This window comes from Hordeum vulgare, chromosome 3H (assembly GCF_904849725.1).
Source record: "Hordeum vulgare subsp. vulgare chromosome 3H, MorexV3_pseudomolecules_assembly, whole genome shotgun sequence".
Taxonomy (NCBI): Eukaryota; Viridiplantae; Streptophyta; class Magnoliopsida; order Poales; family Poaceae; genus Hordeum; species Hordeum vulgare.
The window spans coordinates 262185617-262329795 of NC_058520.1; positions in this window are offsets into that span (position 1 = coordinate 262185617).

Here is a 144179-nt window from a genome sequence, read left to right on the forward strand (position 1 = left end):
TAACATTATCACATTAGTAGTTTTAACATGATAGCAACTTTAGAGCAACATATTGACAAGATAGAGAAGAGTTACATGGCTAGCAGAGGCAGGACATTAAATTAGACATCACATAGAACAAATCTCAAGAAGGTACCACACGCGAAAGACTAACGGATTATACGCAATCGTCCACCAAAGTTTGCATGTTTTAATATTTTTTTGTTGATTATGATGGAATGCACTTTTTCCACATATATTACACCATCTAGATGAACCCTAAGATGCATGAAAATGCCACAAACATCTAGAGCACAACTAATAGATCATTTTTAATATAAAGTTTATTTAATTTAGAGCTATCATTATTTAGATATGAATTAAACTGTTTTAACATGGCATTATGCAAATTGAATGAGAACAACAAATTAAACATTTTTATCATGGATGGAAATGGGATATTATTAATCTACACAAAATTTTGAACATTTTTCATTAAAAATTCATTTTAATACGATGCACGGTTGCGAAGTTATTAAATGCATGATTTAGAGGGACTTTTCCATAAAATAGGAGTTCCCTAGATAATTAGAGAAATTCATAGAACTAGGAAAAAACATTTAAGGGCCAAATCTTTAGTTACATGGGCCAGCATGGTTGAGTGTTGGGTAGCATAGGAGCGCACGGGCGCAATATAGCACAGGTCGCTCACCAGAGGCCATTGGCTCGGGTGGTGTGGTGCTAGGTTGAACCCCCGAGGAGGCGCGACTAGGTCGATTGGGCAGGAGGCCCATGCACTAGCGAGCACTGGATTTGGGCTGCAGTTAATGCATGAATTTGAGCTGGTACTGTTGTCAGTTCATGGCTGGAAGGAGGTCGCACGGGAGGTGGCTTGGAGCAACAACGATGCGTGGATTGGCCGGGGAGGCAAGCTCGAGTTGGATACGGGGGGTCTTGGCGTCGCGAATCCATTCCTGATGGCGGTTGGCACCACGAGGCCGGCTAGCGGCAAGCTTCTGATTCGAATCCTGCGGCAGGGAGAGAGAAAGAGTTGTAGATGGGTTGATAGAGAGACCAAGAGAGAGGAAGAGGAGCGGGGCACTGCAGGGCCGGCGTGCAGGGCACCGGCGATGCGGGGATTCGAGGGGTCCTTGGCATGGTTCGGCAGTGTGGACATGGGGCCGTGTAGATATAAGTTGTGAGGATGAGCTGCTCTACTCGTCATCCCCTCTGGATCGAGCAGAGGAGAAGGGCTTCGGTCATTGGACAGGGATGGCTCCTGCGCCATCTGATTTGGACAAGGGCGACCAAGATGGACTAGTGGGTGTCTTGACTGGATCTGGTGGGGAATAGATCGAGAGAACAAGGGATTTTGGATCGAGGATGATCTCGATGGAAGAGGAGGCTGGTTGACTACGCACGGAAAGTGAGGATCGGCAGCGGCTACAGGGTTAGGGTAGGCTATAATCTAGGGTTTGCACTGATTTAGCAAGGCTTTATCTGCTATAAATAGCAAGTAGCTAATAGGAGGGGCTCTGAGACTGGTTCGAGCCCTATGATCGCAGTCGAACAATTCTGGTTAAGGCTGGATTGTGGGTCAACTTAGTGGGCTCTGTAGAGTTGCATTGGGCTAAGTAGTTAGTGAAGATCGCATCCCGGCAACGAATTTTTAAAACCGCGAAAACTTTCCATCATTAAACTAAGGATGGTTCTGCTCAATGTTTAACGGTTTGGTTATCAAACGGGTTCCGAATTTGATGAAATTTTATAGGCGGTCTACCTACACTACATTAAGACCGCTTGCAAAGTTCCAACCCATTCTGAGAAATTTCTATACGCACTTTCTAAAATCAATATTTTAACGATGTCGTAGGCGCGTGCGAGTGTGGTTGGTCATGAAACGATCGACGACCAGAACAAAGAGAACCAATAGCTACAAATGGATGCAAGTTTGAAAAATGAAAACAACAGAGTGTCGATACTATGCCAATGATGCGAGTGATGCCATGATGAATGTGAAAACCAAATAAATTACACGACAATTGTGAAATAAAAAAGGAATTTCTAGAGCGTCGGTCTCGGGCTGTTACTGCCCGGAACCTGCCTTACAAGGTAGGCTGCCCGACATCCACCCACGAGCTACGACAAGTCTGCATGCCCTCCAATCATCCCTTGAAGCCTGAATTGCGAGACAAATATGATGGCGGAATCAGCCCGTCGGAGTTCCTTGGTATCTACATGATTTCCTAGCAGGCCGCCGACGGACTCGATGAGAAGGTCTTCACCAACTACTTCCCGTTGGTGCTCAAGCTCAACGTGCGTAGTTGGCTGATGAACTTGCCAGAGGGATCCATCTCCACTTGGGCGGACTTATGCACCAGTTCATTGGCGATTAACAGGGAGGACTGAAACTCCGAGGGCAGCCCAACAATCTGCACGTACTTCCCCAGAGGGATGGCGAAACCCTACGCAAGCATATCGAGAGATTCAGCCGTATGTAGCAAACATTCCTAATTTCCATCATGGCGTAGTGAATGACGCGTTTCACACAAATGTGCGTAACTTGCGGATGCGCAAGGAAATGAGCGTCAAAAAGGTGGGAGATGACATCGATCTCTATGCCCTGGCTGAGAAATTTGCACGCGTTGAAGAAGAAAGACTACCCCCAGGGAAGATACTGGCGCGGAAGCCAACTCTGACGATGAAGATGCACCCGCCTCCAAGGGGAAGGGCTAGAAGCACAACTGTAAGCGCAAAGGCAAGGCATTCATGGTTGTAGAAGTATTTGGCAAGTACAATGAATGCAATAAGGCTAAGTCCAAGGGGTCCGACATATAATCCGCGCATGCTCCGGAGATGACGAAGCTACGACAAGGGAAAAGACCGATAGTCCATACTGCAAAATCCACCTCACTAAGGGACACGATATCATCGAGTGCTCCCTGAAAAGCAGAACCAAGAGTATGAACGGTGTGATAAGGAGAAGGGCCGGAGCGATGCGAGAGGTTCTGATAAGAAGAACTGCGACAGACATCCCGTTTGTCGTGGCAAGGCCAAGGGTCGCGATAAGAAGTCTGGTAACAAGGATGGTGATAAAGAAGAGAATGAAGAAGGGTCTGAGATCGAGGAGCTCCAAAGGGAAGTGGACGTCATGTGTGTTGACGGAGGCATATCTTTGCACTCCTCCAACTGGTAACTTAAACAGTGGGTCCACCGGAATCAACAACAAAGGCAAGAAAACCCCTCAATTGGTCCAACACTCCGATCATTTTCTATGCTAAGGATCATCTTGACCGCATCACTACTGTTGGGTTGTGTGCCATTCTTGGTATCCGTAATAATTTGCTACCATAGAGTCAGAAGATGTTTGTAGATAGTGGGGATGGCTCGAACATGGTCTTGCCTGACTTGATCAAGTGGCTGTAGATCCCCGACTCGATCTCAAGACGACATGGACCTTCGAGGGTGTCAACCTAGGAAGATCACAACCCAAGGGTAAGATCACTCTCCCAATGATGTTCGAAAGCAAACTCAACTTCAGGACAAAGAGAGTTGTCTTCAACGTTGCAAAGATATCACTGACTTACAATGGAATACTGGAAAGTCCACTGCTGGCAAATTTCATGGTGTGCTCCCACCACGCCTACAACATGCTGAAGATGTGAAAGCACATATGCTCAATTGGAGTTTTTGGTAATTCATGACAACGTACATTGTCACTTAGACTAATACTCTTACCCAATGTATTTTAGATATAGTCCAGAGAGAGGATTTGCTAAGGAATGTGAGGAAAAGCCCCAAGGAAGGAGGGGATTAGGATTGCTCATGATTCAAGCACCAAGACTCTACATTTTATACTTTGTGAAAAATTACATTTGACTCCATAGGAAAGCCAATACTATTAAAAGGGGATGAGGTGACTATGATGAACTGGTTGCCGAGGTGCTTAGAGATTAACACACAAAATACTCATGAAATTCTCCCACAAATATTCTGTACAAAACACTAGAAGTACAAAAGTTGGTGCCACAAACAATTTCCAATCATCCCTACCAAGTTTTACGTCACAGAGATCCTATGTCAAACAATAGCTCTCAGTGACACCAACTTTTCTTTCGGTCTGACCGAGAACTAGTGACCAACTCTCTATCTATGTGTTTCTAATAACCAAAATTTATGAGCTTGAGGAATTTGTGCCACCGAGTCTGGTAACTGATCGTGCAATCTCTGGCGATAGCTATACGAATGCTTATAACAACAAACCTTCTCCTGCAACGGCACCAGAAGAATGCTGATAGCACACCCAAGTAAGGAAACTAGAAGAATGTTGTTGAGGGCCCACCAGCGCGGGTGATCGCAGTAGTTTTCGAGGGTAGAGTATTCGACCCAAATTTGTAGATCGCCAGGCAGGAGGTGAGAGAATACTCTCGAGTATTAGTAGCTGAATTTGACAGATTCAACCACACCTGAAAGATTAGTATCTGCAAGCACAGTAGTAACAGCAAAGTAATATGATAACAAGGGTGTCAGAAACGATGTGTTGACGGCAGACTATTCCTAACGATTGTATCAATGGCGCCTTCGTTGCCGCGTCGACGGAAGTTGTCAATTCCCGTCAACGGTAGGTGAACCAATAGTGTAGCAGGTAGCAGCAGTGTAACGAGCAATAGCAGTGGCAAGGAACAACAGTAGTGACAGCAGTAGCAAGTAGCAACAGTAGCAAGCGACAGTAATAGCAACAGTAGTAGCAGCAGCAGCAGCAGAGCAAGACAAGTAACAACAGTAGCAATAGTAGTAGCAGCAGCAGCACAGAAAGACAAGTAACAGTAGTAGTAGGACAAACTCGTAGGCAATGGGTCGGTGATTTGTTTGGATGACATTCATCATGCAATAGCTATAACACGAAGAGATATGTGGCTAGCTCCCGTTCGTCAATGTGATGTAGGCATGCATTCCGTGTGTCCTGATACGTGCTTAGGGAAAAGAACTTGCATGACATCTATTGTCCATCCCTCCCGTGGCAGCGGGGTCCAAAAGGAAACTACGAGATATTATGGTTCTCCTTTTAATAAAGAACCGGACCAACGCATTAGCAATTGGTGAACACATGAACTCCTCAAACTGTGGTCATCACCAGGAGTGGTTCCGTTTATTGTCACTCCGGGGTTGCCTGCTCATAACACATAGTAGGTAACTACAACTTGCAAGATCGGATCTAAAACACACATATATTGGTAACAACATAATAATTTCAGATCTGAAATCATGGCTATCGGGCCCTAGTGACAAGCATTAAGCATGGCATAGTAGTAGCAACATCAGAACATAGTGGATACTAGGAATCAATCCCCATCAAAACTAACTCGATTACATGATAGATCTCATCCTACTCATCACCGCCTAGTGAGCCTATGAATAGATTACTCACGAACGACGAAGATCTTTATGGAATTGGAGAGGGAAGAAGGTTGATGATGACGATGGCGACGATTTCCCCTCTCCAGAGCCCAAGACGGACTCCAGATCTGCCCTCCAGATGAAGAACATGTGGTGGCGGCGCCTTCGTATCGAAAACGCGACGAAAACTTCTCTTTTTATTTTTTCTGGGAGGAAAGACAACTTATAGAGCTGGAGTTGGGGGCGGTAGGTGCCTGTGGGCCCCACAAGCCTGCCCACCGCCACTAGGGGGGGGGGTTGGCGGGGCAGGGGCTTGTGGCCCACTGGCCCACCCCCTGAGGTGGAACTTGGCGCAGATATTTTTGTTATTTTCCAAAACTGCTCCCCGTAAATTTTCAGGACGTTTGGAGAACTTTGATTTCTGCACAAAAATAACACCAAGGCAATTCTCCTGAAAACAGCGTCAGTCCAGGTTAGTTCCATTCAAATCATGCAAATTATAGTCCAAAACAAGGGCAAAAGAGTTTGGAAAAGTAGATACGTTGGAGACGTATCAACTCCCCCAAGCTTAAAACCTTGCTTGTCCTCAAGCAACTTAGTTGACAAACTGAGAGAGGAAGAAAAACTTTCACAAACTCTGTTTGAACTTGGTGTTGAAACTAAGTCTAACTCATAACCACAATTTCCGCAAGACCACAAGTTAACCACATAAGAAAATGACACAAAGGACTCACGGTAAACTAATATCAATGGCATAATCAGCTAAGGAGCAAATAATAATGAGTTTCAAATACCAACACTTCAATCAAAACTAGCATGAAGCAATATGAATAGATGGTATCTCGCTAGCTCTTTCTGAGAGCGCAAAACATAAATGCAGAGCACTTTCAAAGATCAAGGGCTGACTAAACATTATAATTCATAGCAACGAAGATCCAGTCATAGTCATACTCAATATCAATCAAAAGCAAAGCATAAAAATGACAAAGGTGCTCTCTAATTGGTGCTTATATAAGAGGAGGATGACTCGACAGGAAAATAAATAGACATGCCCTTCGCAGAGAGAAGCATTGATTTGCAGAGGTGCCAGAGCTCATGCTTTGAAAACAGAGATAATAATTTTGGGTGGCATGCTTTCATTGTCAACGCAATGACCAAGAGTTCTCAATATCTTCCATGCTACTCATTCTATAGGCGGTTCCCAAATAGAAAAGTAAAGTTTTAACTCCCCCACCACCAATCAATCAAACTCCATGGCTAGCCGAATCCTCGGGTACCGTCCATACTAACATCAATCCGGGGGGAGTCTTGTTTTGCAGTTATGTTTTCGATTTAAGCGTGGAACTGGGCATCCCAAATACCGGCCCCTTTCTCATGAATGACTATGAATAAACACATGTCGAGGATAACACTCCTAGCATGGAAGATACCAATAGCTCTGTGTCACCACATGAGCGGTTCGGGCATTCAAAACATATTATTTCTTGAAGGTTTAGAGAATGGCACATGCAAATTTACTTGGAACGGCAGGTAGATACTGCAAATAGGTAGGTATGGTGGACTCTCATGGAAAAAAATTTGGGTTTATGGAAGTGGATGCACAAGTAGTAATCCCGCTTAGTACAAGTGAAGGCTAGAAGAAGACTGGGAAGCGACCAACTAGAGAGCGACAACAGTCATCAAGATGCAATGAGTTTGACTAACATTGAATGCAAGCATGAACATGATATAAATCACCATGAACACGAACATCATAGAGGCTATGTTGATTTTGTTTCAACTGCATGCATGAACATGCGCCAAGTCAAGCCACTTGAAACATTCAAAGGAGAATACCATCCTATCATACTACATCATAGTCATCTCAAAATCTATGTTGGCATTCAAGACAAACCATTATAAGCTCTCAGCTAAATAAGCATGGCATCAGAAACTTTGATCTCTAAGTTGTGATTGCAAACATGGTTCTCTCACAACAAAGCTAAATCTGGGTCGACAAGCTAGTCATATTTACGAAAACGAAATAGATAGAGTTCATACCAGCTTTTCAGTCTCAGTCACTTCATCATATACCATCATTGTTGCCTTTCATTTACACGATCGAACGATGAAAACGATAATAAGCGCATTGGACTAAGCTGAATCTGCACGCAAACACAGAAGAGAAGACAAAATAATATGGCTCTTTGAAAGCTAAACAGGTAAGCATGCAAGAACCAATAAACATTGTAAGCAATATCTTCTACCTAGACACAAAGAAAAAGAAAACTATTTACACAGGAAATTCCCAACAAGCAAAAGAAGAAAGGAAAATCTTTTTGGGTTTTCTCAAGAGGACACAAAACAAGAAAACAAGAAAACAAAAAGAAATTAGTATGGATAATACCGTGGCAAAGTGCAAACACCGGCTAACAAAGTGAAAGCATAAGCATGAATGTAAAGTTAGTATGAACACGTACTCCCCTAAGCTTAGGCTTTTGGCCTAGCTTGGACTACTCCCAAGGTGGGAAATAACCAGCTCCAGGATACTCTGGAGCAGACGGTGGATGCCGCTGATGTGTGAGGTCCTCTGGCTCCCACAGATAAACTGGTGTCTGGTACTCGACTGGCGGCTCGGGCACGGGCGCCTGTGGTTGGGCCAAGCCCCAATATGCGTAGATGTCCGCGGGCATAATAGTGTACCAGCCTGCATGAAGATCGAACAAAGAAGGAGCATGCAAAGTAATAGTCTCTCGAGTACCCTGACTAAACACCAGGTTATAAATCATCCGTCTACTAGCATATTGAAAGTGCGTTATATCGACTAGAGGGGGGGTGAATAGGAGATTTTTAGAATTTCATCACTGAGGAAATTCCTTTTGAGGAAATTCCTCACTGATGACTAACTTACAGCGGAAACAGTAAAGGATCAGAAGTGCAAAGTTTCACAACAGCTGTTTTTCAGAGTGAAGAATGTGAAAACAGATTGCACTGTGAGCAGGCGCGCAGAATACAGATGAGGATTAAATGACGTGAAGAATTTGGGGTTGAGGAAATTCAGAGAAAGTCTTCAACAAATTCTTCAAACAGTCGCAGTGAAAGTCATCAACACATAATACGAGGAAAGTAAGGAGTTGAGGAATTAGAACCTGTTTCTCAGTGAAGACAGTCGTTGATGACCCAGTTCCAACTGTTGTGACAGTCGTACATCTGGTTTGGAGCGGCTTGGTATTGAAACCAAAGGACATATAGTCCCTACCGTATTCTCCTTGAGCTAAGGACACACAGTCCTCGCCCAACTCTCGTGGTAAGTCTTCAGGGCAGACTTCCAAACCCTCACAAACTTGGTCACCCGGCGATCCACAATTGACTACTGGAAAGCTCTAGACCATGACGCCTAACCGTCTGGAGGATGCACAGTCCTCAAAGATAAAAGGCTTCAGTCCCACACAGGAACAACTTCTTCAGTGATGCTCACTCGGTTTGGTTTGTGGTTTCAGTGCATGGTGTATTTCCTCACTGATGAATTACTCTCAAAGGCTCTAAGGAATTGGGTTGGTCTTATGACAAGTGTCAGTTTCTAACGGAGCAGCCAACCAGCTAGTGGTTGTGGGGGTGGCTATTTATAGCCTGGGAGCATCCCGACATGATTTGACACTAATGCCCTTAAATAATATGACCGTTGGAGTGGATAAGACCAGTGACTTGGCGTGGCTATCGACACGGTTGGAACCCTCAACTGTGATATTCCTCATGTCACTCATATTCCTCACTTGAGGCTTTTGGTAGGATTAGGCTTGGGTTGAGCATCATGAGGAAATTCATTCCAAAGTGTAACTTCGACCCCCTTTAACAGTACGGTGTTCCTATTACTCAAATGCGAAGAAAATAAAACAGAAAGTGTAAATCTTCATGCTTCAAATTCTTCAGAGTGATTTTCTTCAGGACACACCGGACTTCTCAATATCAGTATCTTCATGAGGAATATCAATTTCATCGCAGATTCCTCGCTATTCATTTCTTCAGCTTCAACTGAAGACATACATTTTTAGGGGTCGATATTCTTCAAATATCTCAAACTCCTCAATGACTTATAGATCCTGTGTACACTCACAAACACATTAGATACTTAACCTATATGTCTTCAAACCACCAAAATCACTAAGGGGCACTAGATGCACTTACAATCTCCCCCTTTTTGGTAGTTGATGACAATTAGGTTAAGTCTTCAACAGGGATCAAAAATATGAAGTGCAAATACTCATTTGAGGAATTTGAAATCAAGATTCAGAGAGACTCCCCCTGAAGGTGTGCATATCTTGAGGATTTTGCTTTTCACAGCAAATGCACATTGATGATTTATATCATGGAGATCTCCCCCTGAGTCTTGTAAATCATGCATATATATAACGTATCATATGAAGAAAATGAATATGCATGATGACAAATGGTATCTGACGAATTCCAGCATGCGTGCATTAAAACTTAAGGAATAAGCATGCAAAGAAAAACGTTCAAAAGTGTTAGAGTACCATCGGGCTTAAGTTACAACTCATTACATAAAAACTTCAGAAGAGCCAAGAGATTGTAACTTAAATATAGTTCATCAGCCCCAAAAATATCCCGCTTGAAGACTAACTCTCAAGTTTCTCCCCCTTTGTCATCAAGTGACAAAAAGGGACAAACTGAGGACTAACGTCCGTGAAGACTTCACTTTGTGGCAGTTGAGGAAGAGCCGTGATGCTTCTTGGGAGTAGTCTTCTTCCTTGGACCGATAGCAGTGTTGAGCTGTTCTTCATCAGTTTCAGCAGTGCGGAATGAAGAAAAGGAGTTGTCTTCAAGGTCTGGCACTGGAATAGGCCTGAACTTCTTCTTGGGAGGCCACGACCATTCAAAGTCTCGCTCAAAGTCCATTTCTTCAAGCTTAGTCTGAGTCTTCAGATGTGCAAGTGTAGCCCAGGTGCGATCAAAAACCTCATGCAGATAGTGATGGTTGAGCTTCATAGAGTTCTGTGTTTCAGTGAGGGTTTTCACAATGGCACCAAACTGGCGTTTGACCCACTTGTGATTGCGATCCACCTTCTGGTGAAGACTGATGAGGAGCTCTGTGGTATTCATCACGCGAGGAGGAACGGGGCTTGCCAGACGAGTCTGAGTATCATCCCATGAGGAATAAGCTTCTGGCTCTCTGAACTGGCCATCAAGGGGCCTACTGCCTTCTTCAATCATAGATTTGCCTTTTCCTTCAATGGACTCGAAAGTCCTCTTGTTGACCCGGATAGGAGGCATATAACCAACATGGTTTTGGAAATCAGCGTGGAAGTTGATGCCTGTCCTTGTCCTGATGAATTTCATGATCCATGGGGCATATATCTTGTGATCAAAAGGGCACATAGCATGGTCGGCCAAAGTCCTCAAGAAGAAATCATGGATGTTGATAGGAATACCATGAATGATGTTGAATAGGATATTCTTCATGAGGCCTACAACATCTTCTTCATCATCATGGCCTTTGATTGGCGCGAGCACACTGCAGAGGATTCTGTAAACAGATCTGGGTGTGTCATTGAGCTCGTGGACGAGGAAGGTTGTTCTCGGAGATTTTCCTTCAGCCAAAGGCTTCATGAGGACTTACATCATCCCATTTGGCAGCTCACGCTTACCATAAAGCTTCACAGCCTCATCTGAGGGAATTGGTACAGGCATTTCTCTGAGTAGTTAAGTAGTAGGAGCCTTGTAGTGAGTGTTTTGTGACATCCAGTCAAACACCCAAGTGTTAATGTCTTCAGGTTTGCCAGATATGTGAAGAGTGGCATACAACTGAAGAATTAGCTCGCTGTTCCAGTCAGAGATGTCGGAGCACATTGGGAGTAAACCAGCATCATGGAGTACACTGAGGACTGGCTCCAGGCACGGTATTGCTTCAAGTTCAACATGAGTAATATACCTGTGCTGGAATATCTTGTTTCTTCCGCATAGCACAGAGGCATAGTAGTTCATCTGAGTCCTAGTCCCAAACTTCAGATGCCTCATTTGAGGCTTGTCATAGGGGTTCTCTCGAATGAAGTACATGTGTTCTTCAAAGAAATTTTCCTCTTGAAACTTAGGATGCTTGGAGAATGGCTGACGTTGAACTGGCTTTAGATTTTGCTGAGGAATTGGAGGGGAGACAACAATGGCAGTCTCTGGGTTGAGCACGATGAATGCATTGTCTTGGGCAGGTGCATTCTCCTCAGCATTTTCCTCAGGGTGAGGAATTTCAGCGGTTGGTACTTCAGGCTGAGGGGATGGAGCTGGCTGGGCTTCAGGCTGAGGGGATTGCTCTGGCTGTGCATCAGGCTGAGGAATAGCTTCTTCTTGCTCAGTTGGAGGAGTTTGGTCAGCCTGTTCCTCATCTTGAGGATTCTGCTCAGAGTGTTGAATTTCATCAGCTTGAGGATTTTCAGTTTGTCTTCCTTAGCTGGCTTGGTGGCAGATGCAGTTTCATCAGTTGGTGTAGCTGATGCTTGAACATTGTCTTTCTGAGGAATGAAAGGCTGAGGAATGTCGTCTATATGAATTTCCTCGTTAGTGTGTTCCTCAGAGGCGGCATCCTTCATTTCCTCATCTGCCTTTTTCGCTGGATCATCAATGATGACCATTTCATAGGAAGGAGCGACATTCAGGGGCACAGGGTCCAGAGGAGCAGTTTCTTCAAGTGCTTTGAGGCGCTTGGCCTCTGTTTCTTCTTCTGCTGAGGAGGCCTTTCTCTTTTTGGCTTCCTTCTCGGCAGCCCTGGTTTTCTTCACGTTTGATGCAGACGGAGTCATCTTCTTCACCGTTGAAGCTTTTGGTCAAGGGGTTCCCTTGACAGATTCTTCAGCTGGTATTGAGGAACCAGCTAGAACAGAGTCATCATCTTGCTTTGGCGAAGCAGCTGGGTCAGGGGCAGTCTCATCAGCTGCAGCAAATTCATCAGCAGGAGTTTCCATGATGATTTCTTCAATAGCCGGTTCATCCACACGGCGTTCTTGGTGTACTTCCTCAACTTGAGGAGTTTCCTCATCATGAGGAGATTCATCTGCTGGCTCCTCAATCAGTGGCTGAGAAGTTGGTGCTGGGGGTGCAGCCTTCTTATTGTAATCATCAACAACACTAGTGGCCAGCTTGATGAAATTTCTCTTGAGACTTTTACGATCTGACAGCTTGGAGTACTTGTCAGTCAATTTCTTCAGCTCTGCTTGTGTTGACACCAGTGCATCAGGAGTCAATTTCAGGAGATTCTGCTTGAGGAATTTCTCCTTTTTAATCTTTGCAACTTTGGCCTGCCTGGCCTGCTGTTCTTTCCACTTGGCTTCATTGATGAAAGTGGTCACCATATGGCTGATGCCAGGGGGAAGCTTCAAATCATCAACTAGAGTGTTCGGGTCCACATACCAGATGTTGATGTAGTCAAGGAGGACCTTGGGGTCCATTGCCAGAGGAATGGAACTGCCTGATGCTTGAGCTACTCTTTCCTGCTTGTTTCTGATGATGGCTTGCAGGGTTTCATCATCAAATTCATCATTTCCCTCTAATGCAGACGGGACGGTGATGATTTCGCTGGGGCTTGGGAGAGTTGCACGTTCAGCAGTTACCAGAGTCTTCGCAGGAGGTGTTGAAGACTTTGTCTCCGAGCTGGTTGCAGCTGGGAGTGAGGAGCTAGAGCTGGCGGTCATAGGCTTCATGACTTGCTTTTGTATTGGTTTCTCTTGAGGCTTTGGAGGTGGAGCTGAGGAGATTGGTACTGAGGGCTTTGGCACTGATGGTTTTGGTGTTGAAGGTTTTGGTGCTGAGGGTTTTGGTGTTGAGGGTTTTGGTGCTGAGGGTTTTGTGACTGAAGCCTGAGCAGACTTCTCTTGAGGCTTTGGAGCCCTTGGCTTTGATGGCACAAACTGCATTTGAGGAATTTCTGAGCCAGAGGTTTCTACGGCAGATGAAGTAGCAGCAGCTGAGGCAGCAGCTGTGGATTCATTGAATTTCCTCACTACAGCTTCTGCCTGCTTCTTGAGCTTAGCTAGATGCTTTTCCTTCTCATGTGGATAGTCATCAATAGTCATGAGGCTTGAGGGATGTGCTACTTGATGATCCTCAAGTGGGGCCCTTGTGCGAGGGGGCTTCAGAGCGAATTTCTTCGCATATTTGGTAATCACAAACCTGTATTACTTCCATTCCTTCGCCCATCAAAATCATCAGCTAACAAGGACGCAGTGAGGATTTTGAACAAAGTTTCAAGTAGAACGCATATGAAGAATTGAATAGACTAGATGAGTATAGCATAGAGGGAAAGTAGGGTCCGATCACATTCACTTAGCAGAAATATCAAATTGAAGAAATAGCTATAAGTGAATGCTGTTGAGGACTTGAAATCACAGTCTATCTAGTCAAATGAAAGTCATCAAGTGTTTTTGAAGATTTTGTGATAAATCATCACAATGAAGAACAACTGTTTTGAAGAAAAACACATTTTGAGGAAATAGACCATTTGAAGAAAATCAACTTGAGGAATTTCACATTGGGCGGTGGCGTGACCCACCATATAAGAATGTTGATTAGAGACGCCGCGTACAATTGTCGTAGGGCCGTGAGAATCAATTTCTTTGTTGATTTCTTCACATTCAGAGTGACATTCTTCATTAGTTGAAGAAAATCGATTCATCATGTGTTGCACATCTAAGTCATCAACTTTGCATAAGTGTTAGGATGTGTGCATGTTTTTACAAAACATTTGAAGATTCTAAGATATTTAGCTCACACCGCAACTTGCAAAACCTTTTCTCATCCAAGGGCTTAGTGAAGATATCTCTTAGTTGATCATTAGTCTTCACATGGTCGATGAGGATATTGCCCTTGAGGACATGGTCCCGAAGAAAATGATGACGAATCTGGATGTGCTTGGTCTTCGAGTGCTGTACTGGGTTGTATGCAATCTTGATAGCACTCTCATTGTCACAATAGAGAGGCACATTCTTCATGTTGATGCCGTAGTCCTCGAAGGTTTGCTTCATCCATAGTAATTGAGCACACCAAGAACCAACAACAATGTATTCAGCTTCGGAAGTGGAGAGTGATACGCAGTTCTGCTTCTTTGAGGACCAGCAAACTAGTGATCTTCCGAGGAAATGGCATGTGCCAGAAGTTGACTTGCGATCCACACGGTCACCAGCATAGTCAGCATCAGAATACCCTACCAGATGAAGATTTGAGCCCTTGGGATACCATAATCCTAGTGTTGGTGTGTGAGCTAAGTATCGAAGAATATGTTTCACAGCCTTATGGTGTGATTCCTTCGGTTTTGCTTGAAAACGTGCACACATGCAAACACTGAGCATTATATCTGGCCTAGATGCACACAGATACAATAAAGAGCCAATCATAGAACGATATACGTGCTGATCGAAATCTTTACCATTTTCATCAGTGCTGAGGTGGCCGTTGGTAGGCATTGGAGTCTTGGCACCTTTGCATTCATGCATGTCGAATTTCCTCAGAACATCCTTGAGGTATTTCTCCTGTGATATGAAGATTCCATTGCTTTGTTGACGAATTTGAAGACCTAAGAAGAATTTGAGCTCCCCCATCATGGACATCTGATATTCTTCACTCATCATGTAGGCAAATTCATCACTGTATCGTTTGTCAGTACAACCAAATATGATATCATCGACATATATTTGACATACAAATAGCTCATTATCATAGGATTTTGTGAAAAGAGTTGGATCGAGTGAACCAGGTTTGAAGCCTTTCTTCATGAGGAATTCCTTCAATGTATCATACCATGCCCGAGGGGCTTGCTTGAGACCTTAAAGAGCCTTTTTGAGTCTGAAGACTTTGTCTGGATTCTTTGGATCCTCAAAACCTGGGGGTGAGCAACATATACTTCTTCCTCAAGCTTACCATTGAGGAATGCACTTTTCACATCCATTTGATATAAGATGATGTTATGATGATTAGCACAAGCAAGTAGTATTCGAATAGCTTCAAGTCTAGCAACAGGTGCAAAAGTTTCATCGAAATCTATTCCTTCAACCTGGGTATAGCCTTGGGCAAAAAGTCGTGCCTTGTTCCTCACCACTTGACCGTCCTCATCTTGCTTGTTTCAGAAAATCCACTTTGTGCCGATGATGTTGTGCTTGCGAGGATCTGGTTGTTTGACGAGCTCCCATACTTCATTCAGCTTGAATTGAAGAAGTTCGTCTTGCATAGCTTGGATCCACTCCGGTTCTAGAAAAGCCTTAGCAACTTTTGAGGGTTCTGTGATGGATACAAAGGAAAAATGCCCACAAAAGTTAACTAAGTGTGAAGCTTTTGAGCGAGTGAGAGGACCTAGAGCGTTGATGTCGTTGAGGATTTTGTCAAGTTCTACTTCATTTGCAATCCTTGGATGAGTTGGTTGAGGATTTTGTCTAGGCTGAGGAAGTGGTACTGGTGCAATTTCCTCAGGAGCATCTTCTTGATTTTCATCAGTGATGGGAATCGTTTCTTCACCAATTTCCTCAGTGGGGACAATGTCTTCAGTAGGTTTGAGATTTATTGCTTCCTCAGGAGACAACTTATCTGGATCAGAAGGCAATTGCTCTCTTTGGGAGCCATTAGTTTCATCGAACCGCACATCTACAGTCTCAACAACTTTGTTGTGATAGTTGTTGAAGACTCTGTAAGTGTGCGCGTCCTTTCCATAACCGAGCCTAAAACCTTCATGTGCCTTAGGTGCAAATTTTGAGCTATGGTGAGGATCTCTAATCCAGCATTTTGTACCGAAGACTTTGAAAGAACTTACATTAGGTTTCTTGTCAGTGAGGAGTTCATATGAGGTTTTCTTGAGGAATTTGTGAAGATATACCCTGTTGATGATATGGCATGCAGTGTTGATTGCTTCAGGCCAAAAGCGACGAGGAGTCTGATATTCTTCAAGCATAGTTCTTGCCATTTCAACCAGAGTCCTGTTCTTCCTTTCGACGACACCATTCTGCTGAGGAGTATAAGGAGCAGATAATTCATGAGTAATACCAAGTTCATCAAGATAATCATCAAGACCAGTGTTTTTGAACTCGGTTCCATTATCACTCCTGATATGTTTGATCTTGGTGCCGAAGTTCATCGAGGCCCTTGAAGAAAATCGGATGAAGATTTCCTGCACTTCAGTTTTATACACTATGATATGCACCCAAGTATATCTGGAATAATCATCAACTATGACGAAGCCATATAAAGATGCTGCATTGGTTAGTGTGGCATAGTGAGTAGGTCCAAATAAATCCATATGAAGCAATTCGAATGGACATGTAATGGTCATGATAGTCTTAGAGGGATGCTTGGATGTGGTCATTTTCCCAGATTCACAAGCACCGCAGAGATGATCCTTGAGGAATTTGACTGATTCGATGCCAATGACATGCTTCTTCTTTGCGAGCGTGTGCAAATTCCTCATGCCTGCATGACCTAGTCTTCGGTGCCACAACCATCCTTCTGAGGTTTTTGCTAGTAAGCAAGTGGCTGGTTGAGGACCTGTAGAGAAATCAACAATGTACAAATCCCTTCTTCTTACACCTTCGAAGCCTTTGGATCTGTCAGATTCCATGATGACCACACATCTATATCTACCAAAGATAACAGTCATATCAAGATCACAAAGCATCGAGAGTGACATGAGGTTAAAACCAAGGGATTCCACAAGCATCACTTTGTCCATATGCCTGTCCTTGGAAATAGCCACTTTGCCAAGTCCCAATACCTTGCTTTTACCTTTGTCAGCATATGTGATTTTCTTCACAGGTGATGGAGTTAGTGGCATATTCATCAATAAGCTTTTATCACCAGTCATGTGATGTGTGCAGCCACTATCAAGAACCCACTCAGTATTCTTGGGTTTGTCATCCTGCAGATGAATTAGTACAGCTTACCATCTCATATGCTTCACACTTGAAGAATATGATACTAATTTCGTAAGATCAGTAATTTCATCATAACAGAAATGTAAGGACATGTGAAATATTTCTATTTCATCAATCATTGGCTTGCGTCCTATCGAGCATTTCCTCAGGTCTCCAGCAAATTCTTCAGATGATGATTTTCATCTAGAGACCTGACCTGCAGTAGTGATTAGTTCGATTTCTTCACCACCCACATCTGAAGGGGTGGCAAAGCATTCATCATCCTGCGAGCACCATATGAGAAAGGTGGCATTGAGGCCAGTGCACTTCTCTTAACAGTAGGGGGATTAAAGTACGCATATGAATATGCAGAGAACTGGTTTGAGGATTTATGAACATAATGATTTGAGGAGAAACGCTCATATTCATATTCCTTGTAGTGTCCCTGCATGTTAGATGCATTAGCACGGGTATGAGCATAGTTTTGACCAGTTGAGGATTTTGATCCTCTTGAAGACTTTGGTCCTCCTGAGGAAGTTGATCTGGGGTTCCGATTCTTCAGTGGTGGTGTCATGAGGACATTCACCTGAAGATTTTCAAGACAGCTTTTGGGAACCCAGATTTTCCTCAAGGGAGGGCCATTCCTCCAGTTAGTTCCAACATATCGAGCAAATACTTCACTAGATTGATTTTTGAACAGTTTATAGTTGGAGTCAAATGACTCATCTGAGGAATAGGATAATTCACATGAAAAGCCAGTTAGATTAGATGGATCAAAAGGAGGCCTAGTCGCAGCAACCCGTGAGGTTTTGGGATACTGCTCAGGTTTCCAATAAGATCCATCAACATTTAATTTCCTCTCAAAGGCAATTCCTTCTTTCCTTGGGTTCCTGTTCAAGATCTGCTTTTTGAGCACATCACAAAGGGTTTGATGTCCTTTGAGACTTTTGTATATGCCTGTCATGTACAATTCCTTCAACCCTGCATTTTCATTAGTAACATTTGTGTTTTCCTCAAGTGATGAAATAGACACAACAGGTGCTGTTGAAGAATTTGTAGCAATGGTAGCATTTGATGATTCTGGTGAGGAATTAGCATTTTCACGTTCAATGCATTTAAGACATGGAGGAATGAATTCAGCTTGACCAGCGTTGATCTGTTGAGCTAGTAATGAATCATTTTCCATACGAAGATCATCATGAGACATCCTCAGCTTCTCAAGATCAAGCTTCCTCTGAAGAAATTCATAGGAAAGCTTCTCATGATCAGTGAGGAGTGTATCATAACGATCCTGATGATTATCAAATCTAGACTAAAGACTTTTCACATCTTCAGTGAGGATTTGGGTAAGGTTCATTTCATCATTCAACAGATCATCACTTTTATCTAGTAGTTTCTAAACCTTTTCCTCGGCAGTTTGTTGTTTAGTGGCAATGATAGCAAGTTTACTGTAACTGGGTTTCTTATAATCATTAGGTTCACAATCACTTGAATCAGAGGAGGAGGCATTATTTGGTACCTTTGAACCTTTTGCCATGAAGCAATAGGTTGGACCGAAGTCATCAGCATAGTCATCAGTGTTGACGGTGATATCATTTTCTTCAAGATTGAAGATTGACTTCCTGACGAAGGTGGTTGCCAGTGCAAGACTAGCCTGTCCCGATTCTGAGTGTTCATGAGAACCCTCTTCTTCATCACCTTCCTCTGATTCTGCTTCTGAGTCCATTTCCTTGCTAATAAGTGCCCGAGCCTTTCTGAAACTAGTCTTCTTGTGCGATGAGGGCTTTGAAGATGAGCATTTTGAAGATTTTTCTTTTTCTTCGAGTCATCAGAACTATCATCCTTGTATTTCTTCTTCTTTGATTCCTTTCCCCAATGGGGACAATCAACAATGTAATGACCTGATTTCTTGCACTTGTGGCAGGTTCGTTTGTTGTAGTCCTTAGATGAAGATTCTGATTTCTTCATGTCTCTTCTTGAAGATTTACCGAACTGACCACGTCGTGTAAATCTCTGGAATTTCCTCACGAGCATTGCAATCTCTTGTCCAAATTCTTCAGGGTCACCAAAGCTGTCATCTATGTCTTCTTCTTCAGATGAGGAAATTGCTCTAGCCTTCAGTGCACGTGGTCTGGAATAGCTTGGTCCATATAGATCTTTCTTTTCTTTTAGCTGGAATTCATGAGTATTTCGCCTTTCAAGTATATCAGCTGGATCAAGCATCTTGTAGTCTGGTCTTTCTTGAATCATCAGAACTAAAGTATCAAATGAAGAATCCAAAGATATCAGCAGTTCTTCACAACTTCATGATCAGTGATGTCTCGAGCTCCGAGTGCTTGCAGTTCATTTGGTATGTCAGTGAGGCGATCAAAGGTGTCTTGGCAGCTTTCGTTGTCATGTCTCTTGAAGCAATTGAAGAGATTGCGAAGAACATCAACATGAGAGTCACGCTGGGATGATACTCCTTCATTTACCTTGCACAGTCTCTCCCAGATCAGTGTTGCAGAGCCCAAAGCACTTACTCTTCCAAACTGGCCTGGGCTCAGATGGCCACAGATGATATTCTTCGCTTGAGAATCGAGTTGCTTGAATTTCTTCACATCAGCAGCAGAGACACTGGCAGTGATGATGGGGACGCCATGTTCCACAATATACCAGAGATCATTATCAATAGATTGTAGATGCATTTGCATTTTGTTCTACCAGAAGGGAAAATTCTTTCCTCCATAGGTAGGACATGCTGCAGTCACCCTAAACATGCGTGCAGTCCACATAACTAAAACTCTAGGTGGTTAAACCAAAATCACACAGAACAAGGGAGTACCTTGCTCTAATACCAATTGAAAGTGCGTTATCTCGACTAGAGGGGGGTGAATAGGAGATTCTTAGAATTTCATCACTGAGGAAATTCCTTTTGAGGAAATTCCTCACTGATGACTAACTTACAGCGGAAACAGTAAAGGATCAGAAGTGCAAAGTTTCACAACACCAGTTTTTCAGAGTGAAGAATGTGAAAATAGATTGCACTGTGAGCAGGCACGCAGAATACAGATGAGGATTAACTGACGTGAAGAATTTGGGGTTGAGGAAATTCAGAGAAAGTCTTCAACAAATTCTTAAAACAGTTGCAGTGAAAGTCATCAACACATAATACGAGGAAAGTAAGGAGGTTAGGAATTAGAACCCGTTTCTCAGTGAAGACAATCGTTGATGACCCAGTTCCAACTGCTGTGACAGTTGTATATCTGGTTTGGAGCGGCTTGGTATTGAAACCAAAGGACACACAGTCCCGGGACACACAGTCCCTACCGTATTCTCCTTGAGCTAAGGACACACAGTCCTCGCCCAACACTTGTGGTAAGTCTTTAGGGCAGACTTCCATACCCTCACAAACTTGGTCACCCGACGATCCACAATTGACTGTTGGAAAGCTCTAGACCATGACGCCTAACCGTCTGGAGGATGCACAATCCTCAAAGGTAAAAGGCTCCAGTCCCACACAGGAACAACTTCTTCAGTGATGCTCAATCACTAGGTTTGGTTTGTGGTTTCGGTGTATGGTGTATTTCCTCACTAATGAATTACTCTCGAAGGCTCTGAGCAATTGGGTTGCTCTTATGACAAGTGTCAATTTCTAACGGAGCAGCCAACCAGCTAGTGGTTGTGGGGGGTGGCTATTTATAGCCTGGGAGCATCCCGACATGATTTGACATTAATGCCCTTAAATAATATGACCGTTGGAGTGGATAAGACCAGTGACTTGGCGTGGCTATCGACACGGTTGGAACCCTCAACTATGAGAGTCCTCATGTCATTCATATTCCTCACTTGAGGCTTTTGGTAGAATTAGGCTTGGGTTGAGCATCATGAGGAAATTCATTCCAAAGTGTAACTTCGACCCCCTTTAACAGTACGGTGTTCCTATTACTCAAATGCGAAGAAAATAAAACAGAAAGTGTAAATCTTCATGCTTCAAATTCTTCAGAGTGATTTTCTTCAGGACACACCGGACTTCTCAATATCAGTATCTTCATGAGGAATATCAATTTCATCACAGATTCCTCGCGATTCATTTCTTCAGCTTCAGACCAATTTCTTCAACTGAAGACATACATTTTTAGGGGTCGATATTCTTCAAATATCTCAAACTCCTCAATGACTTATAGATCCTGTGTATACTCACAAACACATTAGATACTTCACCTATAAGTCTTCAAACCACCAAAATCACTAAGGGGCACTAGATGCACTTACACATCTCTATCCAGAAAATCATGGCGAACAATGCTGTCATAATCCAGATATCTCTCAGGGAGAAGCATCTCTCCTTCCTCTCCCTGTCAAATGGGTATCTCAAAATGTCTGGCAAGACGGGTAGCATAGATACCTCCATAGACAACACCTCTAGAACGGTTCAGGTTCAACCGTTGAGCTACTATAGCGCCCAGGCTATAAGTCTTATCGTTATAAAGGCCTTCGCGCAAAACCGCCAGGTCTGGAGAACTAAGTGATCCAGCCTCCCCACGGCCAATCAAACATTTTCCCACAAATAGTGAGAAGTACCGAAGCACAGGAAAATGTATGCTAGCAATTCTAGCGCGAGACACTCCTCTCTCCTCTCCAACAGCAATAGAACCAATGAAATCCGCCAAGTCCCGTGGACGAGGGTCACGAATATCCCCAACATAAGGTAATTTGCATACATTGCAAAAGTCCTCCAGCATCATGCACTGGGGAACATCATATATCATGAACTCAACCATGGGAGGATTCTTCCTCGGATAAAAGTTGAAGCTTTGGACAAAAATATTGGTGAGGAGGAGATATTGTGGGCACTTATCTTCAACGAACGTAGTAAGACCTGCGTTCTCCACCAAGTAATAAAAGTCTTCATAAAGTCCGGCGGCGCGCAAAAATTCATCACTTGGCCACTTGCACGCTCAAACTTCTGTGACTCAAGGGACTGCGTACTTGGGGTGGTTCTTCTCATCCTCCTTGGTGTTACGGGTTGAAGATCCTCTCAAGAAGCTCCTCATCTTTTCCTTTTTATAGCTCTGAGAAATTCTGAAATTTTTAGAGACCTCGAAAGAAAAGTGAATAAGGATTAACCCAACTTGTAGCAACTACTCCTGCTAGTGCCTAGAGACCGTATCACGCGCTAAAACTACTTGGGACCAGCTAAAATCAACTTTTCTAGCTCAAGAACAGGTTCACCAAGGTAGCAAGAATTCGCGAAGGATAAAGCACTAGAGCAAAAACTAATTGGACCAATGGAGGAGTCAATTACCAAGGAGTAATCTCCCCAAAACGGTTCGGAGAATGGTGCTTTGAGCAAGGAGATCGAAAATCACAGCCAAATGAGCAAGAACATGGGTTTGAGCTGCGAAACAATTTTTTCTGGAGGTGGAAGAAGAGGCTGGGAGCTAGAATGAGTGGAGGGGATGCCTGTGGGCTCCACAAGCTTGCACCCCGCCACCAGGGGGGTAGGTGGCGGTGGGGGGCTTGTGGCCCACTGGTCAGGCCCTCAGGCCAGCTCTGAGGCCCAGAAATTTCCAAAAAAATCCAGAAAAAATCATACTAAATTTTCAGGACCATCGGAGAACTTCTATTTTCGAGGTATTTTTCTTCGGGATGCTAAAACAAAAAACAGGAAAAGCTAAACTAATTCCATCATTTTTGTTCTAAGCAAAAGAAAATAAAACTCAAAACAGAGGTATGTGACTCCTTGATTCATCCGTTTCATGGTCATCGAAAGAAATCCGTCAATGGGATTGATCAAGTCCTTATGACAAAACCTTCTCGAATCGCAAGAGAGAACAGAGAATTTTCGAATAGCTACTAAGTCACCTCAATGGGGATACGTATCTCCCCAACAAGCAAATCATACTTCATCTTGACACGAGGAATAGGGCATTCAAAGATCCCAATGAGAATCGATGAAGTCTTTTCGATAGCATTGATGCAATGTACTGGATATTGTTTCTTCGGAAAGTGCACTGTGTGCTCATTACCGTTGACATGGAAAGTGACATTGCCTTTGTTGCAATCTAGAACAGCCCCTGCAGTGTTTAAAAAGAGTCTCCCAAGGATGATAGCCCTGGCATCGTCCTCGGGAATATCCAAGATAACAAAGTCTGTTAAGATAGTGGTATTAGCGACCACAACAGGCACATCCTCGCAAACGCCGATAGGGAAAGCAGTTGATTTGTCGGCCATTTGCAGAGAAATTTCAGTGGGTGTCAACTTATCCAACTCTGGTCTACGATAAAGAGAGAGCAGCATAACACTAACACCGGCTCCAAGGTCACATAAGGCAATTCTTACGTTGTTCCCTTTAATGGAGCAAGGTATAGTGGGCACTCCGGGATCACCAAGTTTCTTAAGAGTTCCACCTTTGAAAGTGTAATTGGCAAGCATGGTGGAGATCTCAAGATTTGGTATCTTCCATTTATTAGTCACGATATCTTTAATGTACTTGGCATACAGAGACATCTTGAGCACATCAGTTAACCGCATCTGCAGAAAGACGGGTCTTATCATCTCAACGAAGCGCTCAAAATCCTCATCATCCTTTTTCTTGGATGGCTTAGGAGGAAAGGGCATAGGTCTCTGAATCCATGGCTCTCTTTCTTTACCATGCTTCCTAGCAGTGAAGTCATTCTTGTCGTATCTCTTAGGTTTTGGATTATCAGGATTAAGCGTAGGTTCAATCTCCACATCCTCATCATTGCTAGGTTGAGCATTATTATGAACATCACTGTCCACATTGTCACGAGGTTCATGTTCATCACCTGATTGTGTTTCTGCATCAGACGCAGAAATATCATTAGGTTCTTCAGGTGTGATAGTATTTTGAGAACTGGTGTGCAGGTTTCTATCATCCTTCTTCTTCTCCTTAGGATGACTAGGTGTATCAGCATTGATTCATTGAGAATCTTGATCAATTCTCTTAGGATGAAATTCAGGATACAAAGGTTCCTGAGTCATTTTGCCTCCTCTAGTAATGACTCTGACAGAGTTGTCATTTAATTCATTGAGCAGGTCATTCTGAGCTTTAAGTACTTGTTCTACCTGAGTAGTAATCACAGAGGCATGTTTACTTAGGAGCTTCATATCATTGACATTTCTGTCGACACAAGCACTGAAATGGCTAAGCATATGAGCACTTTGTTCCAAATGTCTGCTAACATAATCATTGAAACTCTGTTGTTTGGCAACAAAGTTGTCAACTTCATCAAAGCATAGGCTAGCAGGTTTATCAAAAGGAATATCACTCTCATCAAACCTACGCAGAGAATTCACTTCTACTACGTGTATCGGGTTATTGAGACTATGGATCTCTTTGATAGGCGGTAGATTTTTGACATCTTCAGCTCTAATGCCTTTCTCTTGCATAGATTTCTTGGCTTCTTGCATATCATCGGGACTGAGGAATAGAATACCTCTTTTCTTAGGAGTTGGCTTAGGAGGTGGTTTGGGAATAGTCCAAGCATTATCGTTGATCAAGATGTGATTCAGTAGGGTCTCATCTTGTTCTACAGTTCGTTCCCTAAAAACACAACCGCCACAACTATCTAGGTAGTCTCTAGAGGCATGCGTAAGTCCGTTATAGAGGATATCAAGTATCTCATTCTTCTTAAGAGGGTGATCAGGCAAAGCATTCTGTAGCTGGACGAGCCTCCCCCAAGATTGTGGAAGACTTTCTTCTTGGAGTTGAGCGAAGTTGTATATTTCCTTCAAGGCAGCTTGCTTCTTATGAGCAGGGAAATATTTCTCACAGAAGTAATAGACCATCTCCAGGGGACTACGCACACATCCAGGAGCAAGATAGGTGAACCAGGCTTTAGCATCATACTTTAGAGAGAAAGGAAACAACTTAAGGATATAGTAGTGGCGGATATTCTCCTCATTAGTGAAGAGGTTGGCTATTTCGGATAGTTTGGCAAGATGGGCTATGACCGTCTCAGACTCATAACCCTGGAAAGGATCAGATTCGACTAGAGAGATTATCTCAGGGTCGACAAAGGATTCATAATCCTTATCGGTGACAAAGATAGGCAAAGTGGCAAACTTCGGTTCATTTTTCATCCTAGCTTCCCGAGATTTTTCTTTCCACTTGAGGAGTAATTTCTCAGCGTCATAGGCATCCTTACACGTAAGAAAATCCTCAGCTATCTCTCCCTCCATAACGTAACCCTCAGGTATATCAGGAAATTCATATCTAGGAGAGCAAGATCTAACAGGAGCAAAATCAGGTTCTATCTCAGTAGTATCGGCAGTTTCAGAAGCATCACGAGCTTTGGCAGTAACTCTAGCAATATGAGCATCAAGGAACACTCCTAGTAGAACATCAGGCAAAGTAGTATCTCTAGCAGTATCAAGCATAGCATCATCAGGCAAAATAGCATCTCTACCATCATCAGGCAAAGCAGTATCAAGCATAGCTTCTCTAGCAGTATCAGGCATAGTATCAAGCATAGCATCTCTAGCAGTATCAAGCATAGCATCATCAGGCATAGTATCATCAAGCATAGTATCAAGCATAGCATCACAAGCAGTAGTATCACAAGCATCATCAAGCCCGGGCGACATATCAAGATTTCTAGCAGGAGGTGATGTCGCAAACTTACTCATAACTGAAGGTGAATCAAGTGCAGAGCTAGATGGCAATTCCTTACCTCCCCTCATAGTTGAGGGAAAGACTTTGGTCTTCGGATCCTTCAGATTCTTCATAGTGATCAGCAGATATAAATACCAAGTGACTTAGAGAATATAGCAATACCTCCCCGGCAACGGCGCCAGAAAAATGCTGATCGTGCATTCTCTGGCGTTAGCTAGACGAATGTTTATAACAACAAACCTTTACCTGCAATGGCACCAGAAGAATGCTGATAGCACTCCCCAGTAAGGAAACTAGAAGAATGTTGTTGACAGCCCACCAGCGCGTGGTTTCGCAGCACTTTTCGAGGGTAGAGTATTCGACCCAAATTGGTAGATCGCCAGGTAGGAGGTGAGAGAATACTCTCAAGTATTAGCAGCTGAATTTGTCAGATTCACCCACACCTGAAAGATTAGTATCTGCAAGCATTGTAGTAACAGCAAAGTAATATGATAACAACGGTGTCAGAAACAATATGTTGGCGGCAGACTATTCCTAACGATTGTATCAATGGCGCCTTCGTTGCCGCGTCAACGGAAGTTGTCAATTCCCGTCAACGGTAGGTGAACCAACAGTGTAGTTGGTAGCAGCAGTGTAACGAGCAATAGCAGTGGCAAGGAACAGTAGTAGTGACAACAGTAGCAAGTAGCAACAGTAGCAAGCGACAGTAATAGCAACAGTAGCAGCAGAGCAAGACAAGTCACAGTAGTAGCAACTGTAGTAGCAGCAGCAGTAGAGCAATACAAGTAACAGCAGTAGCAACAGTAGTAGTAGCAGCAGCAGAGCAAGACAAGTAACAGAGTAGTAGGACAAACTCGTAGGCAATGTGTCGATGATTTGTTTGGATGATATTCATCATGCAACAACTATTACACGGAGAGATATGTGGCTAGCCCCCGTTCGTCAATGTTATGTAGGCATACATTCCGTATGTCGTCATACGTGCTTAGGGAAAAGAACTTGCATGACATCTATTGTCCATCCCTCCCGTGGAAGCGGGGTCCAAAAGGAAACTACGGGATATTAAGGTTCTCCTTTTAATAAATAACCAGACCAATGCATTAGCACTTGGTGAACACACGAACTCTTCAAACTATGGTCATCACCGGGAGTGGTTCCTATTATTGTCACTCCGTGGTTGCCGGATCATAACACATAGTAGGTAACTACAACTTGCAAGATCGGATCTAAAACACACATATATTGGTGACAACATAATAATTTCAGATCTGAAATCATGGCACCCGGGCCCTAGTAGCAACATCAATCTCAGAACATAGTGGATACTAGGGATCAATCCCCATCAAAACTAACTTGATTACATGATAGATCTCATCCTACTCATCACCGCCCAGCGAGCCTACGAATAGATTACTCACGAACGACGAAGAGCTTCATGGAATTGGAGAGGGAAGAAGGTTGATGATGACGATGGCAACGATTTCCCCTCTCTGGAGCCCAAGACGGACTCCAGATATGCCCTCCAGATGAAGAAAAGGTGGTGGCGGCGCCTCCGTATCGAAAACGCGATGAAATCATCTCTTTTTTATTTTTTCTAGGACGAAAGACAACCTATAGATCTAGAGTTGGGGGCGGCAGGTGCCTGTGGGCCACATAAGCCTGCCCACCGCCACCAGGGGGGTGGTGGCAGGGCAGTGGCTTGTGGCCCACTGGCCCAACCCCTGAGGTGGAACTTGGCGCAGATATTTTTGATATTTTCCAAAATTGCTCCCCGTAAATTTTCAGGACGTTTAGAGAACTTTAATTTCTGCACAAAAATAACACCAAGGCAATTCTGCTGAACACAGCGTCAGTCCAGGTTAGTTCCAATCAAATCATGAAAATTATAGTCCAAAACAAGGGCAAAAGAGTTTGGAAAAGTAGATATGTTGGAGCCGTATCAGTAACTACCTAGGCCAGCCAAAAGCGGACATGCCAAGATTCATATATCAGTCTCAGCGAAACGCCAAAAGTTGCCACATTTTGGACTAGTCGGTGCAACCGAGTTTTAGAGATGTCTATATATACCCCTTCACCTCCTCTCATTCATAGAGGAAGCACTCAGAATGAATCAACACTTGGCCCATCCATTTTTCTGAGAGAGAGCCACCTACTCATGTATTGAGGTCAAGATTTTCCATTCCTAACATATGAATCTTGATTTCTAGCCTCCCCATGTTGCTTTCCACCCAATCAATCTCTTCTACTCAAGTCAAATCTTTGAGAGAGTGATTGTGTATTGACGAGACTATTTTTTGAAGCACAAGAGCAAGGATTTCATTATACTACCACATATATTACCTTTTGGAGAGTGTTGTCTCTGAGATTGGTTAGGTATCGCTTGGGAGCCTCCTACTTCATGTTGTGGAGTTGAACTAAGAACTTTGTAAAGGCAAGGATATCGCCTACTTCGTGAAGATCTACCCCGACTGAGGCTAGTCCTTCATGGACGTAAGCCACGGTTGAATAGACGAGGTTGCTTCTTCGTGGACGCCTTGTGGGTGGAGCCCTCTGTGGACTCACACAGCCTTTAACCTCCATGGGTTGAAGTCTCAATCAACGTGGATGTCGGTGTACTAAAGTATGGGGGCTTTAGTACCCACACATGTACACAAGCAGTCATGACCCTTGGACTGACAAGACCCTGCTCATCAACACCAGATTTCATACTACAATAAGAAAAGACCAGAAACAAGTCCCCAGCAAGCCACGTTGCTGGGAGGAGGAAATCCAAACAGCAACCGCGCCTGGCAAGTCCCCTCCAGATCTTTGCCGCTCCACCTCATTGGGCTGTTTGTCAGCATCAGCGAGGTGTCAAGCAGGCACGCGGTTAGGTGGGTCTAGTCAGAGGCATGCAGTCTCTTTAACAACACCCGTTGCGCGACATGTCAAGAAAATAGAAGGTACCTCGGCAAACGACATAGAAGGAGAGGAAATTCTTGCCGGGAAGAATCACCAGCGCGCCACCTTACAGCACATGTAATTTGCGTGTCTCTCTCCGCCAGAGAGGTATTTCCCACTATTGGTTCGGTTAGTAGGTTTGGAAGTTAGTCGGTGGACTATTCCCCCACAAAAGGAGCAATTTATCCACTATGGCAACCCCTTGGACTATAAAAGGACGACCATGGATAACTTTAGAAAGGTCGAGACACCGTTCATTCCAGGCGCGTAGCTTCTGCACTCGAGCATCATTGTTGGGCGAGCGTGTTTGTATTGTGATCATCCACATAATCCACCGAAACACACGATGTAGGGTTTTATGCTCCGAGCGGACCGACCCTGTCGAAACCCCCGTCTATGATGTTGTTGGCGATGCTCTTTATGCATTCGTAATCCCTACATAATCGTAGCAAAGGGATCTCGTTGGTCCCATAGATCCTCGATTAAGCACCCCGACATCTTTAGCTCACTAGGTAGGGGTGCACGAATATTGTCCAACGTAGTGTATCTCGTCAATCATCTTTGACAAGCTCCCATGATGCCGAAGAAGGCCAAGGGAGCATCAGCAGCCGTTTTGTCTTTGTCCAAGCTGCCCACGCCGGCAGCTACATTCGACGGAGGCGGGGACAAATGTCACACCCTTCATGCTGGAGAGCACAACCACAGCCCCATGTGGGCCTTCGCGAACCGTGACCCGGACCTTGCCGTGGTGATGTCCCATAATGCACCAGCGAGGTCCGGAGGCGGCACTGTAGAAGCAGCGGACGAAGCGGCTAACGCCATGACTAACGCTGTGACACGTATAGTGACACCTCTATCATGCACTTCACAAAACCACCGCAATCAGCGCTCTGGTGGAGGCGACATCGACTGGCATGCAAGAAAGACCCGTGCACATCAATCTCAGGGTGCACAGGTCGAGCATCATCTGGTCAGAATAGGTAGCGGTCTACGGCACGCAGAGGTGCTCTTTCTGGCATTGCCAGGAGTGAGAGCACCACCCATTCCTCGCATCGCCCCATGCCCAAAAGCAGGGGGAAGCCCCTGGCACAGGCCTAACAACTGCTGAAATTTCCACCGCACTAGAAAACATGCAAGAGTGGAGGGTGACTATCCAGAGTCTACTCAGCTTCGCTAACTGCGACTGGCCAGACTCAGCAGAAACCACACACGCGTATCAGGCGGCCCGACGGGGCGTGCCACCGACATCTGCGCCGTCGGAGCGCCTACAATGTAGTCGCCCCCACGACATCAATCAAACAATGGGACCAACGTGCAAGTGTCACACCCTGTTTTCACATCACCTTGTCTCTCTTGTCTTTGGTATAAATTAAAACTTTTTAATTAAATGCTATGAGTGTCTTGATTGTCATTGTTTCCATAAAAATCCTTTTAAATTATTTTGGTAACTCAAATCTTTGCTTTGGGGTTTGCACTACAAGTCCCTGAATTTAAGGGAGTAACTTCACCCAAGAGTGTATTATGATTCTATTATTAATATAACTCTTCAAAACCATAAAATAATTATTTGTAAATTCATTCTTTTATTTTATTTATATGTTCATTTCTAAGGCCAGAAATGATATTTTTGGGCCAAAAAATATTTTTCTACCTTAGAAAAATACGAGAAAAATTAGGATACTTAGAGGACATATATTTTCCATACATATGAGTTTCAACCCCTAGTCCTGTACAAAATATTAGAGCAAAACTTTGAAAACCAATTATGTCTGTTTTGACCTTTTGAAATATTTCCAAAGGAAATATTCTCAATAAATTCCGAGAAAATTCTGGCTTGTCCCACATGCTATACTTGGTGATCATGCCAAGTTTCACCTCCCTCCAAGGTGATTTGATTCACCAAATAATTCAGAAACCCTTTCTGCCCAGAACGAAGTTGGAGCAACTCTACATTGCCAAGTTTGCGCATTTGGCCTCAAACTTCGCAGGAGTGCCCAATACCCCAAATAAGGAGATCATACCAAGATTTGGATTTGTGTGCATTGATTTGCTCACATTTTCTCACCAGATTGCAGGTTTGCACATTTCTGGGTATTTTCAAGTTTACATTGTCAAACTTGTCCAATGGAGCTCAAATTTGGTAGAGCCTCCTAATTATATCCAAAACCAAATCCTGTTGACTCTCAATGCATTAGGAGGAGGTTAACTTCCCCAAACATGCATCAAACACCTTCTGCCAGATTTGAAAATCAGCTTCTAGTACCGTCCACACTTACTCCTCACTCTAAACACATGACAGAGACTGCCTATGCCTCCCCACAACTACAAACGAAAGACCCAGCACTAGTTCAATGAGAGGGAGCCAAAATCACCAATTTGGCATCTGAATCAAGACCAAAAGCATCACTTTACCACTCTCCCATTAGCCAGCTTGATTCGTCTCAGCCCCTGGTATCCAAGGAGCATCTGAACCATCTCCCACACACCCCACACACGGCCAGGATGCGCCAGAGCGTGCCAGAATGTCGTGGCATGCCAAAGCTGCTCTGTGGACGCGCTACACGGTGCACCTGAGCCCAAGGACGCCAGCGCCGGCCAGTCCCTACACATTCTTGCGGTCATTCATTGACCGCATGGTCGTCCGAGTCATGTGCAGCGTCGGGCCCCACCTTTCCCCCTCTCCTTTGCCCATGGCGACATGTGCCCACGTGTGCCCGAACCGGCCAGAAGAGCTCAACCACAGCGGTGCACCAGCAGAGCTGCCTCACTCCTCCTAGAGATGTTGCCCGGTCCAAAACCGTCTCCGCAAAACCATGGGTTCACTCCCAAGCCCTGTCTCCCTCTCCTGCTGCCGCAGCAAAACCACCGGTGCACCACCGTTTGGTGACTCCTCGCCCGCCTATTTAAAGTCTCCCCTGCTCTCCCCTGCACCTGTGGAACCTTTCTTTCCTCCCTAATCAACCACCCCGAGAACCACCTTGAGCTAAAAGAGACCCGGTACTGAAGATCGATCGAGGCGCCGCCACGTCGGGGCTCCGTCGATCTCGGGCTACAGGCATGCTCCGGCGCTCCTTTCACTTCCCTTGTGACCGTCAGGACCCCCCGAACCTTCTGCACCACTCCCCCGTCCTTCTCCCCGCTCGGAGCACCGTTCCCATCATCTTATTGAGGGTCGCCAGCGTGGCTTCGTTGTTGCCGGCGACACATGCCGCCACCGCCGTCCCCTCGACCGTCATCTGGTAGGCGGAAGTGCGACGAACCCATTCCCGTGCTCGCCAGACCTCGACACCGCCGGGAACGCCGCCGGTCAGCTCTCCCTCCTCTCTCTCTAGAGGTAGGAGATGACCTCGATAGGAAGACCCCACCTGTCGGCGGCCTCCCTCTCCCCCGCTCTCCTCTCTGTCGCTGGCCGCAAGGGCCCGCCCATCAGGTTTGAACCTGACGGCTCGCACACCTGGGCTGGTCGGTTAGCTGGCTGGTCGGTTTGCTAGCTGGGCCTGCCTAGGTGGTTACCGAGCGAGGCCAGTGAGATGGCCCCTTTCCATTTATTTTACTTTTGGATTTTAAAAAATAAATCGAGAGGATTAATTCTTCATCCAAATTTAAATATTTTCCAGTATAATTCTGGTGAATTTGTGTAGTATTTAATTGTACAGCATGTGAATTTTTAAATAACTTTTACACAAAGGTTTATTTTTAAACATTGTTTAAGTATTTTTAACTTCTATTAAAAAGACTTTAGAAATACTTTTCCACTCCAAAACGAGAAAAAATATTTTCATAAATGATGATGGGATATTACTGAATGGAATCACATTTTAGATGTGAGATTGTGCTATGTTTTGGTTGTGGTCCTAATATTATTATTGCTATTACGACGATAGATCTCGTGTTTGACAAAGGAGTAGGACCCGAAGACCCCGGATACGTAGCTGATCAAGGCAAGCGGCCCTTTGACAATGTTTGAGAAAACTATTTTATGCATGCCATGTTGATTATTTTATTCCGATGCATATGAACATGAATAAATCGGTAAACACTCGAGATGGTGTTACTGATGGCTCCTCTAGAGCACTTGCATTTGAGCATGACCTTACCATCTACGAGGATCACGCTGACGAAAAGTTGACAAGTAGATAGTAGTGCTACACATAGGATGAGCACATGCATGGTGATGGTAACACAAAGGTGATATAAAGGTTTTTAAAAAACCCCGCCGGGTCGCACTAATGCCCGAGGGTGATGGTGATGAAGTGGATGACCACTTGAGAAAGAAGTGGTGTATACCAAAATGGTTTTGTGTGAGTGGTTTCGGAAATGGGATTAGGTTTAAGATTTGTCGACCATCCTAACCTTACATGTGTGACCATGATACCCTTTTATGGGACGGGCTTTGTTGATTACTCTGCTCGTGCTAGCAAAGAGCCCGCATTACTAGTGATGGGAGTGATATGGTCACTCTCGTGACAGGGTCATGCCAAGTAGGGCCTCTATGCTATTTTTACGTTTTCCGGTCACACCATTGGTTCCTACATGGATGATACGGTCTAGAGTTGGTGCTCCTAAGACGTACATCATGTGGGTTGGGTACCAATCGAGTGGACTCTTTGTCTAGTGTCGTCGGCAGAAAGGCATTGATCGGGTAATTACCTCGGTATGTTATATACCACGAGTCGTGGATGACACGTATATTTCCCGGATCTCGTGGATACAGGGCGCAACCTCTGCATAATGTAAAACTACTCGAATAGACGTGTCCATGGTCAAGGACAGTTGGGTGGTGCTTCTGAAACTATGTCCAGTCATTTTCGCGTAAACCAAGTGTGCGTGTGTATAAAGGTGTTATAGAGAAAGGAATACTTGGGCCAAGTCTGGTGACTTGACATGGAGGGTGAACATGAGGTGTTCTGCCCTCAGAATATTTATGTTGATATTTGTAACCTATCCTTATGGTTACTACTTACCTAGTGATGTATGACCATCTAAGCACTTGACCATGTTTATGCATTAATAAAACCTGCTTTCTGCAAATGCTGCATTCTAATTCATATTATTCACATCATGGTTTGCTTGCGAGTACATTCAAAGTACTCATTGTCTTGCCACTATTTATTTCATTGACCATACATGGAGGAACCGGAGTATAGAGAAGAATTCATCGTCGGAGACAGACACGCGAAGATTCCGCTATTACTACCAAGTATAGAGAGGAATGCCTGTTGGATAAGGCTGATGGCACAGGTTCACATTTACTACCAAGATTCCGCTATTAGTTGTGTTGGTGTGATTGGCATTCAAGGCCCTATCTATGTTAGACTTGACCGTAATGGTCATTATCTGTATCAGACGTTATTCATGGATGTAAGACTCGTGCTATTCAGTATTTGTGTGTTCAGTGAGCATTGATATCTGGGATATCTATACATGTTTATTCGGTGGTCTCGACTCGTAAGTTGGGATCCCCACAAAGGTGGTATCAGAGCCACCCTGACTATAGGAAGCCTTAGCTAGCATGGACATTAGCTGGGACGAATAGCACACCCAGTCCTTACACTTGGGGTTCTATAGAGCCTTACTACCTTTCTATATCATTCACATCTTTTTGACACCTCTTCTAAAACCTTGTAGATGGCGTACGTGAGACACACCTGGAAACTGGCTTTCCCATACTTATGGGGGACAGCTTGGAGAAGTGTCAATTACGCCCAACGCCCGTTTACCTCTACCACGAGCACTAGGTCAATGCCAGCACAAAGAATACCACATGGACGTGATAGTGATGGCAAATGACTCTTCAACTAGTTGGTTCTTTGAAGGGCCATAGATGGAGACTCTATTGTTCGCAGTTGAGATGGCAGCGCGAGAAGCGCTCGTTCACCTCCGCGACTTCCTTCCAAAGATGGCTGATGAGCCGGCTACCCGCCACCTGCCTTTTGATAAGGATGGGGCTGACGGGATTTGGACGCTAACCCCATCCCCGGAGGAAGGGACACCACTCAGGTTTTAGACCTACTTCAGCCTCTCTGCCGACAGCCTGGCTCACAACCTGATCAAGGAGTCAGTGATGCTTCGCCAAGAAATCCATCATGTACAAGAACTACTCCGCCAAGCAAAGATGAATACAAGCAAGATCAAGAAGGATGGAGCATTCGGAGGACAGCCTGATGTCGCATACAGACGAGGAAGACCACCAGATAAGGTCACCCCTATTCGGAGTCGATGCATGACCACCGAGGAGTGTAGAGACCTCTTCACCACTTCTCCGACGAAGCACCGTTGTGTTAAACCTCTTCCTTCCCCCACACCCTTGACGGGAGATGATGCCTGCACACATGATGATAAGGAGGAAGGCCCCGAGGAGTGTGAGTATCAAACTGAGCAATCTGCCACTTAAGTTTGAATGTCTCGGGGCAAGCTAGGAGTCCCCATGCGAAGTCAAGACCGTGTAATGGTTTATATGAAACCATATGTGCTTGTTGTGTGTTTTTCAATTTCTGTCTTGATGCAAGCCGTGATTTTTCCCTAGGCACCATGTAAGCGGCTACATCGCTTATCTTAATTAATGTATTTGCATAGGGTTCTTCGATCCTTCTTGTTTGACACACTTGCACCATACCAAAACCAGTTATGTAGGCACGTTTTCTCCCTTGTGCTTTTCTCTCGACCATTTTGGGATATTGACTTGGCTGCTCCAAACAGGATTGTGACTGCTACTCGCACCAGTACCTTTGGCCACCCCGGCATTGGCGAATCTAGCCAGCAGCCAGGTTCCGGTGGGTTTGCCCAAGTCGAAGTTCACCAAGAGCAGCAGCAAGGCGACATTCCCCCGCCACCGCCTCCTCCGGAGAACCTGACTATGGCTTAGTTCCTCCAGGATCTCAGAGAGGAATGCCAAGCCAACAACACCTCTATCCAGCAGATAGCTCAGTCCTTCGTGAACAACCCGCCGTAGGGCGGGAATGGAAATGGTCGCTCCACTCTGTCAGAGTTCATGAGGACTACGCCTCCAATATTCACTCAGACAACTGAGCCCCTGGATGCGGATGACTGGATCCACACCATTGAATACCTCCTCGCACTGGTTAAGTGCACCGACGACCATGAAAAGGTTCTCTATGCCTCTCACTGTCTTAGAGGCACTGCCAGGGGTAGGTGGGATGGGTTTCAGATCATGCAAGGCACGCAGGTTATCACGTGGGCTTCCCTCAATGATGGATTCCACGCTGCCCACATTCCCCCAGGAATGATAACTATCAAGAAGCGGGAGTTTCGTGCACTGAAGATAGGCAGCGGCACAGTCAAGGAATACATGCCAAAGTTTAACCTCTTGTCGAGGTATGCGCCTGATGAAGTGAGCACTAATGCCGCTAAGGTGGAGCGCTTAATTGAAGGGCTTCAGCAATCACTACAATATCTGCTTGTAGTCTGTGACTGCTGGACCTTGTGTGATTTGGTAAATAAGGCCCTCATGCTTGAAGACAAGCGTCATGCTATGGATGATACTCGCAAGCGCAAGGTGATGGGGAACGGTGCTTCCAGCAACCACAAGGCTCGTCCGTGGTAGACAGCTTCGGCAAGTCCTAACTATCACCAACAGTAGTACAAGAGTGCGACACCTCGCCCAAGCTTTCAGCCTCAACAGTACGCCAACCCCACGCCGGCATACAACCCACCCAAGAATAGTGGGGGCAAGCCTAACAACCTTGGACAGATCACTTGCTTTGGGTGTGGACAACCTGGGCACTACTTCTTGCTTGGCTCCTCAAGTCAAATACTCTAATATAGGTGACGTAATCATCACCCACATCTATATGAACATTCTTGTATGGTTCACATTTTTCATTTCATATCTTCTCGGAACCATTCAATTCTCATCTAAATGTATGTATATAAATATTTCAAAAAATAAACAAAAATATGTTTGGAATTGTTTCTTGTGTTGGTTTCATTTCTCAATTGGTACCTTATACCAATCCTTAGATTTTCTTTTTGTCTATTTTTTGTTCAGGACTTGATTACTTTGCAACTCCATATCACTAATGTGGGAAACTTGGTCCAACCAATTTATCCCACAAGCCTGATTTTCATTATCGGTTCTACCGAACCACTATGCCTTGGTGACTCCGATATTATCTATTTCTTTGATTTTTAGATATTTTCTGCTCTTTTGCCTTAGGATGAGAAAGATTTTCAAGGATCCCATGTTTCATTACCATCTCAGATTTTATTGAAAATTGTGAGAAACAAAATTAGTTTTAGCATTATTTTCTAGGGGGAGAAAACTTCTCTGGCGGGTGAAAACCTCAGTATCTCATACAATATAAGAGGGAGAATCATCCAGGATCCCTATCACAGGGGGAGATAGTTCAAGGAACTCGTATTCATATTAAAGGGGGATAACTTTCAATGAACCCTTACCTACTATCATAGGGGGAGAAAAAGTCAAATTCAAGGAACCATTATCAAAGAGAGAAGAATCAAGGGTCCCTTTATATCAATGAGACCTTACCTTTTCACCTTTTTGGCAATTAATGCCAAAGGGTAGAAATATTAATGCTTCTAATGAACCTATCTGAAGCGGATAAATATGAGAAATAAGCTTACACAATAGGGGGATAAATATAAATAGGGGGAGATATCTATTCCTAAAGGAAGGTTTGCCTAAGGGGAGATATATCAAACCTTACATATTAAGGGGGAGAGTGATAAAATTGTTTCAGATATTGCTATTCTATCACTATCTTTTGATTGAACTCGTCTTACCCTACCTACTCCCAATATCTACGTGATATGATTCAGGGGGTGATGAAATTCTTACATATTCACTCTTAGGTGAGAAAGTTCTAAATTCTCTTGGAGACATATCTATCATCAAATCCTATTTTCAATATGTCCTCAATATCTTGGTACTTTTTAAGATCTTTGCATCTTTATAATAGAGTACTCTTGTGTTATGTAAAAATTGTTTTCTCAAGTGTACTCCTACTACAAAGACACTCAAGAACCTCAAGGTAAGTATATGCATCATATCCTTGTTCATGATGATGTCTTGTCTCGTGCATATATTTTTTACAAGAGTGAGTCACGAACATGGAAAGTCTTCATTCACATATGTTTGATGCATATCGCCAAGATTTATATGACTTGTCTTGTTCTTCTACCATGTGTGTGCCCATGCAGTCCAAAAGAAATTGTCCTTTAAAAGGGATTGCACACATTTAGGGGTAAATTGTACTAGTCATGTTTTTATTTCAAAGTTGTCATATTCTAATGCCTATATTTATTTGAAGCTTTGATTGTATGTTGTCATCAATTACCAAAAAGGGGGGTATTGAAAGCACATATGCTCCCTTGGTGGTTTTGATAATTCATGACAACATACATTGTCTCTTGGACTAACACTTTTACCGAGCATGTTTCAGGTTTAGTAGATAGAGAGTTTGGGCTATAGGATTGTGAGGAGAAGCCCCTGTATGAAGGAAGGGATAGGATTGGCTCAAGCTTCAAGCAAGAAGACTCTTCATTTTACACTTTGTGAGAAATCAATTTTGAGTCCACAGGAAAGCCAATAGTATTAAAAGGGGAGGAGGTATTATGATGAATTGGTTACTCAAGTGCTCAGAGGTAGCCACCAAAAATACTCAGCCATTATCCCACATAATACTTCTGTCCCAAGCCAAAAAACTAAAATTGGTGCCACCAAGTTGTCGCTGTTCTGGGAATGGGGGTACCCAGACCTGCCTGCCGGCGGCCCAGGGCTGGCCCACTTCATCAACGCAAGATCGTCTACAAAAAGCACCACCTTCAACAAGACCCTTGCGAGGGGCCAAGCCTCGCGAGGAAGAGCGACATCAAGGCCTACAGGGGGCCACCTCAGGACCCATCCAGAGCGGCAGATGTTTCAAGGCAAGGCCGAGCCTCAGGAGTCATGGGTGACGCCATGGAAGGGCATGCGAGCAGCAGATGGCAGGATGGGGCAGTTTCCCCTTTAGTTCAAAAGAGGAAGGAGCATACCAGGTCCCTAAAGGCATCTTCCAAAGGTTTCCCTTTCGGTGCAACAAGACCACGACTGCCTGCCGGTAGGACGAGCGTCATCCGTGCGCCCACCTCTACGGCGCTGGCAGCTGCTTTGTAGGTGAAGACCACTTTTGACAGGGGAAGCATGTTCCCTTGCCCCCCACCGAAACTAGCCATTGTGGGATCCCTTCCCGCCAACGGTAAGGGAAGAGGACCGGGCCTCCACTATAAGCAGAGAGGGTAGGATACTTGGCAAGGGGATCGGATCACTGAAACCCGAGAGCAACACGCCTAGCCACTTGACGTGTCGAGGCTCGAGAGCACTGTACTAGTTCACACACCAACCTCCGTGAGAGGCAATCCACCAAAAGCAGGAGTAGGGTTTGATGCTTCGCAGTGGCCCGAACTTGGGTAAACTGTTATGTTCTATGTTCCCCTCACCATCGAGTAAGTTATTCGCCGTCTCCATCGTGTAGCGGGCTAGGTAAGGTCGAGATGAGAGAGATCGCCATACACGCCCCTATGTTCGAATCCTTAGGGTTTTGCGGAGCCCGAAATCCGACACAAGTTTCCATATTCGGCCCTACCAATTTTCATCCGAGACAGAACCGTAGACAAACCTACCATTTTGGTACGAACGATTCTCCATCGGCGCTATCGAGTTTAGGTCCCCAACCTTCTGTTGTCTCGATACACAAAATTAGAATTTTCGAGTTTGAGTATCAATGTCACCGAGTTGGGTCATCTGGCCGTTAGCCACCTTTCCGGTTCTACCGAGTTGTGTATATTGGTTCCACCGGGAATCAAAAGTTGGACCTTTTGAGCAAGTTGGTACCACCAAGTTTGTAACTTCGGTGTCACCGAGTTTGTCACTTTAGGTTTAACAGTTCGATTTTGGGTGTTGTTTATATATACCCGTCCACCTACCTCTCATTTGTAGAGGAAACACTCAGAACACACACTTCATTGACAGATTCAATTTCTTAAGAGAGAGCCAGCTACACATGTGTTGAGATCAGATATTCCATTCCAACCATTTGAAATTTTATTTCTAGACTCCCCAGGTTGCTTTCCACCCAATCAATCTCTCCTACCCATGCCAAATCTGTGAGAGAGTGATTTAGTGTTGAGGAGACTATCTCTAGAAGCAAAAAAGCAAGGAGTTCACTGTTCTACCACATCTATTACCTTTTGGAGGGTGGTGCCTCCTAGATTGGTTAGGTGCTGCTTGGGAGACTCCTACTTATTGTTGTGGAGTTGAACCAAGATGTTTGTAAGGGTAAGTAGATCGCCTACTTTGTGAAGATCTACCCTGAGTGAGGCTTTTCATGTGTGGACGGAAGTTGTGGTGGAATAGACAAGGTCGCTTCTTCATGGACCCCTTATGAGTGGAGCCCTCCATGGATTCTCGTACCCTTATCCTCCATGGGTTGAAGTCTCCACTAACTTGGATGTATGATAGCTCCACCTATCGGAACCATGCCAAAAATCTCTGTGTCAACTTCTTCGCGTTTGATCTTCCTAAACTCTAGTCCTTACTACATTTACAAAGTCTTTACTTTCCGCTGCCATATTTGTTGACTAGCATGTGTAGGGTGCACTAGGCTTGTTAGAATTGCTAAATTCTTCCAACCATTAATTTGGGAAAAGGCTACGATTTTAATTTTTCCAGTAGTTTGTTAACCCCCTTCTAGACAGTTCTTCTATCAGTCTCTCACTGAGGAAGAACATGAACAACATCTTTGGTTTGTGCTTGATAAGCTAAGAGAGCATAAATTCTATGCTATGTTCTCAAAATGTGAGTTTTGGCTCAATGAAGTGGTGTACCTTGGGCACATCATCTCTGCTGAGAGCATCAAGGAGAAGCAGCTTCAAGCCATTGTTCAGTGGGATCCTCCTCAGAATGTGAAGCAGCTTCAAAGCATTCATGGGCTTGCAAGCTATTTCAGAAGATTCATTGAGAAGTTTTCCAAGATTGCTAAGGCTCTGTCCAACCTTCTTCAAACGAGCATAAAATATGTCTACTCTCTAGAGTGTGAATTGGCCTTCAATACACTCAAGGAGAAGCTCACCTCACCTCCAGTTCTGATTACTCCTGATGATTCCAAGCCTTTCCAAGTGTTCTTTGACGCATCTCTCCAAGGTCTTGGTGGTGTTTTGATGCAAGAGAAAAAAGTGGTAGCTTATACCTCTAGGTAGTTAAATCCAAGTGATAAAAACTAATCCACTCATGATCTTGAGTTGGCGGCAGTTGTCCATGCTTTCATGACTTGGAGACACCTCTTGTTGAGAAGATAGGTTGAAGTCTACACCGATCACAACAGTTTGAAATACATTTTCACTCAACCGAATCTCAATCTTTGTCAACCTCGTTGGATGGAGATGATCCAAGATTATGTTCCAAGCACTGTTTATTCACCATGCAAGGGAAATGTGATTGCACATGCTTTGAGCACAAAGGCTTACTACAACAGTCTCAACCTCAAGGCATTCTAGCCGCATCTTTGTGAATCTTTCAATTAGTGCCTCAAGGATTTCTTGCTACTCTTAAGATTTCTCGTACCTTGGAAGACCATGTCCGCCAAGATCAACTTTTCATCCTATGGTGAAGGAAGTGAAAATAGGCTTGGCAAAGAGCATTCCAAAGTATAAGTGCTTCTGTGTTGATGACAAGGATACTTTGTTCTTCTAGGATCGCCTTGTGGTTCCGAAAGGAGAGCTCAGGAAAGTTATCATGGATGAATCACACAATTCCCTCCTCTCGATATATCTAGGCAGCTCTAAGATGTATCTAGATTTGAAGCAAACCTTCTAGTGGACTAGCATGAAACGTTAGATTTCTCAGTTCATGAATGAGATGTGTGTCAAAGAGGGAAGGTGGAACATCAATGTCCAATAGGTATTCTTGATCCTTTGCCTATAACCGAGTGGAAATTTGATCATGTGGAAATGGATTTCATAATCAGGTTTCATAAGTCCAAGAGGGGCAGCCATGCCATCTTTGTGGTCATCGACAAGTTGACTAAAGTTTCTCCTTTCCTCCTGGTCAAAGAGTCTATCTCGGTAGCTCACGTGGCAGAGTTGTACACTTCAAGGATAGTTTCTTTGCATGGTGTTCCAATGCTCATTTCTTGAGATAATGGAAGCATCTTTAGTTCCAAATTCTGGGATTCCTTTCAGACTACAATGGGCACCAAGGTCCGTCTCCGTACTGCCTTCCATCCTCATATTAGTGTACAAGTGGAGGGAGTCGATCAAATTCTTGAAGATATGCTCAGATCCTGTATGATTTCTTTTGGTATGAACTCATAATATTGCCTCCCGTTTGCCGACTTCTCATACAACACCAATTATCAAGAAATTTTAGGCAAGGCCCCTTTTGAGATTCTATATGGTAGGAAGTGTCGTACCCTGTTCAATTGCCGAGAGACTGGTGAGCGTTAGATTCTTGGGAATGACATGATCACTGAAGCAGAAGAAATGTGCCGTGTCATTCGGGATAATCTCAAAGCTGCAGAATCCTCTGACAAGATATATTATGATAGCAAGCATTGTGACATGTCCTTTCAGATCGATCATTTTTCTTATATCAAAGTGTCTCCCATGAAGGGCACTCAGCACTTTGGCATCAAAGGAAATATTGCTCCACACTTCGTGGTCCCTTTCAAGATTGTTGGAAAAGTAGGTGACCTTGCTTATCAGTTAGAGCTTCCACCCAATACATCAAATGTGCATGATGTGTTTCACGTCTCTGAGCTCCGGAGGTGCTTCAAGACTCATGAGCGCATAGTTGACTTCTAAGACATTGGTATTCAGCCACACTTTTCCTATCATTAGCATCCAGTTGCCATTCTTGAAGAGACCGAGCACAAGACCCGTAACAAGTCCATCAAATTTCTCAAAGTCAAATGTTTACACCATTCTGATAAAGAAGCCACTTGGGAACGCGAGGACCTTCTCCGCTCAAAATATCCCGAGTTCTTTTAGTCATTGATCTCGGGTCGAGATCCTCTTCTAGTGTGGCGAGTTGTAATATCCCAAGTGCACCCCCCTCGTCACACTGCCCCTCATTTTCCCTTTATTTGATGTGGGCCAGTAGTAGTGGACTCGAGGGCCCACATGTCATCCACTCATGTTGGAGACATTGCCAAGTGGCCCCTTGTTATTTCTAATTTTTTGTGTGCTCTAGTTTTCTGTTCATGTTATTTCCAGATTCGGAAATGTCCAAATCTGGACATGCCAGTTCTGGCAGCTGCCAAATATGGCAGGTTTTAACTTATCACTCCTATCTAGAATTTTGTGATCTATTTTGTGTGGTTTTGCGCATAGGAATATAGCAGTGTGACATATGGATTTGGGGTAGAAAATTGCAATGAGTCCATTGATGACATTGTTTCTCTCATTTGAGCAACTTTGCAAAAATGTTATTTTGTGATGAGATGACATTTTATCTTTTTCACATGAATTAATCCTTACACTATTTAGGGATCTTATCAACATGAATGTGGTAGAGTTTTGTGGGTACTAGACCCTGGTATTTTTATTTACCATGTTAATCTTATAGTTTATTGGGTTTCTGGCAGCAAAGTTGTTGATTTCACATGCTAAATATTTCTAAGTCTTGGAATTTGCTAATTTCTTCCCATGTTGTCGTGATGATTCCCATGGATATGTTGACGCTTTGGGGTTGGTCCAACGCCATGAATTGTTATGCTTGTAAGCCTCTATAAATTGGTGCCTTCACTTTGCCAAATAGGTTTTGCACCATAGATATACATTCTGTGAAAGTTGCTATGATGTTATAAATTCCTGCAATTTCCCTTTGTGAATTTGACTAAGTCTGAGAATCTGTAGTTATTTTCATGCCATGTTGAGGGGATGCTACCATGTTTTCTGTGATGTTTTAGCTCATGCTTAGTGCTAGTTGTTTTAGAAGTTTTTGCCCCCAAAAACCCTGTTAAATTTCTTGCCATGGAACATGTTGTAGAGTAGTTTTGTGTTACTGTCAACATGTCACCAAATTAAAAACTACAAGTGCAAACTGAGAATTTCACTAAGTCCTAATCTGTAATATTTCTTGCCATGTTGAGAGCTTTGTTGCCATTTTTTCATGAACCTTTCAATGTTGTTGTTAGTTAGAGATTGTTTTGATCCTTGATAGCCTCATATCCATGTCTTGGTTGAACTTGTTGAGTGCGTGTAGCTACTAGTTTTCACGTGATCAAAGTGGGATGTTGCTGTTAGTGGACAGATTGGGTGTTGTTTTATTTTGTGCATTGTGTGAGTTGTGCACATTGGTTCTGCAAGTATTTGAAGTCTATTGGACCTATATTTTTGTGCCCTATTTATTGGTGTACTTGGAGTGCCGAGAAAATGCCCATAGCCCCCTCTCAAATCCTGTTTAGTCATTGTTGCCTTCTATCACCTCCACCTAGCTACCACCTCCACCTTCGCCCGAAACCCCTCCACCGCGGATTCCTCCTCACCGGTGAACTTGAGCCTCTCCACCGTTGTATCGACCACCATTAGGTAGGCTACGACGAGCCAGACCCATTCATGTAGTCGTTAGGGGCTCAGGACGTCGGTAGCCACGCCGGGTGCTCCTCCTCCTCTCTGGCCAGAGGTAGGAGACGACCCCGACAGGTGTGCCCCACCTATCGGTGGCCCATCTCTCTGTCCCTCGCTGCTCGTAGCCACTGACGGCAGGAGCCCGCGCGTCCGGTTCAAACCTGACGGCGCGCGCGCCTAGCCAGGCTAGCTGGCTGGCCTTAGGGCCGGCCCAGTCCCAGGCCAAGCAAGGCTAGGGGCTGTAGCCCTTTTCTATTATTTTTAAAACTTGATTTTCAATGATTTTTATAAAAAGATTAAAGGAGTGTAAAAATATCATTTTCTAGTATTATTCTTCTAAAAATATGTAGTATTTAACAGAACCATTGGTTGAATTTTCGCAGCAACTATTCTGTTTTCTAACAGTAAAAAGGTTTAAATAGGAATAGTTTTTCTTCTGCTAAGTTGATTTTAAAAATATTCCTTCTCTAAAAACAGAAGCAAATATTTTCAAAATAACAACCTGGATTTATCACAAATAACCAAAAATTTTAAAATGACTTTGTGATTCGTCTAAGAGTAGGCTAATTATTATTTTATCTTTATACGATGATAGAAAACCCGTGTGGCGAAGGAGTCGGAGCGGAAGACCTCAAAGACCACGGATACCTAGCTGACCAAGGTAAGCACTCCTTTGACCATGACTGAGCATATGTTATGATGCATGCTTGTGTAACAAATATTTATGTTGCATATGATCATAAGTACCGATAAAACATTGAAGTGATGTTATGGATGGCTCCTCAGGAGCACTTACATTTTGAGCATGATCCTTCCACCTATGACGGTCACGCTAATATCATGTTGACAAGTAAAGCTAGAATAACAGTAGCATGAGCATGTTGTTGGTATAAATGAAAGGTTTATGAAAACCCCGTCGGGTACCACTAATGCCCGAGGGTAATGATGAGTTAGGTGCCCACTTTCGGAGCAGTGGTGCACTGGGTATTTTGAGTGAGTATGGTTTCGGAAATGGGATTACATTTATGATGTGCCGACCGTCCCAAGCTTTCATGTACGACCACGTTACCCCTTTATGGGACAGGGCTTTGTTGATTACTCTAGTCGGTGCTAGCAAACAGACACAATACTAGTGGCGGGAGTGATGTCTGGTCACTCTCGTGATGGGGTCGTGCCAGGTAGGGCGACTATGCCATTTTTTCGTGTTCCAGGCACACCGTTGGTCCCTGCATGGTTGATACTGTCCAGAGTTGGTGCTCGCAAGACGTACGACATGTGGCCTGGGTACCAATCGAGTGGACCTCTTTGTCTAGTATCGTTAGGGGAAAGGCATTGATCAGGTACTTACCTCGGGTATGTTATATACCGCGAGTCGTGGATGACACAGAAGTTTCCCATATCTCATGGGTCCAGCGTACTACCTCTGCAGAGTGTAAAACTATTCGAATAGTCGTGTCCACGGTCAACGTCAGATGGGTAATCCTGCTTAAACTACGTCCAGTCGTTTCCGCATAAAGCAAGTGTGTGTGAGTATGTGGTACATGGTGTTAAAATAAAGAGTTGATATGCCCAAGTTTGGTGACTTGGCATATAGGGTGAACCTGGAGAGTTCAGCCCTCGACAGATATATTGGTATCTGTAACATGTTCTTGAAATCAACATTTAACTTATGTTGCATACCATGATCATGTTTGTTTACCACCAAGATGATATCCACCAAAGATGCATATTATTGTTATCCTTCGCTTGCAATGTTCATATCATGGGATGTTTGCGAGTACATTCAAAAGTAATCATTGGCTTGCCACTGGTTATATTATTGACCAGACATCGAAGGATCGGAGTTTGGAGATGAGTACGTCTTCGGAGAGGCCCCTGCGAACTAGGACGCTTCCCAGTCAGAATGCCTGTCTGTGTAGGCTGATGGCATGGGCACCCGCTTAGCCCTAAGATTTCTGCTACTAGTTGTATTAGTGTGATTTGGCCTTATAGGCCCTACCTTGTGAAATTGACCATTCGGTCACGTGATGTAATAATTTGGAACTTGGATGTAAGACTCTTAATATTCCGTATCTGTGTGTTCGGTGAGCATTGATCTCTCGGATAACTGAGCACGTTCATTCCGCGATCGTGACTCGTAAGTCGGGGTCCCCACACTCGTTTTGGTTAAGACTTGTCTAGCAAGACACAACTTTGGTACTCAATTTGCGAACAACATAATAATAAAAAGCATAGGGAATAGCTACCCCAAGGATAATTAATCAACCCCCGGGCTAGTGCTCCTTATGAGTGATGGTCCAACCCAAAGCAGCTTATTAACGCTCCCCAGGGCAACTCGGTGTTTTGGCGTGGTAATCATCGCTCATCCATCGTGTACTGAGAACGAGATACGCTGCTCCTATCGAGTTCGTCGACACGTCGGGTGGTCTTGCAGGATTTTTCTTCACCTCCTCGAGGCGTCTTGTGGATCGGATTCCGGTGATACTTTGGTCTATCTCAAGGTTGAGGTTTTCCACTAAGAAATCCAACGAGATCATGGGGTCTCTATGGTCGAGGCTTCCTATGCAGCTTGTGGTAATTCATGATGGATTGGTTGGAGCACCCCTACAGGGTTAATAACATTCAGAAAGTCGTGCCCGCGGTTATGTGGCAACATGAAAATTTGTTTAACATTCGATTCTAGATAACTAGAAGTAAACTTAATTAAAATGTGACAACTGTGTGCGTAACCGTGGCTGTCTCTTTCGTGAGTTCTTTCTCCGACTAAGGACACGGTGGCATTATGGCTGAAGTTAGTAGGTGTTCAGGATCACTTACTGATCATTATGTAGTTCTGAACGTCATGTGTAGACCACTCACTTTACTTTAGCTTCTCGTAACTTAGCCACCATACATGCTTAGTGATGCTGCAACCTAAACACTAAACTTTCCATACCCAATAACTTGATTAGTTCCGGTATCATGGTCGCAAGATTGTTGAGTCCTTGTGTATCATAGATTACTACACCACCACAGGTCCTGGTACTGTAGATCCAGAGGCTTTTGATGCTGCGCAGTTGAAGTGGGAGTTCGATGAAGGCAGTGGGTGCATCTACGTGACGTACCCTTGCAATTAGAGGACCTTGGTCGTATCGTGGGCATAGCGAGGGAGATCATTGCAATTTTATCGTTTATGTTGTTCGTAGTCGGACCGTGTCTTTTTTGATGATTTGAAATAAGTTGTTGACTGAGTTGTAACTTTACTTGTGGCGAGTGCAAGCCATTCCATATACTCATTTCTTCATGTATATATTCCGATGATTTCTATACTTGGAAAACACTAAGATGTGTCTCTTTCCTTATTGAGGCCTCATCCCCAAATACGGAAAGTGTCGCGTCTTGGACGTTACAAGAGGCTTATCATGGCATTTTGGGAGGCTTGGAAAACAAGTGGTAGGTAACGAGACATAATGATAGAAGCGAGACAACTAGCATAGCAATGATAGTAGTGGTATCCAGGGAAATGGTCATCTTGCGTTAGATCTTGTTTGGGAGAAGAACGAATCCGTTAAGTAGATGAATGGGCGTAGTCGAAGGAATTCTAACACTACGAATCAAACAATTGGGAAATAAACAATCAACACAAGGTACTCACCACAAGAAATTTATCATATCATGCAAAATAAAATATGATGTATGTCCATTTAATTATGCGTCACATGGAAATCACAACAATCAAACACTACACATTAAGTGAAGCTCAATATGCAATGAGTTTTATATTGAGGAAACTCCACATTTGAATCATTTAGTTAACTTTCATTTATTTACTCAACAAGTGAAAATGTTGTTACACATGGAAAGAGGTGAAACATGGTAAACTACATCATCTAGGCATTTTAACTTAGGCCGAAAACAACATATAGTATTTCCGAAACAACCCAATATGCATTTTGCGAAATTGGTTCAGATCTGAACTAACCATATATTATCTGTTAAATAGGACAACAAAGTGCATCAAGTGATTCTACACATTTTTCTAGTCAAATTACATATGTAGATCATTCAAAACGGAGTTATGGTCTGAAAGATACAACCAACGCAAGATAATATGTTATGGATGCAAAATGCATGCAAACAATAAATATAGACATGTTAAAATATGAATGCAACAATAAATATAAAACTACATGAGATTCTAAAAAAGTTTCATATGTGGCATGTTCAAAACAGAGCAACGGTTTAAAAACTACAACCAACATAAGTTATAGCTATAATCTACCCAAAACAGCAACATGGCATTTGCACACATCAAATCAACAAGTTGTGGAAATCTAAAAGCACAAACAAGACATGAGGGGCAGTAGTTAACATGATGCACAATTGTTCATCTCACATGAGCAAATTCTTTCGAAGCATGGATCACTAGGAAATGGGCTCGCAAGATGGCTATTTGAACACAGCTTCACACTTAGTGAAAATAACAGGCTTTAATAGAGCAGTTTTATTATGAAGGCATGTTGGCAGCGATAAAAACATATTCCACAGGGCTTATCATGGCATGAAAATCTACAACATGGTATTGGGCATGATACACTAAAAATAACTCCACAGGAGAAATATGAAACTATGCATAGAATCATGGCCAACGTCCACCCAACATGGCACTCTGAACTAAGAAGTTTCTCACACTTAGACAAATTAACATGGTGCAAGGAAAAACAGTTTTATCAGATAGACATGTTTGACAACAAATTTAACTTGGATGCAAAACATATACTTGAAAACTAATGGCACAAACAAATAGAGGATAACATGCTTTATAATTCACACCACTGGACCAACCACAAAGGGGTTGTTGATTAATGGCAATTCACATGGAAACATAGCAACACAATATAACAGATTCCACATTGAGAATTATTTTTGGACCCTTAGAGCAACAACATTTTTATGGCAATTTCACATGATGAAGACTTCAACTAAAGATGACATTCATGGCATGACAAATCTAAACAACAATTACACATGGCATACTACAAATCATTCCATTTACATATATTCAAAAGAGGCATGGTTTGCTTAACTCGAGTTTCACAAAATGGAACTTAACGTTATCAGATTAGTAGTTTTAACATGATAGCACCTTTAGAGCAACATATTGACATGATAGAGAAGATTTACATGGAAAGCATAGGCATGAAATCAATTTAGACATCACATAGAACAAATCTCAAGAAGGTACCTGTCGATGCACTAAAGACAGGGGTCTCTAGTGCCCGAGACTTGTGCACGGGGGCGAAGAGCCCCTGACGGTAGGGCGTGGCAGATCCCAAACAAGATGCTCCCCCAATATATCCAAGGCCCCGACAAGCCTGTCTTGCCGGGAGGACACCCAAGGCCATGTCTGTTTGATGGACGTGATGAACGCACCGAGCACAAGACCCCGTCGGGCTTCCCTCGCCGGGAAGACAGCCGAATCTCCCGGCAAGCTTCCTTGCCGGGACAAAGCACCAAGGCCCTGGAAAGCACCCTTGTCGGGATGACGTGGCAAGGCACTAGTGGGAAGCCGCCCTTGCCACAGTACAACCCCCCGAGTTCCAACGCATTCCGCATGCGCCAGCGGGGCATCCAAGTGTCAAAACACCTAGACACATGTCTTCACCAGCACATAGCCGACACGGACAAGACGTGCATTTAATGCACATGACAGCAGTAGATAGATAAGCGTCATTGTAGGTTCACTGTATCATCTCGTTAACCTACCATCGAGCACTGTAGGTGACCCCTTTCGCCTATAAAATGAGGCCCTTAGCTCATTCCCAAGGGGTTAGACTCTCTGGAGATTGGCCAAGAAGACAATTATCATCACTGTAAACGAACAACAAAAGAATGCTTAAGACGATCAGACGAGCAGGACGCAGGGTTTTATGCGTAAGCGGCCCGAACATGGGTAAAAGACTTGCCGGGTGTTGATTGTTAGGTCTGCTCTTCACATTGTTTTTCCCCTCCCTACGATCACAAGGGTATCATTTTTATCCCCATAGGTATCGACCTAGCATTGCCGACATCTTTTGTGCGCCAGGTAGGGGGACAGGGAGAAACGCGTTAATCGGAGCAAGCTCAACACCGGCTCCATCGAAGTTTGGGCGCTATGCCGCATTCCCTCGGAAACGGGGTACCGCCGCGGGCGCCCTGTTCTGATACGGTTTCCCAAGGCCTACGCGAGCGCATTGCTACACGAGCGAGCGGAGCAGGGAGGCGGAGGCTCTAAGAGTAGCATCGTCAGGCCGATGCATCGCTCAGGGGCCAACGCGCAGCTGTCGAGGGCATGCGTGGGCGCTTCACACAGGCCCCGGCGCATACTCCGGCGGACGCACCTCCGCGGAGCGATGCATAGTCGTTGAGGATGTGCCACACGGTCCCGAAGCCCCGGTGTTCACACCAGTGCGAGATTTGCGCCCCTGAGAGCATCGAATTGTCGCCCAAAGATGCGCTCGGGGGCTCCACAAGCACAGCCTAGCAAGAAAAGAGCAGAGGAGTTACACCCTGGCTGACTCTTTCTCCGAGCGACGGTCACGGACCATCGGCAAGAAGTCCTTTCCAAAGAAGAGACCGCCAGGAGTAGTGATTCCCTGCTCGCCGAGGGATCCTACACCGCGGCGAAAGATTCGAAGCGCCTCGCAGCCGCGGCGCGGACATATAAGTTCTTGAGTTTGAGATCATATTTGAAGTAGATAGATCCTTTGGTTTTTTCCCTTCGGAAGTTTCCAATCTTTGTGTGAGGAGTTTGCACATACTGGGACCTTCCCAAAGCTCGGTGCACCTTGTTTTTGTTTCGAACTCGTTCAAATGACCTGAATGGCCACAAATCGCTTTCAAACAGTGGCGAACCTGATCAACAGAGCAAGCGGCTATGTAGTACCCGATTTGTCTCAAGCTTCACTTGGCGATTTCCATGGTTGTACCGAACACGGCAAGGAGCCTTGCAGGTAGTCGTCGGCAAGCTCCCGGATTTGCAAGAACAAATCATTCAAAGAACGGAACCGAAAAAGGGAAAAACACTCTTTTTTCATTCATATGAATAGATACATTTAGGATTTGCTTACAAAGCGTGGTCATCTTAACCTAAAGACCCTGTCTTATGACGAGGACCGACCCGCGCAGAGGAGTGAAGCTCAAGAAGACAAAAAGGCGGGCCATCACCCGGCGCAGCCCAGGCTGGTCCTTCCTGGACCAGCATTGCAAAGTAGAGAACTGCGTCGGGGGATAGGGCAACGGGAGGAGGTGAAGGGGCCGGGTCCAATGCTCGCGCCACCCCAAAGAAAAGGTGTCCATGTAGGCCCTGGCCGAGAGGGGGAGGCGCGTGAGTGAGCGCCGGCAGCAAGGCCAACAGTTAGATGGTGCTCGGGGGTTCGTACTCCGACCTAACCCCCGGGCTCCCGACCTGCTAAGAGCGCCACCGCCGCCGTCGTCCCCCTCGTCACCGTCGTTCGAAGTGGAGCTCCCAATGCAGCTCGAGCGACCTTCGTGGACATCGAGAAGCAGACGTGGGCCCCCCTAGAACAACATGGAGGGCCGCCACAGGAGCAAGCCCCGGCCTCGCCCCCGCGGCGACCTCGGCCCCTCGCCCTTTCCTCTACGACGGGCGTTCAGGTCGTCTGCTGCCGCAACACCCACAAAAGCTGTGACATGATCTGAACGGGATCCCCTCGCTGCCCTCACGGCCGACGGTGGCTGACCTCGTCCCCTAACCATGGTTAGGGGCAAGTGCCACCAGCAGACAGAAGAAGATTCCAAGGCCAAGACCGAGGAGTTGGTGGATCCAAGAGGAGTTGAGTGAGCAAAAACCCTCCCAATTTATAGGACGGGGCACGGGGGCTAGCCTCCGTTACTCTAGAAGCCACCACCCTCTGCAACCAATCACTCGAGCTCACGGGCGAACAGAGAACCGCCCTGATGCGCCAATGCATGAACGGGCGGGCCCAACCACTACTGCGCCTTTCAAGGCCCCGTCTGCCACCTGTCCATCAATCACAGCGCATGCCACATGTCTGGTAGGGGCGTTTCAGGAGACAGACATGCCACTCCATGCACGATCTCCCACTTCGCGCATCCGATGCACGACATGGGGAAAGGCAACCGCCAGCAGATCCAGCCACAAAGGCTCTTGCACCTCTCTGGGCCTGACCCAAGAACGCTCCACGCGCGTGTGTGGCCCAGGCCCGGGGCTCCTGTCGGTGAACTAAAGACTGGGGTCTCTAGTGTCCCAGACTTGTGCACGGGCATGAAGAGCCCCTGACGACAGGGCGTGGTAGACCCCAAACAAGATGCTCCCCCAAGATATCCAAGGCCCCGGTAAGCCTGTCTTGCCGGGAGGACACCCAAGGCCACGTCCGTTTGATGGACGTGATGAACGCACCGAGCACAAGACCCCGGCGGGTTTCCCTCGCCGGGAAGACAGCCGAATCCCCCGGCAAGCTTCCTTGCCGGGACGGAGCACCAAGCCCCCGGCAAGCACCCTTGACGGGATGACATGGCAAGGCACTAGAGGGCAACCTCCCTTGCCACAGTACCACCCCCCAAGTTCAGGCGCATTACGCATGCGCCAATGGGGCATCCAGGTGTTGAAACACCTGGACACATGTCTTCACCAACAATTAGCCGACATGGAGAAGACGTGCATTTAATGCACCTGACAGCGGTAGATAGATAAGCGCTGCTGTAGGTTCACTGTATCATCTCGTGAACCTACCATCAAGCAGTGTAGGTGAACCCTTTCGCCTATAAAAGAATGCCCTTAGCTCATTCACAAGGGGTTAGACTCTCTGGAGATTGGCCAAGAAGACAGTTATCATCACTATAAACGAACAACAAAAGAACGCTTAACACGATGAGACGAGCAGGACGTAGGGTTTTATGCGTAAGCGGCCCGAACCTGGGTAAAAGACTTATCGGGTGTTCATTGTTAGGTCTGCTCTTGACGTTGTTTTCCCCTCCCTACGATCACGAGGATATCACGTTGATCCCCATAGGTGTTGACCTAGATCGCCGATAGTACCACATGTAAAAGACCTACGGATTAGATGGAATCGTCCACCAAATTTGCAAGTTTTAACAGATTTTTGTTGATTATGATGGAGTTCACTTTTTCAACAGATATTACACCATCTAGATGAATCCTAAGATGCATAAAAATGCCTCAAACATGTAGAGCACAACTAATAGATCATCTTTAATATAAAGTTTATTTAATTCAGAGTTGCGATTATTTAGATATGAATTAAACTATTTTAACATGGCATTATGCAAATTAAATGAAAACATCAAGTTATTTTTTTATCATGGATGGGAATGGGATATTATTAATCTACACAAAGTTCTGAACATTTTTCATCTAAGATTCATTATAATCCAACGCACGGTTGTGAAGTTATTAAATGCATGATTTAGAGGGAGTTTTCCATAAAACTGGAATTCCCTGGATAATTAGTGAAATTCGTAGAACTAGGAAAAAACATATACGGGACACAGCTTTAGCTAAACGAGCCAGCATGGTTGAGTATTGGGTAGCATAGGAGCGCACGGGCGCAAGATAACACAAGTCACTCACTAGAGGCCATTGGGTCGGGTGGTGTCGGGGGGGGGGGGCTCCTTGTCGGCGCCTTAAGCGCCGGCTAGGAGAACCAGCGCCCACACGCATATAAAATGGGCCGACCCAGTTTCAGCGCTAAAATTTCTATCAAAGATCAAGAAAGCAAAAAAAAATAGTGAACACAAAAAGTTCATAAAAGCGAAACAATGGTTCACAAATTTTAAAAGAAAATATAATGGATTCTAAAAAATTTCCAGTGATTAAAAAAGTTCACATTTTTTAGAAAGTTCACGGATTTTGTAAATTAGTTCATAAATTTGAAAAAAGGTTTTAAAAGGGTTCGTTGAAATGGAAAAAAAGTTCACAAATTTTAAAAAAGTTCATCAATTTCAAAAATTTTTTATCAAATGTCCAAAAAGTTAATCAAAATTTGAAAAAAGTTCATCGATTTTTTAAAAGTTCATAGAAATATCTTTAGAAAATTCATTAATTTTGAAAAGGGTCGAGTGATTTGGAAAAGATTCCTCCTGTGAAAAAAAGTTAATCAGAAAAAGCTTGCGCTTTTGGGAAAAAAATTCAATTTACATGAAAATAAAATGGAAATGAAAAGGTAATAAAAAGATTAAACAAAAGAAACAAAAAAGAAAAATAGAAATACTGAATAAAAACAGTCGAAAAAACCTAAATGAAAAAACCCATCTAGAAAGATTCTAGAAACTTCACAAAACCGAAACAATCTCCCTCCCACTAGGCCGACCCATGACGGAGCGCTCCAGGCACCGGTTAAGAAAAATGCACTTTAACCGAGGCGTGCAGTGCCAAATAGGATTTGCCAGTGTGGGGCTCGGCTGAACCGCAAAGGAGGCGCGACTAGGCCGGTTGGGCAGGAGGCCCATGCACTGGCGAGCACTGGATACGGGTTGTGGTTAATGCATGCATTTGAGCTTGTTCTGTTGTCCGTTCATGGCTAGAAGGAGGTCAGACGGGAGGTGGCTTTGAGCAACGACGAGGCGTGGAGTGGCCGGGGAGGCGAGCACGAGTTGGATATGGGGGGGTCTTGGCATCACGGATCCATTCCTGTTGGAGGTTGGCACCACGAGGTCGGCTAGCGGCAAGCTCCTGACTCGAATCCTGGGGAAGGGAGAGAGAAAGAGCTGAACATGGGTAGATAGAGAGACCAGGAGAGAGGAAGAGGAGCGGGGCACGGCGGGGCCGGCGTGCTGGGCACTGGCGATGCGGGGATCCGACGACTCATTGGCGTGGTCCAGCAGCGTGGAAGTGTGGCCCTGTGGATAGAAGCGGCGAGGATGAGCTCCTGTACTCATGATCCCCTCTGCATCGAGAAGAGGAGGAGGGCTTCGGTCATTGGACAGGGATGACTCTTGCACCGTCTGATGGGGAAACAGACGAACAAGATGGATTGGGTGGTGTCTTGATTGGATCTGTTGGCGATTGGTCAAGAGGACAAGGGATTTTTGGATCGAGGATGATCCCGATGGAAGAGGAGGCTGGTTGATTACACACGGAAAGTGAGGAGCGGCAGAGGCTGCAGGGTTAGGGCAGGCTAAGGGCTAGGGTATGCACTGATTTAGCAAGGCTTTGTCTGCTATAAATAGCAAGTAGCTAATAGGAGGGGATTTGAGACTAGTTCGAGCCCTATGATCGCAATTCAACAATTCTGGTTAAGGCTAGGTTGTGGGTGAACTTAGTTGGCTCTTTAGAGTTTTATTGGGCTAAGAAGATAGTGAAGATTGCATCCCAGCAATGAAGTTTTGAAACCGCAAAAATATTCGAGAATCAAAAACCAAGGACGGTTTCGCTCTATGTTTAACGGTTCGGTTATCAAACGGGTTCCAAATGCGATGAAATTTTGTAGGCGGTCTACCTAGACTATATTAAAACCGCTTTCAAAGTTCCAACCCATTGCCAGAAATTTTTATACGCACTTTCTAAAATCAATATTTTAACGATGCCGTAGGCATGTGCGAGTGTGGTTGGTCATGAAACGATAACAAAGAGAACCGGTAGCCACAAATGGATGCAAGTTAGAAAAATGAAAACAACAGAGTGCCGATACAATGCCAATGATGCGAGTGATGCGATGATGAATGCGATAACCAGATAAATCACAAGACAATCTTGAAATAAAAAGGGAATCTTTTGCACCCACGGTCTTGGACTATCACTGCCCGGCAGCCTGCCTTACAAGGTAGGGTGCCCGTAATCCACCCACGAGTTACGACAAGTCTGCATGCCGTCCAATCGTCCCTTCAAGCCTGAATTGCTAGACAAATTTGATGACACAATGACCCAGTTGTAGTTCCTTGGTATCTACATGATTGCCTTGCAGGCCGCCAAGGGACTAGCTGAGAAGATGTTCACCAACTACTTCACATTGGTGCTCAAGCTCAACATGCGTAGTTGGCTAATAAACCTGCCGGAGGGATCCATCTCCACTTGGATGTACTTATGCAACTAGTTCGTTGGTGAGTACCAGGAGGACACAAACTCCGAGGGCATCCCAACAATCTGCATGTACTTCCCCAGAGGGATGGCGAAACCCTCCGCAAGCATATCGAGAGATTCAGCCATATGTAGGACAACATTCCTAAGTTCCATCTTGCCGTAGTGATTGTCGCATTTCACACAAATGTGCGCAACCGGCGGATGCGCAAATAAATGAGCGTCAAAAAGGTGGGGGATGACGTCGAGCTCTATTCCCTGGCTGACAAATGTGCATGCGCTGAAAAAGGAAGACTACCCCCGGGCAAGATACTGGCGCGGAAGCCAACTCTGACGATGAAGATGCGCCTGCCTCCAAGGGGAAGTGATGGAAGCACAACCGAAAGCACAAAGTCAAGGCAGTCATGGTTGTAGAAGTATTTGGCAAGTACAACGATGGCAAGAAGGCTAAGTCCGAGGGGTTCGACAAATAATTTGTTGCGTGCCCCAGAGACGACGAAGCCGTGACAAGGGAAAATACCGACAGTCCATACTGCAAAATCCACCTCACTAAGGGACACGACATCATCGAGTGCCGCCATGTACACCATCTTGCTGAAAAGCAGAAGCAAGAGTATGAACGGTGTGACAAGGAGAAGGGCCAGAGCGGCACGTGTGGTTCTCGTAAGAAGAACCACGGCGACGGTCCCGTTCGCCGTGGCAAGGCCAAGGGTCGCGACAAGAAGTATGGCAATGAGGATAGTGATAAAGATGAGTGTGAAGAAGGATCTGATATCTAGGAGTTCCAGAGAGAAGTGGACACCATTTGTGTGGACAGAGTCACATCTTTGGACTCCTCCCACCGGTAACTCAAACAGTGGGTCCACCGGAGTCAACAACAGAGGCAAGAAAACCCCTCAATTCGTCCAACACTCCCATCATTTTTGATGTTGGGGATCACCGTAACCGCATCACTCCTTTTGAGTGAGTGACATTGTTGATATCAAAAATAATTTGCTACCACAGAGTCACAAAGATGTTTGTCTATAGTGGGGATGTCTTGAACTTGGTCTCGCCTGACTTGATCAAGCGGCAGCAGATCCCCGACTCGATCTCAAGCCGACACAGACCTTCCAGGGTGTTGTAACACCCTTTTTTTGAGTCTCCTGACTAATGAATTTTTCTCAAAAGTTAGGACCAATTTTTTTTTTTGTGAATGCTTGTGATGCTTGTTGTGATGTTTGCTTGCTTACCTATTGCCCGTGTTTGAATCCAACGCTCCTGCTACTCTCCAAACTCTTCTCTTTGACCCAAATCCTTGCCTAATGATCATGCCATGTGTATAGGACCAGAAACTATTTTACCAAATATTATCTTCACCAAAGAGCATTTCCTTGATTAAGCTTTCAAAAACCCTTGAGTTGGGATTTGTACTACGAGTCCTCAAATTAGGGAAGTTATTTGGCACAAATTATTTTATTTAAAACTCAGTATCAAAATATATTCCCAAAACCACAATATTGTTATTTTAATAGTTATTTTACTATTTTATTTAAATACCTTTCTGAGAGGCGAGAAATGGTCCCTTATGAACGAAAGTTACTTTTATTGTTTACAGAATATTTGAGAAAATTTAGGGAAACTCACTCGACATATATATTCCATATATATGAGTTTTAACACTTGGTCATGTTAAAATTTTTGGGCAAAACCATTTCTCACTATTTCAAGCTTTTGGAATATTTCTATACTCCATAAATTCCTATAAAATTCCAGCATGTCACATATGATATATGTGACGATATTACCAAGTTTCATCTCAATCCAAGTTGATTTGGTTCACTTAATTATTCTAAAACCCTATCTGTCCAGATCCAAATTTGGGCAACTTTACATTGCCAAGTGTCCCCAATTGTGCTGAAACTTGGTGTACATGTTCTGATACTCCAATAATGCATCCACACCATGTGGTGCATTAAGGAGAATAGAAGAACTTGTCCCAAGCCCTCAAAACCCTCTGTGTTGATTTCAGACCTTGGGAAACTTTACATTATAAAGTTTCTCTAATTGATTCAAACTTTTTGGGCATGCTTTAATGCTCAAATAATGCCCCCACACCAAGTTGTTGATTTGTGGGAATTTATTTGCATGGTTTGGTATGCAGAAAGTCATTTCTGCCCATTTCATGGGTTTTTCAAGTCTACATTGGAAACTTTCTCCACCAAATCCCAAATTTGGTGTCCAAGCTTATTTTTATCTATTATGGCATCCTCTTAAGTTTCACATCAATTGGATTCCATATGGTAGCCCTATCACCCATCAAACACCTTGTGTGCATTCACCAAAGTTGCTACTTTGGCCCCTTCCACTATTTCCATTGAGCTTAAATTTTACCACAGCCTTCCCTAGTTACCTTTTACCTCGAGTAACCTTTCCATGGCCACTGGTTAATTATTAGAGGATGACTCCATGTATCTACCTTTCAATTTCTACCTTGGCAGCACTATTTTACCCCTCGTGCTATACGTCTTCTTAAGCCAAATCCCCCACATTCTTCCAGGGCATCCCTAGCATGCTAATGCACCACTTCATATCGAGATATGGCATGCTCATGTGGTATAAATGAGCAACACATCTCAAACTTGATTTCTGGCTGAAATGTAGCTTTGAACGACAACTGCTAGCTAGAAACCTCCCCTTGATCTGAGACTTTGCAGTAGTGTAGTCCTTCCATACCAAATATTGCTAGACATAGTTTCATTCCTAGAATTATCCAATAAGCACCCTCATTTCCAACCTTAAGTTTCCTGCTGCAAACTTAACTGCAGTCTACACCAATTCAAACCAACTCCATTTGGGGTCCAAACTTCACCAGTGTTTCGTGCCACGCATACCTTGCATGCTTGATACCTTGGCTTGGCGAAAAGATGGTTGTGGACACAGTGTGGCGTGGTGACCACCCTGTTGGCATGCAGAAACGGTGCTCTGCACCTTGGCCTCTACCAGCAGCTAGGGTCTATAATATCCTGGATTTTGCCCATTTCTTTTTCTTTTGATTTTGGTCTGGTTTTGCTTTTCTATGTCTTGATAGTCTTGGAACCTAAAGGGATCACCCTTGATTCCTCTTCCCTTGTGGCTTTCCAACCTCCAAACCATGCCAAGACCTTGTCATTTCCATCTTGAGCCAATCCCAATATTCTTTTTCCTAGGAATATTCCTTTTTCTTTAAAAGGAATAATCATGTTTGCCTTGGGTTGTGAAGCAACTCCCATTTCTATCTTTCCAAAAATTCCCAAATCATTCTCGTAAATCTCTTGGGTCATATCTTCCTTAGATATGACAAAATCCTCCCATGCCATGTTCAAAAATACTTCTCAAGTATTCCTTTTCTGATTCTGCCCTATGTGTCATGTTGTGAAGCAAGTACCCTTTATATTTGCTTGATTGCTCTGAAAATTTGTGGGCACTCTTTCCTGTCCATATCATTGCCCCATGCCAAAATTCAACTAAATTTAGCAAGTAAATATTTCTTGGCAAATTTCCAAAGTTTCTGATCCAGAGGAAGCTTTGTGACGCAAGTGCTAGCTAGGTGTGTTCAAATGACTTGATACTTTGCCATCATCTCAATATGCTCAAATAATGCCTTTCCACCAAATTGAGCATCACTCCTTCAACCATGTGACCATAGAATCAAATATATTTTTCTGGTCATTATTTTGGATTATGAAGCAACTACGTTTTGTGTTGCTCCATCAATTCTGAAATTTTACCACGACATTCTCCTACCTATAAAACATATCTCAACCAAATTTGAGCTCGTCTTATCTAGCCAATTATTCCCAGTAATTATCCTAAGATTCTGCCAGTGGGATACTATGTGAAGGAAGTACCAGTTTGATTAATCCAGATGGTATGACATTTATACATCATCTTCATAACCCTAAATAAATCATCTCCTCCAAGTTTCAGCTCCATCCAAGCCAGTATGTTTGTGCCACATCAAAATTCTTGTTCTAGACCAGATTAGTCAGTTGCAAAGCAACTATATTAAATCTTGGTCCTCTTCTTCTCAAAGTTCACAAGATTGTAGTCCTTCCTACCCTAAACCTCACAGACATGATGTTTTGCTCTTATCTTCTTCCAATTGATTACAGTAAGGTGCCCAAGTTTGCTGCAGGAAACTTCAGGTGATCACTCCCATCTAACCAGAGTTCTTTGTTTCGAGCCATGACCTCTAGGGGGCTATTCCTTGAAGGGACCACACTCCAGACATGGTTTGGGAGACTAGAGCATGTAGCATTGCCGAGTTCACGCGGTGACCACCGCCCTGGCAAGCCATGGACGCAAGCTGCGTTTTTGCTAGCTCGGGCCCCTCCTTTTCTCGTCGTTTCCGCACGCCTCGTGGTGTCCAACAGCTTCCCCGTGCTGCCCTCTTCTCCTTGGATCCCTCTTACCCTCCGATTTCTGCCTCGCCGCACCGCGACGAGCCTCGCCCCTGTTCTTCCTGTAACCATCACCGTCGTCTTCCCCCTCGAGCTCTCCTGGATCCACCTCCGGTTTCTCCTCGCCCCTGGAGGTCGTGCCGACGTCGCCGTCGCCTGCCACGTACCCTGGAGCACCAGTGCGGTGATAAGGCCGCCACGGCAGCAGTGCTAATCCGCTCACCCCAGCCGGCTATTAATGTCGTGGCCTCGAGCCTCCCTGGAGCCCTCCCCGAGCACCTCACCATTCCCTTCTCCCTCCTAGACCCTCCCCTGCTCGAAGGAGCAAGCTCCTGTGTCCAATTTCTCCTCTCTGGCCGCCATGGTCGCCGGCCCCTTCCTTCTAAATAGGCTCCGAGCTGAGCTCCTCCACCACCCGTGACATCTTCAAGGACTCCCCTCCTCGCCGGCGAACCTCTCCCTCCCCTCAGTTCGCTTCCAGAGCCCCTGTGGCGGCCGCCACCTACGGCACCCGAGCAGCCATCCGCCATGGCAGGGGGGCCGTGATCTGGTCCTCCCAAAGCTTCGCCAGCTACGGCGATGGATGCGGCCCGTCGCGCTGGTCACCCTGGTAGGCTGAGTGACACCAGAGGTGGCCCGAGTTGCCGGTGGTCGCCGTCGGGGCCGTCCCTACCCCGGCCAGGCAGGAGAAGACACGTAGAAGACGACCCCGAGCCCCTACCCGTGGGTCCCGCGCGGCAGTGACACAGGTGGTTGCTGCGACAACAGACAACAATGCCAAAGATTGACACGTTGACGGAGGCTGGGCTTGCGTTGGTGCAACACAGGAGCAGTAAGTATTTCCCTCAGTTGAGAACCAAGTTATTAATCAAGTAGGAGAATCTCGTCAAGTCCAGAGTACCTGTGCAAACACAAACGAGCTTGCACCCAACGCTATAAAGGGGTTGTCAATCCCTTCAAGATTGATTGCAAATTGAGATTTGAAGGCAGAAAGTGCAACGAAGTAAAAGAGTAAGGCTAAAAATATGGTGTGGAGTAGACCCGGGGGCCACAGTGTTCACTAGAGGCTTCTCTCAAAATAGCAAATATTACGGTGGGTGAACAAATTACTGTCGAGCAATTGATAAAACCACGTAAAGTCATGACGGTATCTAAGGCAATGATCATACATATAGGCATCACGTCCGAGACAAGTAGACCGATACTTTCTGCATCTACTACTATTAATCCACACATCGAACGCTATCAAGCATGCATCTAGTGTATTGAGTTCATGACGAACAGAGTAACGCCTTAAGCAAGATGACATGATGTAGAGGGATAAACTCAAACCAATGATGAAAACCCCATCTTTTTAACCTTGATGGCAACAACACAATGCGTGCCTCGCTACCCCTTCTGTCACTTGGTGAGGTCACCGCACGGTATGAACCCAAAACCAAGCACTTCTCCCATTGCAAGAATCATAGATCAAGTTGGCCAAACAAAACCCACAACTCGAAGACAATTACAAGGATATGAAATCATGCATATAAGAGATCAGAAGAAACTCAAACCAGATTCATAGATAATCTGATCTTAAATCCACAATTCATCGGATCTCGATAAACACACCACAAAACAAGATTACATCGGATAGATCTCCATGAAGATCATGCAGAACATTGTATTGAAGATCCAACAGAGAGAAGAAGCCATCTAGCTACTATCTATGGACCCGTAGGTCTATGGTGAAATAATCACGCATCATTAGAGAGGTCATGGTGTTGATAAAGAAGCCCTCCGTATCCAAATCCCCCTCTGGGAGGGCACCAGAACGTGCCTCAGATGGGATCTTGCGGAGATAGAAGCTTGCGGCAGCGGAAATGTACTTTCGATGATCTCCTGATTTTTTTCTAGGATTTTAGGGAATATATAGGTGGAATACCTAGGGCAAAGGTGGCCCAGGGAGCCCACAAGCCTGGGAGGCGCGGGCCCCCCTGGCCGCGGCTAGGGGGCTTGTGGGGTCCCTGGTGCCCCTGCCCTGGTTCTCAGGCTCCCCGATCTTCTTCTGTTTCATAAAAAAATCTTTTTGGAAGTTTCGTTCCGTTTGGTCTCCGTTTAAAATCCTCCTGTGAAAAGGGTCAAAAACACGGAAAAATAGGAACTGGCACTTGGCACTGAGTTAATATGTTAGTCCCAAAAAATATATAAAAGGCATATAAAATATCCAAAGTTTGACAAGAGAATAGCATGGAACCATAAAAAATTATAGATACATTGACGACATATCAAGCATCCCGAAGCTTAACTCCTGCTCGTCCTCGAGTAGGGAAGTGATGAAGACTGAACTTTTGATGTGGAATGCTACCTGGCATAGTTGTCCTTTGTAACTTCTTTCGTGTGACATGAATGTTCAGATCCGTAAGATTCAAAACAATAGTTTTCTATTCACATGAAAACAATAATACTTCAAGCAAACTAGCAAGGCAATCATGAACTTTCAAAATAACAAGGGCAAGGAAAGTTATCCCTACAAAATCATATAGTCTGGCTATGCTCCGTCATCCTCACACAACTAATTTAAATCATGCACAAACCCGGTATTGGCCAAGTAATTGTTTTCGCACTCTTACTTTCTCAAACTTTTTATAACTATCACGCAATACATCAGCGCGAGCCATGGATATAGCACTATAGGTGGAATAGAGTGTGGTGGTGGTTGTGAGACAAAAAGGAGGAGATGGTCACATTAACTCGGTGTATCAAAGGGCTATGGAGATGCCAATTAATAGATATGAATGTGAATGAGTAGGGATTGGCATTCAAGGGATGCACTAGAGCTATAAGTATGAGAAATCTCAAAAGGAGAACTTGTGGGTGTGCATCCAACTTGCTTGCTCAGGAAGACCTAGGGCAATTTGAGGAAGCCCATCATTGGAATATACAAGCCAAGTTATATAATAAAGAGTCTCACTAGTATATCGTGATGACAAAATGAGAGGATCTCAATCATGAAGAACATTGTGATATTATGAAGCACAAGTGTGGAAAAGGAGAGTAGCATTGTCCCTTCTCTCTTTTTCTCTCGTTTTTTTATTTGGGCGCTTGGACCTCTTTTTTTCTTTTTTTTATTTGGGCTCTTTGGCCTCTTTTTTTTATTTCCTCACATGGGACAAGGCTCTAATAATGATGATCATCACACTTTTATTTACTCAAAGCTCAAAGCTTAGAACGATGATGACTCTATAGGAAATGCCTCCGGCAGTGTATCGGGATGTGCGACGATCTAGCTTGGCGTAGGACGTTGAAACATCTTGCTAGCTATCTTACGATCATGCAATGGCAATATGAGAGTGACGACACAAGTCATGAGACGGAACGGTGGGAGTTGCATGGCAATAATATCTCGGAATGGCTATGGACATGCCATAGTAGGTAGGTATGGTGGCTGTATTGAGGAAGGCATATGGTGGGTTTGTGTACCGGCGAAAGTTGCGCGGTACTAGAAAGGCTAGCAATGGTGGAAGGTGAAAGTGCATCTATGCCATGGACTCACATTAGTCATGAAGAACTCATATACTTGTTGCGGAAGTTTTTATTAGTAATCGAATAAAGTGCTAAACGCATACTCCTAGGGGAAGGGTTGATAGGTGTTAACCATCGCGCGATCCCGACCTCAACACAAAGGATGACAATCAATAGATCAATTATGCTCGGACTTCCTAACATAGCGGTTCACCATACGTTCGTGCTACGGGAATCACTAACTTCAACACAAGTATTTCTAGATTCACAACACCCTACTAACATAACTCTTAATATTACCAAATCCATGTCTCAAAACTAATTGAGAGGAAGCAAGACTTCTCTTTCTACTCAACGGACATCAAGATGGAGGTTTTTGTATCCTCTTTGGGTACCTATCACCTTTGGGAGTACTTTCAAAGAAGAAGCCAACTACCAAGTCACGCACTGTCGTGCTCTAAAACATCTAAGTGAAGCACATAGAGCAAAATTATCTAGCTCAAAAGATATAATTGAAGCACGATGAGCATTCTAGCAAAATCACGATGAGTGCATGTCTCTATGTAAAGGTTTGGAGCAAGGATGATTGTGACACAACAAAACGAAAAGACTCCAACGATACAAGACGCTATAGCAAAACACATACCAAGTGGTGGATAAAAATATAGCTCCAAGTAATGTTACCGATGGATTGAAGACGAAAGAGGTGATGCCTTTCCGGGGCATCCCCAAGCTTAGGCTTTTTGGTGTCCTTTGGCTTGGGATGCCTTCGGCATCCCCAAGCTTTAGCTCTTTCCACTCCTTATCTCTTTGTCCATGAGAACATCACCCAAAACTTGAAAACTTAACAACACAAAACTTAAACAGAAACTCGTGATAACATTAGGACAAGAAAACAAACTACCACCTCTTTAGGTACTGTTGAAATCTTGATTTCTATTTATATTTGTGTTAGGATACTGTATTCTCACTTTTCCATGGCTAGTACCTCCCCGGTACTATCCATAGTTTCATCAAAACAAGCAACCAACTCAACAAAAACAGAATCTGCCAAAAACAGACCAGTCTGTAGCAATCTGTATACTTCGTATACTTCTGGTACCTCAAAAATTCTAAAAACCTACGACTGCCTGGGCAAAAGGCATATCAACCAGCAGAAGAAAGAATCAACTCAGAAGCTCTTTCTGTATAAAAATGAAAAATCAACTCATGAGAGAAAACTTTCTATCTTTTTCCAGCAGGATCAAACAACCATCACCGAGACTAGTCATAAAGGTTTTGCTTGGCTCAAACACAAAAAGAAATACAAAAGACACTATCATAACAGAATTATGATGGTGTGCACGCAAAAAAACAGAAATAAAAAGATAATTTCATTGGGTTTCCTCCCAACAAGCGCTATCGTTTAACACCCTTAGCTAGGCATTGATGAATCAATGATGCTCACACAAAAGACAAGAATTGAAGCACAATGAGAGCATCATAAAGCATGTGAAAATCACATCTAAGTCTAACATACTTCCTATGCATAGGAATTTTATAGGAGAACAAATTGGCAAGACAACCAATAGTTACCAAATGCAAGGAAGAAGAAAGAGACAATAGTAATCTCAACATAACGGGAGGTAATTTGGTAACATGAAAGTTTCTACCACAATATTTTCCTCTCTTATAGCAATTACATGTGGGATCATAATCATATTCAACCATATAGATATCACAAAGGATATTCTTTTCATGATCCACATGCATGCAAATTTGACGCTCTTAAAAAATAGTGGGATTATCATCAACTAAAGTCATGACTTCTCCAAACCCACTTTCAATATTATTGCCATCATCATAATCATCATGAGGGTTAAACAAGTTTTCAAGATCATAAGAAAAATCATCATCCCAATCACAATCATTGCAGCAAGTAGTGGACATAGCAAAACTAGCATCCCCAAGCTTATGGTTTTGCATATTTTTAGCATGATTGTCATTAATAGAATTTATAATGAAATCATTGCAATCATGCTTTTCATTCAAGGAGCCCTCGTGAATCACTTCATAAATTTATTCCTCACGATTTTCAGATTCACGCATCTCAAGCAAAAATCCATAGAGAAAGTCAAGTGCACTGAACTCACTTGCAATTGGTTCCACATAAGTGGATCTCTTAAAGAGATTAGCAAGTGGGTGAGGATCCATATCAATAGATTTTCAGCAAGCGAAGATGCAAGCATATTGAAGGTACATAACACTCAAGCAAAGGAAAGGCAAACGAGACAAAAGGGCGAACGAAAAAGCCAAACGAAAAAAAGGCAAATATTTTTGTAAAATTTTCTTTTTCAGAAGTGGGGGAGAGGAAAACGAGAGGCAAAAAAGTAAATGCAAGAGATGAGTTTGCGACACTTAATTGGATGAGTTCTTGACTTGAATCTCCCCGGCAACGGCGCCAGAAATTCTTCTGTTGCGGCAACAGACAACAGTGCCAAAGATTGATACGTTGACGGAGGCTGGGCTTGCATTGGTTTTTCCCTTGAAGAGGAAAGGGTGGTGCAGCACAGGAGCAGTAAGTATTTCCCTCGGTTGAGAACCAAGGTATCAATCTAGTAGGAGAATCTCGTCAAGTCCAGAGTACCTGCGCAAACACAAACACTATAAAGGGGTTGTCAATCCCTTCAAGATTGATTGCAAAGTGAGATCCGAAGGCGGAAAGTGCAACGAAGTAAAAGAGTAAGGCTGAAAATATGGCGTGGAGTAGACCCGGGGGCCATAGTGTTCACTAGAGCCTTCTCTCAAAATAGAAAATATTACGGTGGGTGAACAAATTACTGTCGAGCAATTGATAGAACCGCGCAAAGTCATGACGATATCTAAGGCAATGATCATACATATAGGCATCATGTCCGAGACAAGTAGACCGATACTTTCTGCATCTACTACTATTACTCCACACATCGACCGCTATCCAACATGCATCTAGTGTATTGAGTTCATGACGAACAGAGTAACGCCTTAAGAAAGATGGCATGATATAGAGGGATAAACTCAAACCAATGGTGAAAACCCCATCTTTTTACCCTTGATGGCAACAACATGATGCGTGCCTCGCTACCCCTTCTCTCACTGGGTGAGGTCACCGCACGGTATGAACCCAAAACCAAGTACTTCTCCCATTGCAAGAATCATAGATCAAGTTGGCCAAACAAAACCAACAAATCAAAGAGAATTACAAGGATATGAAATCATGCATATAAGAGTTCAGAAGAAACTCAACTAAGATTCATAGATAATCTGATCATAAATCCACAATTCATCGGATCTCGACAAACACACGGCAAAAGAAGATTACATCGGATAGATCTCCATGAAGATCATGGAGAACTTTGTATTGAAGATCCAAGAGAGAGAAGAAGCCATCTAGCTACTAGCTATGGACCCGTAGGTCTATGGTGAACTACTCACGCATCATTGGAGAGGTCATGTTGTTGATGAAGAAGCCCTCCGTATCTGAATCCCCCTCCGGCAGGGCACCCGAATGTGCCACAGATGGGATCTTGCGGAGACAGAAGCTTGCGGCGGCGGAAAAGTACTTTCGATGATTTCCTGATTTTTTCTGGGATTTTTGGGAATATCTAGGCGGAAGACCTTGGGATAGAGGTGGCCCAGGGAGCCCACAAGCCTGGGAGGCGCGGGCCACCCTGGCCGTGGCTAGGGGGCTTGTGGGGTCCCTAGTGGCGCGCTGCCCTGGTTCTTAGGCTCCCCGATCTTCTTTTGTTTCGGAAAAAAATCTTTTTGGAAGTTTCAGTCCGTTTGGACTCCGTTTAAAATCCTCCTCTGAAAAGGGTCAAAAACACAGAAAAAACAGGAACTGGCACTTGGCACTGAGTTAATAAGTTAGTCCCAAAAAAGATATAAACGGTATACAAAACATCCCAAGTTTGACAAGATAATAGCATGGAACCATCAAAAATTATAGATACATTGGAGACGTATCTGTGGTCAACCCCGGGCCCGCCCGTTGTTAAGTGGAAGCGCGTTTATGAGAATATGCTTCCCTGCTACAGAGGTGTATTTCGGTTAAACTGCAACCTAGAATATGTTTTCGTTTTCAGAAAACGTAATCAGGCTCGTGCGCCTTCGGTTTAAGCCACCAGGGGCTTGTCTGTGAATAAACTTTTTGCATATGGGTCCGTGGACTTCAAACGGGCGTATCTGTTTGCTCGGGACTCCGATTCTGGTGATTCCAAAGCCCACTTCGTCGCCTCATCGTGCCCGTCAAGATGGTACCATTTTCACTATGTGCTCACACAGTGGAAGTGACCATGTTGCCCTTGCCGTAAAAAGCTCCTCCGAGAGAGAACTGTAACCGGCAATTCCTTCCGCGAGCTTCTCGCAATTCTTACCGGTGGACCCCTCATCCCAGGCAAGCCAAAACTCTCATTTTCTCCATTGCATTACAATATCATAGTTTAATTAACCATTTTAATCACAAATACATATGTTTATAGTCTGGAATTTAAGTATGCAACGGTTGAATAGATGACTACTATGATGAGTACGGGATTGTTAGTGATTAGTGTCTTACACTAGTCGATGCCATGATGTTGAGATTACTGTCTATGATTATTCGGGGTTCCATCTGAAAGTTTATGGATATGAATCAACATTAGTGGATTGAGCTTATTGGTTATCGGACAACCATTACATCGGAGTGTTAGCTATACGAGAGATATTATTCGGGGATAAAATATTTAGTTGGTTGATCGAGAGTCACCTGTCTAGGCTCATCCGTGCATCCACATTTGCCGATATGGGACGGCCTTGACTTGGTCTGATTGCGTGCTCTTTAACCGGTACCTCCAAAGAGAGAGGGTTATGCGCGCGTGCTACATTGGCCCCATAGGCGGTGATAACCCTGTGAGCCCAGTTGAGTTGTTTTGGGCCCGTCCCCCATTGGGACAGTTTAGTTTGGCTGCAACGGTTGCAGGTGTCATGAGGACACAGGGTCACCCAGGGCAGGACTCCGGGGGAGGATGATTGCTAGTGGTACGATGGAAGAGTCACGGGTCAGACTAGTTTCGTTGGAGCAATGCTGGTCCACCCAGAATGAGATCACGAGGTCAGTGCTCCATGATGTGGGTAAAGTGTGCAACCTCTGCAGAGTGTCAAACATATTCGAATAGCCGTGTCCACGGTATTGCACAACCCGTCCAGATCTCAATAGGTGGTCAACCGCAACTATGATAGTAATGATGGAAGAACTCATGCGAGTATGATAATAGTTGGGCAGCATGCCAAGTCTCGGTATCCTTCTTAAGGATATCCACTAAAAGTTCTCGGAAATATCACAAGAGTTGGTATCACCAGGATATGGTGGTAGTAGCCTGGTATAGTTATTTTTCAACTACCCCTTTAGTGATATCAAATCTTTACCTAATCTTGATTGCTATGATGTTGTCTCGCCTTAATGCTGATGTTTGTTGTGAGCTTGTGAGTACTGATGACCCACAAGTATAGGGGATCAATCTTAGTCTTCTCGATTAGAAAGAGTGTCGAACCCAACGAGGAGGAGAAAGAGTGTCGAACCCACAAGTAATAACTGCAAGCGCTGAAAGTAGCGGTAACAAGTGATGATGTCGTAAGGTGAAACGTAGCAAGCGAAAAGTAACAAGTGACAAGTAGTAGAAACGGTGCAGCAAAGTGGCCCAATCCCTTTTGTATCAAGGGACAAGCCTGGGCAAAGTCTTATAAGAGGAAAAACGCTCCAGAGGACACACGGGAATTTCTGTCATGCTAGTTTCATGATGTTCATATGATTCGCGTTCGTTACTTTGATAGTTTGATATGTGGGTGGACCGGCGCTTGGGTACTGCCCTTACTTGGACAAGCATCCCACTTATGATTAACCCCTCTCGCAAGCATCCGCAACTACGAAAGAAGAATTAAGACAACGTCTAACCATAGCATTAAACTAGTGGATCCGAATCAGCCCCTTACGAAGCAACGCATAGACTGGGGTTTAAGCTTCTGTCACTCTAGGAACCCATCATCTACTTACCACTCCCCAATGCCTTCCTCTAGGCCCAAATATGGTGAAGTGTTATGTAGTCGACGTTCACATAACACCACCGGAGAAAAAACAACATACAACATATCAAAATACCGAACGAATACCAAATCCACATGACTATTATTAGCATGACTTATCCCATGTCCTCAGGAATAAAAGTAACTACTCACATAGCATAATCATAATCATGATGAGAGGTGTAATGAATAGCATCAAGGATCTGAACATAAACTCTTCCACCTAGTAGTCCAACTAGCATCAACTAGAAAGAGTAATCAACACTACTAGCAACCTTACAAGTACCAATCGGAGCCGCGAGACGGAGATTAGTTACAAGAGATGAACTAGGGTTTGGAGAAGAGATGGTGCTGATGAATATGTTGATGGAGATGAATCCCCTCCGACGAGAGGACTATTGGTGGTGACGAAGGCAATGATTTCCCCCTCCGGGAGGGACGTTTCCCCGGCAGGATCGTCCTGCTGGAGCCCTAGATTGGTTCTGCTCAAGTTCCGCCTCGTGGCGGCGGCGAATCCACGAAAAATCTTCAGCTTGATTTTTTCTCGGACGAAACACTTCATATAGCAAAAGAGGGGGGGCAGTGGGCCACCAGGGTGCCCATAAGCCCTGTTTCCGCGGCCAGGGGGGTAGGCCGTGGCAACCAGGCTTGTGGGCCCCTGGCTGCTCCCCTGTGACACTTCTTTCGCCCAGTATTTTTTATATATTCCCAAAAAATCGACATTGATTTTCAGGGCATTTGGAGTTGTGCAGAATAGAGGACTCAGTCTTGCTCCTTTTCTAGTCCTGAATTCCAGCTGCTGGTATTCTCCCTCTTCAAATAAACCTTGCAAAATAAGAGAGAAAAGGAATAAGTATGGTTCCACAAAGTATGAAAACAGTTCATAAAGCGATAAATATCAACATGAAATTATGATGCAAAATGGACGTATCAACTCCCCCAAGCTTAGACATCGCTTGTCCTCAAGCGAAAACCAACACCCAAAACATGTCAACATGTTTAGGGATGAAGGTGTCGATAAAACATAATACGGACATCAGGGCATCATGATCACACATAGAACATCAATACATCATAGAGATTCTTATGGGAAAGTAACAATTCCTTCACAAAGCAAAGTATGAAACAAAAACCTTACCGAGAAGTAGCCATCAACAGTCCATAGTCATTGAAGCAATTGCAAATTATCATATTATCAGAAAGAGTCAAATAAGAGCTTGTAAGGCAAATCCACATACTCAATCATCTCTTTTGTTTTCCACAATTGTTACAACTCACGTGGTACTCATGATATCAAAGTTTCAGTTGGACACAGAGAAAGATAGGGACTTGTAATTTTGCCTCCCAACCATTTACCTAAAGGGTAAAGTCAACAATAATAAAGCATAAGTACTCAGCTCCAAGTTGATATATGAATATAGATCTTTCCCAAGCATCTGACGTTCACCAAGAAAAAGGCTAAATAAGGAATTGGTGAAGATCACAATGACTCTTACAAAGGCAAAAAGTAAAGGTACAAGATAGGCCCTTCGCAGAGGGAAGCAGAGGTTGTCATGCGCTTTTGAGGTTTGTATGCGTGTCCTCTTAGTGCGGAGGAACGTCACTTTATATTGCCTCCTGTGATAAAGAACTTTATTATGCAGTCTGTCGCTTTTATGTCTTCCTCATCACATGTTCATACAAAGATTATTTTCCACACACTAATAGATCATACATATTTAGAGAGAAATTTTTATTGCTTGCACCGATGACAACTTACTTGAGGGATCTTATTCAATCCATAGTTAGGTATGGTGGACACTCATGGCAAAACTGGGTTGAAGGTTTATGGATGCACAAGTAGTTTATCTACTTGGTGCGGGAGTTTTGGCTAATATGAGGTGGAAGCAATCGTAACATGCTAAGGTATCTCTAATCATATAACATTGTTTGGAACCAAACAAACACAATTCATTATGTTGTCTTCTTTGTCCAACATCTACTTCTAAGCATGTAATAGTTTGGTGAGTGCTCACAATTATAGAAGGTGTCTAAGATGATATATTTATATGTGAACCTCTCTTTCCTTAGTACTTATTATTAATTGCAACAATGACTGAGGTCTATGTTGGTCTACTCTCAACAAGTTTCAATCATCATACTTGTTATATGTGAAGATATCACTTTCCATAAGATCATCTCATGATCTTTCATGCTATCGTTCTTTTCATTCTTTTGATCACGGCACAAAGCAAAGACCTTGACTAAGATACTCTTTCTTATATAGCTCGCAAGCTCGAATACATCGGGGGAGACACAAGGCAAAAGACTCAAACTAAAACACTAAAGACTCATTCCACTAAGAGAAGAAATAAAAACTGAAAAGGAAAGAACTAAAACAAAGGTAAAAGCAAAAGATATAAAGGTGATATCATACCAAGGCCAATCCCCCAAGCTTGGCATCAGCCAAGGGAATTGCCCATACCAATGCTTAGTTGTCTTCCTTTGGTGGCGATGGTGGTGAAGTTGCAACATGAGTTTGATCCTCCGTCTTTGATTCCAAGAGAGCTATCAATCTTCGATTTATATCTTTGATATCTGCGACATGGTTTTCCAGCAAAACAACTTCACGAGAAAGGGAAATATTGCGAGCACGAGTTGTTTCACATAACCTCAAGAGTTCAATCAAGGATGGAGACAACCCATGGAGGAAGGGTTGGAAAAATCTACTCCTTCAACGTCTTCAATGTTGAACCTAGGTTGAACGTCCTCCCTAGCTTGGGGTTTCTCCTTAGCTTTGTCCCTGGCTTCCATGACTTCTACTCTTTTCAGATCAGCATCCACTTCTTCATGAACTTGAGGAAGATTATTCTCCCCAACAGATTCCTAAGACATCTTTGCTCTAAATCTGCGGCAGACAACAGGATCGAAACGAAAACAGAGGAAAACTGCGCGATACGGAGATCAAAACCCTCGGGCGTATATAAAATGATTTTTTTTGGACCAGAAGGAGTGCTCCGCAAGAAAACGGAGTCCGGGAGGCACACAAGGTGCCCACAAGCCCTATTGCCGCGGCCAGGGGGGTAGGCCACGACAACCAAGCTTGTGGCCGCCTCATGCGCTCTTCGGACTGCTTTTTATTTTTCTAATTTTCCATAAATTCCAAAACAGAGAAAATTTCCTATTGGAAAAGTTTCGGAGTCCAATTACTTACCGAAACACATACCTCTTCGTTTTCAGGGTCTGAAACAGGATGATAAACATCCCTTATGTACTCCTCTCGAGTTATGATATTAATGATATTGGTCTCAACATTTATGGGAGTACCAGAGATGTAATGCTTGATTCTTTGCCCATTTACCACTCAAGGAAAATTAGCTTCCGTGTTATTGATTTTGATGGCACCGGAATGATATACTTCCTCGACAACGTAGGGACCTTCCCATTTAGAGAGAAGCTTGCCTGCAAAGAATCTTAAACGAGAATTGTATAGCAGGACATAATCACCTACATTGAACTCTCGTTTTTGTATTCTTTCATCGTGCCATCTCTTAACCTTTTCCTTGAACAACTTGGCATTCTCATATGCATGTGCCCTCCATTCATCTAATGAGCTGATATCAAACAACCGCTTCTCACTGGCAAGTTTGAAATCGAAGTTGAGCTCTTTGATTGCCCAATAAGCTTTGTGTTCCAGCTCAAGAGGCAAATGACAGGCCTTACCGTAAACCATTTTATACGGCGACATGCCCATGGGATTCTTATAAGCAGTCCTATAAGCCCATAGTGCATCATCAAGTTTGCTAGGCCAATTATTTCGAGATCTATTGACGGTCTTTTGTAAGATCAATTTGATCTCCCTATTACTCAACTCCACTCGACCACTAGACTGAGGATGATAAGGAGATGCAAATATATGGTTGACATCATACTTAGCGTGCATCTTGCGGAAAACACCATGAATGAAGTGTGAACCACCATTAGTCATCAGATATCTAGGGACTCCAAATCTTGGGAAAATGACTTCTTTAAGCATCTTAATAGATGTGTGGTGATCAGCATTTCTAGTGGGGATAGCTTCTACCCACTTAGTGACATAATCCACAACAACTAAGATGTGAGTATACCAATTGGAACTCGGAAAAGGTCCCATATAATCAAATCCCCAGACATGAAATGGTTCAATGACAAGCGAATAGTTCATAGGCATTTCCTGACGCTTACTGATGTTCCCTATTCTTTGGCATTCGTGACAAGACAAGACAAACTTATGCGCATCCTTGAAGAGAGCGGGCCAATAGAAACCTGATTGCAATACCTTATGAGTAGTTCTATCTCTAGAATGGTGTCCTCCGTAGGCTTCGGAATGACACTTCTGCCGGATCTGTCCCTGTTGATGTTCAGGCACACAATGTCTAATAACGCCATCTACTCCTTCCTTATAAAGGTGAGGATCATCCCAAAAGTAGTGTCTCAAATCAAAGAAGAATTTCTTCTTTTGCTGGTAGGTGAAACTGGGTGGTATGTATTTGGCTACGATATAGTTTGCGTGATCAGCATACCACGGTGCACTATGTGAAGTGCGGATGACATTCAATTGCTCATCAGAAAAGCTGTCATCAATAGGTTGTGGGTCATCAAGGACATTACCTAGCCTAGACAAGTTATCTTCTACAGGGTTATCAGCACCCTTTCGGTCAACAACGTGCAAATCAAATTCTTGTAGCAGGAGAACCCATCTAATTAGCCTAGGCTTAGCGTCCTTCTTCTCCATAAGGTACTTAATAGCAGCATGATCAGAGTGAATAGTGACTTTGGAGTCAACTATATAAGATCTGAACTTTTCACATGCAAACACTATTGGGGAACGTAGCATAAATTCAAAATTTTCCTACGCATATTCAGATCTTCCTATGGAGAGACCAGCAACGAGAGAGGGGTAAGAGCATCTTCATACCTTTGAAGATTGCTAAGCGGAAGCGTTGCTAGAACGCGGTTGATGGAGTCATACTCGCAGCGATTCCGATCTAGTGCCGAACAACGGCACCTCCGCGTTCAACACACGTGCAGCCCGGTGACGTCTCCCACACCTTGATCCAGCAGGGAGGAGGGAGAGGTTGGGGAAGAACTCCAGCAACACGACGGCGTGGTGTCGATGGAGAGACGAGGTCTCCCGGCAGGGCTTCGCCAAGCACCGGTAGAGAGGAGGAGGGAGAGGAGCGGGGCTGCGCCGAGAGAGAGGGAAAACCGTGTGTCAAATAGCCCCGAACCCTCAACTATATATAGGGGGAGAGGGAGGGGGCGCAGCCCTTAGGGTTCCCACCCCCAAGGGGTGCAGCAGCCCCAGATGGGAGAGGGGGCGGCGGCCAGGGCAGGGAGGAGGCGTGGCGCACCCCTCTGGTGGGCCTTAGGCCCACCTATGCTAGGGTTTCCCCCTTCCCCCTTTCTCTGGTGCGTATGGGCAGGGTGTGGGGCGCATCAGCCCACCTAGGAGCTGGTTCCCTTCCCGACTTAGCCCATCTAGCCTCCCGGGGTCGTTGCCCCCCTTTGGTGGTTCCCCTGGACCACCTCCGGTGGTCCCGGTGGTCCCGGTACATTACCGGTGACGCCCGAAACACTTTCGGTGTCCAAAACCATCCGTCCTATATATCAATCTTTACCTCCGGACCATTCCGGAGCTCCTCGTGACGTCCGGGATCTCATCCGGGACTCCGAACAACTTTATGTAACCTCGTACAACAATTCCCTAAAACCCTAGCGTCATCGAAACTTAAGTGTGTAGACCCTACGGGTTCGGGAGACAGGCAGACATGACCGAGACACCTCTCTGGCCAATAACCATCAGCGCGGTCTGGATACCCATGGTGGCTCCCACTAGCTCCACGATCATCTCATCGGATGAACCACGATGTCAGGGATTCAATCAATCCCGTATACGATTCCCTTTGTCTGTTGGTATAGAACTTGCCCGAGATTCGATCGTCGGTATACCTATACCTTGTTCAATCTCGTTACCGGTAAGTCTCTTTACTCGTTCCGTAGCACGTCATCGTGTGACTAACTCCTTAGTCACATTGAGCTCATGATGATGTTCTACCGAGTGGGCCCAGAGATACTTCTCCGTCACACGGAGTGACAAATCCCGATCTCGATTCGTACCAACCCAACAGACACTTTCGGAGGTACCAGTAGTGCACCTTTATGGTCACCCAGTTACGTTGTGACGTTTGATACACCCAAAGCACTCCTATGGTATCCGGGAGTTGCACAATCTAACGGTCGAAGGAAAAGATACTTGACATTAGAAAAGCTTTAGCATACGAACAATACGATCTAGTGCTAGGCTTAGGATTGGGTCTTGTCCATCACATCATTCTCCCAATGATGTGATCCCGTTATCAATGGCATCTAATGCCCATGATCAGGAAACCATGATCATATATTGACTAACGAGCTAGCCAACAAGAGGCTTGCTAGGGACACATTGTGATCTATTTAGTCACACATGTATTACTGTTTCGTCTTAATACAATTGTAGCATGAACAATAGACGATTATCATGAACAGGGAAATATGATAATAACTATTTTATTATTGCTTCTAGGGCATATTTCCAACAGTCTCCCACTTGCACTAGAGTGAATAATCTAGTTACATTGTGATGTATCGAACACCCATAGCATTATGGTGTTGATCATGTTTTGCTCGTGGAAGAGGTTTAGTCAACGGGTCTGCAATATTCAGATCCGTGTGTACTTTACAAATATCTATCACTCCACTCTGAACATGGTCCTGGATGGAGTTGTACCGGCACTTGATGTGCTTCGTCTTCCGGTGAAACCTGGGCTCCTTGGCTATGGCAATGGCTCCAGTGTTATCACAGAAGAGTGTCGTAGGACCCGACGCGCTTGGAACCACTCCAAGGTCGCTGATGAGCTCCTTCATCCAAATTCCTTCATGAGCCGCTTCTGAAGCAGCTATGTACTCCGCTTCACATGTAGATGCTGCCACGACTTCGTGCTAGCTGCTGCACCAGCTCACTGCCCCACCATTCAACACATATACGTATCCGGTCTGTGACTTAGAGTCATCCGGATCTGTGTCGAAGCTAGCGTCGACGTAACCCTTTACGACGAGCTCTTCGTCACCTCCATAAACGAGAAACATTTCCTTAGTCCTTTTTAGGTACTTAAGGATATTCTTGACCGCTGTCCAGTGTTCCGTACCGGGATCACTTTGGTACCTCCCTACCAAAATTATGGCAAGGTTTATATCAGGTCTCATACACACCATGGCATACATTAGAGAGCCCATGGCTGAAGCGTAGGGGACATAACTCATCTTCTCTCTATCTGCTGCCGTGGTCCGCGACTGAGTGTTACTCAATCTCATACCTTGCAAAACTGGCAAGAACCCTTTCTTTGAGTTTTCCATATTGAACTTCTTCAATATCTTGTCAAGGTATGTACTTTGCGAAAGACCTATGAGGCGTCTTGATCTATCTCTATAGATCTTGATGCCTAATATGTATGCAGCTTCTCCGAGGTCCTTCATTGAAAAACTCTTGTTCAAGTAGGCCTTTATGCTCTCCAACATCTCTATATTATTCCCCATCAATAATATGTCATCCACATATAGTATGAGGAAAGCTACAGAGCTCCCACTCACTTTCTTGTACAGACAGGCTTCTCCGTAAACCTGTATGAACCCAAACGCTTTAATCACCTCATTAAAGCGAATGTTCCAACTCCGAGATGCTTGCACCAGTCCATAGATGGAGCTCTGGAGCTTGCACACTTTGTTAGCACCCTTAGGGTCGACAAAACCTTCTGGTTGCATCATATACAACTCTTCCTTAAGGTTCCCGTTAAGGAACGCTGTTTTGACGTCCATTTGCCAAATTTCATAATCATAAAAGGCGGCAATTGCTAACATGATTCGGACTGATTTCAGCTTCGCTGCGGGAGAGAAAGTCTCTTCGTAGTCAACTCCTTGAATTTGTCGAAAACCCTTTGCGACAAGTCGAGCATTGTAAACGGTTGCATTACCGTTTGCATCAGTCTTCTTCTTGAAGATCCATTTATTTTCTATGGCTCGCCGGTCATCGGGCAAGTCCACCAAAGTCCATACTTTGTTCTCATACATGGATCCTATCTCGGATTTCATGGCCTCAAGCCATTTGTTGGAATCCGGGCCCGCCATCGCTTCTTCATAGTTCGAAGGTTCACCGTTGTCTAACAACATGATTTCCATCACAGGGTTGCCGTACCACTCTGGTGCGGAGCGTACCCTTGTGGACCTTCGCGGTTCAGTAGTAACTTGATCCGAAGCTTCATGATCATCATCATTAACTTCCTCTTCAGTCGGTGTAGGCACCATAGGAACAACTTCCTGTGCTGCGCTACTTTCCTGTTCGAGAGGGGGTGTAATTACCTCATAAAGTTCTACCTTCCTCCCACTTACTTCTTTCGAGAGAAACTCTTTCTCTAGAAAGGATCCGTTCTTGGCAACAAAGGTGTTACCTTCGGATCTAAGATAGAAGGTATACCCAATAGTTTCCTTAGGGTATCCTATGAATAAGCATTTCTCCGCTTTGGGTTCGAGCTTTTCTGATTGAAGTTTCTTCACATAAGCATCGCAGCCCCAAACTTTAAGAAACGACAACTTAGGTTTCTTGCCAAACCATAGTTCATACGGTGTCGTCTCAACGGATTTAGACGGTGCCCTATTTATAGTGAATGCTGCAGTTTCTAATGCGTATCCCAAAAATGATAGTGGTAAGTCGGTGAGAGACATCATAGATCGTACCATATCTAATAAAGTGCGATTACGATGTTCAGACACTCCGTTGCGCTGCGGTGTGCCAGGCGGCGTCACTTGTGAAACGATTCCACACTTCCTTAGGTGTGTGCCAAACTCGTGACTCAAATATTATCCTCCACGATCAGATCGTAGACATTTAATTTTTCTGTCACGTTGATTCTCAACCTCACTCTAAAATTCCTTGAACTTTTCAAACATCTCAGATTTGTGCTTCATCAAGTAGATATACCGATACCTAGTCAAATCATCGGTGAGAGTGAGAACATAACGATAACCCCCGCGAGCTTCAACGTTCATTGGACCACACACATCAGTATGTATTATTTCCAATAAGTCGGTTGGTCTCTCCATTATTCCTGAGAATGGAGTCTTAGTCATCTTTCCCATGAGGCACGGTTCGCATGTGTCAAATGATTCAAAGTCAAGAGACGCTAACAGTCCATCAGTATGGAGCTTCTTCATGCGCTTAATGCCGATATGACCAAGGCGGCAGTGCCACAAGTATGTGGGACTATCATTATCAACTTTGCATCTTTTGGTACTCACACTATGAATATGTGTAACATCACGATCGAGATTCATTAAGAATAAACCATTCTCCAGCGGAGCATGACCATAAAACATATCACTCATATAAATAGAACAACCATTATTCTCTGACTTAAATGAGTAGCCGTCTCGCATTAAGCAAGACCCTGATACAATGTTCATGCTTAAAGTTGGTACTAAATAACAATTATTAAGGTTTAAAACTGATCCCGACGGTAGATGTAGAGGTAGCATGCCGACGGCGATCACATCGACCTTTGAACCATTCCCGACGCGCATCGTCACCTCGTCCTTGGCCAGTCTCCGCTTATTCCGCAGTTCCTGCTTTGAGTTGCAAATGTGAGCAACAGCACCGGTATCAAATACCCATGAGCTACTACGAGCGTTGGTAAGGTACACATCAATAACATGTATATCACATATACCTTTAACGTTGCCGGCGTTCTTGTCCGCTAACTATTTGGGGCAGTTCCGCTTCCAGTGACCTTTTCCCTTGCAATAGAAGCACTCAGTCTCAGGCTTGGGTCCGTTCTTTTTCTTCTTCCCGGCATCTGGCTTACCGGGCGCGGCAACAACTTTGCCGTCTTTCTTGAAGTTCTTCTTACCCCTGCCTTTCTTGAAACTAGTGGTCTTGTTGACCATCAACACTTGATGCTCCTTCTTGATTTCTACTTCTGCAGACTTGAGGATCGAGTACAACTTGTGAATGGTCTTCTCCATCCCTTGCATGTTGTAGTTAAGCACAAAGCCTTTGTAGCTTGGTGGGAGAGACTGGAGGATTCTGTCAATGATAGCATCATCCGGAAGTTCGACTCCAAGTGAAGTCAGACGATCGTGTAACCTAGACATTTTGAGTATGTGCTCACTGACAGAACTATTCTCCTCCATCTTACAGCTGAAGAACTTGTCAGAGACTTCCTATCTCTCGACACGGGCATGAGCTTGAAAAACTAGCTTCAGCTCCTGGAACATCTCATATGCCCCGTGTTGCTCAAAACGCCTTTGGAGCCCCGTTTCTAAACTGTATAACATGCCACACCTGACCAGAGAGTAGTCATCACTCCACGCTTGCCAGACGTTCAGAATGTCCTGGGCTGCTGCGGGAGCAGGAGGGTCACCTAGCGGCGCATTAAGGACATAAGCCTTTTTAGCTGCTTCAAGGATGAGCTTCAGGTTGCGAACCCAGTCCGCATAGTTGCTACCATCATCTTTCAACTTGTTTTTCTCTAGGAATGCGTTGAAGTTGAGGTTGACGTTGGACATCTACAATATTTATAAAGACAACTTTTAGACTAAGTTCATGAAAATTAAGTTCATTTAATCAAATTAAGTATGAACTCCCACTTAAATCGACATCCCTCTAGTCATCTAAGTGATACATGATCCATGTTGACTAACCCGTGTCCGATCATCACGTGAGACGGACTAGTCACCATGGTGAGCAACTTCATGCTGATCGTATTCAACCATACGACTCATGTTCGACCTTTCGGTCTCTTGTATTCGAGGTCATGTCTGTACATGCTAAGCTCGTCGAGTCAACCTAGGTGTTTCGCGTGTGTAAATCTGGCTTACACCCGTTGTATGCGAACGTTAGAATCTATCACACCCGATCATCACGTGGTGCTTCGAGACAACGAACCTTCGCAACGGTGCACACTTAGGGGAATACGTTCTCAAAATTTTAAGAGGGATCATCTTGTTATGCTACCGTCATTTTAAGCAATAATATGTAAAACATGATAAAACATCACAATGCAATCATATAGTGACATGATATGGCCATTATCATCTTTGCTCTTTCGATCTCCATCTTCAGGCATCGCATGATCATCATCGTCACCGGCGTGACACCATGATCTCCATCATCATGATCTCCATCATCGTGTCTCTGTGAAGTCGTCACGCCAACTACTACTATCACTAGTACTATGGCTAACCGTTAGCAATGAAGTAAAAGTAGTAAGCACATGGCGTTGCATCTCATACAATAAATTAAGACAACTCCTATGGCTCCTGCCGGTTGTCATACTCATCGACATGCAAGTCGTGAATCCTATTACAATAACATGATCATCTCATACATGATACATGCAACATCACAACTTTGGCCATATCACATCACATGTCAAAACCCTGCAAAAACAAGTTAGACGTCCTCTAATTGTTGTTGCAAGTTTTACGTGGCTGATTTGGGTTTCTAGCAAGAACGCCTTCTTACCTACGTGACAGCCACAATGATGATATGCCAAAGCTATTAACCCTTCATAAGGACCCTTTTCATCAAATCCAATCCGACTAGAGTAGGAGAAACAGACACCCGCTAGCCACCTTTATGCACGATGTGCATGTCTGTCGGCGGAACCAGTCTCACGTAAGCGTACGTGTAAGGTCGGTCCGGGCCGCTTCATCCCACAATACCGCCGGAAAAGAATAAGACTAGTAACGGCAAGCAAATTGACAAATCATCGCCCACAACTTTTGTGTTCTACTCGTGCATAGAATCTACGCATAGAAAACCTGGCTCGGATGCCACTATTGGAGAACGTAGCATAAATTCAAAATTTTCCTACGCATATTCAGATCTTCCTATGGAGAGACCAGCAACGAGAGAGGGGTAAGAGCATCTTTATACCTTTGAAGATCGCTAAGCGGAAGCGTTGCTAGAACGCGGTTGATGGAGTCGTACTCGTAGCGATTCCGATCTAGTGCCGAACAACGGCACCTCCGCGTTCAACACACGTGGAGCTCGGTGACGTCTCCCGCACCTTGATCCAGAAAGGAGGAGGGAGAGGTTGGGGAAGAACTCCAGCAACACGATGGCGTGGTGTCGATGGAGAGACGAGGTCTCCCGGCAGGGCTTCGCCAAGCACCGGTAGAGAGGAGGAGGGAGAGGAGCGGGGCTGCGCCGAGAGAGAGGGAAAACCGTGTGTCAAACAGACCCGAACCCTCAACTACATATAGGGGGAGAGGGAGGGGGCGCAGCCCTTAGGGTTCCCACCCCCAAGGGGTCCGGCAGCCCAAGATGGGAGAGGAGGTGGCGGCCAGGGCAGGGAGGAGGGGTGGCGCACCCCTCTGGTGGGCCTTAGGTCCACCTATGCTAGGGTTTCCCCCTTCCCCCTTTCTCTGGTGCGCATGGGCTGGGTGGGGGGCGCACCAGCCCACCTAGGGGCTGGTTCCCTTCCCCACTTAGCCCATCTAGCCTCCCGGGGTCGTTGCCCCCCTTCGGTGGTCCCCCGGGACCACCTCCGGTGGTCCCGATGGTCCCGGTACATTACCGGTGACGCTCGAAACACTTCCGGTGTCCAAAACCATCCGTCCTATATATCAATCTTTACCTCCGGACCATTCCGGAGCTCCTCGTGACGTCCGGGATCTCATCTGGGACCCCGAACAACTTTCTGTAACCTCGTACAACAATTTCCTATAACCCTAGCGTCATCGAACCTTAAGTGTGTAGACCCTACGGGTTCGGGAGACAGGCAGACATGACCGAGACACCTCTGTGGCCAATAACCATCAGTGGGGTCTGGATACCCATGGTGGCTCCCACTAGCTCCACGATCATCTCATCGGATGAACCACGATGTCACGGATTCAATCAATCCCGTATACGATTCCCTTTGTCTGTCGGTATAGAACTTGCCCGAGATTCGATCGTCGGTATACCTATACCTTGTTCAATCTCGTTACTGGTAAGTCTCTTTACTCGTTCCGTAGCACGTCATCGTGTGACTAACTCCTTAGTCACATTGAGCTCATGATGATGTTCTACCGAGTGGGCCCAGAGATACCTCTCCGTCACACGGAGTGACAAATCCCGATCTGGATTCGTACCAACCCAACAGGCACTTTCGGAGGTACCCGTAGTGCACCTTTATGGTCACCCAATTACGCTGTGACGTTTGATACACCCAAAGCACTCCTACGGTATCCGGGAGTTGCACAATCTCACGGTCGAAGGAAAAGATACTTGACATTAGAAAAGTTTTAGCATACGAACAATACGATCTAGTGCTAGGCTTGGGATTGGGTCTTGTCCATCACATCATTCTCCCAATGATGTGATCCCGTTATCAATGGCATCTAATGCCCATGATCAGGAAACCACGATCATCTATTGACTAACGAGCTAGCCAACTAGAGGCTTGCTAGGGACACATTGTGATCTATTTATTCACACATGTATTACTGTTTCCTGTTAATACAATTGTAGCATGAACAATAGACGATTATCATGAACAGGGAAATATGATAATAACTATTTTATTATTGCCTCTAGGGCATATTTCCAACAAACACGACTGCTAAAAACTCCTTCTCCGTAGTGGCATAGTTTCTTTGGGCACTGTCTAGAGTTTTACTAGCGTAGTGGATGACATTCAACTTCTTGTCAACTCTTTGTCCTAGAACAGCACCAATAGCATAATCACTAGCATCGCACATGATTTCAATGGGCAAGTTCCAATCAGGTGGTTCAACAATAGGTGCGGTTATCAAGGCCTTCTTAAGTATTTCGAAAGCTTCCTCACAATCCTCATCGAAAACAAAAGGAACATCCTTCTGCAAGAGCTTGGTAAGAGGCCTAGAAAACATAGAGAAGTCTTTAATGAACCTTCTATAGAAACCAACATGACCTAGGAAACTTCGTATACCTCTGATATCTGTGGGGCAAGGCATTTTCTCAATTGCATCTACCTTCGCCTTATCAACTTCAATGCCTTTCTTAGAGATTTTGTGTCCAAAGACGATGCCTTCATTAACCATGAAGTGGTACTTCTCCCAGTTCAAGACGAGGTTGGTATCTTTGCATCTCCGTAAGACTCGATCAAGGTTGCTGAGGCAATCGTCAAAGGAAGAACCGTAAACGGAGAAATCATCCATGAAAACCTCAACAATCTTTTCACAAAAGTTAGAGAATATAGCCATCATACATCTTTGAAAGGTGGAGGTGCATTGCACAAGCCAAAAGGCATACTTCTATAAGCAAAGGTACCGAAGGGGCAGGTGAAAGTGGTTTTCTCCTAATCAGATTGTGCAACAGGTATTTGCGAGAAACCTGATTAACCATCTAGAAAGCAGAAGTGTGTGTGCTTAGATAGCCTTTCTAGCATTTGGTCGATAAATGGCAAAGGATAATGGTCTTTCCTGGTTGCCTTGTTTAGTTTCCGGAAGTCTATCACCATCCTATAGCTAGTAATAATCCTCTGTGGGATTAGTTCATTCTTATCATTAGGAACGACGGTGATACCTCCCTTCTTAGGTACACAATGTACTGGACTTACCCAATCACTATGAGCAACAGGATAACTGATTCCTGCTTCTAGAAGCTTTAATATTTCTTTTCTCATGACCTCTTTCATCCTCGGATTTAATCTCCGTTGATGATCAGCAATTGGCTTAGAATCAGGATCGGTCTTAATCTTGTGCTGACATAGAGTGGGACTAATACCCTTAAGATCATCAAGAGTATATCGAATGGAAGCACGGTGCTTCCTCGAAGTTTTTAGTATCTTCTTCTCTTTGTGATTTGAGAGGTGAGAACTAATAATAAAAGGATATATCTCCTTCTCATCAAGGTAGGCATAATTAAGAGTATCGGGTAACTTCTTTAGCTCGAACACAGGATCTTTGGTGGGGGAGGATCCCCAAGCAGTTCAACAGGCAGATTATTCTTGAGAATAGGATATTGTTCTGAAACAATTTTATCTATCTCATCTGTTTCATCCATATGCATATAATTTTCATGTTCAAGCAGATATTGCTCTAAAGAATCCGTAGGAGGTATGACAATAGAGGCAAGAGCAATGATTTCATCCCTACCAGACGACTATTTTTCATGGGGTTGTCTTCCAAACTTGGAGAAGTTAAATTCATGATACACACCCTCGAAAATAACAGTGACAGTCTGTTTAATGCAATCAATGTGAGCATTGACAGTATTGAGAAAGGGTATACCAAATATGATGGGACAAAATCTATCTTGTGAAGTAGCAAGGACGAGGAAATCAGTAGGATACTTCGTCTTACCAGATAGGACTTCTACGTCTCTCACAATTCCCAGAGGGTAGATAGTGTCTCTATTAGCCAGCGTAATAGTGACATCAATGGGTTCAACTCAGCAGGTGCAATCTCATCTTTGATTTCGTCATATAGGGACCGGGGTATTGCACTAACACTAGCACCCATATCACATAAACCATGATAACAGCGATCTCCTATCTTGACGGAAACAAAGGGCAGGCCAACTACAGGTCCGTATTTGTCTTTCGCATGAGGTTTAGCAATTCTAGCGGAGTCCTCACAGAATTTGATAACATGCCCGTCTTTGTCTTCGGCTAAGAGATCATTGATAATAGCAACACTAGGTTCAACTCTAATTTCCTCAGGGGGTGCAAGTGGTCTAATGTAAGCCCTACGTATCACAGTTGGAGCTTTAGAATAATCCTTTTTCCTAGCAGGGTAAGGTGGTTTCTCAGCGTAGGCACAGGGAACAATAGGATCACTAAAGATAATGACTTTCTCTTCAACTAGATTGGGTTCAACTATGTTGACTTCTACAGGCGGATGATACTTAAACCACTTCTCTTTGGGAAGATCAACATGAGCAGCAAAAGATTCACATAGAGAAGCTACTATCTCAGAGTCAAGTCCATACATAGCGCTAAAATCTCTAGAAGTGTTTGTTTCAACGAAAGATTTAACACAATCAAACTGGAAATTCATACCTAACTCCTTACCTTCTTCAAGCTCCCAATCTTCAGAGTTACGTTTGTTTCTTTCCAATAAATTCCACTTGTGGTCAATATCCTTCTTCATAAAAGAATCGGTACAAGAAGTGTCAAGCATGGTACGATCTTCATGGGAAAGCCGAGCATAATATTTGGAGTGATAATTTCTCTTGAGAGCTCAGGATTGGGGTATGAATATATCATTGATTTAAGCCTCCCCCAAGCCCGAGCTATGCTTTGCCTGTCACGAGGCCAAAAGTTATAAATATAATTCCGATCACGATGCACTAAATGCATAGGATAAAACTTTTGATGAAATTCCAATTTCAACCGATTGTAGTCCCATGATCCAGTATCATCAGATAGCTTATACCATGTCAAAGCCTTATCCTTCAAAGATAAAGGAAAGAATTTCTTCTTTACCTCATCCTCGGGCAAACTTGCAAGCTTAAATAAACCACAAACTTCATCTACATAGATTAGATGCATGTCTGGATGTGAAGATCCATCTCCTGTAAAAGGATTAGCCAGCAGTTTCTCAAGCATACCCGAAGGAATTTCATAAAATATGTTTTCAGTAGGTACCTCAGGTTGAGGAACAACTCCTCGTGCTTCCGTTCGAGGTGAAGATACCCCAAACAAATTCCTCAAAGGAAAAGTTTCCATAGTGACAACTGACAATAAATTTCAGCACAGTACATAAATGTTTGCTTACCAAATTCCACTTACCAAAGGCGGCCTACCTCCCTGTCAACGGCGCCAGAAAAGAGTCTTGATGACCCACAAGTATAGGGGATCAATCTTAGGCGCCAGAAAAGAGTCGAACCCAACGAGGGGAAGAAGGCTCTGATAAACGGTTTTCATCAAGGTAATAACTGCAAGCACTGAAAGTAGCGGTAACAAGTGATGGTGTCGTAAGGTGAAACGTAGCAAGCGAAAAGTAACAAGTGACAAGTAGTAGCAACGGTGCAGCAAAGTGGCCCAATCCATTTTGTATCAAGGGACAAGCCTGAGAAAAGTCTTACAAGAGGAAAAACGCTCCCGAGGACACACGTGAATTTCTGTCATGCTAGTTTCATCATGTTCAAATGATTCGCGTTCGTTACTTTGATAGTTTGATATGTGGGTGGACCGGCGCTTGGTTACTGCCCTTACTTGGACAAGCATCCCACTTAAGATTAACCCCTCTCGCAAGCATCCGCAACTACGAAAGAAGAATTAAGACAATGTCTAACCATAGCATTAAACTAGTGGATCCCAATCAGCCCCTTACGAAGCAACGCATAGACTGGGATTTAAGCTTCTGTCACTCTAGCAACCCATTATCTACTTACTACTCCCCAACGCCTGCCTCTAGGCCCAAATATGGTGAAGTGTTATGTAGTCGATGTTCACATAACAACACTAGAGGAAAAACAACATACAACATATCAAAATACCGAACGAATACCAAATTCACATGACTATTATTAGCATGACTTATCCCATGTCCTCAGGAACAAAAGTAACTACTCACAAAGCATAATCATAATCATAATCAGAGGTGTAATGAATACCATCAAGGATATGAACATAAACTCTTCCACCAAGTAATCCAACTAGCATCAACTACAAAGAGTAATCAGCACTACTAGCAACCTTACAAGTACCAATCGGAGTCGCGAGATGGAGATGGTTACAAGAGATGAACTAGGGTTTGGAGAAGAGATGGTGCTGATGAAAATTATGATGGAGATGATTCCCCTCTGATGAGAGGAGTGTTGGTGATGACGAAGGCGACCTTTTTCCCCTCTGGGAGGGATGTTTCCCTGGCAGGATCGTCCTGCGGGAGCCCTAGATTGGTTCTGCTCAAGTTCCGCCTCGTGGCATCGGCGAATCCACGAAAAAGCTCCACCTTGATTTTTTCTCGGACGAAACCCTTCATATAGCAAAAGAGGCGGGCCAGTGGGCCACCAGGGTGCCCACAAGCCCTGTTGCCCCGGCCAGGGGGTAGGCCGCTGCAACCAGGCTTGTGGGCCCCTCGCTGCTCCACTGTGACACTTCTTTCGCCCAGTATTTTTTATATATTCCCAAAAAAATCCACGTTGATTTTTAGGGAATTTGGAGTTGCGCAGAATAGAGGACTTAGACTTGCTCCATTTCCAGTCCAGAATTCCAGCTTCCAGTATTCTCCCTCTTCAAATAAACCATGCAAAATAAGAGAGAAAAGGCATAAGTATGGTTCCACAAAGTATAATAACAGTCCATAAAGCGATAAATATCCACATGAAAGCATGATGCAAAATGGACGTATCAAGTACATTCAAAGTACTCACCTGGCTTGTCATGCCAGTTTGTAGGTCATGCCATGATTGCTTGATTGTCGAGTATTCCGGGTTGCAAGCTAGGATACGCGTTCCAGCCAGAGTCCCTGGGAGTGGAGTTCATCACATCTGTTGTTGTTCCGCTGCTAGTGTAGGAATTACCATAGGCAGATGTAGTATCGCTAAGGCGATGTAATGTAAGAACCGTTGTAATCTCTTCCATAGTAATAAAGAGTTCATTTGTTCTATGCCAACGGTGCCGTATTCCAGAAGACTTGTCCTTGGGTTGGAATACAGGGTGTTCCGGTTTCCTTTGAGCCGCGGTGCCACAGGGTCCATCAGCGGCCGCGTGTCCCAGCACGCCTGGGCACTCCCGCTGACCAGTCCAATCCCTCCCCGACGCTGGCTAGCCCCCAAACACACCAGGGAAGAGTGCCCTGCCGTGCCCAGAGTGCACCGAGAGCTCCCGAGATCCTTCTCGTTGCCCCCTTCATTTTAGTTGCTCCCCCGGGTCTCTGTTGCCTTCTACCTCCTCCCCCTCTCCCTGGAACTCCCCAGAGCTCCCCACTGCCCCTCTCGTGCCCTCCATCCATCCTCATGGCCGAAGGCTATACGTCGGCTGCAGCCAAAATCCACATTCCCCGGGCTTCCCCTCACCCCCTAGGCTCTCCGGCGTGCTCTCCTAGGCGCCATCGAGCCTCCCCATCACCTCCAATTCCTCCCCAGTGCTCCGTGTGCCCGAACCCAGTGATGGCCGACGGCCTCTCTACGACCATCGTCGCCGGCACCATTGCGGCCCCGAGGATGGCAATGGGTGTTGTGTGGCTCCCCGAGCACGCCGGTGCGCTAGCCTCGGCCGGAGATGACCGGAGGCACCGGGGCTAGCGCTGCTGCCTTGCCCTCCTCTGCTCCAGCCCTGCCCGAGAGGGAGGAAGAAGAAATACCCGACCAGCAGACCCTCATGTCAGACAAATGATGGTCGAGCCCACCCCATAAGTGGAGGCGCCCCTCGCGGATCGTGTCTTCCTGTGGGGAAAGCACTCCCCCTTAGGGCGTCTTCAGCGTGGCTGCCCCCTGGCCATCCAGAGCCACTGGGCCGGCCCAACTGCCTATCCCGCGCATTGCACGCCCTTCTGCTGGTGCTATAGACTTCTCCTTTTTCTTTTGTTTGGCAGATTCAAAAATCCACAATAAATTCATATGGACTCCAATTTGACTGATTCAAATTTCTATAGGTTCCTAAATTCAAGATCTATCCACATATGTGCATTGCACATTTTTCTAGAAGACTTTTATGTGGGCTTAGTGTTCAAATTCCCATTTGAGTTTTTTAAACACCACCTTACAAAAATCCTAGAGGATTCAAATCAACTCCAAATGGAGTGATTCCAATTTCCAGAGTCTTGTAATATCACGCACTATTTTTGAAGCATTAGTCAACATTTATACCTGGCATGTCTCTGTTGCACTAAATAAACAACTCCTTTTTTCTATTTATCCAATGTTAGAAAATCCCTAGAATATTCATACCAACTCCAAATCCAGTGAAACAACTTCCAAAATGTTTCTAGAATTATGCTGTGTTAAATGAGTGCCTCCACTCATTTTTAATATAATATTTTTTGCATGCTTGTTTAAGGATCACCTATTCCACCCTTCGTCCATTCAAAATTCCCGGGTGGTCCAAATCTCCTAGAGCAAGCTTCAGGTATTTTTCTTATGACCAGAGAGGTCAAAGAAAAATAGAACTCCTATTTATGTAGCACCTTTGTTTCTGCTTGCTGTGTGGCTTACTTTGAATGTTTCCGACGATAGTTGACGGATTAGAGGGAATACTCGGAGTTGGACCGGAAGACCTCGAAGACCCTGAGAACTTATGTGAGCAAGGCAAGCAGCCATTTGACCATGTCTAGGGAAACATTTTGATTCATGCCAAGTTGAATAATTTATTCTGATACATATAGTTAAGGTTATTCGGTGCACCCAACATGTTGTTACCGATGGCTCCTTCGGAGCACTTGCATGGAGCATGACCTTACCATCTATGAGGGTCACGCTGATAATATATTGACAAGTAGATAGTAGTGCTACACATAGTAAGAGCATGTGCATGATAATGGTAACACATAGTTGATATCAAAGGTTTTACGAAAACCCCGTCGGGTGCCACTATTGCCCGAGGGTTATGATGTTGAGTTGGGTGACCACTTGTGAAGAAGTGGTGCAGCGGGAAATGTTTTCTATGAGTGGTTTCGGAAATGGGATTAGATTTATGATGTGTCGACCATCCCAACCTTACATGTGCGACCACGATACCCCATTATGGGACGGGGCTCTGTCGATTACTTTGGCCGGTCCTAGTAAAGATGCCGCATTACTAGTTGGGGAGTGATATGTGGTCACTCTTATGACGGGGTCGTACCAGGTAGGTCGACTATGCCTTTGTACATGTTTCGGGCGCACCGTTGGTCCCCGCATGGATGATACAGTCGAGAGTTGGTGCTCGCAAGACGTACGTCATGTGGTTGGGTACCAATCGAGTGGACTCTTTTTCTAGTGTCGTCAGGGGAAAGGCAATAATCGGGTACTTACCTCGTGTATGTTATATACCGCTAGTCGTGGATGACACAGAAGTTTCCCGGATCTCATGGGTACAGCATACAACCTTTGCAGAGTGTAAAACTATTCAAATAGTCGTATCCACGGTCAACGACAGTTGGGTAATCCTGCTTAAACTACGTCCAGTCGTTTCCGCATAAACCATGTGTGTGTGGGGGGGGGGTGGGTGGGTGGGTAAAAAGGTGTTGTTTGAGAAAGATGATATGACAAGTTTGATGACTTGGCATATAGGGTGAACCTGTGGAGTTCAACCCTCAACAGAGATGTTGATATCTGTGACATGTTCTTAGGATTACCATCCAACTTACGATGCATATCCATACAAATACTTGACCATGTTCATTTTCGATAACAACCTGTTGTCCACAAAGGCTACATATTACTTATTATCGTACCAACTGCATTATCCATATCATTTGCTGTTTGCGAGTACATTCAAAGTACTCATTCGCTTGCCACTAGTTATTTCATTGACCAGAAATGAGAGAACAAGAAATGGTGAAGAGTAACTTGGTGACGTTCCTGCGAGCTAGGACGCTTCCCAGTCAGAATGCTTGTAGGTTAAGGCTGATGGCATGGGTTCATGCTTTTGATGAATATTTCCGCTATTGGTCAAGTTTGATGTGGTGGCCTTCAAGGCCCTATCTGTAAGACTCGGCCGCAATGGTCATTTATTTTATCAAACGATATGTATGGATGTAAGACTCTTGTTATTCAGTTTCTGTGTGTTCGGTGAGCATTGATCTCGCTACGACCATACAACACCAACAGAAGTACCTCCATGAGGAATAAGTTCATCGAGACCCAAAAGATGGCGACACCCTCGACAGTGCCCCAGATTGAGGCCACCTTCACCTACGATAATCAAGACGTAAAACGCGCAAGACCATGATCTACATCGCTAATAGAGCGACCCAGTCAACATCAAGGTTGTGTCGACAACCACCGGTGGATGAGAATCTCGCCATTTGGTCCGCCTCACCTTAGTGAGCAGGAAAATGGTACTCTTCATCCAGTTCTCTAGGTGTCAACATTGTGATCAACGTGACTGACAGGTCGAAACTCTATCATGCCTTGCTAACGTCTTTGCATAAAAGTTATCCACCTGGAACTCTCGACGCCTTGGAAGGAAAGAAGACAATGACAAGATTACGAAGACGACATAAGATCCTTTCAATGACAGCCATGATAAACCACCTTCGTCAACAAATCACCACGCAAGAAGTCGTCAAGAACTCTTTTCAGCCCAACCCTAATCGTTTCGGCATACAACTTCAAGACGCATGGCAACACCATAAGAACACCGAGAAGATTGAGCAGAAACCTATACGGAGCAAGAAGCAAGCACGAGTGTCGAGTCTGAGAACCCTAGGGTAGGATGAGTTGTGAACCCCTTATACGAAGTCGAGTCTGTGAAATGGTTCGGATGGATCCATGTTGCGTGTTGCTTGTTTTTTTGTTTGCGCTCGATACAAATCGTGCCTTTGCTCTAGGCAACAAGCACGCGATTATATCACCTATCTTATCTGGATGTTCGAATTGACTTTCAGCACCTGTTTGATTTCACCTTCACTATAGCACCCCTTAGGCACTCCCCTCAGTGCTACTGTTTTCTCTCACCCTTCTCAACAATGGATGACAAGCAAGACAAGATGCACCAAGGGTCCACCCCGATAGACGACTCGCACGGAAGACTCCGACAGGAACGTACTCAACCAGGCACAACCTATACACGTTATGCTTTCCCTCGAGAAAGGAGATCCCTCCCTAGCCCAGCCTGACCTCCACAAGCCTTTCCGGCTCAAATTTCTGGTCACGTGTCTAATAAACGGATTTGCTAGAACACCCGTCGAGCCCCGATAAACCACCATTAGCACCGGGTTCTTTATGGAACAAGTGATCACGATGAACAAATATACTTCCATCTTAAGCTAGCACGAAAACCCCGATGCCATAAGAAAGACCGTTCTCGGATAGAAGAATATTAGACTATGGTTGTTGTGATGATGATGGGTGTCTTGAGGATATAGCTAGACTATCTTCGTGGATCGTAAGACCCTTAGAAAGGTAGGTGAACTTGGTGGAACAAGTTGATGAGTAGCATAACCTACATATTCCTGTAGTAAGTTTGGATTAAGTTAGACGATTATGATCACGAGCAATAATTCTCGGTGGTATAATTCACTTTATCAAGCAGTTGACATGGTTTGATAATTTTACCATAAATACTTGGAGTAACGAGTAAAAGTTCTTACTGGACTTGAGTTTTGGATTTAAATAGGTAATCTCAATAGAGTAGCGATGATGAAAGAGACCACATGGTTTGGAGTAAATTGGAATTAGCCCGACCATATCGATCATGATACCATGCTTCTCGATCGATAACAAGTAGTAGTAATTGGAGTCGTAGAATCAACTTAGAATCAGTGTAAACATGTCCTTGGAGATTAGTTGGCCATGATATTGGAAGTTGGTGGATATACTATGACGTAATCCTTGCAGTAATATGTGAACTATGAGGACTCTAGGTGATTATGTGGAATCCCATCAATACTGGATTGATAGGAGCAATGTGTTAAGTGAATATTGATGGGATGGTGAACCACTTGGCTTGATTCGTAGATAGGAAAAAAGATCTTGGATCGGTATACTACATGTTTCCTTAATATAGAAATGAAGTACCCTATCCATTGGATGATCTAGCTGGACATTTGGATTGTGGTGTCTTAATTCAAGCTTTGGAGCTTGTATGCCTCCCCGAGGTTGTTGCATAGGAATGCATGTGCAATGTAGCTATATCATACTTATGGTGTTGGGTTTAGCCCCTCCCTCAAACCTGGAGTCGACTAGCTTGAGTGGTGTGGAGTTGACTTGTGTGAGATGGTATCTTTGATGAAATAGGGTGATTTGTCCAGAGTGAGAAGTCATACTATTGGCATCTAAGGAATGTGCTTAGTATAAGATGATAGATGTTCACTCACGTCCTAAGTTCCTTGAAACCCTAAAGCTCCACCGAGCCATAAGGTGATCGGATTATGACCATAGGAAACGACTCTAAGTCACTGGAATATGACCATTACTCCACCCGACCATAAACTATCATGTCTATGACGAACATGGGCGTGAGGTACCAGATCATGTTGAACCACAAACCCCTCGGCCAGTGACCACCATAGCTACTCCCCGTTCTCCTCACCTGTCTCATGAGCACTGTGCTTATGTGATGCTTGGGGAAGTATGTTGTTATCGTCATGGATGACATACTTATCCACCCAATAAGAGGAGAACATTTTAGTCCTGTTTGGATGAGCCCCAGGAACACCGATCGCGATGCCTCTAAGGAAGAACGTGTTATCTCAAGATGATGGGTTTCTCGAAGAGACCTCAAGATAGTGGAAGTCCGCCCTACAGAAGAAAATATGAAGAAGCGCCATGGTTGGGAAAACCACGACAAAGAAGAAGAAGCAAAAGGAGTCAACCACCGCTCCTGGTCGACTACATCAACTAAGTCAAGAAGCATCGGCGACCAAGCCGATGAAGCCTTTGGACAGCGAGAGAAATCAGCTAAAGGACGGAGTCCTGATTGGACATGGTGAAAACCTGCTAAAGGTGATTCACCCGTTTGCCAAGCAACAAACCTTGCGGGTGGATGACTGGTCTATACTCTTGGGTAGCCAGCTCATCCAGGACCCCTCACGAACCTTCAAAGACGGTAGAACCTGTTCTGAACACTGAGTCTCCGATCTTAGACTCATCGGCGAGACCCAACCCAGACCCTTTTCACGAGAAGCCTTCGAAGACCACTACAACACCCTCAATGATGAAGACCACCTGCGACCATGGCTCGCCTGCCTTATGGGAGTCAAGGACTTCCCAGTCCGCAGGGAGCTACCAGAAGACCTTGACCCTTATGTTCCAACACGAGGCATCTAGATGTCACTAACCGACATGATCAGCCCCAGGACCAACAACCCACACACACTAACTTGACACGTATTTTGACTTTGGAATGCACTTGCAAGCCAGAACCTTGCACGAACTTAGTTCACCAAGCCCTAGACCCTCAGTCAAGCCTAACTTGTTGCCAGAACCCGCTCACCGTCAGGCAAGGACGTGCAGAGCATTCAAAGGTGTATCGTCAAGCACCTCAAGACCCACAACAGCAACATAGGGACGTGAAAACAGCCTCCAACTTAAAATTAAGTATCTCTCCAACGCCTACCCTAGAAATCTCAAGGACGATATTTCCTTAAGGGGGTAAGGTCTGTAACACCCTGTGTTTTAACTCTCCTGACTAATTATTTTTTCTCCAAAATTAGGACCAATTAATTTTTTTGTGAATGCTTGTGATGCTTGATGTGATGTTTGCTTGCTTCCCTATTGCATGTGTTTGAATCCAATCCTCCTGCTACTCTCCAAAATAATCTCTTTGACACAAATCCTTGCCTAATGATCATGCCATGTGTATAGGACCAGAAACTATTTTACAAAATATTATTTTCACCAAGAAGCATTTCCTTGATTAAGCTTTCAAAAACCCCTAAGTTGGGATTTGTACTACAATTCCTCAAATTAGGGAAGTTATTTCGCACAAATTGTTTTATTTAAAACTCATTATCAAAATGTATTCCCAAAACCACAATATTGTTATTTTAATAGTTATTTTACTATTTTATTTAAATACCTTTCTGAGCGGCCAAAAATGGTCCCTTATGAAGGAAAGTTATTTTTATTGTTTTCAACATATTTGAGAAAATTTACGGTAACTCAGTGGACATATATATTCCATATATATGAGTTTAAACACATGGTCATGTTCAAAATATTTGGCCATACCCTTCAAAACCCTTCCTGCCTATTTCAAGCTTTTGTAATATTTCTGTAAGAAATATTCTCCATAAATTCCTGTAAAATTCTATAATGTCAAATATGATATATGTGATGATCTTGCCAAGTTTCATCTCAATACAAGTTGATTTGGTTCACTTAATTTTTCTAAAACCCTATCTGTCCAGATCCAAATTTGAGCAACTCTACATTGCCAAGTTTCCCGAATTGTACTGAAACTTGGTGTACATGTTTTGATATTCCAATAATGCATCCACACCAAGTGGTGCATTAAGGAGAATATAAGAACTTGTCCCAAGGCCCTCAAAACCCTGTGTGTTAATTTCTGAACTTGGGAGACTTTAAATTATAAAGTTTCTCTAATTGATCCCAAACTTTCTGGGCATGCTTTAATGCTCAAATAATGCCCCCACAACAAGTTGTGAATTTGGGGGAATTTATTTGCATGGTTTTGTAGGCAAAAAGTCATTTTGACCATTTCATGGGTTTTTCAATTCAACATTGGAAACTTTTTTCACCAAATCCCAAATTTGGTGTCCATGCTTATATTCATCTATTACGAGATCCTGTTAAGTTTCACATCAATTGGACTCCATCTGGTAGGCCTATCACCCATCAACACCTTGTGTGCATTCACCAAATATGTTACTTTGGCCCCTTCCACTATTCCGCTTGAGATTAAATTTTTACCACAACCTTCCCTAGTCACCTTTTACCTCCAGTAATCTTTCCATGGCCACTAGTCAATTATTAGAAGAAGACTCCATGTATCTACCTTTCAATTTCAACCATGGCAGCACTGTTTTACCCCTCTTGCTATACTTATGCTTAAGCCATAGCCCCCACATTCTTCCAAGACATCTCTAGCATGCTAATGCACCATTTGATATCAAGATATGGCATGCTCATGTGGGATAAATGAGCAACACATCTCAAACTTGATTTGTGGCTGAAATGTAGCTTTGAACTACATCTGCTTGCTAGACAGCTTGTAGTAGTGTATTCCTTCCATACCAAATACTACTAGACAAAGTTTGATTCCTAGAATTATGCAGTAAGCACCCTCATTTCCAACCTTAAGTTTGCTGCTGGAAACTTAACTCTAGTCGACACCAATTCGAACCAACTCCATTTGGGTCCAAATTTCACCAGTGCTTCATGGCACGCATGCCTTGCATGCTTGACACCTTGGCCTGGCCAAAAGCTGGCTCTGGACACGGTGTGGTGTGGTGACCATAGTGTTGGCATGCATAAACGGTGCTCTGCACCTTTGCCTCTTGTTGTAGCTCGGGTCCATCAGCGGCCACGTGTCCCAGGACGCCAGGGCACTCCCCTTGACTAGTCCAAGCCCTCCCCGACGCTGGCTAGCCTCCAAACGCACCAGGGACGCGTGCCCTCCCGTGCCCAGAGTGCACTGAGAGCTCTTGATATCCTTCTCGTTGCCCCCTCCGTTTTAGCCGCTCCCCAGGTCTCTACTGCCTTCTACCTCCTCCAGCTCTCCCTGGAACCCCCTGAGCTCCCACTCTCCCTCTCGTGCCCTCTATCCATACTCATGGCCAAAGCCCCTCCGTCGACTGCAGCCGAAATCCGCTTTCCCCGGGCTTCCCGTCACCCCTTAGGCTCTCTGGCATGCTCTCCAAGGCACCACCGAGTCTCTCCATCACCTCCTATTCCTCCCCAAGGCTCCGTGTGCCCGAACCCGGTGAGGGCCGATAGCCTCTCCGTGGCCATCATCGCCGGCACCATTCCGGCGCTCCCTGAAGGCCCCGAGCATGGTAATGGGCGAGGTGCGGCTCCCCGACCCCGCCGGTGTGCTCGCCTCGACCGGAGATGGCCGGAGTTACTAGGGCCAGTGTGGCTACCTCGCCCTCCTCTCCTCTTCCCTGCCCGAGCAGTAGGAAGAAGAAAGACCCGACCGACGGGCCCCCTGTGAGCGAAACGGCCGGGCCCAGCCCCATAAGTGGAGGCGCCCCTCGCAGATCCCGTCTTCCTGTGGCGAAATAGCTCCCCCGGAAGGCGCCTTCGCGTGGCTGCCCCCTAGCCATCTCGAGCCACTGGGCCGGCCCAACTGCCAATCATGTGCACTGCACGCCCTTTCACTAGTGGTATGGACTTCTCCTTTTTCTTTTGCTGGACAGGTTCGAAAATCCACAATAAATTCACATGGACTACAATTTGATTGATTCAAATTTCTACAGGTTCCTAAGTTCAAGATCTATCCAGATATGTGCATTGCACATTTTTCCAGAAGACTTTTCTGTGGTGTTAATGTTCAAATGCCCATTTGAATATTTCAAACACCACCTTGCAAAAATCTTAGAGGATTCAAATAAAATCCAAATGGAGTGATTCCAATTTGAGAGTCTTCTAATATCATGCACTATATTGAAGCATTAGTGAACATTTTTATCTGGCATATCTGTGTTCCACTAAATAAATAGGTCCTTTTTGCTATTTATCCAATGTATGAAAATCCCTAGCATCTTCATAACAACTCCAAAACCATTGAAACAACTTCCTAAATATTTGTAGAATTATTCTCTGTTAAATGAGTGGCTCCACTCATTTTTATCAAAATGTTTTCTGTAGGCTTCTTTAAGGATCACCTATTCCTCCCTTCGTCCATTCAAATTCCCTGCAGGTTCAAATCTCCTAGAGCAAGCTTCAAGAATTTTTCTTATGATGAGAGAGGTCCAAGAAAAATAAAACTCCTATTTATGTAGCACCTTTGTTGTTGCTTGTTGTGTGGGTTACTTTGAATGTTTCTGACGATAGTTGACAGAGTAGATGGAATACTCGGAGTTGGACCAGAAGACCTCGAAGACCTTGAGGACTTATGTGAGCAAGGCAAGCAGCCCTTTGACCATGTCTGAGAAAACATATTCATGCATGCCAAGTTGAATACTTTATTTTGATGCATATATTTAAGGTTATTCGGTGCACCCAGCATGGTTTTAGCGATGGCTCCTATGGAGCACTTGCATGGAGCATGACCTTAGCAGCTATGAGGGTCACACTGATAATATATTGACAAGTAGACAGCAGTGCTACGCACAGTAAGAGCATGTGCATGATGATGGTAACACAGAGTTGATATCAAAGGTTTTATGACAACCCCGTCGGTTGACACTAATGCACGAGGGCGATGATATTGACTTGGGTGACCACTTATGAAGAAATGGTGCATCGGGAAATGTTTTGTGTGAGTGGTTTCGAAAATGGGATTAGATTTATGATGTGTCGACCGTCCCAACCATAAATGTGCGACCATGATAATCCTTTATGGGACAGGGCTTTGTTCATTACTTTGGTCGCTACTAGCAAAGAGGCCATATTTCTAGTGCCAGGAGTGATATTTGGTCACTCTCGTGACGGAATCATACCAGGTAGGTCGACTATGCCGTTTTTACTTGTTCCGGGCACACCGTTGGTCCTGGATCTCGTGGGGTGCAGTGTACAACGTCTGCACACTGTAACAGTATTCAAATATTCATGTCCACGGTCAAGGACAGTTGGGTAATCCTGCTAAAACTACGTCTAGTCATTTCCGCATAAACCATGTGTGTGTGGGGGGGGGGGGTAAAAAGGTGTTGTGTGAGAAAGATGATATGACAAGTTTGGTGACTTGCCATATAGGGTGAACCTCTGGAGTTCAACCCTCAACAGACATGTTGATATCTGTGACGTGTTCTCAGGATTACCATCCAGCTTATGATGCATATCCATACAAATACTTAACCATGGTCATTTTCAATAACAACTTGTTTTCCACAATGGCTACTTATCACTTATTATCGTACATCCTGCACTATCCTTATCAAGGGCTATTTGCGAGTACATTCAAAGTACTCATTGCCTTGCCACTAGTTATTTCATTGACCAGGTATGAGAGAACAGGAAATGGTGAAGAGTAACTTGGTGACGTTCTTGCGAGCTAGGACGCTTCCCAGTCAGAATGCATGTAGGTTAACGCTGATCGCATGGGTTCACGCTTTCGACCAATATCTCCGCTATTGGTCAAGTTTGATGTGCTGGCCTTCAAGGCCCTATATATGTATGACTCGACCATAATGGTCATTTATTGTATCGGACAGTATGTATGGATGTAAGGCTCTTGTTATTCAGTTTTTGTGTGTTCGGTGAGCATTTATCTCTAGGATCACTGAGCACGTTCATTCGACGATCTCGACTCATAAGTCGGGGTACCCACACGTGTCATCCTAGGAAGATCACTGTCGGATTTCAGGCTCTGCAAAACCCTAAAGATTCGAACTCAGGGGCGTGTACGAAGATCTCTCGTGGGATCGCCTTACCTAGCTCGCGACTCGTCGGAGATGGCAAAGGACTCACTCGACGGTGAGGAAGACACAAAACACGGCAGTTTACCCAGGTTCGCTCCGCTGAGTAACTCTTGCTAATGATGAGATGATGTATATACTTGTCGCACCCCGTTCGTTACCCCAAGTGGAAGGTTGAGATGTAGTCACCAGCAAGTTTTCCCTCACACGGAACTGTATGGTTTATAGAACCAAGAGAACTCCTAGGCTCAACAAGTAGGTGTCTTCCACCCTGGCGCTAGCAGAAGACGTGGACTTGCACACACAAAAAATAACTTTGCTCCCAACGAGTATAGAGAAGTTGTCAGTCTCTCCGGCCTTGTAGTTTGCAAAGGATCAAAACACAAGCGGGAAAGTAATAGTGATTGCCACAGAAAAGTAAATGAAAGCGGTAAATGATGGAGGTTTAAACAATGATGGTGATATGGACCGGATGGTAAACAACTACGCTTGTGTAAACAAATCACAGTTGGGCAATTGATATAAATATGAATGCACCTCAATGCTAGTTATGCTACTTGATAGTTAGAGGTTCAATAGTAATGGGCAGTACGCCAAGACAAGTAGACCGTTTATTGATCAACATCTCGCAGGTATTAAGTTGCGAGCCCCATCCAAAGTGTAAACTCAAAGTAACGGACAACTGCATTAACGAACTATGAGTAAGGTAAACAATCCTTGAAACCGTCGTCACAAGGACCGTTGTCTTCTCCCTGGTGGCAACAAGCACATCCCCTAGTCTCATATTTTTGTCACTCAAGCTAGACATCGAGGGGCATGAACCCACAATCATGCATAATGCTCCCTCTTGTAGTTACAATCTACTACTCGGCCAAAGCAATAAATAGCAACGGAGAACATGCATAAATCACTAAGGAAAATAATATAAAAGGATAATCAAATATATAACTCATAACAATCTGAACATAATATCATAATCCATGAGATCCCAACAAACCGAGCATAGCAATAGTAAGAGAATTACATCACATATCCATGAGATCCCAACAAACCGAGCATAGCAATAGCAATGCCTTGATCATGTAGGGAAGCTCACGAGGACTAACCATTGAAGCACAAGATTGGAGAGCGTACATCACATATCTATTGGTTATGGACTCATGGTCCAAGGAGGACTAATCACGGCACGTCCGGGAGGCATCCATGGTGGTGGAGAAGCTCACGGAGGACAATTCTCCCTCCGACAGGGTGCCGGAAAGAGGTGTCCTGACGTTCCCGATCCCGGAAGCAATGCGGCGGTGGAACGATGGAGAAATTCGTGATTCTCGAAGTTGTGGAAGGCTTTCCTCTCGGGACCCTAAATATAGGGCAAAGGAGGGACCATAGGAGGTGGGACCAACCCAGGCGGCCTCCTGGCGTGGCCAGGCGCTGCCTAGGGCCTGGCCGCACCAGCAGGTCGCCTGGGAGGCCCCTGGCCCCCCTTTGGCCCATCTTCGGTGATCCGGAAGGTTCTGTTTTGCTATTTTTTTATATATTTCTTCTGGAATTTTTGGGCTTCAGAAAATTGGGTAAAAGCCCTTGCAAAATAGACATCAGCAGACAAAAACTGACACTGGGTGCACTGAGATAGTAGGCTAGTCCGAATATGAGAAAATGATTTAAAAGTGTAGCAAAACATATAACAATATCACCGAAAAGATCATGGAACAAGCAGAAATTATAGATATGTTTGGGACGTATCAATACCCAACTCCTCCTTTGGTATATTGCCTCTCGTGGAGGTTGGTGGATGGACTAGTACAGTGTTCGAGGGCCTCCGGGGGCTGGTTCGGCCTTGTGTGATTCCGGTGGGCGGGGATGAATGAATCGGGTTCCCCCTTCTATGAAGTAACCTACCCTCTATATATAGTGGCGGCCCCAGTCCTCTTACCTTATCGTTTCTGCGGGAAGGGATCCCACAATGTCCAATTTCAAAGGGGTACAGGGGATCGTGCTTTCCTTGTCCAAAAGTAGTCTTCGCTTGCAAAGTAGTTGTCGACGCGACACGAACGGGTCCAGTGATGACGTCCATCCTGCTGGCACGCAGTGGCGGCCTTGTTGCACCAGAATGGAAACCATTGGGAGATGTCTTTGAGACCTGCGTGTGTGCTCCCCCCTTTGAAATAACGAGGGAACTTCACCGTCCTGCTCTGTGCTACTTGCCTGTCCTTCCCCTCCATCATCCTTGACTCCCGAGGCCTGGTCTCGCCTCGGAATGTCCACCTCTCTCGAGGGATCCCGAGGAGGCCCCTTGCGGGTCTTGGTGATGTTCTTCCTCGCGAGGCTTGGTTCCTCATGAGGGCCTTGCCTTGAGTCCCGCCGGGCGTCTTCGTTTTTGGCTAATGAAGTGGGCCAAACCTGGCCGCCGGAAGGCATGGCTGGGTACCCCCATTCCCAGAACACCGACAGTAGCCCTCAGGCCCAAGGTGTGCCTGGGCTGGCTTCTGGGTGAAGCATTGAGGGCATCCTGAAGCATCATGGGCCCTAAAATTTCGCGGACTAGGCTCCACGTGCGCCGTGCCAGCCAAGTGGCAACGCTCCCGGTTCCTGAGGCGCTTGGAGACGCAGCTGGTCAAACTGACATGACGCTCGGGCACTGCGCAAGCCATCATCGCTTCTTGGGGGCGTCGCCCCTCCACACGCCATGCGAGCACACTCCCTCGTGAACCGCATATACTAGGAATGCGGAGGAACACTAGTCTTCCCTCGGCCATATATTCGACCTCGCGAGGGTGATAAGATTGACACCACCTCCATCTTCTTCATCTTCCACCTCGAGTCCTTCACTCCCTCAGCATGGCGTCCGTGAGGAACTATTCCGCTGCCTAGAAGGGGAAGGATTCCGGGGAGGATTTCACCGTCCCACCACCCAAGAGGGGCCATGGTCGCCCCCTAAAGTACGTGGCCGCGCCGACAACGGTGTCGGGCGGATGCGGCCGTGGTTCCACTCGCCCTCGGATCGCCGTCGGCGGCGATGGCGGAATGTCGAGTGGCACAACTGTCCGCATCGGCTGAGGTGGGAGGTCGGCAATGGCCACCCGGCTGCCACACCCGCGGGTTAATTCACCACACTCGGGGCTGGAGTTTGTGACGTGGGTTGATATGCCATAAATTACCTGGCTCCAGGTCCCGAGCTTCTTCGCGAAGGCGTTGTCGACCAGCGGGCTCCCAAGCCTCTAGATGCAGGCCGACGGCTGCTGCGGCGGGGCGTCCTGGGTGGAGGTCGGGGTCACACCCTACGACTATGTGTACGTGAACTGCGGGTGGCAGACGCTCGCCCGCGCTCGAGGCCTGAAGCGGAGGCGCTCCCTCCACTTCAAGTTTGACGGGGAGGGGACACTCTTAGTCAAGATGGGGCGAGAGCGAGCATCTGGGTTGCTCCCTACGGACGCCGGCCGTAGAGATCTTGTAGAAGGGGTCATCTCTGGCAGTGTGCGCCGCGCCTTCGGTACCAGCGACACCCCCTCCAGAGGGAACCCGAGCGGCAGCATCCTGAGCGGCGACATCGACAGCAGTTATGGCGAGCCGCATCTCCGACGCGCCCGAACAATGCATGAGATCCCCCAAGTGAGGATCCGCCCGTCTACTCTCGTGAACGAGGAGGAGGACATAGTCTAGGCGCCAAAGCGCGGGCGTCAGACATCTGCGGCGGGAGCCTCCCTCCGGGACTTTCATCGCTAGCTATCTGCTCCCTAGATCTGTTCATGTGTCCATGAAAACAAGGATGGGTCCTTCGGGCATGTAATGGATTAGGGCGACTGTCCCTTTTGTTAGTACTGTTGTGCCTGGTCGGTTTGGATACTTAGCTTGGTGTGCTTGCCATTGACATATTCGGTTGTGAGGTGTGGTTACGGCGTTTGAAGGGTTTGTTGCTCGGTTGGCTTCTCCTCGTTGCGGGTGAAGTGGGTGGATGCTCTATGATAGTAGGCCCCAGTCCCGCACATTTCCCTGCCGCCGTGAGGCGCGACTCGTTACCATGGTCGTTCCTCACGGGGGCAAGGCCCTGACACCCTGATACCGACCGAATGTGCCTGGACGGCACTAGGGTGGCCAATTGTCTTTGCGACCGGTAAGGCTCCTGAGGCGCGATGCTTAGGAGCCCCCTTAGACATTCAAGCGGCTCTACATCGACAGGTCCCAGTCCCGCGCATTTCCCTGCCGTCATGAGGCGCGACCCGTTACCAAGCTTGTTCCTTACGGGGCCAGTCCCTGACCCCCCTGACACCGACCGAATGTGCTTGGACGGCACCACGGTGGCCAACTATCTTTGCGACCGATAAGGCTCCTGACGCGCGATGCTCAGGAGCCCCCTTAGACGTCCAAGAGGCCCCCGGGGATTCTGCTTTCTGGTTTTGAAGGGTCTGATGTCTAGAGATCCGTAGTCTGCATTCAGGAAGCTCTGCGTCGGTAGGTCCTAGTCCCGCACATTTCCCTCCCGTCGTGAGGTGCGACCCGTTACCAATGTCGTCCCTCACGGGGCAAGGCCCTAACACCGAGAGAAGACGGCACCAGGGTGGCCAAGTGGCATTGTGACCGGTTAGGCTCGTGAGGCGCGATTCTCAGGAGCCCCCTTAGGCGCTCAAGCTGTCCCAAGAGAAACAACTGTTGTAAGAAAAGACCAATTTTTCCCCCCTCCAAGATGGTGCGCCGAGCTGTAAACGGGACTCTTGAGCAAATATCAGGTGGCATGAGTCTGCCGACTCGTCCGTGAGTGCCACGCGAGGGACCGGGCGGCAAGGCCATGGCGAGGTGTCGGCACCGTGCCCCCAACCCCTCCTCGCAGAGTACGCGCGGGGGGGGGGGCACGCGAATGCTCGACTAAGTGGAAGAGAGTGTGTTGAAGTATGACCAAGAAAACAGGTTTTCATTAAGAGTTCTGTCGGTGCACTAAAGACTCGGATGTCTAGTGCCCCGGACTAGTGTGCGGACACCGCCAGCCCCTCCACAGCGGCAAGGCGCGTCGCTGGGGCTTAGGGCAAAAGCAAAGCTCAGAAGCCCCCAAGTGAAGACTGCAAGCCCCGGCAAGTAGCCGCTTGCAGGGAAGGAACAAGAGACCCCAACAGGAGCTCCCTGCCGGGTAGATTGACAGTACCGCGGTGAGACCCTCCCGCCGTGGAAGAAGGACTAAGCCCCGGCAAGCCACCCTTGCCGGGAAGATTGACTAGGCCTCGGCAGGCCATCACCTCACTGCTGAGAGGAACAAGAAGAATTCCCGGCAAGGTAACCTTGCTGGGAAGGAAGAGAAGGCCCGAGGAGAGGCGCGGGCCCAGGGCACCCCGCATCCTGTGAGCTCCTCCACCGACGAACACGCCACCGACGATGCATCGACCACACGTCCGCCCGCACGCTAGCGCAACACCCCGAAGTTGCCAAGTGTGGGTACGTGTCCAAGCCCCCCTCACGTGGTCAGGGAAATCTGTCGAAGCATTTAATGCACCTTTGACAAGGCAGTAACTCTGTAACTGTCGGTTGGCGCTGTTTCACTCGTGAACCAAGCGTTCACCCACTGAGCCCCTTTGGTGACCCCTTAGCCTATAAAAGGAGTCCTGAGGCTCAGTATTAAGGGACTTTTTGTCTTTTTGACCAATCGAAAGGATGTAAAAAGGGACAGATCTACAGTAACCTAAAACGAATAACTAAACACATGGAGGAGTAGGCTTTTACACATCATGCGGCCCAAACCTGGGTAAAATAGACCTTGTTGGGTCCTGACTGATGGTTATGCTCTTGCCGGGACCACTCTCCCCGTCAAACCAGCAAAAGGGGACTGTTGATGCCCCCATAGGTGTCGATCCTTAACCGACATCTTTGGCACGCCAGGTAGGGGGATCGCCAGAAGCAGACCGGCATCAGCGCCAACCTGATCCGACGAGCCGCCCGTCGGCTCCACGGATCGCAGTTCGCCGCTGCATCTTCCCTGAGTTGGAGGAGGCAGTGGCTGCTCTGCCTGCACAAGAGGTCATAGCGCTTCCATAGGTGCTATGCGAGCGCGGGTGGAAGGAGCGAAAGCCTCGAGCTTTGCATTGTCTGACTGACACACCTCCTTGGAACGCCGCGCTGCTGTCGAGGGCGTGACAGGGGGCTTCGGCGGGGCCTCCGAAGCTTACTCCGACCCTCGCACCTCTCTGGAGTGTTGCATGGTCGTCGAGGACGCATCCGAGGCCCCGAAGTGCCCCTCTACGCGCCCCATGGCTCACATTTCTCCTTGGAGCACTGCGACGCCAGAAAGATGTGCTCAGGGGCTCCGCCAGCAAATCTCTTGCAAAAGAGATGAGAAAGTGATATGCCCCAGCGAGCCTCTTTCGTTCAGAGTGGCCAAAGGCCACCGTTGAAGACCCAGTCGGCAAGGAGGCCGCTGGAGGCGACATCAGCTTGACGGGGTACGGATATTCCTCCCCGACAGCACCTTCAGACGATGCCGCTAAGAATGCCGCGACACGCTAGATAAGTACAAAGGCAAACTTCTTGCCAGACGCTTGATAGATTAGTTGCATCCTTTTGAAGCATCGACTTTTGTATGAGAATCCCATGCGCAGATCGACCTTGCTAGGATTAGTGCACTCCGACTCTGTTTCGAGCCTATTCAGTGACTTGAGTGGCCACAGAGCGCCCTTATCTCATTTCGAACTCGTTCAACGTTTTGGACGGCTGCGTAGCACCTTATTTCGCCTCGAGCCGCACTCGATGATTTACATGGTTGCACCGAGTGCGGAAGGAGTCTTGCCAGTGACGACCTCCTCCGCTGAATTTTCTAAGGATCCGCTCCTCTAAGTACTCGCGGCAGGATAAGTCAAGCTGGCAAGCATCCGGAAAGTGCAAAGGAATAATCATACAAAACGAGAGTCGAATGAAGGATGCATCTATTCATTCATTTGTCTGGATACATTCGATTCCACTTACAAAGCATTGTTGTCCTAACCTAAAGACCCTGTATTTTGACGAGGCAAAACTGTTGCCTCTTGAGCTTGCGTTGGTTTTTCCCTTGAAGAGGAAAGGGTGATGCAGCAGAGGAGCAGTAATTATTTCCCTCAGTTTGAGAACCAAGGTATCAATCCAGTAGGAGAATCGCGCCAAGTGTCCAGAGTACCTGCGCAAACACAAACGAGCTTGCACCCAATGCTATAAAGGGGTTGTCAATCCCTTCAAGATTGATTACAAAGTGAGACATCAAGGCGGAAAGTGCAACGAAGTAAAAGTGTAAGGATGAAAATATGGTGTGAAGTAGACCCTGGGGCCATAGTGTTCATTAGAGGCTTCTCTAAAACTAACAAATAATACGGTGGGTGAAAAAATTACTGTCGAGCAATTGATAGAACCGCGCAAAGTCATGACGATACCTAAGGCAATGATCATACGTATAGGCATCACGTCCGAGATAAGTAGACCGATACTTTCTGCATCTACTACTATTACTCCACACATCGACGGCTATTCAGCATGCATCTAGTGTATTGAGTTCATGACGAACAGAGTAACGCCTTAAGCAAGATGACATGATGTAGATGTATAAACTCAAACCAATGATGTAAACCCCATCTTTTTACCCTTGATGGAAACAACCCGATGCGTGCCTCGCTTCCCCTTCTGTCAGTGGGAGAGGTCACCACATGGTATGAACCCAAAACCAAGCACTTCTGCCATTTGAAGAATCATAGATCAAGTTGTCCAAACAAAACCCACAACTCGAAGAGAATTACAAGGATATGAAATCATTCATGTAGGAGATCAGAATAAACTCAAATAAGATTCATAGATAATCTGATCATAAATCCACAATTCATCGGATCTCGACAAACACACTGCAAAGAAGATTACATCGGATAGATCTCCATGAAGATCATGGAGAACTTTGTATTGAAGATCCAAGAGAGAGAATAAGCCATCTAGCTACTAGCTATGGACCCGAAGGTTTATGGTGAACTAGTCACGCATCATCGGAGAGGTCATGGTTTTGATGAAGAAGCCTTCCGTTTCCGAATCCCCCCTCCAGCAGGGCACCAGAACGTGCCCCAGATAGGATCTTGCAGAGACAGAATCTTGCGGTGGTGGAAAAGTATTTTTGTGGATCTCTCTCGCAGTTTTGGAATTTTCAGGAATTTATAGGCGGAAGAGGTAGGGCAGACGAGCCATAGGGGGCCACAAGCCTGCTAGGCACGCCCCCTGGCCGCGCCTAGGGTGCTTGTGGGGTCCCCTGGTGGCTTCTGCCTTGGTTTTCACGTCCCGTGTGTATCTTCTTTTCCGGAAAAAAATATTTTCGGAAGTTTTATTCCGTTTGGACACCGTTTAAAATCCTCCTCTGAAAAGGGTAAAAAACACGGAAAAAACAGGAACTAGCACTTGGCACTGAGTTAATAGGTTAGTCCCAAAAAAGATATAAAAGTCATACAAATCATCCAAAGTTTGACAAGATAATAGCATGGAACCATCAAAAATTATAGATACGTTGGAGACGTATCAAGCATCCCCAAGCTTAACTACTTCTCGTCCTCGAGTAGGGAAGTGATAAATACTGAATTTTTGATGTGGAATGCTACCTAGCATAGTTGTCCTTTGTAACTTCTTTCACGTGGCATGAATGTTCAGATCCGTAAGATTCAAAACAATAGTTTGCTATTGACATGAAAAGAATAATACTTCAAGCAAACTAGCTAGGTAATCATGAACTTTCAAAGTAACACGGCCAAAGAAACTTAACCCTACAAAATCATATAGTATGGCTATGCTCCATCATCCCCACACAATTAATTTAAATCATGCACAACCCCGGTATTGGCCAAGTAATTGTTTTCGCACTATTACTTTCTCAAACCTTTTTCAACTCTCATGCAATACATGAGCGTGAGCCATGGATATAGCACTATGGTGGAATAGAGTATGGTGGTGGTTGTGAGACAAAAAGGAGGAGATGGTCACATTGACTCAGCATATTAAAGGGCCATGGAGATGCCCATCAATAGATATCAATGTGAATGAGTAGGGATTGCCATACAAAGGATGCACTAGACCTATAAGTATGTGAAAGCTCAAAAGAACAACTAGTGGGTGTGCATCCAACTTGCTTGCTCACGAAGACCTAGGGCAATTGGGAGGAAGCCCATCATTGGAATATACAAGCCAAGTTATATAATAAAGATTCCCGCTAGTATATTGTGGTGAAAAAATGAGAGGCTCTCAATCATGAAGAACATGGTGCTATTATGAAGCACAAGTGTGGAAAAGATAGTAGCATTGTCCCTTCTCTCTTTTTCTATCTTTTATTTATTTATTTATTTTTGTTTGGGCTCTTTGGCCTCTTTCCATATCTTTTTTTTGTGTGGGCAATTTTGGCCTATTTTTTTGGTCACATGGGACAATGCTCTAATAATGATGATCATCACACTTTTATTTACTCACACCTCAAAGCTTAGAACGATGATGACTCTATAGGAAATGCCTCCGACAGTGTACCGGGATGTGCAACGATCTAGATTGGCGTATGACATTGAAACATCTCGCTAGCTATCTTACGATCATGCAATGGCAATACGAGAGTGACGACACAAGTCATTAGATGGAACGGTGGGAGTTGCATGGCAATATATATCGGAATGGCTATGAAAATGCCATAGTAGGTAGGTATGGTGGCTGTTTTGAGGAAGGCATATGGTGGGTTTGTGCACCGGCGAAAATTGCGCGCTACTCGGGAGTCTAGCAATGGTGGAAGGTGAAAGTGCATCTATACCATGGACTCACATTAGTCATGAAGAACTCACATACTTATTGCGAAAGTTTTTATTAGTAATCGAAACAAAGTGCTAAACACATACTCCTAGGGGAAGGGTTGGTAGGTGTAAACCATCGCGCGATCCCAACCGCAACACAAAGGATGACAATCAATAGATCAATTATGCTCCGACTTCCTAACATAGTGGTTCACCATACATGCATGTTACGGGAATCACTAACTTCAACACAAGTATTTCTAGATTCACAACACCGTACTAACATAACTCTTAATATTACCAAATCCACGTCTCAAAACTAATTGAGAGGAATCAAAACTTATGTTTCTACTCAATGCACATGAAGATGGAGGTTTTATTGTATCCTCTTTGGGTACCTATCACCTTTGGGACTACTTTCATAGCACAAGCCAACTACCAAGTTACGCACCGGCGTGCTCTAAAAGATCTAAGTGAAGCACATAGAGCAAAATGGTCTAGCTCAAAAGATATAAGTGAAGCACAATGAGCATTCTAGCAAATTCGCGATCAATGCATGTCTCTCTCAAAAGGTGTGCAGCAAGGATGATTGTGACACAACAAAATGAAAAGACTCCTATGATACAAGACGCTCCAAGCAAGACACATATCATGTGGTGAATAAAAATATAGCTCCAAGTAATGTTACCGATGGATTGAAGACGAAAGAGGGGATGCCTTCCCGGGGCATCCCCAAGCTTAGGCTTTTTGGTCTCCTTTAATTTGTCTTGGGATGCCTTGGGCATCCCCAAGCTCGAGCTCTTTCCACTCTTTATCCATTTGTCCATGAGAACATCACCCAAAACTTGAAAACTTCACAACACAAATCTTAAACAGAAACTCGTGATATCATTAGCACAAGAAAACAAACTACCACCTCTTTATATTGGTGTTAGATTACTGTATTCTCACTTTTCCATGGCTAGTACCCCCCTATACTATCCATAGTTTCATCAAAACAAGCAACAAACTCAACAAAAACAGAATCTATCAAAAACAGACCAGTCTATAGCAATCTGTATACTTTGTATACTTTTGTTACCTCAACAATTCTGAAAAATTATGACAACCTGGGAACAAGGCATATCAACCAGCAGCAAAAAGAATCAACTCAAAAGCCCTTTCTGAATAAAAAAAACAATTTCGTGAGCGAAAAGTTTCTATCTTTTTCCAGCAAGATCAAACAACCATCACCAAAACTAGTCATAAAGGTTTTGCTTGGCTCAAACACAAAAAGAAACACAAAAAACACAATCATAACAGAATTATGATGGTGTGGACGCAACAAAGTAGAAAGAAAAAGATAAATTCATTGGGTTTCCTCCCAACAACCGCTATTGTTTAACGCCCTTAGCTAGGCATAAGGCGATGGAATCACGTATCATCGTCTTTGGTGCTCAAACCATAAGTAGCCCTCATCATGGACTCGTAAGGCAATCTCATTTTATTTCTAGAAAAATGCTCCATTACCTTCTTTAAAGGAAACTGAAATCTAATATTCCCTTCCTTCATATCGATGATAGCACCAATAGTCCTTAGGAAAGGTCTACCAAGAATGATAGGGCATGTAGGATTGCAATCAATATCAAGCACAATGAAATCCACGGGTACATAGTTCCTATTTGGAATAGTAAGAACATCATTGATCCTTCCCATGGGTTTCTTGACAGTAGAATCCGCAAGATGCAAATTAAGAGAACACTCCTCAATCTCATTAAAGCCTAGAACATCAGATAAAGACTTTGGAATCGAGGAAACACTAGCACCCAAATCACACAAAGCATTGGATTCATAGTTTTCGACTTTGATTTTGATAGTAGGTTCCCACTCATCATGAAGATTTCTAGGGATAGAAACTTCCAACTCAAGTTTCTGTTCAAGAGATTTTATCATAGCATCGACGATATGATCAAGGCCTTGTTTTGGCTATAAGCGTGTGGAGAGTTTAGCATGGATTGCATCAAGGAAATGCATTCAATAAAGGAGCAACTATCATAATTGAATTCCTTGAAATCCAAAGTAGTAGTTTCATTACTACTCAAAGTTTTGATATCTTCTACCCCACATTCAATGCTTTTAGCATCAAGATAGATGGAATCCGAATCATTGGGGCGTTTTTCAACTAAAGTGGATTCATATCTAGCTCCATCATCATTAGGTTTGACACTAGAAAACAAAGATTAAATGGGAGTCACACCAAGCACTTTAAGATCTTCATGATTCTTATCACGAGAACATGCCCTTTTAAGCCATTCATGTCTAGCATGAATTTGGTTGGTTCTTTCTTTGCTCTCACTCATGGAAACACACATAGCTTTGAAAGTTTCATCCATATTTATCTTGGGAGGAGGACATCTAACATTCAAAGCATCAATATCACTAGACATTCTATCAACGCTCCTAGCCACATCGTCAATTTTGAGTAGTTTTTCCTCTATGGACGCATTGAAAATCTTTTGCGAGTTGATAAACTCTTTGATATTAATCTATAGATCAGAGGGTAATCTATTGTAATTTCCATGAGTATTGTTGTAGGAGTTTCCAAAGTTATTAGAGTGGTTACTAGGAAAAGGCCTAGGAACATAGTTTCCTCTAAAATCATTGTTGTTGCCAAAATTATTCCTACCAACAAAATTAACGTCCAAGCTCGCATTAGTACTCTCAATCAAGGAAGACAAGCGCATGTCATTAGGATCTAAAGGAGCACATCTACTACCAACCAAATTGATTAACTCATCCATCTTGGCACTCAATGAGTTAATTTCTTCTATAGCGTGTACCTTCTTACTAGTAGGTGACCTTTCAGTGTGCCACTCAGAGTAGTTTGTCATGATATTGTCTAGGAGTTTTGTGACTTCTCCTAATGTGATTTCCATGAACATTCCACCTGAGGCGGATTCCAATGTATTTCTAGAAGCAAAATTCAAACCAGCGTGGAAGATTTTTATAATCATCCAAAGACTCAAGCCATGAGCGGGACAATTTCTAATCATCAGTTTCATTCTCTCCTAAGATTGTGCAACATGCTCATGATCAAGTTGCTTAAAATTCATCATATCATTATGGAGAGAGATAATCTTAGTCGGCAGAAAATACTTGGATATATAAGCATTTTTGCACTTGTTCCAAGAATCAATACTATTTTTGGGCAAAGACAAAAACCAAGTTTTTGCTCGATCTCGTAACGAGAACGGAAAACGCTTCAATTTAATCACATCATTATCCACATCTTTCTTATTTTGCATACACAAAGCTCAATGAAGGTATTAAGATGAGATGCGACATCTTCATTAGGAAGGCCGGAGAATTGCTCTTTCATAACAAGATTCAGCAAGGCAGCATTGATTTCGTATGATTCCGCACTAGTGGGGGAGCAGTCGGAGTACTAATAAAATCATTATTATTAGTAATCGAGAAGTCACAAAGTTTGGTGTTTTCAGTCATGGTTACTTCAGCAAGAAATCAAGCACACAAGCGAACAGAAAGCAAGAGAGAGAAAAGGGCGAACGAAAAAGGCAAACGAAAAAGCCAAATATTTTTGTAATTTTTTGTTTTTCAGAAGTGGGGGAGAGGAAAATGAGAGGCAAAAAAGTAAATGCAAGAGATGATTTTGCGATACTTACTTGGATGAGTACTTGACTTGATCCTCCCCGGCAACGGCGCCAGAAATCCTTCTGCTGCCTCTTGAGCTTGCGTTGGTTTTTCCCTTGAAGAGGAAAGGGTGATGCAGCACAGGAGGAGTAAGTATTTCCCTCAGTTTGAGAAGCATGGTATCAATCCAGTAGGAGAATTGCGCCAGGTGTCCAGAGTACCTGCGCAAACACAAATAAGATTGCACCCAACGCTATAAAGGGGTTGTGAATCCCTTCAAGATTGATTGCAAAGTTAGATCTGAAGGCGGAAAGTGCAACGACGTAAAAGTATAAGGCTGAAAATATTGTGTGAAGTAGACCTGGGGGCCATAGTGTTCACTAGAGGCTTCTCTCAAAATAGCAAATAATACGGTGGATGAACAAATTACTGCCGAGCAATTGATAGAACCGCGCAAAGTCATACATATAGGCAATGATCATACATATAGGCATCACGTCCGAGACAAGTAGACCGATACTTTCTGCATCTACTACTATTACACCACACATCGACCGCTATCCAGCATGCATCTAGTGTATTGACTTCATGAAAAACAGAGTAACGCCTTAAGCAAGATGACATGACGTAGAGGGATAAACTCAAACCAATGATGTAAACCCCATGTTTTTACCCTTGATGGCAACAACACGATGCGTGCCTCGCTTCCCGTTCTGTCACTGGGAGAGGTCACCGCATGGTATGAACCCAAAACCAAGCACTTCTCTCATTGCAAGAATCATAGATCAAGTTGGCCAAACAAAACCCACAAAACGAAGAGAATTACAAGGATATGAAATCATGCATATAAGAGATTAGAAGAAACTCAAATAAGATTCATAGATAATCTGATCTTAAATCCACAATTCATCGGATCTCGACAAACACACCGCAAAGAAGATTACATCAGATAGATCTCCATGAAGATCATGGAGAACTTTGTATTGAAGATCCAAGAGAGAGAATAAGCCATCTTGCTACTAGCTATGGACTCGAATGTCTATGGTGAACTACTCACGCATCATCGGCGAGGTCGTGGTGTTGATGAAGAAGCCCTCCGTATCCGAATCCCCCCTCCAGCGGGGCACCAGAACGTGCCCCGGATTGGATCTTGCGGAGACATAAGCTTGCGGCGACGGAAAAGTATTTTCGTGGATCTCTCTCGTAGTTTTGGAATTTTCAGGAATTTATAGGCGGAAGAGGTAGGGCAGACGAGCCACAGGGGGCCCACAAGCCTACTAGGCGCAGGCCCCCCTGGCCGCGCCTAGGGGGCTTGTGGGGTCCCCTGGTGGCTTCTTCCATGGTTCTCACGTCCCGTGCGTATCTTTTGTTCCGGAAAAATCTTTTCTAAAGTTTTATTCCGTTTGGACACCATTTAAAATCCTCCTCTGAAAAGGGTCAAAAACACGGAAAAAAACAGGAACTGGCACTTGGCACTGGGTTAATATGTTAGTCCCAAAAAATATATAAAAGGCATACTAAACATCCAAAGTTTCACAAGATAATAACATGGAACCATAAAAAATTATAGATACGTTGGAGACGTATCAGCAACCTATGAAGAGAAATTGGAGTTCATGAAGACAAGACGCGGCAAGGCCCGCGGTACAATCATGCTGGCTCCTCTGGGACCAGCATTGTATCGACGGGAGCGGGTTCGGCCTCGTCAAGCCACAGGAGGGGGCGACGGATCCGGTTGAGGTCCCCCTCCAAGGAGGGGGAGGGGCCTGTCCAGGCTGCGCTAGTGTAGGAAGCACAAGTTCGGGCCGGGGGAATCGTCCTCCGATTTGATTCCCCCGAGGTTGATACTAGGTTCAGCACCGTCACCGCTACCGCCCTCCCTGTCGCTATCGCTCGAAGCGGAATATTCAACGCCGCTTGAGCCTTCTTCGCAGCAGCCGAGACGCACATCGGAGCGCCTGTAGAACTTGACGACTAGCATACGTGCCTCCATCAGCTTGAAGCGAAGGACGTAGCTATCCTCGAGTCCACGATCCCGGGCGTAGGCCTTCCAGCCGCGCCCCAGTAGCATGGAATGGGGCTTCAGATACTCTGCGTGCACCTGCATAGCACCATGAGAGCATCCGTGCGCTCGCAGCCACATGACGGGAGGATGGTCGACCTCCATCACCCCGGCGAAGCTGCGAGGGAGATGGAGGTGACCACGAAGGGGGACTCGCAGCTCTCCGATGAACTCGAATGGCGTCGGCTCCGAGTGGCCACCCGCAGAGGAAGGCACGAGGAGGGAGATCGAACTAGCACTCCGTCTCCTTTGGCCACGACCCCGGCGTCCTCATCCCCTCTAGCCTCTCCTGCTAAGGTCGATGGGGCTGCCGCTGGCTGTGGCCCCTGAAGTTGTGGCATGATCCGAGCGGGATCCCCTTGCCGCCCTGGCGGTAGACAGAGGCCGGCCCCGTCCCCTAACCATGGTTAGGGGAGGGAGCCACCGGCAAGGCTGCAAGAAACAAGAGAAGACAAGGCGATAGGCGCGGACGGCTTCGAGAGTAAGATTGATGGGCAAACCCTCCACGCAAACACCCTAATTGATAGGACAAAGCTTGGAGGCCACCCTGCTCGCTCCAGAAGCCACCGCCCCTCTCACACAATCGCCCTCAAGTCGCGAGCAGAACATGGAACCGCCCTGATGCGCCAATGCATACAATGCCGGGCCCATCCACCCCCGCGACTTTTGAGGCGACGATCGCCACTTGCCCGACCGCTGTTGCGCATGTCCTAAATGTGGCAGAGGCGTTTTCAGGGAACAAAGAGGCCATCATGCACGCGCAGCGCACCGTCCCACTTCACGCGTTCAATGCGCGACCTGGGGAAAGAAAACCTGTAATGGCTCGATTCCGATAAGCACGGCCCCCGCGAGTCCCCGCACGGCTTTGGGCTTGGCCGAACAATGCCTCGCATGCATGTGTGGCCCAGGCCCGGGGGCTCCTGTCGGTGCACTAAAGACTGGGGTCTCCAGTGCCCCGGACTAGTGCGCGGACACCGGCAACCCCTCCACACCGGCAAGGCGCATCGCTGCGTCTTAGGGCACCCGCTTGCTGGGAAGCAAGAAGAGACCCTGACAGGAGCTCCCTGCCGGGGAGATAGACAGTACCGCGGTGAGACCCTCCCGCCATGGAAGAAGGACTTAGCCCCGGCAAGCCAACCTTGCTGGGAAGATTGACATGGCCTCGGCAAGCCATCACCTCACTATCGAAAGCAACAAGAAGAACCCCCGGCAAGGTAACCTTGTCCGGAAGGAAGAGGAGGCCCGAGGAGAGGCGCAGGCCCAGGGAGCCCCCGTGTCCTCTGAGCGCCTCCACTGACGAACACGCCACCGATGATGCATGGACCACGCTTCCGACCGCATGCCAGCGCAACACCCCGAAGTTGCGACGTGTGGGTACGTGTCCAAACCCCCGTGATGAGGTTAAGGAAGTTTGTCGAAGCATTTAATGCACCTTTGACAAGGCAGTAACACTGTAACTATCGGTTGGCGCTGTTTCACTCGTGAACCCACCGTTCACCCACTGAGCCACTTGGTGATCCCTTCACCTATAAAAGGAGGCCCGAGGCTCAGTAGTAAGGGACATTTTGGCATTTGGACCAATCGAAAGGCTGTAAAAGGGACAGATCTACAGTAACTGAAAACGAATAACTAAACACATGCAGGAGTAGGGTTTTAGGCATCAAGCGGCCTGAACCTGCGTAAAATAGAGCTTTTCGGGCCCTAACTGTTGGTTCTGCTCTTGCCGCGATCCATTTCCCCGCCAAACCAGCAGAAGGGGACCATTGAGGCACCCATAGGTTTCGATCCTTCACCGACCACTTCATTTAGAAAGGCCCCGAGTTTGATTTTGTAAACATCAACAAATCCAAGCCAGAAAAAGAAATGAACGCCGCGTCCAGCGCCTAACCTATTCACCGCCTCCGTCTTCAACCAGCATGGAGCATAGGGCTTCCACTAGGCATGGGATGGACCCCTTCCACGTCCTTGGGGGGACCTGGGCATATACAGCCTCAGCTCGTTATTACGTGAGAGTGTCACAGTGGGGTGTATCTGGGAGGTTGCGAGGACCCTTTGGCCTCGCGAGTGTCCCTACCCCCAAGGCATAAGCGCCTGATTCTAGAAGTCATTGGTGGACTGTGTTGATGGCCTCCGTCTCCTCCCTAGCACGGAGCGTCGGGCTTCCACTAGGCGTGGGATGAACCCCTTCTGCGTCCTTGGGGGACTTTGGTCGTATACATCCTTGGCTCGTTATTACGTGAGAGTCTCATGGGATGAACTAGGTTCTGGAAGGATTGAAGGACGAAGAAGATGTGCGACTGGTTGATGCAGGTACTGTGCACTTCTTCTCCTGAGACCGGTTGAGGGCTTTTCTATTGCTCTACGTCGGCAGGTCCCAGTCCCGCACATTTCCCTACCGCCGCGAGGCACCTCACGGGGCAAGGCCCTGGCTCCCCTGATACCGACCAGTTGTTCCTGGAGGGCACCAGGGTGGCCAAGTGGCTTTGTGGCCGGTAAGGCTCGTGAGGCGCAATGCTCAGGAGCCCCCTTTAACATTCGAGCGGGTCTATGTCGCCAACATTCAGTCCCGCACATTTCCCAACCGCCGTTGCATGCGACCGAATGAACGGATGCAACTACGTGGTCAAGCCCACCCACCCCTCATAAGGGCCGAATGTCCGTGGATGATATCAACAGTTGAAGGTGGCCTTATGACCGGTAAGGCCCCTAAGGCGCAATGCTCAGGAGCCCCCTTTTGACGTTCAAGCGGCCCCATCTCGTCCTACTGATTGTGGCCCTGGGATGATGCGAGGCCTCCCTAGGTCCCGCGACGGTGCACCGTGCACCGGCCAAAGCCCCTGAGCGGGAGGGGGGTGTAGATCGCCCGAAAATGCAAGGAACACAAGATGTCAGGTCGCCGAATGCATGCAGCAGAAGTTACAGATACATGAGTAAATGATATACCGTGAACACTTGCAGTTCCTGCAGTCGACAGGCACTCCTTAGAGCAGTGAACCCGAAAAATTACCTCTGATTAATTATTCGTGTACGAGGGGTGCCTCGTGAGGCGCGGCCCTCAGCGCCTGCACCAGATCCGTGGTTGTCGTGGGTGACCCGCGCCTCTTGTGTCTCGTTGCTCCATATGACTTGTCCCCTTGAGGCCTAGGGTCCAGTTCTTTGTAGTTCCACCGTGGGGGCGGCGGCTGGCGTTATGCCCCGTGGCCTGGGGGCGCATGGGGCTTCCACGACGTTCCTTTCTACTGAGTAGGATAGGCGCCCGGGGTGGACACTTGAGGCTCTTTCTCATCGAGAGGGTGAGGTGGTATCGCATACTCCGGTACGTAAGGCTCGATGTAGGCATTCGATAGACCTCGAAAGCTGTCAGCAGCGCGACGTTGGCGGTCCCTCTCAGCGGCGGAGGGAGATACCCCCGGCTGTGTGGCTGGAAGAACATCCTGCGATGAGCCTCCGCGCAAAGTCGCTTGTTCCTATTGCCGACGATGGTTGGTCCTTGCATTGCCCGGTGTAGACTAGTCCCGTGGTACCCTGATGTTTCTCCATCATCGTAGTTCGCCCGTGCTGACGACTTCGCCTTCTGCTGGATGCACCTGAGGGAGCGCTCTTGTCTAGCCGCCCCTGGTTGCCGGGGGCCATCTTGGTCTTGGTGATGCGCGCCGGTGTGCACATAAAAAGTCTTGCCATTCCCTTCGCATCCCTGGTGGCTGTCGGCATGCTGCGTCTCGAGGCCGGCCGCTGGAATGTGGAGGGGAAGGAGTGCGGTATGCGACGCGTGGATCTCGGTCCCGTCCAACATCGGTGGGGCCCCGCCGCTAGCTGTCCCGAGGGCCAACAGGGGGTGCGAGCCCCCGGTGTGTGTCTCCTGTGGTCTTGGGGAAGAGTGGGGTTGGATAGACTTCTGGGCGATGGTGATCAGCTCCATGATGTTTTCCGGCCTGCCGTCGAAGCCCCCTTGCGTCAGTCGCTGGCGGAGCAACTTGCTTGCCAATTGCAGCGCGTGCTGCGCACTGAGGTCCCCCAAGTTGATGCGGCGTGTCGTGGATGCCGAGGGCGCTTCCCAGCGCGCCTGGGCGGAGGTGGTGGTTGTGGCGGTGGAGACGATGTTGAGGATCTGGTACGAGCCGCCTGGTACCATAACATCGGCACACGTGCTTCCGGCAGCCGTGGTATTACGGTTGGAAGCCAGCTCGGCGAGGCTCGAGGAAGCTTGTTGGGCGCCGGCCATCCGAGCGGCAGGGCATAGGGAAGATTTAGCCCGGAGAAGACCTTGCCAGGCCCCTACCTTGCGCCCCAAATGTCAGATTTCAGGCTCCACCAAACCCTAACGATTTGAACTTAGGGGCGAGTACGAAGATCTCTCGTGGGCTCGCGTCACCTAGCTCGGTACTCGTCGGAGATGGCAAAGAACAAACTCGGCGGTGAGGAAGACACAGAACACGTGAGTTTACTCATGTTCGGGCCGCTGAGAAGCCTAATACACTACTCCTTCTTTGGTGGATTTCCTCTCATGGAGGTTGGTAGATGAACTAGTACAGTGTTCAATGGCCTCCGGGGGCTGGTTCGGCCTTGTGTGATTCCGGTGGGCAAGGATGAATTAATCGGGTTCCCCCTTCTATGAAGTAACCTATCCTCTATATATAGTGGCGGCCCCGGTCCTCTTCCCTTATCTTTTCAGCACGAAGGGATCCCACAATGGCCATTTCATAGGGCGACAGGGGAACATGCTTTCCCTGTCCAAAAGTAGTCTTCGCCTACAAAGTGGTTGTCGACACGGCAGGGACGGGTCCTGGGATGACGTCTATCCTGCTGGCGGGCGGTCACGGCCTTGTTGCACCAGAATGGAAACCTTTGGGAGATGCCTTCTAGACCTACGTGTGTCCTTCCCCCTTTGCACTAAAGGGGAACTGCACCGTCCTGCTGTCTACTTCATGCCTGTCCTTCTCCTGTGTCATCCTTGACTCCCGAGGCCGGGTCTCGCCTCGGAATGTCCGCCGCTCCGGAGGGGTCCTGAGGAGGCCCCCTACTGGTCTGGATGTTGTTCTTCGTCGGGAGGCTTGGTCCCTCATGAGGGCCTTGCCTCGAGTCCCGCTGGGCCTGTTGGTTTTTGGATTATGAAGTGGGCCAACCCTGGGCTGCAGATGGGCAAATATGGGTACCCCGATTCCGAGAACGCCGACAATCACAACCCAAGGGTAAGATAACTCTCCCGGTGATGTTCGTAAGAAAACTCAACTTCAGGACAAAGAGAGTTGTCTTGGATGTTCCGAAGATATTAGTGCCGTACAATGGAATCCTGAGAAGGCCACTGCTGGAAAATATCATGGTGGTGTCCCACCACGCCTACAACATGCTGAAGATGTGAAAGCACATATGCTCGATTGGAGGTTTTGATAATTCATGACAACATACATTGCCACTTAGACTAATACTCTTACCGAGATATACTCTAGAGAGAGGATTTGCTAAGGAATGTGAGGAAAAGCCACTAGGAAGGAGGGAAATGGGATTGATCAAGATTCAAGCACCAAGACTCTACATTTCATACTTTGTGAAAAATCACATTGGACTACATAGGAATGCCAATACTATTAAAAGGGGATGAGTTGACTATGATGAACTAGTTGCGCAGGTTCTTAGAGAATAACACCAAAAAATAGTTATGAAATTCTCCCAAAAATATTTTGTATAAAATAATAAAATTCCAAAAGTAAGTGGATCCAACAATTTCCAATCAACCCTACCGAGTTTTACGTCACACGGATCCTATACCAAATAATAGCTCTGAGTGACACCAACTTTACTTTCGGTCTCACCGAGAACCAGTGAGAAACTCTCTTTCTACCTGTTTCTAAGAACTAGAATTTCTGAGTTTGAGGAGTTTGTACTACCGAGTATGTTAACTACCTAGGCCATCCAAAATCGAACATGCCTAGATTCATATATCAATCTCACCGAAACACCAAAAGTTTTCACATTTTTCACTAGTTGGTGCAACCGAGTTTTAGTTCGGTTTCACCATGTTGGTAAATAATGTTGTCATGGTTGGATTTTTAGAGATGCCTATATATAACCCTCCACCTCCTATCTTTAGTAGAGGAAGCACTCAGTATGAACCAACACTTGTCCCATCCATTTTTCTAAGAGAGAGGCACCTACTCATGTGTTGAGGTCAAGATATTCCATTCCTAACATATGAATCTTGATTTCTAGCCTCCCCATCTTGCTTTCCACCGAATCAATCTCTTCTACCCAAGCCAAATCATTGAGAGAGTGATTGAGTGTTGACGAGACTATCTTTTGAAGCACAAGAGCAAGGAGTTCATTGATAACCTATTAACTTTTTATGGTTCCATGCTATTAACTTTTCAACTTTGGATATTTTATAAGCATGAATATGCTATTTTATATCTTTTTTGGGACTAACCTATTAACTCAGTTCCAAGTGCGAGTTTCTGTTTTTTCCGTGTTTTTGACCCTTTTTCAGACAGAGTCCAAATGGAATAAAACTTTGCGATGATTTGTTTTGGACCAAACGAGACCCCCGAAGCTTTGGAAGAAGGCCAGAAGAGCCACGAGGGAGTCACAGGCCCGTGAGGCGCACCGCCCCTAGGACGCACCTACCAGGTTTGTGACCTCCTACTGGGCCCAAGTGACGTAATTCAACCGCCATAAATTCCTATAAATTCAGAAACCCCCAAAAAGAAACCTAGATCGGGAGTTTCGCCGTCACAAGCCTCTATAGCCACTAAAAACAAATCTGGAGCCCGTTCCGGCACCTTGTCGGAGGGGGAATCCATCTTGGGTGGCCATCTTCATCATCCCGGCGATCTCCATGGCGAGGAGGGAGTAGTTCACCCTCGGGGGCGAGGGTATGTACAAGTAGCTATGTGTTTGATCTCTCTCTCGTGTTCTTGAGAAGTCTTGATCTTGATGTACCGCGGGCTTTGCTACTATAGTTGGATCTTATGATGTTCTTCCCCCTCTCGCTTCTTGTAATGAATTGAGTTTCCCCTTTGAAGTTCTCTTATCGGATTGTGTCTTTGAGAACACTTGATGTATGTCTTGCATGTGTCTATCTGTGGTGATTAACTTGCGGGTTTGTGACAATGGGAACCTATGCATATGGGTTGGCACACATTTGGATATTCATGTGAGTACTCGATGTATGTTTTGGTGATCAACTTGCGGGTTTCGTGACATTCGGAACCTATGCATATGGGTTGGCACACATTTTGACTCTCTTTGAAGTTCTATGTGTTGGTTGAATAGATGATTCTGAGATTGTGTGATGCATATCGTATAATCATGCCCACGGATAGTTGAGGTGACAATGGAGTATCTAGGTGACATTAGGGTCTTGGTTGATATGTATCTTACAGTGTCATTCTAGTACGAACTCTATGATGGATCGAACGGAAATAATAGCTTCCTGTTAGTTTACTACGGACTCTTGAATAGATCGATCAGAAAGACTAACTTTGTGGTTGTTTCGTACCCGACAATAATCTCTTCATTTGTTCTCCGCTATTAGTGACTTTGGAGTGACTCTTTGTTGCTTGTGGAGGGCTAGTTATATGATCCAATTATGTTATCATTGTTGAGAGAACTTCACTAGTGAAAGTATGAACCCTAGGCCTTGTTTCCATGCATTGCAATACCGTTCGTGCTCACTTTCACTATTAGTTACCTTGCTGTTTTTGTAATTTCAGATTACAAAAACGTTTATCCACCATCCATATTGCACTTGTATCACCATCTCTTCGCCGAACTAGTGCACCTATACAACTTACCATTGTATTGGGTGTGTTGGGGACACAAGAGACTCTTTGTTATTTGGTTGCAGGATTGCTTGAGAGAGACCATCTTCATCCTACGCCTCCCACGGATTGATAAACCTTAGGTCACCCACTTGAGGGAAAATTGCTACTGTCCTACAAACCTCTACACTTGGAGGCCCAAGAACGTCTACAAGGTGAAGGTTCTGTAGTAGACATCATTCATCATACTACCACATATATGACATTTTGTAGAGTGGTGTCTCCGAGATTGGTTAGGTATCGCTTGGGAGCCTCCTACTTCATGTCATGGAGTTAAACCAAGAAATTTGTAAAGGCAAGGAGATCGCCTACTTCGTGAAGATCTACCCAGATTGGGGCTAGTCCTTCGTTGACATAAGCCACGATGAAATAGACAATGTTGCTTCTTCGTGGATGCCTTATGGGTGGATCCCTCTGTGGACTCACGCATCCTTTACCCTTCGTGGGTTGAAGTGTCCATCAACGTGGATGTCGGTGTACTAAAATATGGGGGCTTTAGTACCCACACATGTACACAAGCAGTCACGACCCTCAGACCGGCAAGGCCCTGCTGATCAACACCAGCCTTCGCACTACAATAAGAAAAGACCAGAAACAAGGCCCCGACAAGCCACCTTGCTGGGAGGAGGAAATCCAGAAAACAACCGCGTCCGGCAAGGCCCCTCCAAATCTTCATTGCTCCACCTCATCGGGCTGTTTGTCAGCATTAGCGACGTGTCAAGCGGGCAGGCGGTTAGGTGATTCTAGTCAGAGGCATGCAAGCGCTTTAACAACACTCACCGCGTGGAGTGTCAAGCAAATAAAGGTACCTGGCGAACGACATAGAAGGAGAGGCAATACTTGCCGGGAAACATCACGAGCGCGCCACCTTATGACACGTGTAATGTGTCTATCTCTCTCCGCCAAAGAGGTATTTCCCACTATTATTTCTCTCAGTAGGTTTGGCAGTTAGCCGGTGGACTATTCTCCCACAAAAAGAGAAATTTAGCCACTATGGTAACCCCTTGGACTATAAAAGGATGAGCATGGCTGACTTTAGAAAGGTCGAGACACCGTTCATTCCATGTGCGTAGCTTCTGCCCTCGAGCATCCTTGTCGGGTGAGCATGTTTGTATTGTGATCATCCACATAATCCACCGAAACACAAGAGTTAGGGTTTTATGCTCGGAGCGGACAGACCGTGTCTAAACCCCCGTCTCTGATGTTGTTGGTGATACACTTTATGAATTCGTAATCCCTACAGAATTATAGCTAAGTGATCTCACTAGTCCCATAGATCCTCGATTAAGCACCCAGGCATCTTTGGCTCACTAGGTAGGGGTGAATGAATATTCTCCAACACAGTGTATCTGGTCAATCATGTTCGTCAAGCTCCCATGATGCCGAAGAATGCCAAGGGGGCTTCAGCAGCTGTTTCGTCTTTGTCCATGCAGCCCACACCGGAAGCTACATGCGATGGAGGCAGGGACACACATCAAACCCTTCAGGCTAGAGAGCACAGCCACAACCCCATTTGCGCCTTTGTGAACCACGACCCTGACCCTGCCGTGGTGATGTCCCAGAACGCACCAACAAGGTCCAGAGGCGGCACTGCAGCAACGACAGACGAAGTGGCTAACACCATGACTATCACTGCGACACGTACAATAGCACCTCCACCGCGCACTTCACAAAACCACCGCAATCAATGCCGTGGTGGAGACGACCTCGACCGGCATGCGGACAAGACCCTTGCGCATCAATCCAGGGTGCACAAGGCGAGCATAATCCACAACCTGCTGGTGAGAATGGGTAGCGGTCTATGTTGTGCGGAGGTACTCTTTATGGCATTGCCAGGAGTGAGAGCATCACCCATGCCTCCCATTGCTACATGCCCAAAAGCAGGGGAAGCCCTTGGCAGAGGCCTAACTATTGCTGAAATTTCCACCCGCACTCGAAAACATGCAAGAGTGGAGGGTGACCATCCAGACTCGACTCAGCTTCGCAAACCGCGACCGGCCAGACTCGGCGGAAACCTCACATACGTGTGAGGCGGCCCCGATGAGGCCTGTCATCGGCACCGGCGCCGTCGGAGCGCCTACAGTGTAGTCTCCCATACGACATCAATCGGCCCACGGGACCGACGTGCAGGTGTCACACCCTGTTTTCACATCACTTGATCTCTAGTGTGTTCGTTTCACAATTTGGTATAAATTAAAACATTTTAATTAAATGCTATGAATATCTTGATTGTCATTGTTTCTATGTGTGCTTGTGAGTAGATTTATGAAATATTATTTCCATAAAAATCCTTTTTAATTATTTTGGTAACTCAAAACCTTGCTGTGGGGTCTCCACTGCAAGCCCTTGAATTTAATGGAGTGCCTTCACCCAAAGATTGTATTCTGATTCTAATCTTAATATAACTCTTCAAAACCATAAAATAATTATTTTTACAGTAATTTTTCTATTTTATTTATATGTCCTTTTCTAAGGCGAGAAATGATATTTCTTTGTGAATTATTATTTTTCTACCTTAGAAAAATCTTAGAAAAATTGGGGATACTGAGAGGACATATATTTTCCGTATATATGAGTTTCAACCCCTAGTCCTGTTCAAAATATTAGAGAAAACCTTTGAAAACCAATTCTGCCCATTTTGATCTTTTGAAATATTTCCAAAGGAAATATTCTCAATTATTTCCTAGAAAATTCTAGCATGTCCCAAATGCTATACTTGGTGATCATGCCAAGTTTCAACTCCCTCCAAGGTGATTTGATTCACCAAATAATTCAGAAACCCTTTCTTCCCATAACCAAGTTGGAGCAACTCTACATTGCCAAGTTTGTGCATTTGGTCTCAAACTTTGAAGGAGTGCTCAGTACCCCAAATAAGGAGATCATGCCAAGATTTGGATTTGTGGGAATTGATTTGCTCACATTTTCTCACAAGATTGCAGGTCTGCCCATTTGTGGGTATTTTCAACTTTACATTGTCAAACTTGTCAAATGGAGCTCAAATTTGGTAGAGCCTCCTAATTATATACAAAACCGAATCCTGTTAACTCTCAATGCATTTGGAGGAGGTTAACTTCCCCAAACATGCATCAAACACCTTCTGCCAGATTTGAAAATCAGCTTCTAGCACCCTCCACACTTACTCCCGTCACACCAAACTCATGACACACACTGTCTGTGCCTCCCATCAACTACAGACGACAGACCTAGCTCTCGTTCAGTGAGAGGGAGCCAAAACCCCAATTTGGCTTCTGAATCAAGAATGAAAACATGACGTTATTACTCTCCCCTTAGCCAGCTTGATTCCTCTCGGCCCCTGGTATCCAAGGAGCATCTAAACCATCTCCGAGACACCCTAGGCACGGCCAGGACGCGCCAGAGCACGCGAGCATGACGTGGCCTGCCAAAGCTGCACTCTGGACGCGCTACAGTGTGCACCCGAGCCAAAGGAAGCCTATGCCGGCCAGTCCCTAGCCCTTCCTGTGGTCATTCATTGACCGCATCGTCGACCGAGTCTAGGGCAGCGTCGGACCGCTCCTTTCCCCCTCTCGTTTGCACCTTGCGACACATGGCTACGCACGCCCGAACTGGCTAGAAGAGCTCAGCCACCGAGGCGCGCCAACAGAGCTTCCCCACTCCTCCTAAAGATGCCGCTCGGTCCAAAACCATGTCTGCAATACCATGGTTTCACTCCTGAGCCCTCTCCCCCTCTCCTACCACCGCAGCAAAACCACCAGCGCACCACCGTTCAGTGACTCATCCCCACATATTTAAAGGCTCCTCCCGCTCCCCTGCACCTCTGGAACCTCTCTTTCCTCCCTAATTGACCACCCCGAGCACCCCCTTGAGCTAAAAGAGCCCTCATACTCAAGATCGACCGAGGCGCTGCCGCGTCGAGGCTCCGTCGATCTCGGGCTACAGGCATACTCCGGCGCTCCTTTGACTTCCACCGTGATGGCAAGGACCTCTCGAGCCTTATCCACCACTCCCTCGTCCTTCTCCCCGCTCAGACCACCGTTCCCAACATCTTCTCCAAGGTCTTCGCCAATGATTCGTCGTTGCCGACGACATAGGCCGCCATCGTCGTCCCCTCGACCCACATCCGGTAGGAGAAAGTGCCACGAACCCATTCTCGTGCTCGCCCGACCTGGACACCGCCGGTCAGCTCTCCCTCCTCTGTGTCGCAAGGTAGGAGACGACCCTGACAGGAGGACTCCACCTGTCAGCGGCCTCCCTCTCCCCCCTCTCCTCTTTGTTGCTGGCCGTAGGGGGCCGCGCGTCAGGTTTGAACCTCACGACTCGCATGCCTGGGCTGGCCAGTTGGCCAACTGGGCCTGCCGATCCAGGCTAGTGAGCTGTCCCCTTTCCATTTATTTGATTTCTTGATTTTTTGAAATAAATACACACATTTAATTCTTCATCCAAATTTAAATATTTTTCCAGCATAATTCTGGTGAAATTGTGTAGTATTTAATAGTACTTCCTGTGGAATGTTAATGAAAACTTTTATACACACGTTTATTCTGAAACATAGTGGAAGTATTTAATAGTACTGCGTGTGGAATTTTTACCTTCTGTTAAAAAGACTTCAAAATATTTTTCCACTCCAAAACCAAAACCAAATATTTTGATAAAGGATGATGGGATATTACAGAATAGAACGGCAATTTAATTGTGAGATTGTGCTCTGTTTTGGTTCTTGTCCTTAATTTTATTGTTGCTATTAGGACGATAGACCACACGTTTGACGAAGGACTTGGCCCCGAAGTCCTCGAAGACCCCGGATACCTAGCTGATCAAGGCAAGCAAACCTTTGACCATGTCTGAGAAAAATATTTTATGCATGCCATGTTGATTATTTTATTCTGATGCATATGACCATGAATAAGTCGTTAACCCCTCGAGATGGTGTTACCGATGGCTACTCTCGAGCACTTGCATTTGAGCATGACCTTACAATCTACGAGGATCAAGATGATGAAAATTTGACAAGTAGATAGTAGTGCTATGCATAGGATGAGAATGTGCATGGTGATGGTAACATAAAGGTGATAACAAAGGTTTTTTCAAAAAACCCTGTGGGGTGCCACTAATACCCGAGGGTGATGGTGGTGAGCTGGATGACCACTTGAGAAACATGTGGTTTACCAGAAAGGTTTTGTGTGAGTGGTTTTAGAAATTGGATTAGATTTATGATTTGTCGACCGTCCAAACCTTAGATGTGCATGGAAGTTTCCCGGATCTCATGGGTACAGCGCGCGACTATTGTAGAGTGTAAAACTATTCGAATAGTCATGTCCATGGTCAAGGACAGTTGGGTGGTGTTGCTTAAAATCCATCGAGTCATTTTCACATAAACCAAGTGTGCGTGTGTATAAAGGTGTTGCAGAGAAAGGAATACTTGGGCCAAGTCTAGTGACTTGACATGGAGGGTGAACATGAGGTGTTCAGCCCTTGGAATATTTATGTTGATATGAGTAACCTGTCCTTATGGTTACTACTTACCTAGTGATGCATGACCATCTAAGCACTTGACCATGTTTATGCTTTAATAAAACCCGCTTTCCGCAAAGGTTGCATTCTACTTCATATTATTCGCATCATGGGTTGCTAATGTACATTCAAAGTACTCATTGGATTGGCACTTGTTATTTCATTGACCAGACATGGAGGAATCGGAGTATGGAGAAGAATTCATCATCGGAGACGGACACACGAACTATGTCGCTTCCTAGTCACATTGCGTGTTGGATAAGGCTGATGGCAACGATTCACGTTTACTACCAAGATTTCACTATTAGTTATGTTGGTTTTGATTGGCATTCAGGGCCTTATCTATGTAAGACGTTCCATAATGGTCATTATCTGTATGAGACATTATTCATGGATGTAAAACTCTTGTTATTTGGTATTTGTGTGTTCAATGAACACTGATCTCTGGGATCACTGTACACGTTCATTCGGTGGTCTCGACTCGTAGGACGGGGTCCCCACCGCAGGCGGAGCTGTTGCACACCTCGATGGACCTACAGCTGAAGAAGGATCACCGCCAGATCTTGAAGGATAGGCACAAGGAGGACACACACACCACCATCGAGAGGAAAGAGAGACATGTCACCAATCGAATGGTTGCGCCGAACCAGTCGTCGACGAGCCAGTGTCGGGAGCTCCCAACAGCCTGCCCTACGAGGTTGGTTGTCCTGCGTACACCCGCAAGCTGCGTCAAGTCCGATGATCTTCTAGCAGAGCCTTCAGCTAGAGCTGCCAGACAAGTATGACGGCAAGTTTAGCCCGTCAGAGTTCGTTCGCATCTACACCATAGCAGTGCTAGTTGTCGGGGGACGCGATGAAAATGTGCTTGCCAACTACTTCCCGTTGGCGCTCAAACCTAACGTGGGGAGTTGGGTGATGAACATGCTGGAGGGATATATTTCCTCCTGGGCAGATCTATGTAATCAGTTCATTAGTTTCTACCATGGGGGTCACAAATGCCGAGGGCATCCCACTGATTTGCATGTGATTCCTTAAAGAGATGGCGAGACCCTCCGCAAGTACATCGAGAAATTTAGTTGTGTACACGACAACATCCCGGACATCCATCCTGTCGTGATGATTGTTGCAATCCATACGAATGTACTCAATCATCAGATGCGTGAAGAGATGAGTATCAACAAGATACGAGACTTCGACCAGCTCTACACTCTAGCCGACAAGTGTGAACGGGCTAAAGAAGGAAGAAGACTTCCTGATGCACATGCAGAAGTCGACTCATACGACAACAACATCGCATCTGCGTCTAAGGGAAAGGGGCAAAATCGCAACAAGAAGCACAAGGGCAAGGCAATTATGGCTGTCAAAGGCGAGAAACAGAAGGATGAATGCGAGAGGCACGACAAGGAGAAGGGCCTGAATGATGTGGGTGGATCCGACAAGAAGAATTGTGGAAACCACCACGACAAGGCCAAGCAGCAGAAGGAGAAACTTGCTCGAAGCCGAGAGAAGAAACCCGACAATGAAGAATTTGATGATGATGAGGAGGATGAAGAAGGATCTAAAGACCAAGAATTCTAGAAGGTTGTGGATGCTATGTGCCATCCTCACACACGCAGCTGAAACAGTGGGCTCGTGAGGTTAATGTGGCAAAACCAACGGTAGAGGCAAGGAAACCCCTCAAATGGTCCAACACTCGGATCATCTTTGATGCCGAGGATCACCCCGATGACACCACCGTCGTCTAGTGTGTGCCATTCTTGGTCTCGCCAACAATTCACAACCTCAAGGTGACAAAGATGTTGGTCAACAGCGGGGCTGGTTTGAAATTGATCTCGGCCGACGTGATCAAGCGATTGCAGATTCCCGACAAGGATCTCAAGCCCGCAGGGTCCCTCCGGGGGGTGAAAGGACATATGCTCCCTTGGTGATTTTGATAGTTCATGACAACATACACTGCCTCTCGGACTAACAATTTTACCTACATATTTCAAGTTTAGTCCATGAAGAGCTATGGCTTAAGGTTTATGCGGAGATGTCCCTGGTTGAAAAAAAGGAATAATATTGGCTCAAGCTTCAAGCTAGTAGACTCTTCATTTTCTATTTCTGAGAAATCACTTTTGAGTCCATAGGAAAGCCAATTCTATTAAAAGGGGGTCTGGTAGCAAAATGAACTGATTGCTCAAATGCTCAAAGTTCGCCACCAAAATACTCAGTCATTTTTCCACATATCCACTCTGCCAAGTTCCACATTCACAAATTCGGTGTCAACAACATTGCCACATCGTACGCACTGAGTTTGAACCTAAGACAGAACCCTAGCCATTCCCACCAAATCAGTGCAACCGAAACTACATCGGAGCTACCGAGTTCAGTGTGACAAACATTATGTTGCCAAGATACACAAAATCGGAATTACCGAGTTTGAGTATCGATGCCACCGACTTTGGCCATCTGAGCATTAGTCACCTTTTTGGTGCCACCAAGTTCTATATATGGGTCTCACGGAGATTCAAAAGTTCACCACTTTAGTGCTAATCGGTACCACCGAGTTGTCCACATCGGTGTCACCGAGTTTGCTCTTTTGTGTGTAATGGTTGGATTTTTGCTACTGCATATATATACCCCTTCACCCACCTCTCATTCGTGGGATAAGCACTCAGAACTCATACTTCATTTCCAGATCCATTTTCTAAGAGAGAACCACCTACTCATGTGTTGAGACCAATATATTCCAATCCAATCATTTGAATCTTGATCTCTAGCCTCCCCAAACTGCTTTCAACCAAATCAACCTCTCCTACCCATGCATATTCTGTGTGAGAGAGATTTGTGTTGAAGAGACTATCTTTAGAAGCACAAGAGCAAGGAGTTCATTGATCTACCACATCTATTACCTTTTGGAGGGCGGTGCCTCCTAGATTGGTTAGGTGTCACTTGGGAGCCTCCTACTTCGTGTTGTGGAGTTGAACCAAGATGTTTGTAAGGGCAATGAGATCGCCTACTTCATGAACATCTACCGTGAGTAAGGCTAGTCCTCCGTGGACGGAAGCTGTGGTGGGATAGACAATGTCGCTTCTTTTTCGACCCTCCTTGGGTGGATCCCTCCATGGACTCTCGCAGCCATTACCCTCCACCGTTTGAAGTCTCCATTAACATCGACGTACGATAGCACCACCTATCAGAACCGTGCGAAAAATCACCGTGTCAGCCTCACACGTTTGATCTCCCTTCCCTTCTCCTCTACTTTACACTTGCATGTTTTACCTTCCGCTGCTATACTCTTAGAATTGCTTGTGTAGGGTGCATAGACTTGTTAGAACTGCTAGATTTCTGCCCTCCTAGAAATTAGGTTACGCTAGAAATTTTATCTTGACAAGTAGTCTATTCACCCCCCTCTAGACACATCTTTTATCGATCCCTCAGGGGGTCAACCCAGGGAGACCGCAACCCAAGGGACAGAAAAGGTTGTACGTGTCAAGCATAGGGATTAAAGCAAGCAAGTACAACATTAGGAACAATGGGAAATAGCCATGCATCCTAAACAGACATAAAGTACTGCTTACAAAGATTGCAACTTTAACCCACATCAATTCTTTGCGGAACATGCATAATAGGAACAAAAAAACTTAATTATTCAAGGTGACGGAGCGAGCCTTCTCAGAGATTGGGGCAACCAGGGCATAAAGTTCATTGGTGTCAAATTCCTTTGACAGTTTGGAGAGGGCCTTGCTCAAATCGACACCAGGGTTGTGGTAGGCCACCTCCACCAGAACCTTGCGGTGGGCCTCATGACACAGCTCGCGAGAACCTTGGAGGAATTTGTTGGCTCGCCCTTCTTAATACTTTGTCGGTTCATCAATGAGCCATCAGAAGTAAACGTATAGTCGGACGCTCGCCGTATTCCCTGCATCATCGGAGAAGGTGCAGTCCTCTAGCCCCATCTTTGCGAGTGGGTGGAGAGCCTGCTCCCGACATTGACAAATTTCTCCGTTCACAGGCCAACACTCTCCCACGGTTTGTTGAAGGCGTCCACAGTACAAGCCAACAGTTCTTTCTCCTTGTGGAGCACTTCGAGCACGCTGCAATCCCTGTTGTGGGAAGCCTCCAAGCCAACCTCATGACATCTCACCCTCGTAGTCACATCAGCATTTTCGGATGATGTGACCTCTAGTACCTTGGATTTGCTAGCGAACTCTGGCTACAGGTTTGCCAAGGCCTAGTTCCTCTTTGAGACATCGTCCTTCAGCTTCGAGATTTCCTGATTGGAGGTGGCGAGGTTTAGTTCGAGCTACTCTAACTTGCCCTCCAGCTCTACATTGGTAGATTGAGCAGCTGTGGCAATGTCGGCAGCCTCTTTAAGATTGTTGGCATGCTCCGCCGTGTGTTCTTCACGGGAACCTTTCTGCTGCAACCCCAACTCTCGGATCCGGTTCTCATGCCCAACCTTGAGGGCAGCCTCCCTGGCGGCAAGCTCCTCTTCATGAGTGTTGTGCTGGATCTTGCGCGTGACCTACTTTGCCTTGGTGTTGGCTAGGACGTCCTCGACCTCCCTCAGGATCATCTCCGCCTCGGCCTTCCAATGTATGAATGCAACCCTGTCCTTGGAAAGGTCCTCCCAGTCTTCGGTGAGCTCCTTCCACTTGTCAAAAAACCAGGCCCGCGATTCAGCGAGGCGCTTCCGTAAGTCATTCTCTGCCGCGATCAGGACGAAGTTTTGGTGATCTAACCTCTCCCACAAATGCCATAGCATATCTGTAGTCACCTAAATACCCAACTCATGGAACACAGGATGAAGTGCTCCTCATCTTGTCAGTCCCGTCGAAAGGATCGACTATCACCTCCCCTCTGGATGTGGCAATGAGGTTGTCAACAACTTCTTCTCCGAAGAAGCCCTTGAGGATTGTGATACCAATTGGGACGCCGAATTACACGTCCCCCACCTTGAGGTATTAGCTTGGGGCAGCATTGCTAATGTTGACGGATCGGCGACAGCCTCGCTGGCCGGGTCGAACATGAAGAACGCGCCTGCCCCGAGTGCGGTGGGGACAAAGGTGCTCTCGGATCCCGTCAACACTTCGACACACGGCCCCTCAACGGGTTTCTCACGAGCGGCCCTAGCAGCATCACAACCAGAATCCTCCTCCATGGTGATCTGGCTCACCTCGTTGGTAGCCTCCTTGGCAATCTCCTCCAAGCTGGCGTCTACATCCATGCCTTTAGGGGCAGGCAGATCTTCAACACCAAGAGAACTGAACTCAGGAAAGTTCAAGAAGACAACAATAAGTATATAAAACCGAAGAGTCCGACAATGAATAGCTTACCCATGGGATCTTGTTGAGGATGGGCATCCCCTCCTTCAGCAACATCTGTTGCCGGTGCACGGCCACCGTTGGCATCACCGCTGATGCACGGCCACCGTCGGCATCGCTACGGGTGCCCCTTAGTGTGGGCAGGCCCATCAATGGAAACCCTTGTAGGAGAGCTCCTCTCCGTGGTATAACGTTTTTGTGCTACCTATTGACACACCGAATCCATGTGTAGTAGGCAGGAGGTTTTGTCGTCGATGCGCGCACATACATTTGTCGTTGGGCGAGAAGGCATGGCATCACGCCCGGGGCTGACCGACATACTAAGGTCTATGAGCTCCCTCCCCGGTGCAAAGCTCGTCGTCTCCCTCAATTCGGGGACCCCGACTCATAAGTCGTGATCACCAAATGTACGTGTACAATGATCCCACAGATCAATGCTCATTGAACACAAAGAAACTGTATAACAAGAGTCTTACATTTTTACGTATTGTTTTACGCAAATATGGCCTTTATGGCCAAGGCTTCATATATTTGAAGTGGAAATTTGCACCGATAGCGTGAACCGATGCCATCTGCCTTAACCCTACATGCATTTTGACTGGGAAGTGTGCTAGTTCGCACATACGTCACGAATGTATTCTTCATCATATCATGTTCTCTCATGCCTAGCTAATAAAATTACAAGTGGTAAGCCAATGAGTAGTTTGAATGTACTTTCAAGTGATCCATGTTTGGAATAAGGCAATAACAATGCGTGATATCGAACTCAATGGGTATGTTGTAGAAAGTTAGTTTTGAGTGCAATGTCATGATCAATAAACTTGTAAAAGCATGCATTAATATATCCACATGAACAAGTTATTGATATCATTGTAAGTAGTGGTTGAACATCTTAGGTTCATTCATCATGTCAAGTCATCTGACTTAGCTCAAATACCATCTTTCTCACACACACCAAGTTTGTGAAAATATCTGGACATATTGTTAGGAGGACCTCCACCTATCCATGACCGTCGACACGTCTATTCAAGTAGTTTTACACTTTGTAGAGGTTCCGCGCTATACCGAGTGGACTCGGCGAAATATTGTGTCATCCATGACCCCATATCGAGAGTGACCATGTGTCACACCCTGTGTTTGTACCACTTTGCCACATTATATTTTACAAAATTTGGAACCAATTAAATTTTTTTGAGTGCTTGTGATGATTGATTTGATTGCAACATGCTTGTGTGATTGATTGTGTATTAAGTCACCAAAATTATTATTGTCTCCAAAACACCTCTCCTTGACCCCAAACCCTTGCCCAATGGCCATGCCATGTGTATAGGAGCAGAAACTATTTTTATAAAATATTATCTGAACAAAAGGGCATTTATTTAATTTAAGGTTTCAAAACCCCTGAGTTGGGATTCGTACTACAAGTCCTTAATTTCGGAGGAGTATTTTGTCCCAAGATTTTATTTAGATTCTATTACAAAAAGACTTCTCAAAAACACAAAATAATCATTTTAAAAGTTATTTCCCTATTTTATTTAAACACCTTTTTTCTGAAGCTAGAAATGATCTTTTGTGGGTAAAAGTTATTTTCTTGATTTAAAAATATTTGAGAAAAATTAGGGAAACTCGGAGGACGTATATTCTCCGTACATATGATTTTCAGCACATGGTCATGTTCAAAATATTGAAAAAAACCTCAGAACCCTTTCTACCTATTTGAAGCTTTTGAAATATTTCCAGAGGAGACATTCTCAATAAATTCGAGGAAAACTCTAGCAAGTCACACAAGATATATGTGGTGACACTTCAAAATTTCATCTCAATCCAAGTTGATTTGGTTCACCTAAGAACCCCAAAACCCTCCCTGTCCAGAACCAAATTGGTGCAACTTTACATTGCCAAGTTTATCCAATTGATCCCAAATTTTACACACGTGATCTTGGACCCAAATAAGGGTACTACACCAAGTTGTGTATTTGTGGGAGTTGATTTGGTCACTAAAGTCAACATGAAACTGATTCTGTCTATTTTTGGGGATTTTCATGTTTACATTGCCAACTTTTCTCAAATGAGCTGAAAGTTGGTGAACACTCTTGGTTTTTAACACAATTCACTCCTATTAATTTTCACACCTATTGGGTAAATGTAGCCTGCCCAAACAATGATCGACCACCTTCTGGTAGTTTGGTAAAGTTGCTACTTTCACCCCTTTTTCTCTTTCCCTTCACTTCAAATTTAAACCACAAATTCTTTTGGTGTTCCTTAACCCCCCGTAAGTTTTCCACGACCACAACTCAATTATTGATGGGGTAAAAACCCCATTTCTCCTCCTAGACTGCAGGATTCCATCTCTCTTTCCAACCCCTCCTCTCTCTCTCTCCGATGGCTTCCAAAATGCCCCATGCTGCTTTCCCCATTGTTTACTCTCTCCCTCAGCTTTTTGACAGGAGTGGCCATGCTGGAGCGCATCAGCAGCACAATGATGGCAGCCAAAACCGTGCTCTGGAGCGCACTAGATAGCATCCGAGGTTTGACCTAACTCTTCTTCCTGTTTCTAACTGCCTCGAGCCCCTCCTGCGGGTTAGTCGATGCGCATCGACATTTGGGACACACAAATCCCTTGTCCCCCTCATCTCTCTATCTCTAACGGCCACCCCCGGTGTGTTCCCGATGCTGCCCCTTTCAGCTAACCAGCAAACACACATACACGCGCTCCCCTCACATATTTCTCTCCACTTCGACCATGGACCCCTCCGAGGAAGACCCCAGGCATGCCAAAGCCCCTCACCGTGGCCTCTATCGCTTCTGCAGCCAGCACCGGCGGGCGTGTCCATGGTACACCGAGGCCGTGTTTATAAAAGGGCCCCCATGCCTCCCTCTCCTTTCCATCCGCTCACACACGAACCCACTCACCCCAGCACCACTCCCTCCTCCTCAGAACCGCCCGAGATCGAGATTGAGCTCGAGGTCCGCCGCTCTGGTCGTCCAGCCACCGCACGGTAAAGGGCCTCCCCGGGCCTCTTTCTTCTTCCTATGAGATGCTCACAGCCCTTGACCCATTTACTTTATCCCCTACTTAGATTGCAGTGCGAGGCAGCGAGTCTAGTTCGGCCCGAAGCATCACCGACCTGCTCTAGTGTCGCTAGCGATACAAGCATCCCCAGTGGCCAACTGTCCACTCTCCTGATTGGCGGCAGCCTCTGAGTGCTCCGGTGCCACTCATCCACCTCACCATAGCCAGAATCGCCATGGTGAGCTCCCTCCCCGATCTGGCCGGAGGTAGGATATGATAGGCGACCCCACCTGTCATCCCCTCCCCCCTCTATCACATTGGCTGTTGGGGCCCCGTGTCAGGTTTAAAACCGCAACTGCCGCCCGCGCCCCTCTCCCGCCTGGGCCGATTTCTCTCGTCCGGCCCAGTTGCTAGTGCCTCTAGCCACGCAGTGAGGCCCCCTCCTTTTACCTTTTCTTTTCTCAAATTCTTTCTGTTTTGCAAAAATTCCACAGGATAAAGTAATAATCCAAATACAATAATTCCAAATCTTATATTTTTGTGAAAACCCAAGCTATTTAATAGTGTCACTTGTGTAATTTTTACAAAAACTTTTACACATTGTTTTATATAAAAACCTTGTTTTAAAATGTTTTTCACCACTTTATACACTTCAAAAATAAAACCTAGCTATTTTTACAATACATACACTCAGCCTTGCATTTTACAAAAATAGGGTGATATTTTTCTCAACATATTATTTTCCCTATTTTTGTGGTGTTCTTATTTTGCCCATTATTATTACGATGATAGATAGGCATTGCCGACGAAGGGCTTGGACCAGAAGACTTTGAAGATCCCGGAGACTTTACTGAGCAAGGAAGCAACTATTTAACTATATCTAAGAAACCATTCATTTTGCATGCCATACAACACTATATTCTGTTGCATTTGATTCATGGTGAGTGGGTTACCACCTTGGTGATTTGTCTCCAAGAAACCCCTCGTTAATACTTGCACATGAGCATGACCCTAACACCTATGAGGGTTGTGCTGGTGGGAAGTAGTTAGGTTACTAGTAGCTGCTACGCAAAGGGATGACACTATGCATGGCAACAATGAAATAAATGATTTTGAAGGCTTTTCGAAAACCACATCGAGGGACACTAATGCCCGAGGGAGATGGTGTGAAATGGGTGACCGCTACAGGAAGAAGTTGTGTACCGAGAAAAGTTGTGTGTGTACCGTTTAGGAAATGGGATTAGATTTAAAAATTGCCAACCATCCCATACATGTGAGACCATGATACCCCTTACGGTACGGGGCTTCATTGATTACTTTGGTCGATACTAGAAGAGAGACCACATTACTAGTGGCGGGAGTGGCGAGGTCACTCTCCAGACGGGGTCGTGCCAGGTAGGGCGACCATGAGCTGTTTTCACAAGCACTGAGCACCCTGTTGCTCCCTTCATAGATGGTCTGATCTATAGCGAGGCTCGTTAGATGTACATCATGAGGGCTAGGCACTCTTTGTTTAGTGTCACTAGGGGAAAGGCATTGTTCGGGTTCTTATCTCGGGTCTGTGATATACCGCGAGCCGTGGATGACACAGATGCTCCCCGAGTCTTGTAGGTACAACATGCAACATCTGCAGAGTGTAAAACTATTCAAATAGTCTTGTCGACGGTCGGACAGTTGGGTAATCCTTCTTCAACTATGCCCAATTGTTTTCGCATGAACCAAGTGTGAGTGTGTGTGAAAAAGGTGATGGAGTGAGAAAGATGATAATTGAGCTAAGTCAGATGACTTAGTAGGGGAAAGGAACATGGTATGTTGAACCAATGCATATGATGATAACTATAACATGTTCACATGGATATCCGCGACATGTTCATGCATGATTTTACAAGATTTATCATGTCACTGAATGCAAAATTTAGCTTTCCACAAACTTACCTACTTAGTGTTATAGCATGCATTCTTATTGCCTTGTTCCACATCATGGGTTACTTGAGAGTACATTCAAAGTACTCATTGGCTTGCCACTGGTTATTTAATTGGCCATGCATGGAAGAGCAGGAATATGGAGAAGAGTTCGTTGAAGACGAACACTTGAACTAGGATGCTTCCTAGTTAGAATGCCTATATCTTTGATGCAAATGGCTCGGGTTCATGCTTTGGATCAAGATTTCGGCTTCTAGTTATGTTTGGTATGTCAGCCTTCGAGGCCTTAAGTAAGTAATACTTGACATTAATGCTATCTATTTGTATCAAACTTGATGTATGTATGTAAGACTCTTGTTATTCAGCTTCTATGTGTTCCGTGAGCATTGATCTTTGGGATCAGTGTACACGTGCATTCGGTGATCATGACTTATAAGTCGGGGTCCCAACACAACGCAACTCTTGCCACTATTAATCTGGGCTCTTTGCTAGCATCGACCAAAGTAATCAACAAATCCACATCCCATAAAGGGGTATATGTCCGCACATGTAAGGTTGGGACGGTCACCACATGTTAAATCCAATCTGTTCTTTTAAAACACACCCACAACTTGTCTGGTACACCACTTCTTTCTCAAGTGGTTACCTATCTCAACATCATCTCACTCAGGCATTAGGATCACCCGAATGGGTTTTCAAGAAGTGTTTGAAATAGTTTCCTTTTTCGTCACCTTGCATATTCCCATCCCATTTTCTTAGAAACTACTACCATCCTAACTACTCCGCACCCGCACAACCCTCATAGGAGGGCAGAGCCATGCATGATGCAAGTATCAACGAGAAAAGTAACAAAGGTAACCCACCACGATGGTCACCGATGCATCATCATTCAATGCAACTGAATGATGTGCTATATGCCATGCATAAAGTACTTTCTTAGACAAGGTCAAAGGGCTGCTTTCCTGGTTCAGCAAAGTCTTTGAGGTCTTCAGGAGCTTCTACTCCAACTCCAGGAACTTCGTCTACTTCGTCCACTATCGTCGTAAACAACCATAATAAGTCACACAACAAGACAACGACCAAAAATGTTAAAAAACATAAACTTTATTTCTCTAGGATGACTATGGTAAAAACTAAAACCTAAAGTTGCTATAATGGATTTCGATCAACGGAGATTTTGAATGGTGGAAATGGAGGAAATACTCGGCCCCACAAGAATTCTACAAATAATATTTTCCAAAATATGAGTGGAAGCACTCATTAAATAGGGCATGCTTTTTAGAAACATTTTGGAAGTGGTTTCAGTGGAAATGCAGTTGGTATGAATTTCTATAGATGAGGATATTTATTGGGTCCTTCCAGAATATAGCATGGGAAAAATATTCACCTTGGCTAGAAAAATAAAGGAAGATTTTTGGAGTGTGTGTAAATTGGAATCACTCCATTTGGAGTAGATTTGAGCTCTTTAGGAAATTTGCAAAGTGGGTTTGAATAGTTCAAATTCGAAGTTTCAATTTGAAACATGGAGAAAACTTTTCTGGAAAAATGTGCAATGCGCATATTTGGATAGGATTTAATTCTAGAGTCTATTAGAAATTGTAATCATCAAATTTGGAGTCTCCTAGAATTTATTCTGAATTATTTAGGCTTGGTGAAAAAGAGAAAAAGGGGGTAGAATTTACGCAACTAGGCCTAAGATACGTGTTGAGCGCTACTTAGTGCCACACCGCATCGGGCCGGCCAGTTCACTCGACCATGTTCGTGGAGGGGGGCCATGCCGGAGGCCGACTCCACGAAGTACGTCTCCTGTGCAGGAAGGCGGTCAGAGGCGAGACCTGCCTCCACTTGAAACATCTGGCCCGATCGACTAGTCACTGACGAGTGGGGCCCGAATGTCGGGTTCATCTCTCACCTCCCTCTCAATCAGAGGAGTGCCACGGGAGGCGAGGCCGGCGCGTGATGTGCCCGTCTGGGTGGCTCCGGCCACCTCCGGCGATGCTCTGGCAACTGGCGCGCTCATGGCGACGAGCCACACCTACCTAGATGTAGCACGACTACCACGAAGGAACGCAGTGGTGAGCACACAGACGACCGATGAGGGTGTCCGCCGGTGAAGAAGGGTGCGTCGCAAAGACCTCTAAAAGGAGGGAACGACACATGGCGTGGCTTCGGAGTGATGGTCAGATGGGAACAAAAGGGGAGAAGGGAAACTCGAGGTTGCTCGAATTTGAGCAATAGCCGACTGCCAGGCTTCGGCCATGGAAACGGAAGGAGAGCTCAGGAGGCTAAATTGGGGGGTCCTGGATGTGCGTGAGAGTGAGAAAAGACGAGAAAGGGTCAAGTGGGAGCACGAGCATGGGCTAAAGTAGTCGCAGCAAGGAGCTCCGCATGCTAGGTCCAAGACCACGGCTCGGACGTTGCCAGAGGACGCGGGGCGTACTAGTGGTGTGTTTCTGAGCTCCATGGGCGTGGTCTACATCCATATGAGGGTAGAGAGGGAGATGGGGATCGCGAGGTGCTCGCGCATGTGGGTTTGTCCATCGACCATGGTGGGCGGTAGAGAGCTTTCTATGTATGGACAAGATAGAGAGAGAGGAAGGAGGGGGACACGGGGGTGACATGTCCTTGACGTCGAGGGGCCTCGATTGGCGCGAGGAGATAGCCCGAGGTTGTCAGTAGCTTGGTGTCAACGCGTGAGTGTGCTGTAGAGTGCTCAAGAGCGGGCTTTTGGCCGGCATGGGCGTGTTTGCACACGCTCTGGCGCGACCACTTGTGTCCACCAGCTGTAGGGGGTAGCAAACAAGTGGAGAAGATCACAGCGAGACGAGGGAAAGGTGGCTATCGAGAGATGTAAAAGTGGGATTTACCCCACTCCATGATTGAGCTGAGCTTGGATGTTCCTCCTAGAGATGTTGGGGTTTTAGTGAAGCTGTGGTAAAGATTTCCGCTCAAGGATATCACTTCTGGTCCTGCAATCATTAAGCAAGAACAAAGGGCAGATGTTTTTGATGGTTGTTTGGGATAGCTAAATGATTCCCCTTGCTATGAAACTTAATAGGATAAAATAATTGGGATAAATAGGCCAGGTCACCAATTTTGAGACTATTTAGAGAGAGTTTCCAATATACACTTGGTAAACCCTAGAATTAGGCAGGAACTGATTTTCCTAGATCTAGTTATGCAAATCTACTACCCCTAATGCACCACTTTGTGTGGTGGCATTATTTGGGGTTTACAGCATGCCGAAAAAGTTTGAATCTAATTGGAGAAACTTGACAATGCAAATATTCCCAATTCTAGAAATCAGCAGAACTGGTTTTGTGGGGATTTGGACAAGTGGATTATTTCTTCTTGATGCAACACTTGGTCTGGATGCATTATTAGAGTACTAGAACATATCCAAAATTTTTGAGAATAATTAGAGACACTTAGAAATGTAAAGTTGCTCAAGTTTGGATCTCGACAGAGAGGGTTTGGGAATATTTTGGTGAATTAATTGAATTGGGATTGAGATGAAAATTGGCAAGATCATCAAGTATACCATGTGTGACATGCTGGTATTTTACTGGTATAATTTGAGAATATTTCTTATAGAAATATTTCAAATACTTGTAATGAATAGAAAGGGTTTTAGAGGGATGTGTCCAATATTTTGAACCTGACCATGTGTTCAAACTCTTATATATGGAAAATATATGCCCACTCAGTTTCCCTAAATTTTATCAAGTATTTTTTAAGCAATGAAACAATTTCCCTTATAAAAGACCATTTATGGTCTCTGAAAAAAGTATTAAAATAAACTACAAAAATAACTTTCAAAATAATATTTTTGTGGTTTTGGGTAGTCTTTTTGATAATAGGATCCAAATAAATATTTGAGGCTAAAGATCTTCCCTAGTTTGAGGACTTGTAGTACAAACCTCAATTTAGGGGGTTTTGAAAAGCTAAATTAAATAAATGCTTTTTAGTCAAAATAATAATTGTAAAAATAGTTTTAAGTCTTATACACATGCTATTGTCACTAGGCAAAGATTTGGAGTAAGGGGATGAGCCTTGAGGGAAGGATATTTTTTGTCATTTAAAACACACTCACACAATCAAATAGCAGTCAAGCCAAGCATCAGAAGCACACAAAAAATTTAATTGGTCCTGTTTTTCGGTTAAGTTGACTTAGTGTGGAGAGGCAAAACAAAGGCTGTGACACCCATTGTGGACGCGGGTCTCGCCTTCTTGGGCATGCTCTATGCGAAGGTCTTTGTGACCCTACATTTAGGACAATAAAACTACACCTAAACGAAGCTCTCTCGTGCCATTTGAATTTTTGGTCGTCCGTTCTGTTGATAAAATCACTCCCGGCTCTTAGATATGCTTAATGTACCATATTGTAGCATCGTAGACCAATTCTTATAGCATGATGGCCCAGCTGTCTTTAGGGGCTGCTACTATGGAAGAAAAAACCAAGGCCTCTGGTTAACTGGGCCGTTTGAGGCAGCCCATTTAACTGGCTGAGTGTACGTAAAAACAAAAAGACTTACCCAGAAAAACAAAATAAAAAAGAAGTGCTCGAGGGAGCCCTGGCACACAATGGGATCGATGGCTAGCCAGGCGAGC